This window comes from Eublepharis macularius, chromosome 14 (assembly GCF_028583425.1).
Source record: "Eublepharis macularius isolate TG4126 chromosome 14, MPM_Emac_v1.0, whole genome shotgun sequence".
In the NCBI taxonomy this organism is placed as follows: Eukaryota; Metazoa; Chordata; class Lepidosauria; order Squamata; family Eublepharidae; genus Eublepharis; species Eublepharis macularius.
Genome location: NC_072803.1, coordinates 44,902,304 through 45,013,493, shown reverse-complemented (window position 1 = coordinate 45,013,493; position 111,190 = coordinate 44,902,304). Strand labels below are relative to the sequence as shown.

Genomic DNA, 111,190 nt, shown 5'->3' with positions numbered 1-111,190 from the left:
CACCTTTGAAAGTGGTAGGCTTGATTTTGCTGTGGTCCAAGCCATAGGTGCGTGTGTTTTGTGTGTGTGAAGGCTTTGATTTTCATAAGTCAGTTTTAATTATTGATTACTTGTTGAGCACCTCTGGAATCTAGACCAGTGACTTTTAACCAGGATTCTGCCCCATCCCTTATGGGGGAATCTAAACGGATGGGGGAGTGGTATTCAAGATTTTCAGCTGTCCATCTCACAAGGGTTTAAGATTGTAAGATCTGCCCTCTTGCCCTTAGAGTTAGGGGCCCATCAAGTTCAGTACTTTGTTTCACACTGCAGCCAACCAGTCGCTCTGGAGGGCCAACAAACAGGGCACAGAAGACCTGCCCTCTGGCATAGGAATTCAGAGGCTTATTGGTTTCCTTTAGTCAACTTGGCTAATAGCCTTTTGGACAGCCTGTGGAAGGGAGTTGCTTTATATTGGCCCCCTCACACTGAGGGTAAAACCCCAGAGCCTAGATTTCTCCCACAGGCCCTTAAAACCATGTCACACAGCAAATAGAAATGAAACTTAATATTAAGGGGTAGGCGGATGGCTATCAGGCACAAAATCACAAGGAACTGAAGCCTGAGATCTGTACACTTCTATCATAAATAAAATTGCCTTGTCTGAAATGCTGTTTTTATGACCTAATTTTTTACTTACAGCTGGGGTGGGGGAAACATCTAATAATAATGCTGTGGATCTGGAGAATAGTAATGGATGAAAGGTTAAAAGCCACTGATCTAGACACGCAACATATACAAAGGAAATAACTGTCTTGTCGTTTTCCTTTCAGAAGCTCCTGTATCTCTGATTCTAAAGAGGTATAAAACATAACACTGCTTTGTTTGTGGTTTGTTCAATAATACAGCCAAGATCATGTTATTGAATGGCATGCACAGCGTAGCTGATCAGTCTATATGCTATAATGGGTCAGCAATTGTAGACCTTTTTATTTATTTATTATAATCCACCTTTTCACTGAGATTCCAGGCAGAATACACAGTGTAAACCAATACAATCAACAGATAGGACATTCGATAAACAATGCAATTGGGTATACCTTGCAGAAATTTAAAAAGAAGCATAAATTCAACTACAGGAATACAGAAATGAAACAATGCTGAACAAAACTTAAGTAATTTAACATAACAAATAGGTCTTGAGTGTTGGGAGTTTTGTTCAAATGTTTGGAAGGGATGAGCTGTCCACCTAGCTAAAGAGGGAAATGGGGGGTATAGAGAAAAGGCAGTTCTGATGCTGGAAAGGGCATAGTCAGATGGAGAAACTTATTGCTGTGAGTTGGCAGAAGCACTTCGGAGGAAGTGGGCTCTTGTCCTCTCTGGGCATCTGATGTGGGGTAGTGGATTCTTTGCTGCCCGTAGGAATGCCTCTATGTCTCCACTTGTGCTCGCTTTTGTTTGTATGTTTGTAAAGTGCCATCAAGTTGCAGCTAACTTATGGTGACCCCTGCTGGGGTTTTCAAGACAAGAGACAAACAGAGGTGGTTTGCCATTGCCTTCCTCTGCATAGAAACCCTTGTCTTCCTTGGTGGTCTCCCATCCATGTACTAACCTCGACTGACCCTGCTTAGCTTCTGAGATCTAATGAGATCAGGCTAGCAAAAAAAAAAAAGACCTACAAGAACACTAAGTGCCCAATGCTGTCCCTTCCTCCAAAGTGGAACCAACTCCGGTAAAAGGAACATTTCACTGTCCAGGGAACTGGAGCATATATAACAATATATTAACTCCAATGGAATGCTCTTTGCCATTCCTCCTCAGAGCTGCCAAGAGTTGCCAAGGGCCTAAGATTCCTTCTGGCCCACTTCCTTCACTTCCCTAATTTGGGCCCACCTCATATTCAGGCGCACAAACCAGACACTCGATCAGAACAGGTATGCTACCCCTGTCCTTCCAAGGTACCTTGCTTGGTTCCCTAGGCCCCATGGTGACCTGGGCCTCTGGATTTTTGTACTCCTAATCTCCTCGCCTCATGGTAGCCTGAACCAACAAAACACAAAATAGCACTGCAGGATACAACCAGCACAGAATCCAGCATCAAATCTCTAGCAAGATGCCCTGTTTTCTCTGTCACATTTCCTCCAAAGAGCTCAGAAAGTATATCTGATTCTTCCCTCCCTTGTTCTGTCCTCACAATAACTTTTCAAGATAAGTTCGGCTGAGAGGGGCCAACAGCCTAAAGGAATACCTAGCAAGCTTTATGGCTGAGGGGTGACATTTGAACCAAAGTCTCCTCAGGTCTAGTAAAAAAAAACTTAACCAAAATGCTGGCTGCACTGCTTAGTGCCATTTATGTTCAATGAACTTGAGCTCTTGTGTCACACAAAAGGAAGAAACATTTATTTTTATCCACTTGTAAATTTCTATCCTATTCTCCGCTTTAGACATTTTTATAAACCAAAATGGATACATTAGGGTAGGAAAGTATAAAATGTCCCAAACCCTTTTCATATTTTCCTACCCTAATCTATCCATTTTGAGAGGGAGTAACAAGAATTGTACAGAGATCTGTACAAGGACATTGCAATAGTGATTATTTTCCACCCCTTTTGCAACAATCATGTCATGGAATTTGCCTTTTCACAGCTACCACATACTGACATTTTTACTGAGCTATCCAACATGATCACCTTTCCTGTCAATTCATGTCCCATCAGTGTATATATCTGAAGTTCAGATTTTCGTTTTGCCCGTGTGTATCATGTTACACTTGCATACATTGAATCCTATTTGCCATACTGTTGTCCATTTGCTCAGTTTGGAAAGATCATCTCCACAGTCCATTTTTGTCTTTGGTGAAAAGGATGTTAAGTAGCAGGACACCCACTTGGAACCCCACTGGCTGGACTAGAGAATGCCGGGCTAGAGAAACACACAGCCTGACTCAGTGGGAAGTGCCTTCCCCCCTCCATCAATCTCAGACACTTGGATCTTCTGCAAGAACCATGTTTCAGGCACCATGTCCTTCAATAAGGATGGAGTAAGGCTCTCTTTGTACCCTCCCTTGCATCATTTCCACTGCAGGCTCATTTGGCCTATTTCCTGTTGCTTTTCAGAAGGGCTGCAGAACCTGTTTTTGGCAGGTATTTGGCTGAGTTAGGGTTAATACAGTTGACAGTGCCATTGGCTGTGCTTTGGGGGAGGGTTGGACAATGTTTGAGTATTTTTATTATTTGTACTGTATTTTAGTCAGCATTTTATCAAATGACCATCTTCTTTTGAACAGGTTTTTAGATTGCACCTAAAACATAAAAGATCAAGTAAACTGTTCTGGAAAAATAATCCCATGGCTGAGTGGAGACCCAAGAAAAACCCTTGTGCCTGGTTGCCACCCTCCAGAATCTGGGGATATATGATACAGGGCATCAGATGCCATTGTTAACTAGGCAACAAGACAAGTTCATGAGGGAGACATTAATTTGCCCTTCCTAAATTATCTTGTGCAATCCACAAACATCACAAGTTATAATGTCTGTTCTCTTATTTCCTTAATCCAAAATGCATAAGGCACGGTTTGCACATATGATGGTAGAATGTGATGGTAGAATGAAGTGTGTCATTTCAGAATGCAGATAGTGCACCGCAATCTCATGTCAGCATGCTCTCTACATTAACAATGTGCTGCAGACAGAAAACCAGCACAGCAAGCAGGGTGGGATGCATAAAAGTTTTGTTTTCTTTGCCACTTTTCTATTTGCAGTAATTTTTTTAATATACAAAGGAACATTCAAAATGAGACATTTAAAACTTGCTATGGTGTGGTCCACTTGACTACTTCAGCATTCTATCAACTTACCATCCTGGGAGCACGCCACATGGATTTTACTTCCAAATAGACCTGTTTTGAAACATAGAACTGGGCCATCTAGCTCAACCCCTTGCACAATGAAGGAAACTCCCATCTATCTCCCCACCCCTCGCCTCCACCCAGTGACCCCCGATCTATGCCCAGAGGAAGGCAAAATCCTCCAGGATCCCCAGGCTTGCTCATTTAGTCTGCTACATGTGTGAACTAGGTTTTATTTATTTACATTATTTATAGTCCACCTTGAAAATGCAGTACACTGATCGTGAAATAAATATAAGTATATTTTAAAAGCCAACAATGATTAATATGATATGTTGCCAAAATGCAGTCCAGCATGCATTTAATTTGCATTTATATTTAACCGCGCAGCTTAATCGTTACTGCCAAATAATTCGATTACGGTATTGAACGGCACTCAATTTTCTAACGCAGCGCTCGTGCCCAGCTCAGCTTTTTTACATGGACTAAACCATTACACCAATGGAGATGGGGAGGGGGAGGAGAGAAAGCAGTCTTGACGAAGGATTCCGCGTTTTCTCGCCCTGCGCTTTCATTGGTTGCTCCTACCCACTGGTTTCCTGTGCCTTTCCGGCTTCCGTTCTTTCCTTTTTGTGCTGTGGCTCCAGCCGTTTGCCGCAGCCATGGTAAGTGTGAGGCTGGGGGAAGCGTTGTAATCCGGCTCCATCGGCGGCGGGCAGGGGCTTTTGGGTGATGAGTGTGGAAGGGTTCGGGTGAGGAAGGCTTGGAGAACTTGGGCCGAGCTCAATGGCGGGTAGCGGCGAGAGGGCCGTTGTGAAGTGGGTGGTGGGGCAGAGTAGGCCGCACCGGGGAAGGTTTAAAGGTTTGGGAAGGAAACTGCCCTGCATTGGCCGGTGAAGGGGACGCTTGGGAAAGCCTCCCAGTTACCATAGTGGGTTGCTCCTTTCGGATTGAATGGGCTGCTCTGGAATTGCTTGTTAAGGGACGGGTGTAAGTAAGGGGTCTTTTCTGAGAGCATTTTCAGACGTTCCGTGTGCCTCTAGAAGCACCGTTGACTTGTGCATTTCCATAGCTCGACTGCGCGTTTGGTGATTTCGATGTGTATGAATGGATTCTGGGAGAATAACACCCCACGTTGGAACTTGCATTTATTTATTTTATTAACGTTGTTTATGGTCTGCTTTTCTCACTGAGGCTCAAGTCGGATCACACAGTGTGGGTCAACAATTGATGTGATGTTCAATAAACAGTGCAATAAACAGTGTATGCAAATGCCACTTTGCAGAGATTTGAAAATAAGCAGAAATCCAGAGCTGAAATAATGATGAAATAGAGCAAAAGCAATGCAGAAACTACCCAGTGGGAACATACTTACAAAAATAGACAGTGTACAGTAGCATAGTTTACAGTCCCTATCTTTACCATCTATTTGAACCAGTTCTTTGCAGTACCCACTTAGACTGTGTTTAAGCTTATTCAACTGCTAGACATATATTTTTGTTTCATATTTTAATGAGAAAATGTCTGCGCTGTGTCTCATTCAGATAAATACCAGCAACACAATACTTTGAATCTTCAGTCAGTAAATTAAAAATAATTATAGTACTTTTCATTATTCTAATATTGTTGTACAGCTAAACAAGAAGATGAGTCTCTGCCCCAAAGAGCTTACAGTATAAAATGTTCTGCGGGGGGCACAGGGAAGGCCCACAAAGACGCACAGGTGCAGGGAAGGTTTACATTTAATTACATATTCTCAAGGTTTCTTTTAAGAGGCCAAAGCCTAATAGCGGCATCATAAACGGAGTTATACCCTTGTAGGCCTATTGACTTCTAGTGACTTAGAAGAATATGTGAAGCTGCCTTATACTGAATCAGACCATGGGTCCATCAAGGTTAGAACGATGTACTCAGCCTGGCAGTGGCTCTCCAAGGTCTGAGGCAGAGGTCTTTCCCCTGACCTGATACCTGATCTTTTTAACCAGAGAGGCAGGGGGTTGAACCTGGGACTTTCTCCGTGCCAAGCAGATGTTCTTATCACTGAGCCATGGCCCCTCTGTAACTCTGTTTATGGTTGCACAGTAAAGGGCTTTGCCCAAATGATATTTATTAAAACAGTAAAAAGAAAACCTAAATTAATCAAATGCAGTCCTAAATAAAATTGTCTTCAACTGTGTCCCGAAAATTGACCAGAGAGGGGCATATGCTCCTCCATGGGAAGTTTTGCCATAATTGTGGGACTACCGCTAAAAAGGCCATCTCTTGTGTACCTAGCAGACATCTCTGGTTGATGTCAAAGGGCCTTAATTCCTGAACAGAAACATACACAAGATGATCCTTCTGATACCTTCAGATATGCAGTTACATGTGAGTGTGTTTGGGTTAGGCCAGACTTTGGTTGAGGAAGGGGAGAGACAGAAGAGTGGGGAGTACAAAAGTTTTTGTAATGTCTCCATCATAGCTCGAATTAGACTGGTTCATGGTGGGTATGTGTGTATGGTAATGGTTAAATGGAGCCACTGTACACAGGGGTAGTAAGTACATCTTGGAGCTGAGACTATGGGAAGGACATCTAAATCTATACCATTGAACTCCACAGGAACTGTCAGGTCATTGCTGGACACAGTGGTATGCTAGATTGGTCATTATGGTCATCCAGTGTTGGGTTTTGCGAGAGAATAATTTAATGATGGTGTAACAATACAAAAGTGTACCTGTACTTCCTAAATGCGATTGACATTTTTATTTCTATGTTTTATATTCCCTCTGTGCTCATTCTTCCTCATCAGAGATTTTATTTCATGTGGCTGAACACAGCAATATGGCTGGGAAATATTTGGGCACACTTTGGGAAGTTAAGCATTGCAGTTTAGGGCAGGTGCCCTCCAGCTCCCATTTTAACTGGTAATCTTGTTGAGAGAGACTGAGGTCCTACCTGGTATAGCTTAAAAAATGTGAAGGTGACACTGAGTTAAAGGTTTATGTTTGGAGGCCGTCGTCCACAAACTAGGAATGCAGGAAGCCTCCCTTGGTACCTTTTTCCACCCAGATTCTTTGGGAAGGTCACTGGGGTTGTGAACATCCTGCAGCAGTAGTGTCAGCAGCATGGACCACTTTTAAGCATCCTGCAATCCTGTGTTGCTGGACTCTGAAACTCTGACTTAAGGCAACTTAAATTGTGACTCCCAACAGTTCAGTAGTGGTTTGAGGCTTTAATGTCAAGAAGTGCAACTGAATCTGCAGAATTGCCACCAGTTCAACGAAGGGTACAGAGGTTTAGCAGGAGTCCAGGGACTGAATGCATTTCTGACACCTGCAGTCAAGGAGATGTGTGCTTGGCATTTAAAAAAACAATCTACCTCAAGATGGTGCAAAATTTCGACCCCATTTTAAATGATGCAAATTAAGCAACATTTTCATAACTTACTTTGTTTTTGTTTTTCTAGTCATGTGGTTCCAAAGATTTCAAAAACGTTAGAGATCTCAGACTCCAGAGGTCTTGGCAGACATAGCCCATTTGCTTCCAAGCACATTGTAATCAGGCTGACTAGAAACCTCACTTTTACGTGACTAGCTTTCCAGGAAGAAACGGGCGGGGGGGGCATTAAAAAATTGTAGGATGTAGTTTATTTCTAGTCTTTGGTACTAAGTTGATAAAATGATAAGGTGCTATATGGCAGTACCCCAAAGACAGAACAATGAAAGAGTACTTAACTGATGGACTTTTTGCATCCTGATTTTGTATGTTCTTTTTTTCCGCAGGCGAAAATCAAGGCCCGTGATTTACGAGGGAAGAAGAAGGAAGAGCTGTTGAAGCAGTTGGATGACCTCAAAGTAGAACTGTCCCAGCTACGTGTCGCCAAGGTGACTGGAGGAGCAGCCTCTAAACTCTCCAAGATGTGAGTCTCCTCTGCAGTTTTGCTGTTGGAACTTAGGTGTTTGGTGTTGGTGTGCGACAGCATTAGAATTTCAGGCTGCAATCACTATTGCTTGTTCCTTCTTGCATTTTTTTTTCAGAGCTTTGCAGATGATCTTGACCCTACTTTTTCCCAGCCCTACATAAAATGAATGTGAAGTTAGGATCCATTTGCAGGATCTGAAGAGCTTGGGCTGGAATAAAATTTCTTAGTCCTGAAGGTGTCACACTTTTGCTGCAACAAATTGCCCCTCAGAAACAAGTGCAGCATAGCAAAGCTCATTAGCGTAGTGTGTAACAGGCAAAGTGTATTATAATCCTTGTCATGGTTATTCTCACAATAGGAGGGATGTGATTATTTTTGCCTGTCTACAGATTGTGTTGCAGCCTTACCTGAGTTACTGGTTTGCTCATTGAGTCTGATTGAGTTGGAATTTGAAGCTTGGCCTTCCAGGTCTGAGGCCAGTATACAATTGTCCTTTGGTGGTAAAAAGGTCCAATGGGTCAAAAGAGCACAGAACTTGTGGTACTGGCACTGTTCTTTCTCCTAACCCCATCTGTCTTTGCCTTTTGCAGCCGGGTTGTTCGCAAATCCATTGCCAGAGTGCTTACAGTCATTAACCAGACTCAGAAGGAGAATCTCAGGAAGTTCTATAAAGTAAGTCTGAACCTACATTGCCTCTCGCCTATTGGTTGTAATTTTAGTGAAATAAGGGCAGAGTCAGAGCAGATCATCAGTGTCCATTTAGCCACATGCAAAGTTGAAAACTATTGCAGCTAAGCAAGCGCAAACCTGATCTGATAGTCCTTACTGTTTTTTTAAAATCCCAGAACACCTTCCATTAAGTAGATAACAGGCATATGTAGATAATCTCAGGAGAGGGAAGCTTTTTAAAAAACTGCAAGACTAACACCCAGCACTGCTCAGAACCCTGTGGATGCCGTGTGAATCTGCTCTTGCTAAAGCATTCCCCTGCTGGATAACTTTTACTGGGCCAGTAGGTCTGGGCAGTTGTCTTGTAGGTACACAGTTTCTTTTAGGCCTAGTATACTTTTGTAATGAATGTAGCTGGTTGTGAAGCTGGTGCAGAGTAGGAAACCTGTAGGATGGCTTGTGTATGGAGAAAGAGTGTAGATGGTTGATACACTGATGTAGCCTGTTGCAGCCAGCAGCTACTTCTGCAACCACAGCGGCTAGCAAAAATGCCACGATGATTGTGGCAATGACTGGGCGCGTAGCCTGGTCCACACTTAAGTTTTTCCACACAACCTTATACATAATAAGAACTTCATGACAGAAATAAGCATCTGGCTTACATGTGTGTAAGCTAGATAAGGCCTGTGGCAGTTGGGTAGATGTTATGAGGCTTGGGCTGTCTCCGTCTTGGCTCAGGTCAAGTTTAACATCAGCACCATCTGGCCCTGAGCACGTTGCAGGAACCTTTTTATATAGTGTGCAGGAGCAAGAAAATGGGTCCTTGCCCCAAAGGTATTTGCAGCCTAGAATTTGACAGTGAGAGGAGAAACAGGGAAGAGAAGGAGCAACATGGGATAAAGTAGCAGATGGAACAGATAAGTAATGTCTGTCATGCAAAGGCACTGCACATACCTGGACAAACTAAAACAAAATTTGTTTAAAAACTTTTTGTTGGAGGTGTTTTGTTTTTTTTAAGTTGGCCTGATATCAGAAGATAATCAGTAATAGAGCCAGGTTCAGGGAGAAAGGAAAAACATTTCATCGCTGAAAAGACTCTATCCTTCAGACTCCCCGCATAATGAGAGGGAACTTGAGATAGGGCTTGAAAGTCCTTTCTGAACCTGACTTCTTTCCTGTGAACAGGGAAAGAAGTACAAGCCTCTAGACCTGCGGCCCAAGAAGACGCGTGCCATGCGTCGCAGGCTGAATAAGCATGAAGAGGGTCTGAAGACCAAAAAACAACAGCGAAAAGAACGCCTGTACCCTCCTCGGAAATATGCCGTTAAAGCCTGAACTTCTGGTACACAGTTGCTCTTCTGGCTTGCTTTCTCCCATTAAAGCTGTTTTGTCTTTCATAGTTGGTGGCTTTTTTGCTAGGACTGCCTTTTGCAGATTGGAGCAGCTCAACCTGAAAAGCTTTAGCACGGGTGGGGAACCTTTCTTCTGCTGAGGGCCAAGTTTATGTTCTGTCCCGTGCAGGGAGCGCCCTTTCTTCCGCATGCGTGACATCACTCCTGGAAATGATGTTATCGCGCAGTGTGTGCGATGACATCACTTCCTGGAGTGACGTCATGCACATGGGAGAAAGGGTGCTTGCGTCCCCTTTCTCCCCGCCACCACCGCTGCAGCACGTTTGCAGTGGCGGCGGCAGCTCTGTCACCAGTGCCCCCCGCTGCTGCCACTTGCTCTCGCCGCCGTGGCACAGGCCGCTTTCGCCAGCGCTGCGGGTTGCTCTCAGCAGATGGCGCTGGCAACGAGAACAGCCTGCTTTCACCACCTCTGCCGCCTGCTCTCACAGTGCGGGAGTGCTCCCCCCGTGGAGGGGGTGCCCCAGGGAGTGCACCCCTGCCAAGTGGGTAAGTGGGAGCGGGGGATCTGCCTGGTAGTTCGCCCGCAGTGCCACCAATCGCCTGCAGCACCACCGCTCGTCTCTCTCTGCGAGCCAGTCCAAATGACTATACGGCCCATGGGGCGGACGTTCCCCACCCCTGCTAAAGCAGATGGGGAATGTCTATTCTGCTTGGATAATATTGCTGTAGAGAATATTCTGCTGTGGAGAATATTGCAACCTATAGCATATTTTGATGCATAGACATTAAAATCTAGGCCTTGAAGAACGGTATTCAGTCTGGATCTTAACAATGTGACCAAAGGAAAATTATTTTATTATATGGACTGGCTCAAATTTTGCACATTTAGGTACAACCGTTTTTAATCATCAAAGAGTAATTAAATGTAAACAGAATATACGTGCTAGCTGCAAACCTCTTATGGTACACTTTCTGGGTTTTGTGCTTGACACTGAACCAGTTGGCTAGCATTTATCCAAAAGTGTTGGTTAAGGACCTTCTCAAAAAGTCGTAAGAGGAATCAGACCACAGCCAAACACTAACTATTAATCATACTATTTAAATGCATCTTCCATGCTCAGAGGTGATACATATCAAAATACCATGTAATGGGAACAGTGAGCCAGGAAAAGCTGTCGAGCACCATGAGGACTCTCCTGTGGCATCTGGCATGCTGGGCTAGATGGGTCCTTGATGTAGTCCAGGCAGCCCCTTTTTAATTACATTGTTTACAGTTGATGCTGCTTGTATTTGCAGAAACTAGTGTACAACATTATATGAAACAGCCTTACACCAAGTCAGACCATTGGTTTACTTAGTGTAGTCTGCTCTTAAGTGGCAGTGGCTCTTCAGGATCAGCCAGAGGAAGGTAGAACTCCCAGTAGTTTTTTACTTTTTTTTTAAACGTTTAATGTAAACAATCACAAGTTCACAATATAGTTCCAAGAGAGTTAAATCTTGTAGATTAGAATTGGGTAAAAATAGAGGATCCGATCCAAGCCACACAGTCGTGTCCGACCCCCGGCTACTCCGTAGATTGTCTCCCTCCAGGCCTTTCTGTCCTATAGCGCTTCGAGAGAGATCCGCAAAGTCTCGCAGTGAAGTTTTTACAAATAGAGGATAGGTTGCAATAAAATAATATTTGATTTATATACCACCGTTCAGGAGAACTTAACACCCACTCAGAGCAGTTTACAAAATATGTCATTATCTCCGCAACAAAACACTCTGTGAGGTGGGTGGGGCTGAGAGAGCTCCAGAGAGCTGTGACTAGCCCAAGGTCACCCAGCTGGCTTCAAGTGGAGGAGTGGAGAACCAAACCCGGCTCTCCAGATTAGAGTCCCGCCCTCTTAACCACTACACCAAACTGGCTTTTGGTATTGTTTGGTAACTACAAACAATATAACTACACAAATTCCGTAATACTGAATAAAGCTCTTAAATATAATTATTTGTTTCAGTCACCAGCCGCATGGAGACTCAGTTTACATCGGTACCATGAAGGGAGTGAGTGGTGGTTAAGCCTCCTTCCCATCTCTATTTTTCTGATCTAAAACTTCTCTGGGGAGTTGCTATTTGCCCTGATTGGAAAGCTTACACCCCACCCCACCCCATACACGTTCCAGTGCTGCAATATTGATGTGAATTAGGCTCCTACATGCCTGGTAAGTTTATTTAGATCTTCACATCAGTCCTGTGAGGTTCGTTCAGCCAAGAGTGAGTTACTGGAACAAGCTCACCAGGGAGCTCCCATGACCAAGTGGGAATTTGAACCCAGATCTCCCAGGTCCTATTCTGACACTCTAGCCACTATGCTATGCTGGCTCTAGAATGGCTTTAAAAACCTGGGAGCTCCTAACACAGAATTTCAATGTACTATCTGGTTAGACCCTTTACTGGAAATAATGGGCAGGGCCCGAACTGATTTTTCCCATCCTGCTGAACAGGGTTTGGAACTTGTTATTTCTTACATCCTAGCCCAACATTTTTAGCAATTAGGGAAATCAGTCCAGTTTAAAATTTACTTTTTAAATTTTCCTTTTTTACTTTCTTTAATGAGAATTAGATTTATAGATGTTTTGTTTCTTGGCAAATACAGCCCTTCTGTTCCTATGCGGGTTTCTTCAAGGCCCCTGTTGGTTCATGGGCAGAGAATTTGAAGCTGTTTTATAATCCTTCATCTTGCTGGTTCATCTAGTATGGTACTGTCCATACTCGAGGTTGCCAACCGCAGCTTGGGAAATTCCTACAGATTTGGAAGGATGGAGTTGGGGTGGAGCTCAGCAGGGATGTGATGCTGTAGAGCCTGCGCTCAAAAATTGCCATTTCTTCCATGGGAACTGATTTCTGTAAGTCAAGCTGTAGTTCTGGAAGGATTCCAGGCCACACCTATTTATTTTTATTTTATGTATGTCATTCATAGTCCACCTTTCTCACTGAGACTCTAGATGGATTACTCAGTGTGAAATTAGTACAGTCAATATCAAGGACATTTCCATAAACAATGACATAAGGTAAATAAATGCAAGTTTACTAAGACAGCATTAGCAAGAATCCAATACAGAGTTGAAGAATTGTTGAAACAGCATAAGCAATTCTAGGACTGACATTATGAAGCGCAGATAGCTCACAGGAGCACATATTTAAAGCAACAAATAGTACGTAAGGCAACATAGTGAAGTATATGGTCACTAACTCCGTGAAGCATCTAAGATGCCCTCTTTACAATACAGCTCTCCCATCTGAGTAAAAAGCCTTTTTGAATAATTCGGTTTTGCATCGTTTCCGGAAAACCAGGAGAGTGGGGGCTCTCTTGACCTCAGGCAGATCATTCCACAGGGTAAGGGCCACCATAGAGAAAGCCCGTGTATGGGCTGCTGTTGATTTCACCCACGTACAGGCTAGCACCTGCAGGAGACCTTGTTCAAATGAGCGAAGCTGCTATGAAGGAACATAGGGAGGGAGGCGGTCCTGTAGGTATGCCAGACCAAGACCGTGAAGAACTTGATAACCAATACCTTGAACTGAGCATAGTAGCTGATACATAGTCAGTGGAGTGACAGCAGGACAGGAGTGGTCATGCTCCTGCTCGATCCTCGTAACAGTCGAACCTCAGTGTTTTGCACCAATTGGAGTCTTCTAGTTAACTTAGATGGGAGACTTATGTATAGTGCATTACAATAAGTTTTGGTGTTACTATAGCATGGATCCAAGTTGCCAGGTCAGTCATGTCAAGTTAAGCCATCTTCCAGGCTAGAGTGAGGTTGTAGAAAGCATTTTTTGAGACTGCCTTAACTTGTTTTTCTAATAGTAGCACTGGATCCAGTATAACTCCTAGGCTCTTAACTGAGTCTGCAAGGGTCAGATGAACTCCACCAAAAGTGGGGAAGTACAGTGTCTTTCAAGATCTCTACCTTCCCAACAAGCATCACTTCCATCTTGTCCGGGGTCAATTTCAATTTGTTCGTTTTCAGCCATTTCACCACAGCTGTCAGGCAGCAATCCAAGAAGATTTCTACTGCATCCTGTGGGGACCTGGAGAGCAAGATACGAAGTTGGGTGTCATCTGCATATTGATGACATCCAACTCCATAGCTGCAAATGAGTTCTCCTAGAGGTTGAATAATATGGGAAATAAGATTGCGCTCTGTGGAACCCCGCAAATTAGCTCTCATTCTGGAGATTGCTGCTCTCGAAAGGCAAGGTTGGTAAGCCTATCTATACTTGACTGGCAACAGCTTTGGAGCAACAGAGATTCCACACCCATCCTCTGGAATTCCTTTACACTGGAGCCACCCGGGATTGATCCTTGGTCCTTTTTCATGCAAAGCATTTGTGCTTCTACTGAGCTGTGGGTCCTTCCCATAACAAGATTTTAACAAAGGTATGTTTTGGGTGTAGGTGGGAAAAAAGTACACACCATTTGGAAGATCCATGTATGTATATATGACATATGGTAGGAACAGAGGTTAAAATTTCTGGAAACTGAGGCCATAAAAATGTTTTGCAGGGGTGGGGAAGCTTCAGAAGAACACATTTGGGGGGGGGGATTTCAGTAATCAAATCTAAACTTCCTGTTTAGCAATAATTGTAATTTAGCATGTAAAATCATACTGTTTGGCATAATTATGGAATTTACATGCAAAACTCAAAAAATAATCCGTACTTGGGAGAGAACTGAACTCCTGTACCCTGTTCTATCCTTGCTTATGTATCTTAGTTTTTGCCACGAGGGGTAGGAAGATTTAAAACAGAAATACAAACTTTGTAGTAAAAGGTGTCTGAAGAAAGGAGCTCTGACTTTCAAAAGCTTACACCCTGAAAATCTTGTTGGTTTCCAAGGTCCCACTGAATTCAAATCTCTTGTTTCTAGATGAAAATTTAAGATCCCCGAATCCTGCTGTTCCACCGCACACCAATGCAGATACCCAACTAAAATGATTTGAAGAAACAGTCTTGGGCAGTCACAATAATACTACCAGCATATTTGAATATCAAGCTAAAATGTTAAAACATTGAACTCTTCAATAGTGTATTATCCTACACACAGCATAATTAAGGAAATATTGGAAATACGTTGCGTACACAGGGATTATCTAATGCTGTTCATCTAACTGCTACATACTTTGAGTGAATTAAATTTTGTCTTAGAAGTTCACTTATCCCAAAAGAGAATATTTCATAGTAGTTTCTTTTTTTCAATGCTCCCAAAATTTGCACAATTTCTTGTGGGGGTGGGGATAGATATGAAAAAAAAATCCTTTTTTGGTCTCTCCCAGCTTTCATGTCACAATATGAGAAGCTGATTGACAGTGTGCCTGTTGACAACATGGTTTGCAAGAGAACAGCCAGTCGACTATTTCACCTGAAGAAGTTCCACTCCTTCTTGGTCTATGCATCGCTTGATGGCATGTTAACGCACACAAGCTTGCAGTTTGTTAGAGCAGAGCTATCTACTTGTTCAGATTGCAGATTAAGGTTAATTTTGCTTAATACAGTTTGGGTCTGATAAGAAGTTCTGCTCAATTAATTCATAACAGTTTGCAAAGTTGTTTGCTTTTGATCAAAGGAAATATAGTCCTTACGGGCAGGGTTGCTGTAAACTGACCCAGTGAGTGTCAGCCTGCCCTGGAAGAGTGGCCAGTCGGAAAGGTGTTTTATCTCCACCTTTGTATCAATTCCTTTCTCTAAGGAGCTCTGGATGATAGCTGGTTCAGAACAACAATAGGCCCTGGGCTGTTCAGTGAGCTTCATGGCTGAGAAAGGGGATTTGAATCCAGGTCTGTTATCTAGTGCATCACACTGATCCATGGCTAAGTGGCAAAGCATGCAGGAGGTCCCAGATTCACTCTAAGAGGCGTTGGGATAGTCTTTTCCCTGCCTGGAGAGCCTCTGCCAATCAGAGCACACAGTACTGAGCTGCCTGAGCCTATCAATCTGACTTGATATAAAGGAGGCTCATGTACACATGAATTACCAAGCACGACTTTTGTTGCTCAGGTTTTATGAAGACTGAACTGTCTACTCTGCGCCCCCAACATTAAACATTTTGCAACAAGAAAAGGTTATAAATCATTCAAATTAGCATGCTTTTCTGAGACTTCTGCAATGGTACCATTTTGTATAATCCTATAGCACATCTTTATTTCACCTTTCAAGGAACTCGGGACATAGTTCTTCCTTAATCTGTTTTATCCTCACAACGTATCTGTTAGGTAAGTTAGGATGAAAAATAGCAACTAGCCCAAGATCACCTAGTGAAGACAGCTGACATGAACTTTAAAACCAAGTGTTCCTGGTTTGACCCACTACACCATGCTTTCAGTTCTGGTTATGCTAGTTGTAGGCCAGGCCAGTGCTATGATAGAGTGCAGACAATCAGTCTTAAATGGTACAATTTTACTTTGTCAAAGTTCTGGCTTCTTTTAGCCATAAGAGTTAGAAGCTTGCTCCATTTTACATGAAAGCTCAGAACCGTACACAGCAAAATTCAGTGGTTTTGTGCAACCAGAGCAAATGCACAGCTCTGTGTATGGAAAACAATTGCCATCGAGTCTCCTAAAGAGTTAATGCCAAAGAGGGCTGTGTCCTAGAGAGGCCCCAGAAATAAGCAGGTGCAGGTACATGCACGTGCTTGCATGTATACACTCTCTGTGTTCATTGCCTGCAATCTGAGCTCCTTCCTGCTCCGCCCTGACCTAACTCCTGTAGTACAAGTTTCCAGCCATGCTCTTCACAGCGGCTGGCAGCTGGGTAAGTCGTCAAAGGGAATCTGGTCAACAAAGAGTGAAGCAAAGAATACAGATCTGGAGGTGAAATAAAAGAATGTCCTGGGCAGGGTGGGCGTGAGATTTCTCAGACTAGATTCATAGCAAAGGCAGTGGAACTGACAAGGGCAATGGAGCTCCCTCGGCCCAGACCAGCAAGAATGCCTTTCTGTCCATCTGTAAGAAGTGCTGAGATGCTAGCCTGGGAAACATCTTTTACCTTGCAATGCATCCCTTCTCAAAAGAGGAGGGGGCTCCTCCTGTACTTTTGTTTTATGCAGAGCTTTTTTTCAGGGGCAACGTGGTGGAATGGAGTTCCGGAACCTCTTGAAAATACTCGGCAATATTGCAAAAAAATAATATTATTTCAAAGAAGCCAGCGTGTTTCTTCCTCATTTCCCTCTTGAGAGTTCCACCACCTCTTTTCCCAGAAAAAAACCCCTGGTTTTATGTATCAGGGAACTGGGGCTGCCGCAACTTTTTTTTTTACCCTCTTCTACACCTGTAATAATAATTAAGTGCTGACAAGTCACAGTCAACCTACAGCAACCCCCATGGGCTTTTCAAGGCAACAGATGAGGACAAGCGGTTTGCCATTGTCTTCTCATCTTTCTTGGTGGTCTCCCATCCAAATACTAATCTTGGCTGACCCGGCTTTGCTGTCAAGCCTGGCTAGTCTGGGCAATTCAGGCTGCTCTCCCTTCCTTATTTTGCCTTTCCTCCAAGGAGCCCAGGGCCGCATATATAATTCTGCCTTCTTTTCTTCCTCTCCCCATTCCTCTTTTTTATCTTTGCAACAACCCTATGAGGTAGGTTAGGCTGTGGGACAGTGACCAGCCAAAGGCCACCCAGTGAGCTCTAGGGTTGAGCTGAGAATTGAACCCTGGTCTCCCCTGTGGAAGCTCAGCATTTTAACCACTATGCCCCGCTGGCTCAAAGGTACAGGAGGAGCCCTGCTTTCCTTGTGCATGGCTACCCTATTTATATTTATTCACCAGTGAAGGAATGGCACTTTGCATGTGCTCTGAGATACTCTTCTGACACAATTGTTTCATGTGTGCTAGAGCCAAGTGCTGGCATTTCAGACCATTCTTGGGCTGAAATTTGCACTCAATGCCACAAAAAATATGTTGTGGCTAACCAATGCTTAATTTAAGCCCAGGCACCTCATCTGTTGAATGTGGAAAGGTCCTTGCACAATTCCTTCTAACTCCTTTCCTTCCAGCAACTCCAGAGGAGTTAGCCGTGTTAGTCTGTAGTAGCAAAATCAAAAAGAGTCCAGTAGCACCTTTAAGACTAACCAATTTTATTGTAGCATAAGCTTTCGAGAACCACGTTCTCTTCGTCAGATGCATCTGACGAAGAGAACGTGGTTCTCGAAAGCTTATGCTACAATAAAATTGGTTAGTCTTAAAGGTGCTACTGGACTCTTTTTGATTTTTCCAGCAACTGAGACTCACTGTCTTACTTTTGTGCATAAAATTCCCTCCCACTCATCTAGCCCCTCTGCCTGGCTTGCAGAAATTCCACAAATGCAGCATCATATGCTAAGTTTCTGGGTGTCAGATTGTAGTTAAAGGCACAAGAGACCAATTAGCAACTCTAATTGTATGATGTCTCTGCAGTCCTCAGCTGACCATAAAAGGGATCCCCACCCCACCCCCATCTATACTACTGTTGTTCCTTAAAGCTATGCGGAACTGGGCTGCAGTCTGAGACCAAAGTGGTTTGTTAGTTCCTCCTTCCTGGTTCCTCTTGGAAATGAGTGTCTGAAACTTACAAGCTGTTTCTGGCAACACAGTTCCTTGTTCACTGAGAACTTTACTAAAAAAGTGGCCTTTTTGAGAAGTGGGATAGGAATGAAACTTGAAGATCTAACAGAACCTTCATCAATATTTCCTGAGAGCTGAAACTCACTCCTTTCTCCTGAATTAAAATTAGAGGCACAAAAGGCACAAGAGTAAAAATTGCACAAGTGACTCTTCTGAGCATGTTACCAGATTGTAAGGAAGTGAGCCCAGAGCAGTGACATGCAGAGCTGCAATGAACAGCCACCTCTGAAGGTAAGTCATTTTACTTTCTTTTTGCATTGGGAATGAATGAATGAATTTATCCAATCATACCTGATGCAGAATGAGCAACCCATGCTGAAGGCTTACTGGAAGGAGAAAAAGACCAGAGCAAGCTGGGTTAATCATGCAGAGACACAATGGGCAGCCTCCTCTTTAAAATGGTTCTTTAGGGTCACAAGCTCTGTTCATTATAGGGCAATGTGTGAAGACCACATCAATTCAGTGGTTAAGTGAGGACTGGGGGCTCAAATCCAGCAAGCAGTTTTGTCCTCCAAAGCGATGTCACCAACTCCAATCCGTGTATGAGAACAGGCTGCTTGTACTCAGTGCTGGGGGTCTGAGATGCTCTTTAACATTACCTCAGAGGATAAAAGATGTTTTGCAGTTGGCCTATGGCTCAATGTAAGCCCTGGAAGTAGGAACCGTGAGGACAAATTTACAGGGTCAACTGACTTTGGAGGGGAAAGTGCTGGAGACCTGGGAATTTTAAATATCTGTTAATTCACATTTATTCAGGTTAAGAGGTTATCAAGCAAAGGTGAGAAATGAGCTCCCAAACAGCAGCATTCCAAAACCACAACAACACCTCTAAGGCCCCAGGTTTATTTCTCTCGGCTTCTTTAAAAGATAATTGCTTTTTTCTACTATTTTAGCTCACTGAAGAATGAAAGAAGAGTCCTGATGGATCAGACTATTCTGTCCAGCATCATATTTCCCACAACAACCAACCAGATGTCACTGGGAAGCCTAAAGGCAGGGCATGTAGGCCAATGCCTCTTCCAGTTATTGACCCCCAAGCAGTATTCAGAAGCACACTGCCTCTGAATATGGAGGGTCCCCATAGCCATTTGTCTGGTCTCCTTAAAACTAGTAACCATTATCTTGTGACAGTGAGTTCCACAAGTTAACTATATGTCATGTGAAGAAGTACTTTATTTCGTTGGTCCCAATTCTACTGCCCATTAACTTGATTGAGTGAGCCTGAGTTCTGGCATTATGGGAGAGGGTGACCTTTCTCCAGACGATGCAAAATAATCTGTCATGGTCTCACTTAGTTTATCTTTTTGTTCAACTGAAAAGGCCCAACTCTTCATAAGGAAAGTGATCTAATCCTTTAATATAGTTTGGTTGCTTTTTATCCATATCTTTCCCAGTGCTTGATGAATACATTCCCCCCCCCCACCGCACACCAAAGCCCAAACTCAAATTCTGTCATGCTGCTTACAGGTCCTGAATCTCCAATTTGTTTTCCAGGTATTATGAACTTTATCAGTTGAGGGAAGGGCTGGAGAAATCATTTTGGAGCTCCAAGTGTCGAGAAGATTCCAGTTTAGACTAACCTCCATGATCTCATGGAAAACAAAATGGCTGCTGAACTGCTTGTCCAAGGTCTCTCCTTCCAAGCTCAACTAGAGCACAACATTGAAAGAGAAGAGCAAGTGCAAGCAGGCCTCCACTGCGGGAAGGTGGAAAGGGCAGTCTTTCTTGACGAGCTTTTGGGGTTGGGGTTACCACAAGCTGTGAATGAGGAACATACCAAAAGGGTAGCACTTCAGAACTGGGAAGCCCAACAGACAAAAGCGCCACAAATCCCCATCACCCCAGCTTGGAACAACTTTCAGCCACCTCTGTTAACCCAACAGGATGATATTGAGGCTTACTTGGGCACCTTTGAGCGTGTGGCTGAGGCCTGTCAATGGCCTCGGGAAGAGTGGGTGACCCGGCTTGCACCAGCCCTCAATGGAAACTTCCAACAGGTCACACATGTCCTGAATGCCTGTGATGTAAAGGACTATGAGGCACTGAAAGAGGCCATCTTGAAAACACATAATATCACTGCTGAGACATGGCGCCAGCGCTTCAGGCAGTTCTGCTACCCAGAGGCCAAGCGTCCACTGGAGGTTTGTGGTCAGCTCCGGGAACTTTGTTACCAATGGTTGAGGCCAGACACACACACAAAAGAGCAGATCCTGGACCTCCTGATTCTGGAACAGTTTCTGACCATCTTGCCAAAGGAAACCCAGAGCTGGGTCAGGGGTCAAGGCCCTGAAACATGTACCCAGGCAGTAACCCTGCTAGAGGTTTTCCTGCTGAAGCAACAAGAGGCCAAAAGATGGGAAGGACAGGTAAGAACAGAGCAATGTCTTTGGAGAATGGAGGGTGGGAGATGTTTTTCTTGTTTGTAGAGGTCTTCGCTTGTGCTACAGAACCAACGAGACAGGCAGGAATTCACCTGTGTTCATACTTTTGCAAGTAAGAAAACCACCCATAATCCTTGTCCAAACAATCGCAGTCCATGATCAGACATTGTGTAATTCAGCTTGGATTCCTCAACTCAGAGTTGGGGAATGGGAAGCAGAACTTGGATTTACTATTATAGTTGTTGTTAATTATATACCCAAGGGCAGATCCAACATCCCAAACTGTCCCTACCATTCCCTTCTCAATATCAGCTGATTTTTGTTTAGGGCTGCAGCTCACTTATGTTCCTGAAATGCTACGTCTGGGCCACAGGGGACCATTTCAGGAAGCTTAGTGGGCTGCAATGGGAGGGTGGAGGTAGAGTTCAGTTATGTCGACTATAACTGAACTTGAGCTCCAACCCATTCCCTTTATTGGTCTATCTCAGAACCATAATCTAGGATATAAATATTCTCCAGAAATTTTCTCCGGACTTGATATTAGGCAAATAAATACATAAATAAAATGGGGGGGGGGGCGCTAGGCATGCTACGATGTTGTTAACCATGCCAGGGAGTATTACTAGGCTTGACAGAGGCCCCAAGTCTTAATATGAAATTATTTGGGAAGACATAATCAGGACTGCAATGCTAAGGATAATTATCAGAATTGGTGTAGTGGACTGGCATTGTTGGGCAGCTGCCAAGGACCATGCAAATATACTTCACAGTAACAGGGTTTGCACCTCGCCTTATCTGCCTGGGTGGTGGCATCGGTCCTGCCAACACCAGAGGGGGGAATGATGGCTCCTCTTCTTCCTCTTCCCCTGCCAGATATTCATCCACTGTTGGCTCACCTGCCTGAATGAGCCATGATATCAGCCATCACCACCTAGAGGGAAAAGACACCGAGGGAGCAGTGGCTGCTTCTCTTAGCAGTGGTGGCTGTCATCATGCCTGCACTTCATAGAGTAATGCACAAAAGACTATGCCCTGCTCTGAGCATCATATGAACTAGGCAGAGACAGTGGTGAGGTAGGAAGAAATGTTAAGGCAGAAGCCAAGGCGAACTTTTGCAGAATGTGACTCTGTTTTGCTTGCAGCTGCTGAGTTTAAGGCACATTCTTCCCCCCTGCTCTGCTTGGAATATTCACTCAACTCAGGTCTGGCACCTTGTTTGTTCTAGGAGCTAGTCACAAATTCACATGAAAAACAGCCAGATGTATCCGGATCTGCTTGCCAAGAAGATGGACAAGAGAGTGGGGTTGATAGCAGCTTGCAAGGTAAGGATCCAGACACTCTTTGATGTTCGGTTGTTGTAACTTCTCAGGAATAGCCTCAAATTAGGCTCCTCCTTTCCCTGGTACTTGAAATTCTAGGTATGCCATGCTCATAAATAATCTGTACATCTGATAAGAGTGAGAGGTTGGCCTCCAGCTTCCCTCAAGATAAAGGATAGGCAGAAACATACCAGAGCCCAGCTGAAACAAACGTGCGTTCCACAGTGATATCCTCTACGATTCTTCATGTCAAATCATCTCCAGCTGTTCTTCAAATGTTCTCCAAATATTTTACATCAGAGCTTGATGATATTTGATATCTGATTTTTAATGTTTGATATTATTCAACAACTCATATTCATTAGTATTTGGAATTAATATTTGATAATGACTTGCAGTGGTGTTTAGCATTAGGCAATATGTGATTGCTGAGCACTCATATAAAACATTGCCTTTCCCTCCCCCAATAACCACTGAATTCCTGAAGTGCCCTTTTTCAGAAAAGTGAAATGAACAGAATCATACTTGGTTTTCTTTCCACAGATGTTGGAATGATTCCCAGTGAAAAAGGGGTGCAGACTCCCTTGAAGGATAAGACAGATGAACCACAAAGGAGCTTGCAAGCTGTACACATGGGTGATCTTGTACAGAATCGTGGCCAGGGGAGAATGGGGGATGGCCAGGTCAGAGCAGCAAATGATCAAAACAGACTTCCATCAACAATGGACAAAAACATTTCTGCAGCTTATCATGATCTAGGACACCACAAGATTCAAGATACTGGTGTGGGCACAGGAACAAAATCAAGTATAACTAGACAGCTCAGCAAGAACTTCGGCAGGCAAGCAGAACTTTTCAGAGACAAGAGAATGCACCCTGGGGATAAACCGTATCAGTGCACTAAGTGCAGGAGGAGATTCAGCGAAAGCACAGCTCTTCACCAGCATCTCAAAAGCCACTCTGCTGAGAAACGATACCAGTGTACTGAGTGCGAGATGCGCTTCCGGCAGAGCTCAGACCTCATCAAACATCAGAGAATCCACACAGGGGAGAAGCCATACCAGTGTCAGGAGTGTGGGAAGAGGTTCAGTCTGTGCTCGGCTCTCTACAGACACTGCCGGGGACACTCTGGGGTGAAACCATTTCAGTGCAAGGAGTGTGGGAAAGGGTTCACACGAAACTCTAGTCTAGCACAGCACCACCGACTTCACAAGCGGTAGAACTCAGTATCAGAGGATGCAGTTCTGGAATGGGTGTCCTTCAAGGTTTTGTGTGTATTCTATGATCTCGCTGTGCAAGCATTGTCAAGTGCAGGTTCCAGCAACCCGAGGATCAGGTTCAATTTCAATTTCAAAAAACAGGTTTTTAGCTCTAAAGTCTGTGAAATTATGCTTCAAGGTATGCAGGAAGCCCTTAACAAAAAGTGACCTTCATAGCTCTTTATATTAAATGGAAGCAGAAATTAAGCACAATAAACAAATCTGCAACCAGTACACAGTGTTTATTTATTGATGATGAAGTTAATTTCCTCTGACACTCAGGACCCAAAGTCATAAAAATATTGCAAAATTATCAGCAATATCAGTCAATAGCAGCAGTAGATTAAAGTAGTTTTAAAAACACGGAGATAGAAACAGTATTCAAAAATAGTTATCGACACTGACTATCAAAAGAAGCAACAGATTAAAATGGAACCAAGGTAACAATAGCAGCCATTTCCTCTGCCCTTGTCCGTGCAGAATCCTTCCCACTCCCCCCATAGGCTTTTTAAAAAAATCAACAACTGAATATTGTTATAACAATCTGTATCAAGTTCTCCAAATTCCTCTAATTTTTTTAAAGTAAGTCTCTTGCCCCTTTCATTGCAGAGATGCACCTTTCGCCTATAAGCCTTTCCCCTATATCTTCTCATGGGATTTAAACAAACGCTGGGGATTTGGAGAGCCTGATAGCACAGATTATTATAATGTTATAACAATATTCAATCACTGTTAAAAAAAATGAAAAAGCCCCAGTGACAGGAACTGGAACAGAAGACCTGCCTCTTGGAAACCTGTTGCAGCTGGTGTTGTAAGGGAAGCCACCTGAGCAACAGGGAAACCACACAAGACTGTCCTCGATCTCATACAAGACGCATCTTCAGTCCCACCTGCATTAGATAAGCTTTTGAATTTTTAAAATTGTCTATATCCCATTGTATGCAAATCAGGCACAAAAGTAACGAATGATTTATTCCTGTTCTGTAAGACCCTAAACTAATATTGTGTTAATGTGAGTTTTATACTTACTGATTTTATGATGTTGGGTTATTTTTATGGCATGAATGCTGTCGCTATCTCTCACGCACATGCACGCACACACACCTTTGATGCACTGATGTTACTAGTGTCCACAGCAACGTTGCAAGCTTTACAAGTGAAGAACAGTGTATACTTGTTTGTTTCAGCAGGTGAGTGGCTAGTTTAACAAAAAAGCCTGTGCCACTTGGTACCTTAGGACTTGCCTGCTCCTAAATCCAGCCCTGCTTTCCTAGATCCCTCTGCTGTCTAGAGAAACAGGATGCTGATGCCTTCATAGATCCAGAGGAGTTAGCCATGTTAGTCTGTAGTAGCAAAATAATGAAGAGTCCAGTAGCACCTTTAAGATTAACCAAGTTTATTGTAGCATAAGCTTTCGAGAGCCACAGCTCTCTTTGTCAGATGCTTTCTGTTATTGTACAGAAGAAGACATTGCATTTCGTCACCTGGCATTGCGTAGTGGTTAAGAGAGACGGCTACCAATTGGGTCCCTGGTTCAAAACTCACCTCCGCCACCAACTCACTAGGTGACCTTAGGCAAATCACGCTCCCTTAGCATCAGCTTCCCCCATCTACAATTTGGTGGATAGTTATAGTGTCCTACCTTACAGAGCGGTTGTGAGGAAAGCAACAGATAAAGTGAAAGGCTTTGACATCCTTAAAGTGCTACACAGATGCTAACTAGGATTATGAGGGGAAGATTTGTTCTCATCCTTACATGGCAGGGTGCCAAAATTCTTCTGCACAATCATGTCTTCCTTGAATGTGGCTGCCTTTCAATTTTCCCCAGTTCAGTCCTGGGTAAAGGATCCAGCATTGGGGAATGGCCGTTCTTTTCCTGAAACCCTGGCTGTTAAAGTAAACAATACTGAGCTAGGGGAACCAATAGCATGACTCAGTGTAAGGCTATTCCAACTGTTTATTAATGCAAATTTTTAAAGCTCTCTTGCAAGAACAGGGCTGTGCTACTTTTTCCTGAAGGCCAAATTCAACTGGACATCTGAGCGCTTCTTACTTTGTGGCTGCTCTGGGATTATAGATGCCTTGTCCAGTAGGCTGAACACGCTGAATGTGCAGAGGAGAGCAGATATTAACAGAGGACTTAACCCAGAGAATGTGGGTTTCCCAGGCCCCCGTCTGAAAGAGAAGCATAGGAGGACAACTGAGCATCTGTACCTTTCAATCGCTTTACAGAAGATGCATTTTGAGAGGTGCAGCTTCTCCCCAGCACCAGCTGAAATCCCCTTCTCAGTATAGTGTTAAAGCCAGCACTAGAATGCTAGAGCACTGTTCACATTACAGTAAACACATCCTACGTGTACATGTGTAGACCTGTTCATAAGAGTCAGTGAGCATTCTCTTTACAAAAGAAGACCAGAGACAGATACCTGGGTAAATGTGGGCTTTACAGCTGTACTTGAATGTAACATAAGAATTATTCAATGTACAGAAAAATCAAGAGTGCACTGTTGGTGGATTGTACACATGTTCACTGTAACCAGTGAACAGGCTGTACAAGACAGACCCACATTGAGCTATATCCCAAGACCAAGGCTGCCAACTTAGTTATGTGTGTGTGTTTTGCTAGCAGAGCTCCTGAGCCTAGTATGAAGGAACTAGGTGAAGCTCTTCCTGATCTGAAGATGAAATGACAGGAAAAGCCCCTTCTGTTGTATTTCTGCAGTGCAAAACTGGCAGGAAAAGACAGCAGCTCTATCAGAGCCTGTGATAGGCCAGGGAAAAGCAGGATTTAACAGTCCATACCCTCACAGTGAGACCCAGTCTGATCCCTGGAGAGGAGTTTTCTCTCAACTCCTAGGGTACAGGAGGGATGCTAATTCTTGCCAAATGTGGTCTGGCAAGTCACATCTGGCAGGCAGAAACCGTTGCTTGTTTGATTCCCACTTCCTTTTTCTGCAGAGCCTGTAATAACATGAGGTTGAATCCAACAGGCTTTTCCACTCCTTGAAAAAGGGAGGGGGGGTCTCTTGCCAAATTGTTATGCTGAGGATCATGGGAAATGCAGAGACTGGGGACTGGAGTAAGGAAAGGATTCAGTAGGATTGAAAAAGCTGGCTTGATCCAACCCATGCTAATGGCAGTGCTATAGCCAGGGAAAACACGCTCCCACCTAGTGCATCAATAATTTTTTAAAAACCCAGCCATCTTAGTCTGTGATTCAATAGCTTCCTCTCCTGTTATGCTCCACCGCATCACCGCTGTTCATCTGAACCGAGCCTTTTAAAGATTCCCTCCTGCAGACAAGTAAGACCTTTTACAGCAATTGCTGGAGCCTTTTTGGTTGTGGCCCCTTCCTAGTAGAACAACTTACCCGGGGAAGTCAGAGAAGCCTCCAAAGTCCTTATCTTGCCCAGAATTTGAGGGGGAGGGGAGCTTTCTCACAAACTAAGATGTGTTCTTCATATTGTTTTATAGACGATTGTTATTTATTAGCCTGAATTGTGATCCGAGTTATCTTGAGAAAGGTAGGTGATGAATGCAAAGAATTAAAGCTTCTTTTTTCAAATAAGGACATTAGTTCTGCTTTCTAGTTGTTTCAGATGAACATGTTGCAAAGACATACGAAGGTGAATATAGTTTATTATTCATCTGTTCCCTTTTGTCCGGAGACAACTCGGAAATTATTGTTATTGGGGGCAAGTAATGCCTTCCTACCTTATGGTCCATCTTAAGGTATAAATGGGCCAACCTGGACCCAGTCAAAGTGTGCAGCTTTCCTGGGATCCCTGGGAAGGCTGACACCCTCAGAGCCAATCTGAGCATTTCTGCATGAGCGCTGGAGTGCAGTCCAGTTCTAAAAGTTTCTTTTGTGAACCCGACGATCCTTTCCTTGAAATGTCCCCAGGAAACGTGGTAGCCCTCCGGGTGGATTGGCCATTAAAATCACTGGGGAAATTGCTGGGGGGCTACCGCTCAGCTGGCTGGGGGCTGGGACGAGCAGTGGCACCAGGGCTGCTGGGGGCAGGCAGAGGGAGGTGGGCAGCGTGGCCAAGGAACCTCAAGGCCTGGTTGGGTTGCAGCTCTGTTGCTGAGAGACCTCCAGGGGCAATGGGGCTGGGCGAGAACAAGCCCGGGCTGCCCCCTCTGGCAGTCGCAGCTCCTCCTTGCCCACCACCCTCCCCGCTTGCACCGCTTTTGCCTGCCTCGGCATCCCCCTCCCCGCCCCGCAGTCCCGCCTCAGTAGCTGAGCGAGTGCCGGGACAGGCTGCAGAGACCCCCCCTCCCAACACTGGGCAGCCCCCCGGGGGGAATCACAAGGGGGGGGGGCTGCTGTTCTTCCTCCCATCTTGCCTGAACTGCTTTGCCCCATGCCGGGAGGGAGCAAGAAGACCGCAAGAAGCGCACGAGGCCGGAGCAGGCTCCTAGCAAGCGACCGGGGCAGAGCGGAAGACAGACTCGCGTGTCCGGCTGCCCTCCTCCGCTGCCCTCTCTTTTCCTTCTAGTCCCTGCTCGGCTCCAGCCGCAGGCCTTCCGCGCCCGCCCACCCGTGCAATCGCAGGCTGCGCCCCCAAAGTGGCTGCCACCCCCCGCTTCTTGGTGATCGGGATTTCTGGATCAGGAGGCTCCAGCCTTCCTGGTCTTTTGCTGGGCGTGCCGCTGGGAGTGCACGATCCGTGGGATGAAGGTTGCCAACCGCCCGGGGCGAGGAGGCGGCCGGCCCGTCCCTTTAACTGAGGTTCAGTATGCAGAAATGGGCGTTTCTTTCCATGGCATGGAGCTAAGTAACATCACCCGACAATTGCTGCCGCTCAAACTGATATTACAGGGACAGCTCGAGGGACCCGTTTAAAAGCTGGCAACCTACACGGCAGTCTAAAGTTCTGCATGGTAGAACTTTCCCATTTCTTTGGCATGGCTTTATAGTCCGACGGAGCTCGACCGGGCTTTCTCTTCACTAAGTGACTTTAGGATTTTGCACTTAGAGCAAGCCTAAGCAGGTCTACTTGGAAATCAGTTTCATGTTATTCAACAGGGCTTACTCCCAGGAAAATATTATTAGGATTGCAATCTCAGTCACTACCCATGTCTGCTTATTTCAACAACAAAATGGGGAAAAGAAAAACGAGTTACACCCATGACAAAATTAATGGAGAGTATTCTGAAATAGGATGGCACTTTTCCCTAAATGTTTGGAATAACTTTATAGAAGTACAGCAGCTTCCTCTAAGTTTGCTGGTAAAGTCCATAAATAGATTATTGGATAAATTTGGGTAAATATTGGGTAAATTTTGTCTGTTTCCTTAGTTAATACTGTTTGGAACCCCCCACCTTTTATAATGCTACTTTTAGGGCCAAACTGCCCTGGCTTGAATGGTCCAGGTAGCCCAAACTCACCTGAAGCTAAGCAGGATGAGCCCTGGTCAGTATCTGGAAGGGAGACCACCTAGGAAGGCCAGGGTTGCTGTCTAGAGGCAGGCAATGGCAAGGCTCTTGCCTTGAAAATCTCATGAGGTTGCCATAAATTGTCTGTGACTTTACAGCACACACACACACACACAGAGGGCCAAACTAGATGTGATAAAGTCTGACCGGTGGATGACACTGCATTTTAAATTCATTTGGATGCAACAAACATTTACACAGCTAATAGACTATGTTTCAGTACGCTTGTCTTTATATGCAGGTATTTGAATTTACAACAATATATTTTTCCTGGTCTGTAGAATACTGTAGATATGCAAAGAACAAACTATGCCTGCCCTTTGTTGAACATTTCTGAGGAAATTTGCATGCCCCTAACTCCAGGGTTCATTCCACTGAAGGCCTGGAGGAAAAGTGAGCTGGTTGTGAAAGTCGAAGAGGACCGAAGAAAGAGGAAGCCATGAGGCTACACTCGCTTGATGCAGGGAACTCTTGCACTGGTGAGTCTTTAGTTAACTATATATGGTGTCTTGGGGTGGAATAGCTACAGCATCCATTTAATAAGTTGACAACCTTCTTATTGCTCCAATTTTAGTCTGGCTGCACTTCCGGCAGATAAAAGTGAAACTCTCAGTTAGAGCTAGTTGCTAGATTCTGTCTTTTGTCTCAGGTTTCACCTTCTACTCTCTGGCTGCCTGGATAGTACTGGAACCTCCTTCTTCTGTTGCTGTTGGAATATCTGTGTTTAAAAGTGATATAACAGGCAGAAATTCAACTGATGCAGTTTAAACAGCCATACTTCATCTGCTGAATTTCTGTCTGCCACACTGTTAACTCTGGCCTTTCCTTGTTAAATCCTTGGCCTGTCTCCTCCTCAGCTCTGACCCATCCCAGCTGACTACCTTTTCTACTCCTCCAGATCATCTTTTATCTTTGGCAACAATGAATGCAGCAGCCAATTTTTCAGCTTCCCACTGTTGTTTTAAACAGTGGTTTGATCCACAGCTATCAGTAGGTAAAAACTTTCTGCAACACAGAAATAAACATTATTAGTTTCTCATTCCTTCCCATCATGCCATTCTTAGGCGGGCAGCTACAGGGGCTGGCTGAAAAAGATGGTGGTGACGCTTTTGGCAGCCTCAGCCCTTCAAGATGGTGAGAATTTGAAAAAAGGATACATGTATGCATTGTTCACGACGGGCCATCTTGAATGCCCTCACTGCTGTTTCACTGGAGGTGGGCCAAAAGCCAGTGTGATCTGCTGCTGTGGTTTTAACTGAGGTTTGATAGTGGAAAGTACTGTCAACTCACAGCCGATGTATGGTGACTCCTCATGGGATTTTCAAGGCAACAGACAAACAGAGGTGGTTGACCATTGCCTGCCTCTACATGGTAAGCCTGGACTTCCTTGATCGTTTCCCGTCTAGGTACTAACCATACCTAGAAATTATCAGGTGACACTTTTTATTGCATTGCTATTCAATCTTAGCAGCTCTAGATTGCTACGGAGAAATTAGCTGGTGAGGGTCAGCCACAGGAGCTGCTTCAAATGCTGACAACTTAACTGGAAATCTGTGGTACAATAGTCAGAGTGTCAGCCTAGGACTGGAAACATCCAGTTCAAATTCCCTATTCAGTCATGAAGCCTCTAGGTAACTCTGAGCCAGTTGCACACTTTCTTCTGAAATTAGCCTGCAGGTTGTTGGGATGATAAAATGAAGCAGGGGAGAATCCTGTGCTTTATTTGGAGTTCCTTGGAAGAAGGGTGGGATAAAAAATGTGACTTGACAGATATTTGGACACTATGATCAAGCCTCAGAGGTCTCATATTTATGGCTACAATTATTGATTATCAAACTTTGTAATATCAGGGCTTTTTTTCAGCTGGAACGCAGTGGAACGGAGTTCCAGCGCCTCTTGAAAATGGTCACATGGCTGGTGGCCCCGCCCCCTGACCTCCAGACAGAGGGGAGCTTAGATTGCCCTCCACACCACTCCAGCGGCACGGAGGGCAATCTAAACTCCCCTCTGTCTGGAGATCAGGGGGCAGGGCCACCAGTCATGTGACCATTTTCGCCGAGGGTGATTTAAACTTTAAAAAACTCCCCCCTTGTTCCAGATGACCCAAAATGACGTCATTGTATTCTCCTGTGCTGACAACTCACTGAGTTCCACCACCTCTTTTCCCAGAAAAAAAAGCCCTGTGTAATACTGTTGTTTCACTGTATCTTTAGGATAGCTGTCTTAAGAATGTCTACTGCAAGATGAATCCTAAACATTTCAGATTGTGTCTGAATCAGCTGTTCCAAAAACTGAACCCTTAAAGTTTGATAGAGCCTGGTTAAAGGCACAGCAGCCCTGTCAATGGGGGAAGCAAAAAAAAATTGGCCGATGCTAAAGACCTTGAGGTTTTAGGGCTGGTGGCTGGACCCACAGGCTGTCTGAACTTTTCAGCGTTAATTTGGGCCAAGTCTCAGAACTGGGAAGCATGGATGGGCCTAAGATGTGGCCTGCCTTCCTTTCACTTGTCTTTCTGTGACCTGAGCCTCTGTCTCATGGGAATAGGAGGTGATAGAGGCCTGGTCTGCCTTGTAGCCTGAGCTGAATTTCCTTTGCGGTCTGACCACAGCCAATGGGCGGTATGCCAAAGTGTGCGTGCGTGTGTGTGTGTGACCTTCTTGCAACAGCAGAGGCCATAAGCCAGCAGCCAAACACAGCTGCTGAGCAAGACAGAGATAAGGCCTCATGCGGGTGTAAGAAGGAAGCACGCCAGCCCTGGGGGCCACTCCCAACTTTGCTATTTTCTCTCTCTCACACACAGACAGCTCAAAAAACCCTTTGCGCAAGAGGCTGCAATAAGCAGAGTTTGAGAGGGCCCCCCCAACCTCCCCTCCTTACAAACACTGCCCTTTGGCCTCCAGATGGGGTTGGCCCATACTTTCGGAGGAGGGAAGAAAGTTCCCTGATGCTGAGACACCGAAGACCTGATGCTCGGTAATGGGCTCTTTCTGCCTGCAGGGTAGGGCTCATGGGTGGAGAAGTCCAACCTCTTGGGGAAGGGTGTTAGCAGGGCTGTTAGTTTGCCAGCTGGAGGGAGGGGGTGAAAGAAAAAGCTTGGCTTCCTCCTCTGTAAAAAATAATGAGGATCCAGGCTTTAACCACCTGCTAGATCAAGAAAATAGGGGCTGGTTAGAGTAGTTATTATCAACCCTAAGGGGCTAAATTTTATTGTAACCCTCAGGCAGGTTCCTGTGCCTTCTGCTGCTGCCTGACATGCAAATGTTTTAACCAGCAAAACTTTTTCTGGGTATGGGAGATCAAAGGCGTTTCTGCATGTCAAGTAAAAAGAACACCAGGAATCTTTTCCGGAAAAGCATTAGTAACCCAGGTCAGATTAGGTAACCTTTTAGGTTGAGTTGTCACTGTCACTTTTCTCTGGCAGGAAAAGAGGTGAAAGAGACAGACCTGTATTTGGAATAAGGTTGCCAGCTGACCAGAAAAATAACAGTGGACTTTTGCTGTGTCTTTAAAGACAACTTGATCAGCAAAAATCACCATGTGAACATTTCTTATTATTGTGAAAGCATTAATGTCTGCTATTAAAGGTGCAGGAACCAAGATTGGGAAAAAGCTGGCACCCCTAGTTCAAGATATAGTTGTCATTTCCCCTAGCAAGGGTATTATGTTTTTGCCACTTGGAAAGCAGGAAAACAGTAGGTTGAGTAGGTTTCCAGCATAAAGATGCAGAGCTTAGGGACTGAGGAAGGGAAGCTTGTATGTACATACTGGAAATTGCTGACCTATCCTACCCAGAGCTTTTTTTCAGCAGGAATGCGGTGGAACGGAGTTCTGGAACCTCTTGAAAATGGCCACATGGCTGGTGGCCCCGCCCCCAGATCTCCAGACAGAGGGGAATTTAGATTGCCCTTCGCGCCGCTGGAGCGGCGTGGAGGGCAATCTAAACTCCCCTCTGTCTGGAGATCAGGGGGCGGGGCCACCAGCCATGTGGCCATTTTCTCTGAGGGCAACCCACTGAGTTCCACCACCTCTTTTCCCAGAAAAAAAGCCCTGGCCCTACCAGACAAGTTGCATTTGTCTGTCTGTCTGTCTGTCTGTCTGTCTCTCTCTCTCTCTCTTTGAAATTGTGGGGGCTTTGATGCTTGGTCAGCATATATAACAACCTTAAATTTTCTGAAATGTATGGCAGAATATTCACATACATGCCTTCTAAAAGTATATGCTTTGCTTGAATTGCAAGAGAAATATATGAGTTGAATTTAGGGCTGCCAACTTGTAAACTAGGTAGCCCTTTAATATCAGTTTGATTTGCAAGCGATTATCAGGTAATGTTGTTTAACTTCACACTATGAAAAGCTTCAACTGTCCGTTTCCATTTAAAAGGACCAGACATTTTTTTTCCTGACCAGTTGGCAATCTTAGTGGAACGTCATTATTCAGAATTGACCTCATGAGAATGGGTTGTTCTTCTTCTTTTCTTCTATTGCCATTCTATTAATTCATTTTCATCTTGAGGGGGTTTCTACTTCTTTTCATCTTGAGGGGGTTGTCAACTTTTTAAATTAGCCCTGCTCTTGTGCCTTGAACAGCAGCGGGACATTAAGAAATTCAGCAGGTGAAGGTTTTTGTATGCCAAGGAAAAACTTTTTCTGTTTAATTTATGTTTGTGGCAATATTGTTGAAAGCATATGAGTGGGAATAATAAAAAAATTGGAAACCATACTTCTGGGCAGAAGTGTGTTTATGGGTGTCAGTCGAAGTGATTCAGCACACTCAGGTCAAGCTACAAGTGACGAATGACGCTTGCCTGGCCAGTGAACAGACTCATGTGTATTCCTCCCTGTTCACTTGCCATTCACTTGCTCTCCACTTGATCAAGTGGAGAGCAAGTGAATGGCAAGTGAACAGGGAGGAATACACGTGAGCAGGGCTTTTTTTCAGGGGGAACGCGGGGGAACGGAGTTCCAGCACCTCTTGAAAATACTCAGCAATAGTGCTTGAAAATAATATGATTTCAAAGAATCCCATGTGTTTCTTCCTCATTTCCCTCTTGAGAGTTCCGCCATCTCTTTTCCCAGAAAAAAACCCCTGCACGTGAGTCTGTTCACTTGCCAGGCAAGTGTCATTCGTCAGTTGTAGCTTGACCCTATGTCTGCAAAGCCATGGGGAACAGCTGATGGTTGCTAGCAGTCTAAACAGCAGACCTTGAGATTAGAGAACAAAATAGTGTTGGAATTATCTTGGGAGGGCATCTTTCAGTGCTGTGATTGTAAAGGTTAGAAATTGCCACATCTTGGAAAACACCAGTGCTTGTATCATGTAGAGATCCAGGAGCATTCTGCAGGAAACAGCCTCGTGTTTAGAACTGTTCAGTACTGGTGTGTGTGTGTGAGGGGGGGCATTATAAAATGGATGAGGAAGTGGATGGAGCATTTATCATAATCTATTGGTGACATAAAGTAAGGAGCAATTGCAAACACTTAAAAAGTCAAGGGAAAAAAAATAAGCAAATCGTCTCTTGAAACTGGAGATGACAATTAAAAAGAATTCAGCCAAGACAAATGTGAAAACAGCACCCAAGGGTACCTTCTGACAGAAAATATGTAAATAACATTGCATCAGAATTCTTTGTTATTTTTCATATATCTATTTTATTTGCTATCTGCTTCATGCTGTCCCATTCTTGGAGAAGGAAATGGATGTAGTTCTTAATGGGAACTGAAACTACCTTTGTGCCTCAGTGCTGTGGGGCCAGGCCAGCAGTGGCTAGAAGAAATGATGGGGCAAGAGATTGCTACCTTCAGCTCTGAATGAGCAAAACATTTCCATTCAGGAATGAGGTCTGACTGGTCTGGCTTGTCCCACACAAAGAGGAAATAATAACAACCAGACAACTATTCTTGCCAGTAGATGGACAAGCTCTCCATAGTATTTGGTATACCAGTAAGTATGTGGCTATATTTGCATTTGTCAATATTTTATCTGAATGGTAACCTGCCACATCCAGAGGACTCAGAGCAAGTTGAAACCATAAAGTGCCAACAACAGCAACAATATGAATCTTCACCAAAAACCTATGTGAATTAAAGGAGGGAAAAAACTCCCCTTGCGCTCCTTCTAAAAGCTGCATGGAGTTGGGCTTTAGTAAATGATCACTGCAAAGTTTCCTAAACTCCTAAATAAGTGCATCATGTTTTTCCTTTTCAGAAGGAAGTGAGCCCAGAGCAAGGATTTGCACAGAGATGCAACAGGCAGCTTCTGCTGAAGTTGCATAATTCTCATGCACCTCTATAACTAACGGTGACTTCTGGGAAGCTGGCACAGGCAGAAAGATGGAGGGAGCCATCCTGTCTTCCTTGCCTGCCAAACCTGGTAATCAGAGAGATACTGCCTTTGAATATGGAGGTTCCATTTTTAGCTATTGCAAGCAGTGGTGTAGACCTGTCTCCCATGAATTAGCCTTTTGGAGTTGTTTAACTTAGAAGCTGCTGTTGCTTCTTGTGGCAGTGAGTTCCACTGTTAAGTACATGTTGCATAGCTTCTGTGTATTCACCTTGACCCAGCTGCATAGCAACATAATAAGATGACCCAGGATTCTAGTAACTTGAGAACATTATTTCCCCCTGTTAATTCCCTCTGCACACTGTTCACTGGTTGCAATATTTATTTTTATATGTTTATTAAAACCTTTATATCAGAGGACTTGAACAGCTAGCTTGTGAGCTTGCCATCTGCAAGCCATCCTGCAGCCTCCAGAAAATCTGGGAGAAAAGATCATGAGATCTTGTGCAGCTCAAAGGCCCAGGAAACAGACATGACATGTCTCTGTGTGTGGATGGAATCAGAACCAGCGCCTCCAATTACCTTTTTGCCTTTTCTGAGCTGGGAGTGGTCAAATCAAAATGTGAAGAGTTGCTTGAGTATGCAAGACCAAAATTGTAGGCAGGGGGATATGTCAGTGTCCTGCAATGTAGAAAGGTCAGTTGCGGGGAGCTGCTTGTTCCTCTTCTTGGGAGCCAGTGGTTTGGCTTTTTGTGATGATAATTGTGTTGCCTTTTTCACAAGATCACTGCTATCAGAAATGCATTTGTTTGCTTTATAAGTTGCAACGGTCTTTATTTGAGCTGTAGCACTGGTATTACCATGGTATGTTCTTTCCCCTTTCTGTGCTGTTCTAGGCTTTTTTGTTTGTTTGAAGCTTTTATTTCATAGGATTTTTCTCTGTGCTGCTTTAGCTGGTAGCTTTATTTCTGGTACTCTTAGTCCATGTTCTGTTTCTGGGACAGAGCAGTTTGGTAACATGTGGGGTGGTGGATAAAATTTCATATTTTAACAGAAATATATATGTTTTAGTAGCTTGGGGTGTTATTCATTACTCAATAGTTGTTTTCATTGCTCTTCAAATAAAAGATTATTGACCCCTGCTTTATCTGTTGCCTTTCTGCTTAGACTCAAGGTGGCTTGCAACATATTAAAATGACAAAGTCATATCAAATCCAGTATTGGAATATCACAGCCCAGCATGCCACAAGTTTGCAACTCCTCCTTGCAGCTATGGCTCAGACATACAAGCAGTTTCATTGATTTTGCATGTCTATGCGCATGTGCGACATCTGATCTATGGTTTGGTTTCCTGTAGATAGAATACATAATCCCACAGATTAGCTTGCTTCCTCAAACAAAACAGAATGAGAGAAAATACCATAAGTCTCCATTGCTTCTCTGCTGTGCAGCACATAGCAGGAAGTGGAGAAAAATTAAGTGGGATCTGATTTTCATAGCCCAGCAAGAGGCTTGTAGCATCGGATCAAGATTGATTTACAGTGCAATTCTATGGTGAGTTACTCTAGTCTAAGCCCATTGGAGTCAATGGAGTTAGACTGGAGTAACTCTTCATAGGATTGCACTGTTAAAGCAGCATCTTGTTTTCTACAGTGGATAACTAGATGCCTCCTTAAAAACAGGGTTCAACAACCCTCCCATAGTCTTTTCCCTAGCATCTTTGTATTTAGAGGCGAATTTAGCCATTGATACTTAGCGCTGTTGCATAGCATGATTCCTTTTATTAAAACCAGGGGTTTTTTTCAGCGGGAACACGGGGGAACGGAGTTCCGGAACCTCTTGAAAATGGTCACATGGCTGGTGGCCCCGCCCCCTGATCTCCAGACAGAGGGGAGTTTAGATTGCCCTCTGCGCCATTCAGCGCTCTGTCTGGAGATCAGGGGGCGGGGCCACCAACCATGTGACCATTTTCTCCGAGGGCAACCCACTGAGTTCCACCACCTCTTTTCCCAGAAAAAAGGCCCTGGTTAAAACTATCTACATATTGAGATCATTACAAGGGCTTGTATGAGTGAAAAGTTGTATTAGTTATTACATTTTTAATTCTCACCCTTCCTCCATGGAACTCATGGGGGTATTACAATGCCCCTGTGAGGTAGGTTTGACTTGGCTGGGCTAAGATTGCTAAATGAATTTCACAGTGGAATGAGGATTTGAACCCACATCCCCCCAGTCATAGAATCAAATGTATAATGAGATACTCGGAATCTGTAATAGGATCTCCAAAGCTGCAAAAAAAGAAGAAAAAGAGCAGCTAATGGTAGTATCAATCACTGCTGCTTTGTTGGGGGGCTAATTTGTTGCTCCTGCACCGTTTCCCCCCACCGTATGGGGGCTGAGTTATTCTCCCCTAGTGTGGGGGTAATATAGTGATCTATATTACCACCACCACCCCCAACACACATACAGTTGCTCTTTTGTACTTCAGTACTTCATTTTGATATCCCTAGCATCCTTTGTGTAGTTTGGCCCTTAATCTTGCCATCTGTCTATTACACTACACTGAATCTAATTAATTGTGTGATGCCTTAACTAATTGTATATGGAACTAATTTATTTTAACTGACTTTAAATGCTCTCCAATCAATGTGTTTGGGTGGTCCTGAAGTTCTGGTATTAAAGGGAGGGTGTGTGTGTAAATATCAGTGTAATTTCTCTCCGTCTCTTTCATCTTTCCCTTTAGTGACCTTTTTTTTCCTGAATAGAAAAACACTTTAGCATTTCACAGCTCATTGGAAGACTCTATCAAGTTACACTGCCTTGAAAAGGGTCTTGTAACAAGAACATACAAAGGCTAAATAAAATGTGATTATATCATTATTGCTATTGTTAATACAGAACTGAAACACACGTAATGAAAAAGGATTAATAAATTGGTATCAGTGAATCGAAACTGGCGATAAAAATAATAAATATCAATTTGTGGGTAATACGTGGATGAATCCTTTAGTTGTAACTCTGGAATCAATTAAGCCCTGCAGAACACAACAGATTTTGCTGCTGTGTACCTTGATGTTCAACATGAATTTTTTTTTTACACTTTTACTGTTAATTCCAACATGGAATCTTCACCCAAAGTGTGAAGACACTTGACTGTGCCTCGAGGTGGCGCTGGTGGCAAATAAGTGGTGGCGTCTGAATAAAATAGCACTTTTCATAAAATCCATAACAGGCCTGGTTCTAGGAAGTTCCGCTTTTGAAATAAATAAAAGGCAAGTTTTTTCAAAAGGACGTTACTGTGTAAAATATATACAACTATGGCGGTGATGATGGTCTGAGACTGCCTTGGTCAATTCTCATGTTTTAAAATGGGGGGGGGGGGGAATCCAATTTATATAGGTGACCTTCTGTGTATTGCCTTTAGATAATGTAATCCAGTCGTGAGGCTCAGAGAGACTACACCAGTCATTCTGAGATAGTGTGGGGCACAATAATAAGGCACAGGCATGCTACAATTAATTAATCATTTGCTCTTATGACCCCCAAAGGGCCAATCCATGCAGGGGCAGAGGTCCTGCTGCCTTTCTGTATGAATCCCTGTTCTGGCCTTACCTCCACAAGCAGCCTCTAGTGAGGTAGGAACAAGTCCGTGTTCTGTGCTTGTCTCCTCATAATCAAGAGGCACAGTGAATTTCCCAGAAACAAAGGAAATGGTCACTTCTGAGGGCAGAGAGTTCTAACCCTTCAGCATTCAAAAAGGAAATCTTTTTTCAGACGTATAAGTGAAGTGTGTCTGAGGTGTTAAGAGATTTAGGACAGTGGTCCCCGGCCTTTTTGGTATGGTGACCCCCAAGTGCAAATTTGTTTTGTATGGTGACCCATCCAGGGCTGGCCCAAGAGACTCGGAAGCAGCTGGGGAGGCATTGGAGGAGATGTGGGAAGATGGCTGCAAAGAAGCCAGTGGCAAGCAGCTCAGTGCAGTGCATATCCCACAGTAGGTAGAGGGCAATGCGACTGTTCAGGAGGCAGAGCAAGAGGTTGATCTGCTAAGGAGCAGTGCCAAGACAAAGTCTATGCTCACACAGGCCTCTTCCTCTCCTTCTCTTGCTTTTCCAGTGCTGAACAGCTTCCACTTACTCCCCAGCCTTCCTCCCCTTCTCTTCCACCTACTATCATAAAGCTACTATTTGTCAGACAGCTTCCCCCCTGACATTACTGTTGCAAAAGGGGAGGGCAAGGGGAGAATGTGAGCAGCTAGAAAGGAAGGAGAGAAAGAGAAGGGTATAAAGGGCAGGAGACACCATTAGAGATGGCTGGCCTGGGGTCCACTTTATTTATGTCATTTATGGTCCTCCTTTCTCACCGAGACTCAAGGCGGATTAAACAGTGTGAGAGTAGTACAGTCAGTATCAAGGACAATTTCATAAACAATGCCAATGGGTAAATAAACACAAGTTTACAAAGGCATAACATTAGCAAGAATCCAATACAGAGTTGAAAAAATGCTGAAACAGAACATAAGCAATTCTAGGGCTGACATAAGAGCACATATGTAAAGCAACAGATAGTACGTAAGGCAACATAGTGGTGAAGTCTATGGGTGAAGTCTATGATCCCTAACTCATTGGTGGAGCATCTGAGACCCTTCCCTACAATACAAAAGCATGACCTATTTTTGGGCCCTGACTCACCGGTCGAGAAACACAAGTTTAGGAGACAGTGGACATGCTTGGCAGGCAAAGAGGAAGGAAAGTGCAGTTGCTCAGAAAAGCAGTAATTCTGTCTCTGTTTGGGGGTGTTAAATTTGTGCCCCTTGCATATTTAGTTACTTTAATGATGATTATATATGTGGTCATCCCCCCACAGAATCTTGGGGTGGTGTCTGTGCAGTTGATGCATTTGTATACCCAAGGAAATCAGCCAACACTCTACTTCTTGGTACTTTGCAAGAAACTATTCAGCATGATTATGAATCCAGCCCTGGTGCTCAGCAGCTACACCAGTGAGCTTTGGGTAGACCCGCCTGCTCAAGGCCACCCAGTGAGCTTCACAACTCTGCAGGTGTGTTCTGCCTCGTGCTCTAACCTCTGCATCATACTGAGTTTTGTGCTATTTTCATTCTTCTTGTGTGTTTTTTTCTCTTTTTCTGCAGAGAAGACAGGATCGAGAGGTGCGCAGGAAGAAGTCAAGATGGAGGGCCGAAAGCCCAGCAGTGGGACTCCTGCTCTAAAATGCCCCCAGAAGATCTCTCTCCTCTCTTCCCCAGTGCGGGCAGTCGTCCGCCTGCGGAGGACAGCCCACATGTTGAAAAAAGGCCTCTCGCCAACTGAAAGAAGGACCCTGCATGGAGATGCCCAATCAAAGCACCTTCAGCGGCAGATCTCCTTGGGTAAAGCCAAACTGGGTAGTGCATCGGCCTCTGTTTTGAGCCAAGCAAGCTTTGAGACGTCACAGTATTTTACTTTCGACACATCTGTGCAGCCTCAAACGAGATCCAGCAAAAGGAAGAAGAGGAGTAAAAACCCCCGGGTGTTGTACCCGGGGAGCAGCAGGAGGTACCTGCCAACGGAGCAGAAGAGCAAAGCCAAGCGCTGCCTCCTCCTGCTTGTCAGCATTGTTTGCTTCCAAATATTAAACGCAATTGAGAACTTGGATGATAATCTACTGAAGTATGACTTAGATGGGCTGGAGAAAACAATGCGTCGAGAAGTCTTTGGGCAGATTGTGGCCATCGAGAACATTATGGCATTGCTGAAAGACTACCTGGTAACACACATACACAACAAGCCCTTGGTGATTTCCTTCAATGGGCCCAGCGGGGTTGGAAAGAGCCATGTTGGTTGGTTGCTAGCCAAACACTTCCGGTCAGTCATGGGCCACAATTTTGTGCTCCATTACTTTACGATGCACCACTGTCCAGACAATGCTTCATCTTTAGCTTGCCAGCTGGATCTGTCTGAGAAGATTGGTGTCATGGTAACCCAAGCGGAAATAGAAGAGAAGATCCCCTTGTTCATTCTGGACGAAGTAGAACTCATGTCTCCAGCCCTTCTGGAGACTCTTGGCAGATTCTTCCAAAGTAACCAAACCAATGAGTTCCTGAATGCCATATATATCCTAATAAGCAAGGTAGGGGGTAAAGAAATTACAAATTTCCTTCTGCAGAATGTTTCCAGCGATCTCCTACTGCCACAAAGCAAGGTGGAGGAGCTGCTGGCCTCGCTCCGTCCTGTACTCAGTCGTGTCCATCCTCTTTGGGGCTCTGCGGAGATTGTTCCATTTGTGTTGCTGGAGAAGAACCATGTCCAGAGCTGCTTCTATGAGGAAATGATGAGCGAAGGTGTTTACCCCGACCCGAGCCACATAGAGAGCTTAGCCAGTCAGCTCAACTATTATGTGAAAGGAGGGAAGCAGTTTGCTGTGACAGGTTGCAAACAGGTAGTGGCTTCTGTCAATCTGCTGTAAGAGCCAATGGAAAACCCAGGCCGGAGGACATCTCTGATGCTGGGGGGATGTTCTGATCTTGTTGACAGTAGGGGTTGTTCCCAGTTGAACAAGGATGAGAGTTGTTCAGTAAAAAAAAGGTCAGTAGAAATGTATGCCAGTCATGAATGCCAATTGACAGCTCCACGAAGATCTTTTGCTTCCATGGATTCTTCCCCTCCTCATAGATTGTTCCACTCCAGTTGATCCCTCCCTACTTCATTAATCTAGAAATGCAAACCAGCATCTTAGAAACAACATAATTCCTTTCATGCCCCAACATGGATGTCTTCTTCATTCTACCACGTTTACCAAGCTTTGAATCTTTTGCTAGATTCAGCCCGGATTTGGACTGGTAACCTTTAGATATCGCACTGATGCCCCATTGTGGTGAGCCCCTCAAAGATACAGAATGAAGGGGAAAGAGGCTTCACCTATTGACAGCTCATTGGTTCTCGCTGGTCTAGTCAAGTTATAAGTGCTTCCATGTCAGGCTTTCTCCTCTCCCCTGCCCAGAAGTTTTATTCTGACACATCTGGACACTGCAGTGAGAAGCAAGGTTTTGTGCAGTTGGGTATATGAGGCAGAACAAGGATTTAGGTTCTTTCTTAAAGAGAAATCTTTGAGGGGGAAAATGAAGATGAATACTGTATTTCTCTACAACGTTAACTTTTTATCTCCCTTTCCCCCCATTTTTCTTTTCTTTTCTTAGAAAGAGAACAAGGATGTGTGTGCTCTTAGACTGGTGGGTGGGTGTTGGAAGGACATTGTTCTGTCTGCTTGTCCAGTGGTGGTGGGGAAATCTTAAATTAACCTTGTTCTGGTCTTGCCTGCGTGCTATCTTATACCTGCTCACTTTCTGGTTTCCCATCTTCATTTTTGTTATCTCTCTCTCCCCTCCCTCCCCCTCTGTCTGTGCTTCTACATGCTGTTTTCTATTCCCTCATACATATTCCAAGAGTGGTGCTGTGAGGAGTGGCTCCCTTTGGAGGAGAGAGCATTGGACATTTATGGAATCTGCTGTATTGCCTACTTTATTAACAAATATAAAGTAAAAGTGGGGGCAATGAGGCACACATATAGAGTGGGAAATACACATTCTTCATCAGATCCCTGGAAAGGGTCGGGGCAGGGATGGAGGGGAGCGAGAGAAAGAGATCCTGTAGTTCAGGGGTCCCCAGCCTTTTTTGAGCCTGTGGGCACATTTGGAGCTCTAACACAGTGTAGTGGGCATAGCAACAAAATGGCTGCCACAAAATGGCTGCTGAAGCGTGCCTTCAGCCACACAGTGAAGATTCCTGTGCTGTGGAAGCCCACAGTCACCATGATGGGTACCCCTGCTATAGCTGTTGACACTTTACTTTCAGCTAATTCACAGTCCCTGGCCAAGGACAAACAGTCCCATGGCTGACATAATTGTTGCATGTTTCCCATTTCCCTGAGTACTGAAATTTCCCAGGGGAGTAACACTAGGGTTTGGATGGGAGAACATTAAAGATTTATGTAGTCTTTGTAATACTTACTTTATTAATAAATATACATAGTGTTGCCAGGTCCAGCCTGGGAAATTCCTGGAGATTTTGGGGGTGGAGTCTGGAGAAGGCGGGGTTTGGGGAGGGGAGGGGCCTCAGAATGGCATTATACCATAGAGTCCACCCTCCAAAGCAGCCATTTTCTCCAGGTGAACTGATCTCTGTCACCTGGAGAAATGTTGTAATTCCAGGAGATCTCCAGCCACCATCTGGGGGCTGGCAACCCTAAATATACATGAAGAGCAGAGGTGGAGGCAAAGAGACACTCCTATAGGGCATCAGATCTACTACCCCACACCAGATCCCAGAGACCCTGCACCCCAGTGTACTTCATTTTCAGCCAAACTGCAACTGTTCTTCTGCTGTTTCTCTCAGTGTCTATTCCAAATTCCAACAGGTGGGAGGAAATATCTGCAGGCATTAAGAAACACTGGCCCGTTTCACACTGCTTACCTGCTCCCGGGATGTTGCAAAATATCGTGCAAAAAACGCGGAAGATAGCGTCTTCTCGCTGTTTTGTCATAGTGTCTTCTCACTGTTTTGTCATAAGCCTAAGTTAGGGCTGTACCTTTAGTGACAGATCCATTCAAAGACACAATCTACATAATTCCTTTTTTATAACCAGCCGAAAGTTATGTAATGAAGGCAGCAATGCCATAGCATTTTCAGTAAATAATGATTTTCAACAAGATGAATAAAGGTCAGTCATTTACTTTCTAGTTCCAAAACCTGACAGATAAAAACCTATTTTCTTAAGTACCCTATGGCAAACATTTTAAAATTAAAAATAAATGTCAAAAAGGTCTATTGGACCATTTTTAATGGAGAAAATCCTGATAAATATTTATATATTTTCTCTAGTTATTCCCCTCCTCATTCAAGGCTGCAGTCCTACAAAAACTTACCTTGAGTAAACCACCTTGACCAAAATGGGACTTACTTCAGAATAAACATGAATAGGCTTGCACTGTATCAATGCCTTGCAGGCTTATAAATGTACATAGCGTTTGTTCACAGTGCATTTTGCTGACATTCATCTTCGGAGGCAGAATACTGTGTTATTGTATACCAGTCCTTGTAGATTGATTTGTCAATCTTTAGGTACTTTAGCTGCCCATTAAATATTTTTGCCTCAGGTTTGGTATTAAGCTTTCTGTTGAATAAACTAATCCTGGCACTTCAATGCAAGTATGGCAAATTTTCTCTTTCTTTTTAATCAGTGTCCGTCAAGGTTCTTGTATCGCATGTTTATCTGACGCTTCCTCAAGTAAGCTCATGGCAACATACATAGATCGCCTCTGCTCCATGTTATCTTCACAACATTCCTGTGAGGTAGGGTCAGGGTAAGAAGAAGTGACAGTTCCAAGGTCACCCCATGTGAACCAAACTAGACATTATATTATTAAATGTGTTTGGGGAACCCAGACTCTACTCTCATTCCATACAGCTACACAGCTGGAAACTAATGTGGGGAGAAGTGGGGCTCTTGCCTTCTGCTTCGTTGCCTTTTCCTAATCTGAAATTGCACTGGGGGCGTTATTTCTCCTTTTTTTTGCTGTTCCACATGCCATGTTCTGTACACCCCCCTCCCCAAGAGGGGAAATAACTCCCCTCCTTTTGGCTTCAGGTCAGGGAAAGGCAGGCGAACCTGTGCTGTCATCCCAAATCCAGTTTAAAAATGTCTTTCCCCATAGCTGCTGCATAACTATGAGGAAAGCAAGCTGAAAAAATAATGTATAGTTTGGCCCTTAGAGTGTGGGATTAACTGTTATACCATGCTTGTGTATTATACTCCCACTTTATTCTCTCCTGTACTTCATTTTTCTCTTAATCTTCTTTCAGTACATCTTCTTTCTTACATTATCTGACTGCTTGTTCTGGTAGCCCACTGCCTTTTTAAAAAAAGTTATCTTTTCCTCTATTGAGTGGACTGACTGAGGAAGGTATTGATGGGATACACAGGCCATCTTAATTGATTTGATTGTTATTTGATTGTTTCCATTTAAAAAATAACTAGGAAAAATCATAATAGTTTTTAAAAAATGATGATAGTTTTGATTTTGTTTGTTTTCTAAGTTTTTGTAAAAGACCAATAAAGCTTTCCCTTTAGTTCAAACACACAACACACAACATAAAGGTGACATTAGATACACGGTTATGCTGTTAATAGCATAAGGAGAAAATTAGTCCTGAGATTAAAAAAACCCTTTAAACTGGAGAGGTAAAAACAGAAACAGAAAAGGTACTAAAGAAAGAAAAGACATTGCTATATTGTTATGAAATTAACAGTACAAAAGGATGTAACTGACAATTTTTATAACTGGGTGATCTCCATTTTGGTTTTCTTTCATCAACCCCATGCCATACTTAGCCAGAATTACCCACAGAAATCTACCAGCCAACATTGTACCAGTCAGAAGGATCAGGTAAGTAGATGATGTGAAAGACCTCCAGCTGAGATTGTGGAGAGCTGTTGCCTGTCTGAGAGTTAAACTACAAGAGACGAATTACATGAGGACCCTTATGTGTAGAGAGCCACAATGCTAGCCAGGAAGCTGAGTTTTAAAAGACAGATCAGAAGGCTTTGTCAATTCCCCTCTCTACAGAGCCAGCAAAGATCCTTTTGTTTATTTCCTCTTCCCCTCCTAGAAGGGGAGAGGAAACTGACAGAGCCTTTGTTGGCTCTATAGAGAGGAGAAATTGACAAAGCCTTCTGACATGTCTTTTAAAACTCAGCTTCCCAGCTAGCATTTTGACACCCTTTACATGTGCATCCTTGTGTAATTCGTCTCTTGTAGCTTAGCTCTGAGTTTACGTTACAGTGAACTCACATACATCATATATGTACATTTGTAAGAAAGAACAAACCTGTGCTCTCTTTGCAAATGAAACCATGTACCAGTAACTGAACAAAGGTGAGGTTTCAATCACATGTTCAGCTATACATGCATTGAATGTAACATGAGATTTACTGAATGCACATTTTTGAAACTTCATTTACAGCCCACTTTTCTCACTGTGGATTACAAAGTATAGAATACTATTTAATCAGACAATATAAAGTTTCAAAGTTCTCTGCGCTTCTTTCTAGTTGTGCCTGAATCAGACAACTAAAGTATATATAGCAACAAACTTCTGAAATATATCCAGGGCTCATTTCGAGGAGGAACGCGCAGGAACGCAGTGCCGGCAGTTCCCCAAAGAGGTCACATGTCAGGTGGCCCCACCCACCTCTCGGCCATTTTGGGCCCGTTTTGGCCTGCATTGGGGCTGAAACAGCCCGGATAGGGCCTCTGATGGGTGCTGGATCACTCTCCTGCTCAGCAGCAGCCCGATCCTGACCATTTTGGGCCCCTTTTTGGCCATTTTCAGCCCCCTTTTTTGCCATTTTGGGCCCAATTTTGGCCCTGAATGGCCAGGATTGGGTCCAAAACAGCCAGGATAGGTGATGTCAGGGGGTGTGGCATATGCAAATCAGTTATGCTAATGACACATTTCCGGTGATGTCAAGGGGTGTGACATATGCTAATGAGTTATGCTAATGAGTTGTGCTAATGAGTTCCTCCAGCTCTTTTTCTACGAAATAACCCCTGAATATATCTATGTACAAAATATTGTTACATGTATCTGTAAATATTCTATTTACATTTTCAGATGTTAGTAAAAAGCACCAAGGGAGGGAAGGCATTGTGGCACAGCCCAATCTCATCAGATCTCAGAAGCTGAGCAGGATTGGTACTTGGATGGGGGTCCACCAAGGAATACTGTGCAGAAGAAGACAATGGCAAACCACTTCTGCTTCTCACTTACCTTGAAAGCCCCTTGCTGGGGTTACCATGAATTAGTTGCAACTTGATGGTGCATTTGTACATAAAAAGCACTCAACTGAAGAACTAAAGAGATCATGCAGAATATTAGACATATTAGTATGTCTTTGTTCTGTGTTGCTGCTGGTTTGTTCAAATAACATTTTCAAAGATACATAAGCTCATGAGTAAAATCCAATTAAACTGAAATATTTTTGAATATTTTAAAATTCTATAAAATATTGATAAGAGCTTGTGATGAAAGGGAGGAAGGTATCTTTCTTTGTTGGTAAATGCCCTTAAAGAAAGGGTTCCCTGGAAGGAACCTGGTAAATGCTGCCACCAGCTAGGGATCTCCTGAGAACGTCTAGAGTGACGTTCTAAGAATGTTTCCTTCTAGCGCAATATAAACTCTGGAGAATACTTTATAGAAAACTATGTAGCATCCATGCAGTCTGACACATAGGGAAGAGATTAAGAGAAATATACAAGAGCCCTAAACAAAGTCCCAAAAGTGTCTTTATAAAAAGGAAGTTTATTATATAAAAATGGGAAATGGTGGTTGGAGTCAAAAAGGGGTAGGAAAAGGGGACAAACCATATATGAGGAAAGCACACACTATAACAGCACATAGACTTCCAAATACAAGCAAATAAAAGTATCTGAAGAAGTTGTGGATGGGTTGTTCCAATTTTAACCTCAAGGGTCCAAGATTCCAGACACTTTAGGGGACAATCTTAACACGTCAGTCTTGCATTGATGCTTGATGAGTTTAGACTCTTGAAAGCTTATAACCTGAAAATCTTGTTGGTCTCTAAGGCACCGCTGGAATCAGATCCTGCTGTACTAGTGCAGCCTAACATGTCTATCTATCTGAAACAAACAAAAGCAGTCAGTCCAATTTAGCTACTTACACATCATCTAAACTGTAGTAGATTCCCCAGAACATGTGCAGAGTTCTTTGCAGTAACAAGGTGATGGAGGAATCTTTAATCTCTATGCAGGAGATCTGGTCACCAGATTCACACAGTTCCACTGGCGACAAAGAGCAGATCCAACCCTCCCCCGCCCCAGATATTTATGAATAATGGAATCTGACCTAAGCCAGCCTCCCCTCTAAGATTGATTCAATGTAAAGCTCTATCTTTGATGTCAGAAGTGAATGTTACTAATCAGAAAATTACCAAAATGATAGTCCCATCCACAAAGTACCTGTTAATGTTTCTGAACTGCCTTGACAAACAGTTCATCCTGTCCAAACTGGTTTTCTTTCTTTCTCTCTCTCTTTCTCTCTTTCTTTCTTTTCCTTCCTTCCTTCCTTCCTTCCTTCCTTCCTTCTTTTTAAATTAAGTTTGGCAAAGTAGTCCAATATGGAATGGGAATGGATGGGTTGTTCTAATGTTAACCTCAGGGGTCCAAGATCCTAGACACTCTAGGGGACAATCTTAACACGTCAGTCTATCTTCCAAATTGCGTTGATTCTTGACGTTGCAGAATCTTCAAATGTAACTACTCTAAATACAGAAAGCCATTGAAATCAGAATTGGATATTGCAACATATGATTGAGAGAAAATATAGTAGAGAAAGTATAAATAATGCAATGTATTTAATGCGATATATAAGGAAAAAAATCCGATGTACACTACATAGATGGTACAAGCATTCACTGTAACTGTGAACAGGGCTGGCCCTCTCGTCCTGAAGATGAAAGAGCCCAACATGACTCCTTCATACTCCTTTAAACCCCATCAGTTCCAACAGCGCTAAAAGTAACTTGGGAGAGCCACAATCCATGGCTCTCTGTACTGTGCTCCCACAGGAAATCAGGAATTGCCTGCAGAAGCCCCTGCACCATCTCCCAAGGAGAGGAGGAACAGATGGCGAAGTCTGTAGCATCCTGCTGCATGACAACAGGGCAGGGTAGGTCAGTTTAACTGGGCAGCCAGCCACCTATACTGACCAATGACACCAACCCTGCATCTGATGAAGAGAGCTGTGGTTCTCGAAAGCTTATGCTACAGTAAAGTTGGTTAGTCTTAAAGGTGCTACTCGACTCTTTACTATTTTGCTACTACAGACTAACACGGCTAACTCCTCTAGATGTGACTACTGAAAGTTCACCTGTGGCATCTCGCCTGTGTCAAGTAGTTTTAAAGCCACATGTTCCACTTGGCTTTTGTACCCAGGAAGCAACCTGTAACTTTGCCTGCCAATGACACTTTTTAAAAAGAAACCCTCTTTTACATACACCACCTTACGCAATAATTCTGGAACTGGGGCAGGTGAGTGGATGAAGCAGGTGTGTTGACTCATATATATTTTATTTTTGATGCAGCACGGCATTTTCTGCACCGCCGGCAGCGGCATATTAATAATAACTTTGCTCTAAAAATAGCAAACCACAAACAGACTTTAAATAAAACCCACACGGGCCTGGCATTTGTCTGGTCAAGCACAAGAGCGTTTCCTGCAGGAGGGCATCTATCTTTTGAAATTAATTACAATCATTATCAAACAAATGAGTCATGAAGGGCACGAGAAGCAGAAGGAGCTGATTCACCTGTCTGCTTTGCAAAGCACTTTTGACTGGGACGTGCTGTTGGTTTGCTAAGCAAAGAGTTTCCAGAAGAAAGAATTGATGGCAAGCAGAAGTGTGACAAGGGACCCCATGAGATGTAGCAGAGGAAATTGTCAGGACTGCTGATGAGTTGTCAGGAGCTTTATAGGACCAGGTGGAACCGCATTGGCTTCTTGTGTCACCTGATCCTTGCCAGGTTGGCAACTGGGTTACTACTGTTTGATCGTCTGAAGCGGTGATACTGCATCATACCAGGGAGGGCTGGTAGCTCTTTATGTCAGTTTTCTTCCTAAAGACCCTGACATTTTACGTTGCGAGCAGGGGTCATTTCATAGAAAAAGAGCTGTAGGAACTCATTAGCATAACACATTAGCATAACTCATTAGCATATGCCATTAGCATATGTACACAAAAGGTTTCCCCAACAGGGCACTTAGCACTCCCCCAGGGTCTGTTTCTAGTCTAGAAATCAATAACAACAACATAACAATAATAACATTTGAGTTATATACTGCCCTTCAGGACAACTTACCACACTCAGAGCAGTTTACAAAATGTGTGTTATTATTATCCTCACAACAATCACCCTGTGAGGTGGATGGGGCTGAAAGAGCTCTGAGAGAGCTGTGACTGACCGAAAGTCACCCAGCTGGCTTCAAGCAGAGGAGTGGGGAATCAAACCCAGTTCTCCAGATTAGAGTCCTGACACTCTTAACCACAACACCAAACTGGCTCTGAATATAGACAAGGAGGCATAAGTACCTTCCCTCCACAGTTCCGATCTGAATCGAGCACCACACACTTGGGAACTGAATTCCCAACAGGAAACTTGCAAGTGTACGTGGATCATGCAGACACAGGGAGGAGCCTGGGGTGGAAACACACCACCAGACTCATAGCTTTAGTCATCTCAATGTTCCCAACACTCATGCCTTCGGTTCATCCACAGCACACTGGCCAAAGTGGGCAGCTGAGGAGGATGCAGGGTGCATGCCATCTGGTGTGTATGGCCACACTAAGCAATTGAAAGAAGCTGCTCCTCCAAATGAGTGGGTACAAGGGGATGTGAGTAAGGTCAGGCACTCTGCTGGGGAATGACCCAACTCTCCCCCCTTTGGGAATGAAAGGTTCACTGGCATAAGAAGAAAGGGGAAGAAGGAAGGGAGCTTAATGGCTCCAAGGTGTTCTGTTAAAATGAAGTATCACGTAGCAATCTCACCAAAGCTTGCAAATGGAGGGCGGTGTGCCTTGGAATGCCCTGGGCTTCAACAGATTGTGTAGGCAGAACAAATTTCCTCCCTCCTCCCTCTCACATGCTTCACAAAGTGCTGTTAACACACAGCGTTGGTAACAGCAACATCTGGATCCCTCACATCTGCTTGCCTGCACCCTTACCTTGGCCCAGAAACAGAAAGTTGCTTTGCTTATCTGTTTCAAAATTGCCAACCCACCCACCCCTCGTCTGTAAGGCTCAGAATACCATGGCAATGTTTAAAACAACAAGCTAAAAAACACCCCAACTAAATAAAATATCATTAATATTTATTGCTACTGGGAAGAAACCAGCACCTTGAACTGAGACTGGAAACTAACAGGGCGTTAATGCAGATGCCAGAGCTCAGGAAAACAATTAGAGTTGCCATCTCTTTCCTTGGCAGGACTCCTGTGCCCTTAACAGCTACTGGGGATGGGTTGCCCTTGTTGACTGGCTTCCCACATGTCAATCATTTTTTGCCAGCAGGTCACTATTTCCCTGTTACATCCAGGGGAGTTTATTAACATCCATCATCCCAGCAAGCATTGTCCTCTGTCCTTCTCCCTCTCCCTACCTCATAACAGACTCCCAGTGATCCGTGTGTGTGTGCGCGCGCACGGCACCTGAGGAGCATAACTGTGCTAACATTGGATGACCCCTTCGGCCTCCTCCTAGTCTAGGTCCCATGCTGTCAGAAGCAGTTAGAGGGTGCTGATCCTTCTTGAAGGACATTCGTAATTCCCGTAACCTGCTGGTTTCCAAGCAAAGACAAAGACCTAACACAACAGCTTAGAGCCTTTTGACCCTTTTTTTGATAAATGAAGTCAGCAGTCATGCTAGCCGAGACTGGAGCCAGGGTGACTTCACCTTATGTTCTGGTAGGTCCCTTGAAAAAGAAATTAAATGACCTAACACCGTTGCCACCCAGTTGAGATATCTCAGTTCGTAGATACTCTTAACTGATAGATTAATCCTCCCCAACAATGGAGTTATCCAAGCATGATTTTAAAAAAGACTTTACCACATTCTTGGGATATTTGACATGGGCGATACAGAGCCCATGCCGTCCCTTCTGTTTAGCTTCCTGTTCCTGGAATGAAGGACCTTCCTTGAACCTAGACACCTGAAGAACCTTATATGCTGCCCTGGCTTGGCTGTAATGGCGATCACACTGATCTTGTACTGCAATCCATTTTACAGTGTTCTAGGTTAACACCCCCTCATGGGAGACTTCAAAAGGAAGAAGTTGCCATGCTAATATCACTTCAAAGCTGCCAGTACTGATGCAGCAATTTGGAGCTAGTTAAGGGGCTAACAGTTCCATCCTATGCAGATTGGCTAAGGGCCAAACTTGACATAATGGCGTCCACATGGCAGCTGAGGCCACCACTGCCATATTAAAGTTATTTTAAATTGCTGCAAGGGACGCATCCTAATTTGCCCCCCTCAGTGCCTTTTCAAGTGCCAAAACAGCCATGGTGTATGTGAGTGTGTGTGGCCGTTTTGGCACGTGGGGGGGACACAACAGTACCTGACCCTGCTACACTGTGGTCCTGATCAGGACTGGACCATTGCAGCATTTTTAAATGACTTTTAAATGGCAGTGGATCCTTGTGATGGCCATGAGCAGTGGTGTAGCATGGGGGGGGGGGAGAAAGAGAGGCAGTTGCCCTAGGCACATAATTTTTGGGGGGGTGCCACACTGAGGAGAGCCTGTGCTCCATCTGTGGGAGGCCACCCGCAGCACCCTGGCCACCTGCTGCACTGACGGGGCAACTGGCTTGCTGGGTGCTGAGCTAGCTAGCTGTCCTGCAGCTGAGGAGCGCACCGAGATGGCAGTGGTGCTGTGGGCGACTGCTGTGGAGGGCTGCCTGGTAAGGGGCAGGGAGGCAAGCCCGAATTGCAGGACTGCTCCGGGGGGGTGGGGTGGCCATGCCCTGTGTGATGATGTCATTTGGCCCTAAGCCAGCTGAAATCAAGGGGCAGTAACACTGCAAAGGATTGCATTTTGCAAATTGATTAGGTCTTGGACCTTTTGCTCAGGGATAGCTGCATGCGATGATTCTCCAGCAACACAGAAAAGTGTAATGTGATACCTTGGACGTCAGCTTCTTAAGAATCATAGTTTTCTTCTGGAATTACAATTGCTCTCCAGACTACAAAGACTAACTCCACTGGAGGAAATAGCAACTTTGGAAGGTGAACTCTGTGACACCGCACCTCCACTGATCTCCCTTGCCTTTCAAATTTCAGCCCTCCCCAAGCACCACCTCAAACCTTCAGGAATCTCTCAAGTTGGAGTTGGCAAACTGATCTGTATTGGACTCTTCTCCATTGGCTGTTGCTTTGTGAAGGTAGCAGTGCAATTCTAAGCAGAGTTATATTCTTCTAAGCCTGTTGAAGTTAAGCTACACGAGATGAGCCACCTGCTGTCCTTCGTGAAGCTCCTGGTACACGTTAGGCATGAGCCTCTACCTCCAACAGTTGAGAGAGACTTGTTGGGGAGAAAAATACCGTACCCACCTGGCTTTTAAACATATGATTATAACCAGAACCCTTTGAGGTGGGAGGAGGCAGCACAACTAAGCCGAGTTAAAGGAATCTTCACACTGGCTGTTTCCACACGGCTTACCTTGTTCCGGAAAACAGCAAAATCTCGTACGAAATCTCGCGAGAAGACATTTATTGAGCAAGAAGACATGATAACAGCGTCTTCTCGCACAATTTCTCGCTGTTTTCTGGAACAAGGTAAGCCGTGTGGAAACGGCCACTATGACCTAAGCCAATAAAATCCAGCGTAACTCCTTCAGCCAGACACAGGCCATTTCCCCATGTTCTTAAAATAGCACAACCCTCACCAAATGCTAGCAGTTTCCTTGCGCAGTTTCTGATGTCACCCATCTACAAAACGGATGCAGGCAGTTATGATTCTGACATGAAAACGGAATCGTAACTGCCTGCATCCGTTTTGTAAACAGGTGACATCAGAAATCACGTGAAGAAGCCACTACTGTTTGGTGAGTGTCACGCTATTTTAAGAACGTGGGGAAATGGCCACATTGTGAAGGTAAAATAGCAAAGAGTCCAGCAGCACCTTTAAGACTAACCAACTTTATTGTAGCATAAGCTTTTGAGAGCCACAGCTCTCTTCGTCAGATGCATCTGACGAAGACAGCTGTGGCTCTCCAAAGCTTATGCTACAATAAAGTTGGTTAGTCTTAAAGGTGCTGCTGGACTCTTTGCTATTTTGCTACTGCAGACTAACACGATTAACTCCTCTTGATTGTGAAGGTAGATGGGGGAAAGGGCCTGTTTTGTGGTCTTACTCCTCAAACCATCTCTAGCACTTTATCAACTGAAGGGCGATTGAAGAAGGAAAAACAAGGGGATGCCTTGCAAGGAGAACCCACTGCCTGCCTGCTGCTGGAAGGTCTTTCTTTGCAGGAGATGGACTTGCATGAGGTGCTGAGGCTCTGTGATCTGATATGTAATGCACAGTGCAATTTTAAGCACATTTATAGCCTTCTAAACCACTTGATGGGACCTGCTTAGGACTGCACTGTAGATTTAGGGATCTAGGGATCAGATAAATGTAACATGGCTCTAAACTACATCAAGTAAACTACATAAGCAAAACTTCAACAGGAAAGAAGAAACCTTAAGAATGAACAGAGCATGGTTTCCAGTTCTGAAAAACACCAGGCTAACAAAACATTCTATCCCCGACAATAGCCCTGCAGAGAAGATTAGCACATCAAGTACCAATCCATATGCAAAAGAACCTCCTCAGGATACAGTGAAGCCTCCCGCCATTAGCATTCCACACCCTGGGAAACTCTTACAGGATGACTCAGCTCAACCCCACCCCTCCTGAGTAGATACAAATGACCTACATCTTTTCCACACTGTGACACTGAGAGATCTCTGTCTTTTGGTGCTACACCTCTGAAGATGCCAGCCACAGCTGCTGGCGAAACGTCAGGAACTACAATGCCAAGACCACGGCAATACAGCCCGGAAAACCCACAACAACCATCGTTCTCCGGCCGTGAAAGCCTTCGACAATACATCAAGTACTTTTATTATGAGGCAGAATATAAATCATTTAAATAAATAAAAGCAGGGATGTAAGTGTTTTACACCAAAAAAGGAGGATGTCAACTACAGCAATCTTCCAGCACCTGGCTCCTACTGAGATAGACCAGACAGACATTAAAATATAAGGATTAACTTAATTTAATTATTGTCGAAGGCTTTCACAGCTGGAGAAAGATGGTTGTTGTGGGTTTTCCGGGCTGTATTGCCGTGGTCTTGGCATTGTAGTTCGTGACGTTTCGCCAGCAGCTGTGGCTGGCATCTTCAGAGGTATAGCACTGAGAGATCTCTGTCTTTTGGTGCTACACCTCTGAAGATGCCAGCCACAGCTGCTGGCGAAACGTCAGGAACTACAATGCCAAGACCACGGCAATACAGCCCGGAAAACCCACAACAACCATTAATTTAATTAATTTTATTTCAAGAATTTCTGTCCCACATCTTTTTACCAATGAGCGATCAGAAAGCCTACAATTTTATTTAAATCAATAAAATATCAAACAGTATACCAATATACCTAGAACAAGAAAGAAAACCACATCATGCACACATCATAAAAGCCCAATAAGTGCAATGCTAAGCACATTTTCCTAGGAGTAATCCCTATTGAATAGACCTGAGTAGGATTCTGAGTAGACCTGCTTAAGACTGCTCTCAGCATTACCTAAGCCCCACACCAAATTTCCATAAAAGTCTCCCTTTTCATGCCCTCCCGAAAACCAACAGCCAAGACACTATTTTGACCTTCTCCATGAGGCCATTCCACGGTGGGGGCCACTACAACCACATTCTGAGGATGGGCCAAGGTTGATCTTACCCACTGCATTCATTTTCAATAAAAATTGGTGGGAGCAGCCATCATCGTCACATGGGTAGATAGGGAGAGAAAGTCCTTCAAGTATTTTGGTCGGTGCAGCATTAGGACCTGAGCTGAGGACCTTGTTCATGCACATGACCTTGCTCTGCCACTGAGCTGCAACCCTTCCCATCAAGGTCAGCCACTGTAACAAAGTGTGAAGCTGGTGATGGGAAAGCTCTTTTCTTCCTGACACCTTTAAGAGCCATTGCCAAGGCAAAGTATACCATACTGAGCAAAAGGTATTACCCAAAAGTCCAATCTGGTACGATTCAGCAGCTTCGTATGTTCACCACACAACAATTCTGTGAGATAGGCTAGAGCAAGAAAGTGAAGGTGGAAATACATGTTACTAAGTACCTAGGGAAACTCAAGTGAACCTCATTTCATGTGCTCCCCCTCCAACTTTCCAAGCACTCACTTGCAGTGTCACACTTCAATTTGCTCCGCATGAATACATTCACACATTCGATATCAGTTCCTCCTCAACTTCTAAAAGTATCCCAGTTTCCCCCACCTTCCACATCCATCCATTGAAATGCAGATCTCAGCACTTTCTCACACCTTTAAGAAATGCAAATTGGCAAGTCAAAGGAGCCTACAGTGCTTGTTGTTGCAGCAAAAACTGAACTGAATTGGTGCTCTGCCCTCTAGAATCACTTGCAGACGCAATCACACAAAGGGAGCTCCCATGAAAGCAGCATTCACGTATGCCGAGCAAGAATAGCCTGTACACGTATTGAGGACAACACATAAAATCCTGCATGTGTGCATCCCCAGGTAATTTGCAATGTGTATTTCCATTCTGAGTTGACCAAGGTTCCGTGCCAAACAGGATTTGAACTCACATCTTTCTGGTTCAAATTTATTCATTAATTTATCGACCACACTATTTCTAGATCCCAAAGCAGCAGCTAGTGAAGGCAAAACATTGCCCACGATTACAGAGGTAAATTCAGAACTATGGTTGCACAGCATCCTAGCTGACTTGTTGCTTGGTACACATGTCCTATACACAAAGCTTGGGCAAAAATTCAAGACTGCGGGCTAGTACTTGGCAAAATGGGACACATGGTATTTCAAAGCCCCACCCTATGTTCAAGCATTTTGCTAGAAGCAGCAAGTCGGAAGCCCCCGGCCTCAGTAGCCATCCCCACCCGTGGGTGTGAACAGGTGAATGTTTTGGGGCAGATGCTATGCAGAGTCACCTGTGAGTCAGAAAGGCTCCTCCCAGGCCAACTCCACTAGGCAAATAAAGTATTTATAGCCCAGGAAAAAGACAATCAGATAAGCTTTCCTCTGAGAGGCTAAAAAAATCACAGCAAGAGCCTTGCTCCTTTCCATCCTTAAATGTTATGCCTTAACAAGCCACAGATGGAAGTTTTGGATAGCATTTATTAATATCATCCTTTTCAACCGAGACAAGTTGCCGTTGGATTTCCACAGTCTCTGGAATTCTTCCACGGTAGCAAATGGATGCCTTGGCCAGTGAAATGCCCTTCGAGGCAGACACACCACATTCCAGAAGACCTTCTGTGATCGAAACTTTTGAGAGCCGTCCAGCATCACAGATTTCGGCAAAGCCTCCAGGATATCCAGCCCGCAGAGGCAGAAAGCCTAGCAGAGTGCTATACCCTCCACTGGTGAAAAAACGTACCCTCCCAAAAGAGGCTGACCCTATCAAACGATGGCTTTTCTTTTTTGTTGGTGTGCTTCTTCTGCAAATCCTGATGGAGGAGACTATACCAGAGATGCCGGACAGGGCCAGCAGCAGTGACTATGCTGAGAACCAACTGTGTGAGGCTCCCTCAGGTACCCGGAGCTTCAAGGCTCGATCCAGTTCTTCGGGAAATGAAACTGCTCTGAGAAAGACGGACCCAGCTTTCTTCCCAGCAGGAAGAGAGAATTTACTTCACACAGAAACCACCCATTCAACAAATGTGGGAATGCTCGCATTCACTAAAAGCCAAGTGGGTTCTAGATAACCCATGAGTTCCAGACCTGTTTTTGCAGTGACCTGAGGAAGAGGAAAAAGGCGCAGCTGCTCAGAAGATTTCCACTGTGAGATCTGTGGGTAACGTTCAGCAAGGACCTAAAGGAACTTTTCATATTGTTTCACTGATGATGGGCGGGTGATTCATGCAGAACGGCAATAAAAGCTCTCAAGGGTCTCAGGATAATGTCAAAGACTTTGTTGTCACTAGGCCATAGAAGGATGGGACAAAACACACATTTGTGTCTGGGGCATGGTGTGAGGACTTGGACTTGTGAGTTTATTCTCTTGAATCAAATCAGTTTTCTCATGGCAGGCCCAACCCCACTCCTCTCTTTTGGGGGTCTAGGGGCCCCACAGGGTATGGCCACCCCCCTGCCTCCAGGAAAGTAATCTGGTGGCTTAGAGGTTAGTTTGCCAAACTGGGGTTCTGCTATCTCTGCATTTTGGTGGTAGGTTTGTTTTCTGCTTGTTGCTTCACAGTGTTGTTATTTTTTAATCAAGCTGCTTCTCTGATAATTATATTGCCTCTTGATCAACTTTGGAAGGCACTGTTTTTTCTTATTCTCCCCCCCCCCCCGCCCTTTTTTACCTTTGTCAGTTCCTTCCTTCCTTTAGAGTGCAAACTTGCAGACTTTACTACACTTTATTGATTACATATGATCACCATTGTCAAAGTGTTTTTGAAATGCTGTGAGGGCCAGAGCTGCTGCACAAAGCTCTTTCCTCCAACTTGTGCCTTTTAAAGTGCCAAAATAGCCACAGGTGGTGGTCAACAAATAGGTTCAGGGAATCTCAGGTAAAGAAATGGATCATAAGAGGAAATGTCATCATGGGTGAAACATCACCCATCAAGATTTAACAGGTAAAAAGAGAGGCATGCTTCACCCCAAATTTCATACGAGGGATTACTGCCCAAGCTCCCCTCCATTACATATTACTGAAAACTAGACCATACAAAGAGTGGGTTCACTAACTCTTATTTGTTTGTTGGGAAGATTGCACCAAGATAAAGGATATGAAGTGCTTTGAACACCTGAAAGCATTATGCAAATGCTAAGGAGTATCTGCCATCTACAGCTAGACGAGTGGCAACCTGAGAAAGGGCCTTCTCGGTTCTGGCACCAAAACTCTGGAACCCCCTCTCAAGGGAAATTCATCTGTCTCGCTTGATTGTTGTCTTCCACTGGCCAGTGAAGACTTTTTTCTTATGTTTGGCATATCCCCAGTAACTATTATTGGGCTCCTCCCTGCTTTTTAGTGTTATGTTTTATATATTTTTATTGAATTATTGTATATATACTTTATTTTACATGTTTTGAACATTAAAATGTTTTAATTTTTAATGTTTGCCATCTTGGAGGTCTTTATTTGGGTGGAAAGGGAGCATAGAATTTTTAATAAATAAAGTAGTACAGTTATAATTCATATGCTATGATCGTCATTTATTCTGCTGTAGCCCGTCAGCCTCTTAAAAGCAACTAAATTATTTGTTAGGTTAGAGATACACTAGAGAACATAGTTATTCTATTGTCTCTTACCAGCAGTACAAAAATGAGCCTCACCGGTGTGTGCAATAACACCATATGCACTCGCAGATGAGTTGTAAAGATAAGATGCATCCATCTCTCAGTATGATATAGAAATTCCTGAGACTCCGTAGTGTGGAAAGAGAGAATTTTTCTCCCACTTCCATAATACCCAATGGTTGAAAGACAGTAGAACAGACAAAAAAGTACTTCGTCATACAATGTACAATTAAATTGTAGAAATCATTGCTAAAAAGGGCAGTGACAACTCCTTGTTTAGACAGCTTTAAAGGAGGATTAGAGAAATTCATGGAGGGTATGTCCCTCAATGGCCATTAGCCACGATGGCTAGGTAGAACCTCCATGGTTAGCAGCAGTGTACCTTTAAATGGTAGTTTCTGAGAGGCAACTACAAGTGGGAAGACTTTGAGCACTGCTTATAGGCATTCTGGGGCAACTGGTTAGCCTCTGTAGGGAAGTTGTTGATTAGGTGGCATAGGACCATTGGTCTAATTTAGCAAGGGTTTTATTAGATCCTCTGAACCTTTTCGCTTTAACCACTGCTGATTATTTATGATTTTTTTACCCCGATTTTGTACTTGTAAAGTATTAAAATCAGCTTCCAATCAAGATGAAAAACAATACAACAGCCAATTAAAAATATGTCATCTGGAGATCTATTGCAATTCTGTGAAATCTCTAGCCACCACCTGGAGGATGGCAACCCTAGCTTTAAAAGTATGAGTGGATTTTCACCTGGCACAGTAAATAAGGTAATAGAGAATCCAGGTAGATCTTCACAGAAAGTGGGGCGGGTTCTGCAGTCACGGTGCCACCACAGAAGGGGCCCTATGTCCTACAGATACCCATTTAATTCCACTGCTGTAGGCATTCATAGAAGAGACTCTTGTATCTATATATCTAATTGTGAGGTGTGGCCCTTCCAGGGCACAGCAAAAAAATTGCACAACAGGGCCATAAATGGCTAGAGAGAAGGTTTCTTCAAACCCAGGGGAAACACAAGGCATACAGAAAAATACCATGTAAAAATTACTTTGGGATTACTATCTTCCCTTTAAATGTTAGGAGACATTATAGAAGAGAAAAAGTGTTGACATCCCAAAATCTGTTGACATAGCAATTCACAAGAAATGTCTCACAACAAACAGTGCCACCAGCAGGAGGAGGTCAGTGGTACAGTTGCCAACCTCCAGGTGGCACTTGGAGATCTCCCAGAAATCAGTTCCCTTGGAGAAAATGGCTACTTCGGAGGGTGAACTCTATGGCATTAAATACTGCTGTGGTCCTTCCCCTCCCCAATCCTTTTAGGCTCCACCCCAAATTCCCCTGAATTTCTCATCCTGGAGTAGAGATGGGCACGAACCACAAAAAAAACGAACCATGAGGTTTGTGGTTTCTTTGGTTTTCATGAACCGGGAACCATGAACTGGCATGAACTGGGGCAAGTTTACGAACCAGTTCATGGTTCGTGGTTCATGGGGTTTAAATGCCCCTTTCCGGGCACTTAGCGTTGGCAGGGAAAGAGGCATTTGACAGTTTAAAGGGCCCTTTCCTGCCTTGCAAGTGGCAGGTCCATTTCAACTATAGCTGGCAGGGGGGATCCCCCCCCTCGCTGCCTGCCAGCTGATAGTTTAAAGGGGGGATGTGGGCCCACATGGCAGAGGAGGAGGCCGAAAACAGCCTCCCTGCCCCTCAAATGGCCACCCTTTAAACTGCCCAAGCCCGAGCCCCAGCCCCACACTTACCTTGCCCTGCGGGCCCGCAGCATCCTCCCCCTCCTCCTGCAAGGGGTGGGAAGGCCATTTTTGGCCTCTTCTGCCACTGCATGGGCCCACAGGGTGGTGGAGGAGCCCAAAAATGACCTTCCCACCCCTCGCGGGAGGAGGGGGAGGATGCCATGGGCCTGCAGGGCAAGGTATCGGGCTGGGGCTGGGGGCTGAGGCTTGGGCAGTTTAAAGGGTCCTGCAGCTTGCAAGTGATAGGTCCCTTTAAACTATCAGCTGGCAGGCAGCAAGAGGGGATCCCCCCCCTGCCGTCTGCCAGCTGATAGTTTAAAGGGACCTGTTGCTTGCAAGCTGTAAGAATATTTTATATGGCCATTTCCCTGAGGAAATGGCCATTTGAACTGCCCCTTTACGATCCAAATGAACCAGTAGACCAGTAGAATGTTTGTGGACGTTCGGGGAAACGAGCTTCCACGAACCACTGGTTTGCGAACCACAAACCAGCCTGGCTTGTGCGTTTTTGGGGTCGTAATTCGATTCGTGCCCATCTCTATCCTGGAGTTGGCAGCCCTAGTAAGTGGGGGCAGAAGTAGTAGAGGGGAGGGGACACATTACAGGGGCTGGAACAGGGAAAGGGAAGCGAAAATAAGTTGATGATGGGACAGAAGAAGAAGGAAAGGAGGAAGCAGGGCTGTGTAGTGGGGTGAATGAAGATGCAGAAGGGATTGGGGGAGAAGAGAGACACAGGGTAGGCAAGATTGGCAGTGGAAAGTGGGAGATATGAAAGGTGGCGTGCGGGGTGGGAGCTGGCATGTGCAGAAAGGAGCAGGGGAAGGGGCAGGGAAAGTGGTAACCCCACAGGAAGAATGGTGCAGGTTTTACCAAATAGGGGAGGTGGTAGAAAAAAATGAGTAAGTGGGTCAGCAAGAGACAGAGCAGAGGACAGGAAAAGCAGAGCTGGAGCAAGGGGGGATGGCATTTGGCCTGTACTGCAAGCCTTCATATGCTACTAAGCAGTCCTTAAAATACTCTGATTCTAGATAATTTAGGTTCATAGAGCAATGGCAGAACTTCTAATGAAACTGGGAACCAGTGAAGTTTTTTCTGTGTTGTGGAAACACATTCCTGGTGACTAGCCTCAGTTAACAGTCTGGCCCTACTGAAGTATCTGAACCATCTTCAGAGGTTACCCCCAAGTATTGTGCGTTACAGTGGAAGTTACCAGAGCACAAGCAGGTAGGTAACCTTGCTGAAATGAAGCAGTTCTGGGCCTGGTTAGTCCTGGCTGTAAGACCTCCTGGGAACTCCCCCTGTGAGCACTGTCTAGAATTCTACGATAGAAGAAAGGCAGAATGTAAGTGTTTTAAAGAGGCAAACTGTTTTCTATCCAGGCAAGACGGTAGCTGATGTGCCAGCTGAAACTAGTGAAAGGTGCCTACACACAACAGCATTCACATGTAAGGCAGTAACTAATCTTGTCTTCCAATCTGTGCACCTGATCCTTCAGGGAAAAAGCAATCCTGTCTGCAACAAGGGAGATACCATCACCACTGAATAAATGCTTGGTGTGTAGTACTCCCTAGGGGGTGTGCCCCAGATCCTTTGTGACCAGAAAGCATTCTACAGCAGATGCATCTTCTTTGAAGCGGCAAGGTTTTTGCTGTGCTTAGCCCTAGGAAAACATACATAACCACTGTCTCCAACGGGAAGGAGGTGGACTGCTCCCCAAACCCCGGGCCAGTCAGAGCTTGAACTAATGCTTGCCAAGTCCTAATAATGTTAGGGCCAGACAGTCCGCCCTCCCTGCTACCTCTACCTGTGTGAGTGTGGGCAGCAATTTTTGCATGCACAGCCTAGTTCTCCAGGTGTTTCATCTAAATAGCTCTTAGCAAGAGCTATTTTTTGGCTTGTAATGATCCTAATTTGAGGCCTAGAGACAGTTTTTCTCTACCTTAATATTGCACAAAAATACCTCGGGCCTGTTGACTGGATAATGACATCCCTTTACTTGCCCACTCATGAGGGATTGCAAAGGATTGCACAGAAGGAAGGAGAGTTGCATGTAATTCCCCCCCCCCTTTTTCAGCTGGTCTGTGCATTCAGAGGCTTAATTTGGCCTAGACCCAAAGGAGGAAGGAAAAAAAAAAGAGATGTTCTCTGTGTTTCATACAACTGGAGTTGCCAACAGAAAGAAAATAAATGAACTAGCTTGCATTTGTATATTTTAGGACCAAATGTTAGGTTGCCTAAGAAATGTGTGATTGGATCTCCCAATGTTTTTGCTGTAAATTTCCCAATCTGAATTATCCCCTCCATGTTTCAGTTAGCCCTATATCCTCCCTACCACTACAACCAAAGGACTAATAACAGTTTCGGGGCAGGTGTGATATGGTATGGAGGACAGAGTGGTGCACTATGATCTGGGAACCTGGGTTCAAGGCCCTGCTCTGCTGTGATACACACTACATGGTGACCTTGGGCCATTCCCTCTTAGCCTAACCTACCCCACAGGGTTGTTGTGAGAATAAAATGGGGAAAGGAGATTCTGGTATGTTGCTGTGAACTCCTTGGAGAAAGATCTCAGGCAAAGTCACAGCGGTAATTGTGGCTGAAAAGTTCATTGGAGCAGGAGTGTTGCTCAGGTGGCCAGATTACACAGAGATTCTCCCTGTACCCTTAACTTTACTTCTGTATTGGAAACAAGGTAACAGGGGTTTCTCGTCTATCTTTCCCCCTTCTGTCCCCTGCCAGTAACTTGTGCAACACACCTGGAGTCTGGCTTGATCCTGCAGTTAATTAAAGGTACGGCATGAATCTTCAAAGTGTAGTCTGGCATACTTACATGTTTTGTGCTATTTCAGGTCCCTAGTCAGAATCTTTGATCTTTTTCTCACTAGAATGTGTGTGTGTGTGTTTCTATAAAATCTCTTCCCCCCTCTTGAGATCTGCTCCTCCAGCGTTACCAACTTTTGACACTGCCCTCTCTGCAGTGCTTTTTTGAAATAAGCATAGCAATAAGACCTTAGGAAAACTTTTGCTGTTTAATTTCAGGATACAGTTAAAGGCAAAAGACATCACATGCCACCTCCCTTTTTAACATTTGCACCTTTAAATCATAATCATAATTTATGTGTGTACAAAATACAGGTACATGCAGGGCTTTTTTTCTGGGGAAAGAGGTGGTGGAACTCAGTGGTGGAACTCAGGACTGCACAATGACGTCACTTTGGGTCAGCTGGAACAAGGGGAAGTTTTTAAAAGTTTAAATTGCCCTCGGTGAAAATGGTCACATGGCCGGTGGCCCTGCCCCCTGATCTCCAGACAGAGAGGAGTTTAGATTGCCTTCCGCGCCTCCTTGGCCATGTGACCATTTTCAAGAGGTGCTGGGACTCTGTTCTACCACGTTCCAGCAGAAAAAAAGCCCTGGGTACATGTAAAAATTACAGCAGCAGCTAGAAGATACTTGATCCAATGAGCCTTTGTGTTTAGTATCTATTGAGGGTACCACACAGTCTTGGGCTGGAGAGAAACTTCTAGGCGGTTGATAAAGGCATTGGAACAGCCAGAGACAGAAGAAAAAGAAAACTCCAAAAACTCGATATGCCTTCAGAGTGTTATTACAAACATGGAGAGATCTGTAGAAACATCAAAGCTGGAGCCTGTTTTTCAAGATTCTCTTCTGCAGCAAGACAGAGAACTTGCTTCACCTCGAAGGAAAACGCAAGCTGTGTATTCTGTAAACATCTTGCCCTCCACCTCTCAGGGTTTGCTTTGGAGTCCAGACCTTAAGCATTAATGGGTGTGGGGTTTCATGCTGTACAAGCTGTTCCCAGAAAGGCTGAGGCTGCTTGGCTCTTCCTCCTGGTTAATCCCATCTGCCTTGGGAAGATACCCCACCCTGCACCATTGACTTTCCAGAATCCATCATGAGAAAGCAGAAACATCTGAGATTGTGCCTCTCTTTTCTTCTTTTGCCTGCGTCTTCCTCTTTCTAGGGTAAGATACTGCACTGTGGCTAGTAACATTTGCAAAAAATAAACCGCTCAGTGTGTCAGAGTACCTGCAAAATGTTTCCAAGGTCAATCCTTCGCATTTCCAGTTAGAAATATCTCTGGAAGTACTTCAGCTGGGGTAGGGCCTGTGGATATACTGCACCAACTGTAACATTAATTTGTTCCTATTAAGAATTCGGTTTTTTAAACTTCCAGGCTTTGTGGGGGCTTACATTTAAGCCTTATTTTCATATGAGGAAAATGCCTGGTTAAAAAAAACCACTACGTGGTAGTTGGTGCCTCCCACCAGCACCAGGGGTAGTGCTCCGAACTGTACTGGCCTGATCTATCCATCTCTGTCCAGCCAACATTCCCAATAACAGAGTTCTTAACTGGGGCCAGGGATATCCCGAGGAAGTTGTTACGAATCTAACAAAAGTGTTCAATACAAGCAGATTAATGCATCTGAACTTTAAAAGACTGTCGTTTTTCAGCGTAGATGCTTCTCATGCTAACAGTGTCGGAATACATAGGTTTGGCAACAAGAATTATAGAAGTTTCTGTGGACAGTAAGAAAATGACTGATTCCCTCCCTCATTCATTTCTTTTGAAACCCTTTCTCAAAATATAACAGAAGGGTGGCTATAGCTTTCATCTGTAGTAACAGTTGCTGGGACAGGCCTTTATCTACTAGATAGCATAGAGAGCTGCCGGCACACAGAGTGGATAATACTGAGATAGATGGCCAAATGGTCTGATGCAGTGAAAGGCAGCACCATATGTTCATATCTAAAAAAACTGATAGGTGCAGATTAAAGGCTCTGGATTAGAATTAGGACACAGGCATGGTGTGAAAAGGGTCCCAGGTGAAACTTCAGTTAGCCTGCTGGAGATTCTGGAGAGTTGTATTAAAAACAGCCTCTTGTCAGATTCTGCTGCATGGAGACATTTTCTGTTAATCAGGGCATGAAAAACCACTTCTTGTCAGCTTTTGCTACAGGGAGGTATATTTTTTGTCGGAGGCATTTTCTGTTAATCAGAGAAATAAAAAAGAGCCTCCTGTCAAATAATGCTACATGGAAGCATTTTATTAGAGACATTCTGACACCATACCAGTCAAAGGAGACAATACTGAACTAGCAGGACCAATTACCTGAGTATAAAGCAGCAACTGGGACTGAAGGAGAGCAACCTCAGGACCCGCCTGGAGGTTAGCAACCAGAGTGATTAAACCTCCGCCAGGAATGTTTTTCGGCCGGTACGCGAGTCTTGCACACCCTGGACCTGGTCTTGCAGACGCACTGAACTCGCACGTCCAACGCTCCGGACTTTCAGCCCTCTCTAAAGGGATGGGAAGGGGGCTGCCTCACTCTTTTCAACGGCAAAGCTTCCCTCCTGGCTGCGATTCATTGCAGCCACCATTTTGGAAGCGGGAAAAGGAAAAGGGGGAGGGCGGGGTTTGCCGCAGCAAACACGGCAAGTTAAAACTCTTGCTCTTTCGAGTTGGACGATCTTGCCCGTGCGACCCGCCCTTCCTCTCAAGTATTCTAATCTGTTTTCAGTCCTGCACTCCGATTGGGTGAAATGATACATCTTATTAGCGCTAAGGCTCTGGAAGCGGCTGCAGGACAAAAATTTCACGGTGTAGTTTACTTATGAAAATGCCCCTTATTCCCGATCTTTTTAATTAAATATCCACAGTATGAAAACGATTAAAAATGCATTAAAAATCATTAGGAAACCATCCCCCCCCCCAAATTCACTATAACTGATAAATCATCTATTGTAAGAGGTTTAAATAATTTTTTGTTCAGATTTATTTTCTTGTGTTGTATGAAAGGAGAGAAGGTTAGCACTCCCCTTGATAAGGATGGAAGAGGTCCTAGTGGCCTATACAACACGCATATGGTTAAGGCATTGTCACTTACTTTGTGGCATCTAACCACGTTTTTTGAGAGGGAGGGGTTGTCTTGTAAATTCATGTTTGCAACAGACGACTTCTACCATACTATTTGGCAAGATCTAGCACACTCCTGCTCTGCATAAAGCATAAAACGAGCCCTTCAGCTTTCTCTTGATGTTATTCCATAAGCTTTTTTAAAAAAAGGGTATTAATACTGTGCTTATAGAGAATGTTATTGTTTGTATTAGCTTTATATCCTACCTCACTGAACTTTATTTTTGCCGTTCCTATGAACCACCAATTTTATTTTAAACAATTATATTTTTAATATACTGTCGAAGGCTTTCACGGCCGGAGAACGATGGTTGTGGATTTTCCAGGCTGTTTAGCCGTGGTCTTGGCATTGTAGTTCCTGACGTTTCGCCAGCAGCTGTGGCTGGCATCTTCAGGGGTGTAGCACCAAAAGACAGAGATCTCTCAGTGTCACAGTGTGAAAAATATTTTTAGATTTTAAAATAATAATATATAATAATATTAGATTTATATACCGCCCTTCAGGATGACTTAACACCCACTCAGAGCAGTTTACAAAGAATGTTATTATCCCCACAACAAAACACCCTGCGAGGTGAGTGGGGCTGAGAGAGCTAGAAGCTGTGAGTGACTGACCCAAGGTCACCCAGCTGGCTTCAACTGGAAGAGTAAGGAATCAAACTTGGTTCTCCAGATTAGAGTCCCGCGCTCTTAACCACTACACCAAACTGGCTGTGTTTGTGTTTACCAATACAGCTTTCATACAGTGCGCTTATACACGCTCAACGAAACACCAGTGGTTAAAAGCAGTATATTTCTGAATACCACAGAATGAGAACAAAGAGGGAACTGGGAAGGCTATCTCCTTCGTGCCCCACTGGTGAAAATCTGACACCTGTTGGAGCCCAAATGCTTGGCAGAGTGGACTGCATTTATTTTATGAAGCCAAAGGCCCTTATTTACGCCCCACCTTTCTTCCCAAGGGGGAAGCAAAGTGGCCGACATTGTTCTCTTGTCCTTTATTTTATCCACACAACAACCCTGAGAGGAAGGACAGGTTGAGAAGGGTGGCCCTGGTCACCCAGTGCATTTCTATAGCAGAGTGGGAATTTTAACCTGGGTCTCTCAGTGCCTACTCCAGCACTCTAATCACTGCTCCACACTGGCTCTCTGCATTGCAACTGGTGCACACAAGAAAAACATGGACAGAGTGCAGGACTAACGGGACTGGTGGTCTGACCCGCAAACACAATTTTATTTATATTCATAGATTAGGCTTATTAATGCATAACAATCACAGGGACTAGATAGAATGTTTCATTTATTTATGGATACTGCTCTTTTTACAAAGTGAATACCTTCTTCACTGTATGAAATGGGGTTTCTTTTTTTTATTAGATTGTGCAGAAAACAGCATTTCTCTGAACAAACTAGGGTGTGTGAGGCGGGGGGGGGGGAGAACTGTGTCCCTCCTACTCAGTTTGTAATAAATCTGGTTTATTGCCAACTTTGCTGTTTTATTACTGTGATTCCAAAGAAAATCTGCAAATTTTCTACCCATTTCCTTCATAAATGTGGATATTTAAGAGATTAACTGCAATTCTTGTTAACAGACTTCAAAACGTTATTAGAACTTTGGCATGTGTAGACTAGGTAGGATTTATACAAGGTAGGCAGGGTTCTGATTTTAGGTTGGTCACTGATCAGTGGTCAGATTTGATTGCATTTTTCAAGGTTTGGATAACTGACAGTTGTTTTGCTGTCCCCGAAATTGCAAAGGCACACACAATGTCTGCAGCGATCTGTCTGATAATTCACATTTCCATACTCTCAATCTGTCGCATTCATGTTTCTGTCACATTCCTGGTAGGCTGGTGCAGCCTTTGGGGTGAGCGGGGGTTCTATCAAGCTCATGTTGTATTTCAGCCTTTTCTTGAAAAAAACAAGCAAGCACAAAGATAGCTGCCAAAATTCTGCAAGTGCACATACATCACTCAAAAAGCCTACTGTCTTCTGGTTTGCCTCTTACCTGCAACTCCAAGAAACTCTAACCAGCTATGGAGTGCAAATGTGGAAAAGGAAAGTAGGATGCTCATGCTTGGTAGAGATGAAGGACATAAGCTGTGGCCTGAGAGAGGTCATCCCATTAAAATTTTGCCTTTGTCAACCAAGAACTTGCTAGGTGACCTCAAGGAAACCCACTCCCATTCAACCTCACACCCTGGACAATACAGGGATGATACTGACCTACTTTACAGGACTGTTGTAACTGCAAGAACATAATGTGTGAGAAAAACAGGGTTGTACCGACCTGTAACTGTTGTTCGACTGTTCTGTGCATGGCCTGTGCACATGCAGTTCCCATGTGGGACTGCACAGAAGATTGGACGATGAAGTGTTAATTACTGGCACATTATGTACAATTATCCAGTAGTGCCCCCACTTCTGCAGAGAGGAGCCCACTAACAGGGTTCTTGCTATCATATTCCTTAAAGAAATATATAGTACCCGCCATGCAAGTTGTGCTTTCTTCAGCACCTTAACCCAAGCACACAACGATGCCCCAAATGTTCTGTAATCTGGAGGGAAGACAGCAAAGTGTCTAGTAGCAGACTGAAAAGAAAGGAGGCGTGCTGAACGTGGGAAGTAGCTCATCCTTCAGCTGTACTTGGGATTCACCATCTGAAGGGTGGAGTGAGGATAGTCTGAGGAAGAACATGCCTAAGAGTTGCAACCAACTCATAGCCAGGTAAAAGACCTTCAGAGGTGGTTTGCCATAGTAATTCCAATATTCCTTCCCATCCAAATATTAACCACGGATGCCCCTTCTTAGCTTCCAAGCTAAAGCTAAGCTGGGCTGCTCAGGAAGCTTGAAGGGAACTGGACAAGAGGAACAGCCTCATGCAGGAACTCCAGATTATATCATTTTATGATCAGGAGATGTCAGGTTAGAGAGATTGTTGGGGCACACAGCTAAAGAGCTTCCAAAGCATACAATGCTGAACTGATTTAGGTGACAAAAGGTAAAAACTCATACCGCAGATAAAGTCATGAAGATACCCTTCAAAGACCCAAAGCGAATGGGATAGAATGGGTTCAAGTACGGGACTGGGACCAGCGCAAGCTGTGTTCAAATCCCCAAGCAGGCTGAATTTTGCCTACTTACTCTGATAGTCTGGTTATGAGCAAAAAAAATTAGAACAGAGCAGAAAATAACTCTTTAGAAGAAAGGCAGAGTACAAGTGCAATTGATTAAGGAAGATTAGCCAGAGGTGTTTTTTGCTTTTCAAATGTGCCTTCCTCTTTCATCAGCTCTAGGAATAGTGGTTGGGAGATAAGCCGAGACACAAGATATCACTTCACTCCTCTTCTGGCCATCCACACAAAATCCCACCTTTTATTATGGCACATGGTCACCATGACTGATGTGTATCAAGAGGAAAGGGGAGGGGGCAGGAATACCAACGCCGCAAAAGATACAGCCATACTGTTAGCAAATACAAGTTTTTACAAGGACGTTTTCAAGATAAAAAACTTTTAGGGTTTTTTTTACATTGACGTAACTGTACAAGTATTCTGAAGTTTGCCAGAATTACTTTAAAAAGTAAAAAAGGTACAATAACTACAAGCAAGGACTGTGGGTTTTTGAATTATTAAAGGAGGAGGATCCTGAAGACTGGTTGCAACAGCATCTATCGGCGCGTACAATGAAAGGGAAGCAGTGCACAGAAGGGCTTGTGCAGTCCTGAAATGGAGCACAGAGGAACCAAAAAGGAAAAGTAACAGCAGAACCACAAAGTACTCTCATTTGGTCATGTTAAAAATACTTTTTTTAAAAGTATGAGGCATCTTAAACCACATAACACCCCTATCTAAAATACAATTGACAAGGCCTACCTTTTTGTAAAGAAAATCCAGAAAGAGATCCAGTTTATTTCTAAGCTCATGACTTGCCAGTTGTAAAAGACAAGCAGAGGGCAGCCCCCTTTCTCTTAGCACAAAGACTTCAGAGTTCCCAACAGAAGGGAAACCTGTCATGGAAGAGCCCCTCCTCATGTATCGGGCAAATCAACAGAGAAAACAGGCCCTTTGATCCCTGACTCCTGCTGCCCACTCTGAGGGACACAGATGAAAACATCAAAAAGAGTCCAGTAGCACCTTTAAGACTAACCAATTTTATTGTAGCCTAAGCTTTCGAGAATCAAGTTCTCTTCGTCAGATGCATGGTACAGTTTCTGTACCATGCATCTGACGAAGAGAACTTGATTCTCGAAAGCTTAGGCTACAATAAAATTGGTTAGTCTTAAAGGTGCTACTGGACTCTTTTTGATTTTGCTACCACAGACTAACACAGCTAACTCCTCTGCATCTATGAAGATGAAAACATGTTGCCTTTGGGCCAAGGTTAAGAGCAAATTCTTGCTTCAGTTTCCTTGCCAAACGGGGTTGAAATGTTCTTGCGGTTTTCTTTAAAAAAAAACACACAAACACAAATTACACCCCATTTTCATACTCCCCCACAGTCTCAAGTGATGTCAGAAGTGCTTAACAGTCACTCTCCCAAAGTTTAATTGTTTTGTCATTTTCTAGAGCTGCCGAGGCAATGATGTTTTCTGTTGGGTGGCAAGCTGTTGAGATCACAACATCTGCAGGGAAAGAGACAAGCATGCATCATCCGCTTGCAAGAAATGAATGCAGCCTGGCCACAAAAGCTAGCATTTCCAGGCCAGAACGCCATTTCCTAGCCCGCTTCCCAGACATGGCAATATAACTTTTGAAGAATGAGAACTCTTCCTTAACTGCTCACAAGCTTTAGTACAGGTGAGCAGATGTAGGAGCCAGGAGTTCAAGTGCTGAACCAAGATCTGAGAGAGCCCGGTTCAAATCCAGGAAGCTCCCTGGGTGACCCTGGACCATCCAGCCTCAGTCTATCTCACAGAGTTGTTGTGAGAATATCTTGGGGGAGAATCATGAATGCTGCAATAAGCTCCTTGGTGGAAGAGCAAAATAAAGAACTAGACAGATATAAACAGTCTCACTGTATCCTAAGACCAAGCTGATTGTGGAGCATAATTCATCTGATGTGCGGCTATAGCTCAGCTGTAGAACAATCAGCTTTGTGTGCAAGTCACAGATCCACTCCCAGGCATCTCCCGTTATAAGGACCACCCAAGTCAGCCTTTGGAAAGAGACCACCATTCCACTGCTAGACAGTACTGAGCCCACTGGACGTGGCATAAGGCAGCTTGAGGTGATTAAGATCGCAATAGAAGTATAGCCACATCCCCTTTACAAGAAGGGGCATCAGTGGTATGCCGTATGCTCAAACCCTAGCATCTTTAAGGATAAAGGCTTTGAGGCAGTAGGACTGGCCTCTGAGAGCTAAGCTACAAAAGACGAATTAGACGAGGACACTCACATGAAGGGAGTCTCAATGATAGCCGAGAAGCTGAGTTTTAAAAGAGATTGGAAGGCTTTGTCAATTTCCTCTCTCTACAGAGCCAGCAAAGACCACTCCTCAGAGGGTTTGCCAATTTTGCCTCTGGAAGGCTCTGTCCGTTTCACCTCCCCTTCTAGGAGGGGGAGGAGAAATAAACAAACCCTCTGATGAGCCATCTTTTCGGGCTCTGTAGAAAGGGGATATTGACACAGCCTGATCTCTCTTAAAACTCAGCATCCTGGCTAACCTCCATGCAAGCGTCCTCATGTAATTTGTCTCTTGTAGTTGAGCTCTCTTTCTGACACAGATGCAAAAAAAAAACCCAACTGGCAAACTACATATTTGATAATTTGTGGCACTTAATCGGCTGCTTGAGAAATCGTGCCAGCAGTGTGGTTGGCCCTGCAGAGGCACTGGAGAGCTGCTGCCAGCCTCAACAGATGTAACTGGGTGGGTTGTAGGGTAACAGTGGTCACAAGGCAGCTTCCTGCAGGCAAAGCTTATGCCACAAAATGCCCCAGGACTTAACGGTGTTGCTCCCAAGTCCTCTAGACTCTGCATCCATGCACAGCCTCCAGTCTTCCTCACAGCACAGCCTTCCAAGTTCAGAACATTTCTTCATAAGTCAGGGCAGGCCTTTGCGCCCCCGGGTTGCCCCCAGCCATGCCAGGCAGCCAAGCAGCAGCTGAAGAAGTTCCCAGTGCTATGCAATGCAAGGTGACCCCATGAAGAAAGGGCTGGCTCCCCACCTGTGTGTCCTTGCAGCTTCTGTACAATCTCTTTTTGTTTGGAGGTTCCAGATGTAAACCAGGTTGTCCTCTGACCCAGACACGATCCACTGAATGGCAAAGTATAGTCAGAATCTCTCTCTCCCTGCTCCCTCTAGGGTCTCCCAGGCCGGCCCCCTCACTCCATGGCATGCTACACCTTCAGGAGAATTCCCACCATGTTTCTTGTGGAATGCCTTGTGGGTTGCTCCCCAGATACTACGTAAATGGGCCTTATCCAGTCACAAGGAGGGAAGTGCAGAAAAAAACCAGCAGAAGAATCCAACAAATGGTGGTCTGGAACAGGAGCCACTTAAATCCACGTCCCTCCCTTCCACTGGGAGGGACCTGAGAACCCTACTGTTGATGCCAGAATGTCCACCTGTATTCCCTTGATGCCCACCAAGCTTTTCAAAAAGTAGGTGTGGCCACTGTAATGCAGAGCTTTTTACTGGCTTCCTTCATTTCAATGAAAGAGTTTTCCATTCGAAGAAGAGGAGAATGGTATGCAGCTGGGCCTTCCTTAGCCAGTGTGCGGTTCCATTCCCCCTTCAGGATTTCCTTCTTCCCGGGATGTGTGAGGAGGGGAGTCTTCTGTTTGGGTACCTCCTCCTGGGGTAGTTATTTTGGGTTTGACTCTGCCTCCTGTGGAATCCATTTTGCAGTGGCACTCACCATCCGCTCTCAATATTCCAAAGGTGCCCGCAGCCTCAAAAGTGTTGGGGAACCCCACCCCATCCTTTCCCAGATTTGTGGCTTGTCTAAACATGATGCTGGCTGAGGAAAAAGAATTCCACCTGTGGAACTTTGTGCTCATACAGGGTCTTTTTTTAAACTGGGCCATTACTTATGCAAAGCATCTCTGCGCATGTTTGAGCTGGAACATCATTGAAGGAATTACTGCACCTATTGTATGGCCTATTAATTTAATTTGCCGTAGTTTATCCTTCTTTGATTAAAAGCCAAGCACATGTTTGTTATTTTGGTTAGAGACAGCTGCATACAAGCATTGCAGCAAACTTCTGTTTGTCCATGACAGCTTGTTGTACTTGAATAACTGAACAATTTCTAGTATGGAAAGACTTAATCAAACTCCATTCTGCTGTGAGGTCCAAGCTCATGTGCCTGAGCAAAAGGGGTTTGTTTCCTGCCAGCAAACTGGGGGTTCTAAACTGACATTAAATTGCGGTTTTGAATCCCTGTTTGTGGGGAGGAAACAAATTGCAAGTTTACCTAGGCACATGCATTTGGATGTGAAGAAAATGCAGTAAGATTGAAGGGTCCCAAAATGAAAAGCTATTAATCATGCTCCATGCACAAGGAAAGGAGGGCAGGAAGCATGAAAACAATCAGCATTTGTGCCTGTTACCAATAACAGAGGCTTGTGTTGTGGTATTTGAATGCTGCTGCTATGTTCAAAGAAAATTAGTAGGGTATGATACTGTTAAAGATGTTGCAGGCTTGGTATTTGGGAATGCAACTTTTCTATGCACTTGGTTTAAAAAGGTATGTCTGGGGGAACCAGAACCCATGATAAAAGGGACTGTAGTGCTTCTCGGTGATCATCGGTATCTCCTCAACAGGCCTTAACTGTAGGGATGGGAAATTATTTTGTTAGTGCCCACCAGGATTAAAAGAGATGAGCAGAAGGGGGCATCTGTGTGAGAAGGAAGGAAGAGCAGTTTTAGATTCTAAAAGAGAGAGAACAAACACTCCCTACTTGGAGTTGGCTTAAGTACCTTGGAAAGCACTGGCACTAGATGACTGTCTTAAGTACCAGGTGTGATGCCCTGTAGCATGCTCCTGTGCCTCTACATGTGCTCCACTTGTACATTTGTAATTAAAGTATTGGTACAAAAATGCCCTAAGTCTCCAGTGGTCTTTTTTTCAAAGGAAACCAACCAGTAACAACTTACCCTAAGAACTTCTTAACACTGGGAGAAATGGGCATGCACAACCATAAAGGATCAACAATTCAAGATATACCTCAGTAGCTGCAATGTGTGCAGTGTTCCCTGTTGGACCTTAGTACTAAACAAGACATTGTTGCCAAGCTAATTTTCCCTTTTAAATAGCTTGCATGTGAGACTGCAGTTTAGATCAGGATATCAGTGAAGTGGGTGGAAGGCTTAAGGCACACCATATTCCTGATCTGAAATTGTCCTGCAAGGCAAAGAACAGTTCTGCAGCACACAGGTCCAGAGGTCTCTTGGAATTACAATTGATCTCCAGACTACAAAATAGTAAATAGTCCAGTAGCACCTTTAAGACTAACCAAGTTTATTGTAGCATAAGCTTTTGAGAACCACAGTTCACTTTGTCAGATGAATCTGACGAAGAGAGCTGTGGCTCTCAAAAGCTTATGCTACAATAAAGTTGGTTAGTCTTAAAGGTGCTACTGTTTACTATTTTGCTACTACAGATTAACACGGCTAACTCCAGACTACAGATATCAATTCCCTTTAAGAAGATGACTGTTTGGAAAGATGCCCTCTATGGCATTATACCCCACTGAGGTCCCTCCCCAAACCCCACCCTCTCTTGGATCCAGTCCAAATCCTACCTGCAGGGCTGTTACAGGTTTGGAAAATGGCACTGGCCAGGAAATTTCCCTTGCCCCCAATTAAAATCAGAGTCCTCCACAGTGTTTTTTAAACTGTCTTCTCCCATTTCCTGTTCTCCTTTGGGTCCAGAAGGGGAGAAACAAGGGCCAGGGATATGTCCGAGGTGTTTGCGTGCATTGAAAATTAGTTACTCCCCTTTCTTACCGCCTTTCCTTCATGTTTATATAAAAACTGGCTCATTGGAGCTCTGCTGGCCAGTTTGTACATTCAAAAAGAAAAGGTCAGCTGATGTAATCAGAATGGCTGTTCTCTCAACGGCCTTTGGGACGCTTGTCCTGGAGTCACACTCCCAAAGAGAAACTTGCAAGTTGCACGGCATAAATTGGGTATTCACAGCAATTCTACCAACAATGGATAAACTACCCTGGAATAAATGGCCTGAGGATGGTGATCTGGTGGTACATCATAAGAAAGAACATACAAGACAAGAGGCTGAGTTGATGTAAATCTGGGTTTACAATTCAGTGTACGCTCAACAGAGCCAATCCCAGATATTGGATAGATGTTTGCAAAAAGGTATTTATTGTATTTAGAGATTTAAAAAAAAATTGTTTCCTTCTGCACAAAAAAAATCTGTGTATTGCTCTTGTGCTACTGAGAATGCCCCTGGAGCATCTACACAGCCATTTTCTCCTTATTTTCTTTGCTAAAGCCTCCTGCCACTACCCTCAGCCATTGCCTTTCTCCACTAGAGGGCTTTTTAAAAATGGGAATTGCTAGAATGCTATAGCATTATAACAATTTATAGTTATGATTTAATAGTTCCCAGCTTTCATTTTATATAAAGTTTAAGTTTCTAGCCCTTTTCTTTTTTCTTTTTTTTTCTTTTTTTTAAGTAATATTTTTATTAACATATTAAAATCAGTTAACAGAGTTAACAAAGAACAACAAAGTAATAGTTAACTATATACAATTATGTACAGGAATACTTAATCACGATTGGTTATAGCTTCGAACAAGATTCTAGCCCTTTTCATTGCAGTGTATGGACAGGAGCTGCAAAAGTGCATGCCTTCCCATCCATGTGGCATCCAATGGCACTGTGATTACAATCTAGGGCTGCCAGTCTCCAGGTAGTGGCTGGAGATCTCCTGGAATTACAACTGGTCTCCAGGCCACAGAGATCAGTTCACCTGGAGAAAATGGCTACTTTGGGGGGTGGACTCTATGGAATTATGCCATGCCAAGATCCTTTCCCTCCCCAAACCCCACTTTCTCCAGGTTTCACCCGCCAGATCCCCAGGAATTTTCCAACTTGGAGCTTGCAACCCTAAATCTTTAAAAACAAATAATACCAAAACCCCGCACCATCCTGGTTTGGGAAAGATCTCAATAAAGAATGGAATGAAATAGAAGCAAGGATGAATAGAGGATGATGTTGGATGGATGCTCCTGAAAACTGAACTGCAGTATGGAATCCAAGATGAAAAAAAAGTCCAGATGGAAATACCCATGGGCTTAAAATATACTTTTGAGCGTGACACTTCTCTCATTATTTGTTTTGTTTACATCCGAAGATGTTTTAAATTTAACATAATAAGAGCCCTGATGGATCAGAGCGGTCATCCATCTAGTCCAGCATCTTGTTTCACACAGTGGCCAACTAGTTGTCCTGGAAATGCTAAATCCAGGTAGGAAAATTCCCAGAGTTTTGGATGGTGGAGCCTGGGGAGGGGAGGGGAGGGACCGCAGCAGGTATAATGTTATAGAATCCACCTACCAAAGCAACCGGGGGAACTGATCTCTGTTGTCTAAAGATCATTTGTGATTCCAGAAGGTCTCCAGACCACATCTGGAGGTTGACAACCCTACCTAGAGGGCCAAACAAACAGGGCATAGAAAATTAGCAAAGAGGCTAGCCAAAATCTTTCTGTCCAACATGCTAAGTTTGCTGTGTGCAAAGAGGAGCACACAACAATGTGAGCCCTCCGCTGTACTCTAAAGTTCAGCCTAGACACAGGTTTACCTCCTAAAGAGGACTAGACTATTGTTCAGCTTCATCCACATATTGCAAGGTGCGTGTGAGGATAGTGAAGACTGACCTTCCTCACATGGTTGCTGTGAGAACTACTGAGATAATGTGAAGTACTTCAAGGAAGTGGTTAAACACACCTTTGGCATTTAGTCTCAATCAAAATGAGCTGTTGCTCCCTGTTGAATGTTCAAGTCAATGACAAATTTGGCTTTGCTGCTGCATAATGTGTAGATAAGTGTCGGGCATACACCACAAAACTGTAATTTGTGAAACAAGCTGAGCCTTATGTTGTAGCAGAACTAGGGTTGCCAACCTCCACATGGGGGCCTGGAGTTAGATCTCCTGGAATTTCAACTAGATCTCCAGACTACAATTTGCCCTGGAGAAAATAACTGCTTTGGAGGATGAACTCTATGGCATCACATCCCGGCTGAGTTCCCTCTCCCCCAGATTTTTCCCTCCACAGGCTCTGCCCCCAAATCTCCAGGATTATCCCAACCTGGAGTTGACAGTCCTAAACAGAAGGCAAAACACATCAGTGCTAATCATCAGTAGCCAATTTGACTGCAGGGGGAGGGAAAATCTAACCATAAATACAGCTATCATTTGGTCCTTGAGGATGGGCTAACCGCAGACTTGGAATTGGCCCCTGAAGAAAGGTTTAAATGTTACACACTGTACAATAGCCTTGTCTCTAAATGTGGTAGTTCTTCATGTGCTTGGGGAGCGCATGTGCTAGACACTCTGTGCTTCTATGGACTGATATCTTTACAAGCCAAGCCATCCTTGGTTTTGGCCAGCCATAATTTCTTTGCAACTAGTGAGGTTCAGTAGGCTCAGTCCTGGTCTGCTTGGAGCAGCAGTATAGTAAAGAGCGAAAACCAGCCCAGCTTCCCAGTGTGTGGGAACAGCTTGGAAGCTGGGGTGGGGGGCCGGAACACGGCCTGGGCTTGAGCTCCCTGGCCCCTGTTTTCTGAAACTGCTTTTGTGTTGTGGTTTTCCTCGTTTGCATGCAATGCCTGGCCGCTGTCCAGGCAGGCCTGGCCCAAGCACTAGAGTCGTGTTGCTCCTTGCCAAGAGGGCTGGAGCAAGGGCTGGAGGGGAGGGGGCGAAGAAAGGAAGGAGGAGGGAGGCAAAAGAGACAGCAGCTTTGCCTCACAAAATCTTGCTCTTTTCCATGGCCTCCGTCAGGGGTTGCCATAGGAACAGGAGTGACAAAAGCAAGGGAGTCTCCAGGGCCTGTGTGGAGGGACGGAGCAGAGGAGGAGTTTCAGAAAGTTTGAGCTGATCTGCTGCTGCTGGAAAAGTTGCTTGTGAGGGGAAGGGCTGTTGGGAAGGCGAGTAGAGAGGCTGTGATCGCCATGGTGGAGGTGGCGGAGAGGCTAGGCTGGGCAGGTAGGGTCTTGCTTTCCAGGGGCTCCCTCTTCCCAATCTCCTTGTGGTCCTCCTTTGTGTGTGGGTGGGGGTATGCGCGGGCTCCTGTGCAGCCTGTCCAAGTGCTTTATTTATTTCTTTTTCTAAAGACAATGTTGGCAGCTCGCCGGGGCATCCTTGAGCCACAGGGCCTGGCCTAGCTTCTCGCGCCTTCTTGTCACGCTTCATGGGGTGGGTGGGGGGACTCAATGGGGTTTCCTGGCGACAGGAAACAGGCGTGGGCAGGAAAAGGGGGTTATAGGGGGCTTGTGGGCGCCTCTCCCTCCCCTGTGGCCTAAGGAAAGGCAGAGGATATCAACACTGGCTTGGTTTGCTAGCTGGGAAGGGGAAGGGATCTGACTTTTTCAACTCCAAAAATGTTGTTCTGAACGCGCAAGAAATGTGCAATGTTGTTCGCTCAAAGGATTGCAGTGCCAATATTCTTTCAGCCAAAATCTACAGTATTCCCATGAGGAAAGCATCCCCCTTGAGTCATGTGCCAACAGCACACAACAAACGGGTAATAAATATCCAGTACGTGTGCAGACAAAAAAAAGAGAGAGAGAATGATGCACTTTCTTGCTTTTTTTGAAACGGAATGGCTTAAGGCTGGGTAGGAAGGGCCTGATAATTACTATCATACATCCCTAAACAATGGGTACAATTATGGGAGAGCACGAGAAGGTATTTTCCTCAGCCCTCCGGTTTTAAAGGGGTGACATGAATAATTTTTTCTCTGCCTATCTTTTGGGAAACACTGCCACCTCTAAACAGATGATATGGATAATGACAATGGCCACCCCTTTCTGAATCCTCTTGGGAACCATCAACTTTTGCATGAGTTTGGGTACCTGAGGCAGAAAACTAAACTGGCATCCCTCATACTTTTAAAAATACAATAATCAGCTGAAGGACTGACAATTTTCCACCCTAAATAGTATCCATGTTGAGTGTCTGCAAGAAAAGCAGACTATAAATGAAGTAAGCAAATAAATAAATTCCAAAATCTGCAGGCTACCTCAGCCTCCCTTATGATGGGGCTGGCTTTGAGATATGGGGTTGTACAGATTAAGAGGTAGAGCCCACCCATCTTCTAGCCTAAATGTATGCCCTGCATCTAATTCTTCTACAACAATTTTCTCACCTTGGTTTATATATATGTTGTTTGTGTGTATTACTATCTGGAGACTGGATCTCACAAATTTTGCCAGTCTTTGTCCTGTTAAGCAATCTTGAACCATCGAAGTGGATAGCCAACTAGTTAGCTGGCCAGGGATGCTGGGCAGTGCAGAGACGGAGCTCTTTACCAGAATTATCTTGCTGCTTTCAAGTCCCTGCTCCAATCCCAAATGTTCCTCATTTCTAGTACTTGCATGTTAGATTCACCTCCCAACAGTCATGTACAGAGCATGATGCAGGCAACTTGGGGGAAGGGATTGGGTATTTTATAGTTGGAGGAGGATCTGGTGGGTTTGGATGTTTCTAGCTTCAGATTCAACTCTGTGGAGTTGGATCATATTGCAGGAGCAGCTTGACCCAAAGTTAGATGAGAGAGCGTGTAATCACATGAATGTGCAAGAACATTGTTTATTACTGTTATTGTTTAATCCTTTCTCCAAAGAGCTCAGAGAGGAAAACATCTTTTCATTACCTTGCTTTTAAACTCACAACGACCCTGTGAAGTAGGTTAGGCTGTGAGCATGAGAGAAAGTGGTAAGGAGGGTAACATGAGGGGCAGTTAGTAGATGCATGAAATATTTTTGGTTTTTGGGGTAGGTGGATATTTTGCTTATTTCTTTATTGCTTCTCCCACTTGAAGGTATAACATTTTGAAATTGTCATCTTGTCAATGTCAATGAATGTTGACATTCATTGTATGTAGCTGGAGAATGGATGACTATCCAGCAGGGGCAAAACTGGGGGAGCAGAAACGATCAGGGGACTACAAAAACATGAAAGTGGGGAAGAAGCCAGGAACTGATAGGGAGGATCTAGTGAGCTAACAAAAGGCTTTGGAGATGGGAACAGAAGGTTGACAGATGTGGCAGGGCCTCAGCAATGCATTTCCTCCTTTCAGAGGGTGGCAGGAATCCTGTGTATTTGCCTGACATCAAAACGGTGGACTATGGGTGCTTTCCACCCAAAGTGGAAGCTAGCTGTGTTGGCTTCTTCTTTCCCTCTTATCCCACTGCCTCCCACTGCCTCCTTCCCTCTTATCCCACTGCATTGATGGCTCTCCAGCCAAGGAGAAGTTTCTGTTCTTCCAATGACTGTAATAGGATTTTTTTGTCAAAGTATGGATTCTGCCAGCTGTTAGTAATTAGCAACTGGATCCGCCCCAGGCCCCCGGCAAGGAGAATTTAACACTTTCCTGTCTCTCCATCAGGTCACAGCAGAGGGCTTTGGTCTCTTTTGCTGTCACCTTGCTCTTTGTGCTTGGGCAGAAGGAGAGAGGTTTAAAGCGGAGAGTCATATATACAGAGGACAATAATTCAGAGGGCTCACTCACATTTCATAAGACATGTGTGTTTGGGAAACAGAGAAACTAACCAGCTAGATTTTCCCCAATTTATGCTGATATTTTAAAATTGCCATAGACTGGAATCTAGTGGATCCATATTGTCTAAAGATATGCTATGATGGCCTTCACCTTGCTCATCTGTATACACTCCAATGTTTCATCTTTACAAGGGATAGTCCCTATTTGGGGGGGGGTAATGCTAAAGGGAATTACAGAAAATAACTATAAGAATGCACTGATTTTCCACAGGATGATTGAGGAAGCACACCGTGCAATCCTATAGTCGTTCAGAAAGAACCAATGCATTCCATTAGTCGTTCATGCCACCCATCTTTTTTAAAACTTGTACTTATTGTACAAATCATTGTCCCAACATTTGTCTTAGGGTGCCTTGCTAAAATATTATTGAATGAGTTCAACCCGACCCCCCACTCCATCCCCACCAAGCTACTGTTTACCAAAGAAAAAAAGTGTACTGGGTATACTGATTTATGGGTCAGCTAGAATGCTTTCTGGACTTCTGACAACCAATTTTTTTTAACATTATGAAGCCACATAGACCCACCTCACTTGGTATTATGCTACAGTAAATAAAAAATAAAAAATATATAAATTCTCATGAAGCCACAGAAGCATACCTAACCTGGAAATCTTGCTCCAAGCCAACGTCCTTTCTCTATGTCTCTTTCAGAAATTTGAATGGCAGCGACTGACGAACAGGGAGCACTGCCCGACTGACCCACGGGCTGTGGGGACACTCTTCCCACGTCTTCAAGGATGCTCTATTTGCCAATTCTACTGCTGGTTGGCCTCTCCTTTTGCTCCAGCTCAGAAGTGAACCCTGGTAAGAAGCAACTACCGCAGTATTATTAAGCCGTTGGGTGGACTCCCTCCCAGGCTTTATGCTCCAGTGCCCAGGGGCTTTTCCTATGTATCTGTTAGTCCTTGTGGTCACCTGATTCCCTGTTGCAACTGACAAAGAGAACTGTGGTTCTCGAAAGCTTATGCTACAGTAAAGTTGGTTGGTCTTAAAGGTGCTACTGGACTCTTTACTATTTTCCTGTTCCAACTGCCATGTTTTTAGTGTGCATGCTCGAGGGTAAAAATGGTTACCTTTTGAAAACAAGGTCATGAAACAGAGTGCCCTCCCCCACTCCCTCTGATTGGCAGCCACCAGTGTAGGGAACCATTGCCCAGCAGTGCATCCATGGCCCACAGATGTTACACAGCTACCAGAGAGGAGAGAGCAGGCAGCTCCTTTACTCCACAAGCAGGAGAAACCCTGGAGTTAACATACTCCAGAGAGCTCCACAGATGTGGATTTGAACCTTTTCCTATAGCCAAGTCCTATTTTGCAAGAGGGGTACATAGGGAGGAAACATGGCCAGTCCAGCCACAGTATTTCCACAGTCCCATAGCTCATTTAGCTCAGGCAATGATCCCAGGAAGGTGCCATACTTAGGAGCATACAAATAATGAACATGATCCTAACAATACACGCAAGGATGTCATACAATTCATTTCAAACGGCCAGACCATTTTGATTTTGTTTTTCTACTCCCATTCAGCCCCACAATCTTTGCCCTCCATTCATTCCAAACCACCTCCACCCCCCCATCACGAGACCTGCATGGCTAATCAGACTGTGGTTGTGCTTGCTGTGTACCTCACCTGTAGGGGAGAGAGCGACAGTGACAAGCCTGGTATTGTGCTGAAGGCATCGTACTAGAGTGCCAGCCTATCTACCCCTCCCTCCCCCATTCAGCACAAGCAGTTATTTTGAGAGTCAGGATAGTTGAGGCAATACATAGACTAGGACCACTGGGCTGAGGGAGATGGTTGCAGCAATCCCATTTGGGGGCTGGAATTCCCCCTCCTTTGCTTAACTGTGTGAGTTGCATAGTCCTTGCACGTGCCATTGTGGCGAGCAGGGTCTCCCCTTTGGTGTCTGTGTCCTGAAATGGAATATATTTAGGGGTTCTGAGCAGAAGACTGTTCAGACTATAAAAGAACAATGTTTGTTTGCTCTCTTAGCTGTTTCTGCTAAGTGCCCACTCTGTGGCGCTAAACACCATATATGTGCTGTTCACACCATAAAGTGCAAGGCTGTGTACTATAAGTGTGCACAGCATGGGCTAGAGAGATACAGTCCCATGCTATGTGTCCTGTCATCTTACCATGGGTCTCTAAATTGGGGTTTATATAGGACTTGAATGGAAGGTTGTGATTGGAAGCTATGGGGGCATATGATTGGCTACTGGGGAGGGCTGTGATTGCCTGCAGGCTTGATTGACATAAAAAGATGTACTAGTGCTTAGTAGTGGGTAGGAACTTATAAGGGGCACTTTCTCTTTGCATGAGTCTCTATGGGCTACATCAGAATTTTTACTGAGGTAACATTATGTTGGCATCGGGGACATATCTAGGCTGGGAGGAATTTAGGAAACGGAGTCCTTGTCTGCTCATAGCACATCCTTTTTTTTTTTTTTTTTGAAAATTTTTTTATTGGGTTAGAATCCGTTATTTTTACATTTACATTCAATTTTCCCCAAATTTTTCATTTCTAACCCCCTCCCTTTCCCCCCTTTTGTTGACTTCCAACAGTTTTCCAACCCTTTGTCCCTTTTCCCTTACTTCTATTAAATTTCTCTATCTAAAACAAATACATATTCTCCATTATACTAAGCAGTACATCCTTAACTACTTTTCTTATTGTATACCCAAACTGTAAGTCTTTGTTTCCATCTTGGATAAACAATTTATCCCATTTTCCAATTTTGAATATTTCTATATATCATAAACCTATATATCATAAACCATAAAAATCTTACACATTTAAATCAAACAATTTAACTTATTCTCTATGTATTACTCATTCTATCTTTTTATGGTAATTCTATATAACTCTCGTCACATAGTCAATCAATTTGACTCGTCTATACATTCAGTTTGGTGCATTATACAAATCTTATCAAAGAAAGAAAATATTGTTGATTACTCAATCCGTATATTTAATCCTTATCCTTAATTATTTTCTATCAATATTCTATTTATTAACCAATATATATCTATATATATATCAATCTGTTAATCTAACTGCTTATAAATTCACATTTATCTCTTCCCCCCCCGGTAAAGTCACCCCCCTCTACATTTTATTATACTTCAGTAGTTCTCAAACTGCCACAGTTTTCCTCCCACCTCCCATTTCTTCTCCAGATATTGTTTCAGCTTCTCCCAATCTGTGTTAAACTGCCCTGAGTCCAGATTTCTCAGTTTTCTTGTCATCTTGTCCATTTCTGCCATGTACAGCAATTTGTAGGTCCAATCTTCAATAGTTGGCACTTCTTGTACTTTCCATTTTTGCGCATACAAAAGTCTAGCTGCTGCTGTCATATAAAATATCAACGTCCTATGATGGGCTGGAATTCCCTCCATTCCCAAGTTTAGTAGCAGGAGTTCTGGGTTCTTATTTATTTGAAATTGTAAAATTTCACTCATTTCTCTTATTATTTCCCCCCAGTACTGCCTAGCTACCTCACACGACCACCACATATGATAGAGGGAGCCCTCATGCTTCCTACATTTCCAGCATTTATTAGAAGTGTTCAAATTCCCTAGCGCAATCTTCTTTGGTGTCATGTACCAACGATAAATCATTTTATAGATATTCTCTTTAATATTTGTACATGTCGTTGTCTTCATTGTAGTCTTCCACAAGTATTCCCATGCCTCCATTGTTATCTCTTTGTTAAAATTTATAGCCCATTTCACCATTTGTGTTTTAACTGTCTCATCCTCAGTATACCATTTCAACAGTACTTGGTATACCTTGCATATTCTTTTCTTGTCCTCTTTAAGAAGGGTCTGCTCTAGTTCCGAATTCTCTATTCGTATACCTCCCTTTACAGAGTCCGAGTTATACAAATCTCTGATCTGTCTATACTGGAACCAGTCGTAATTCGGTGATAGTTCCTCTTGCGTCTTTATTCTAAGTTTAGATGCTTCTATTTTAGTTATTTCTTTATAAGTCAAACATTGTCTTTCGTTATCAACAGCTCTCGGGTCTATCACCTCATATGGAACCACCCACCAAGGAGTTCCTTCTTGTAGATAAATTCTGTACTTCTTCCAGATTGTGTATAGACTTCTCCGTACAAAATGGTGCAGGAACATCGAGTTGACCTTTACTTTGTCATGCCATAGGTATGCATGCCATCCAAATATTTTTTTATATCCCTCTAGGGCTAATAGTTTCTTGTTCTTTAATGTCATCCACTCTTTCAACCAAACTAGGCAGATTGCATCGTGGTAAAGTCTCAGGTTGGGCAGTTGCATTCCGCCTCTTTCCTTTGCCTCTTGTAAAACTTTCATTTTCACTCGAGGCTTCTTGCCTGCCCATACAAAATCTGATATTTTCCTCTGCCATTTTTCAAATTGTTTAGAGTCTCTGATGATTGGTATTGTCTGTAGCAAAAACATCACTCTTGGTAACACATTCATTTTAACCGCTGCAATCCTACCCAACCATGACAGATTGAGCCTATTCCATTTAATCAAGTCTCTCTCAATCTGAATCCACAATTTTTCATAATTATTCTTGAACAAATCTATATTCTTTGCAGTCAGTTCAATTCCCAAATATTTCACCTTACTTGTTACTTCACAATCCGTTGTTTCCATTAACAATTGTTGTTTCTGCTTAGTCATGTTTTTGCATAGTATCTTTGACTTCTTTTTGTTGATGAAGAAATCTGCCAAGTCTCCAAACTCCTTGATCTTATCTATCACTTTTGGCATGTTCTCCAGTGGGTCCTCTACAATTAACATTATGTCATCCGCAAATGCTCTGACCTTGTATGAATAGTCCTTTATTTTTATTCCTCGAATTTCCTCGTCTTGTCGTATTTGTATCATCAGAATCTCCAATACTAAAATGAACAACAGTGGAGACAACGGGCAACCTTGTCTTGTTCCTTTGCTTATAGTCAATTTCTTGGTCAATTCATCATTCACCACAATTGCTGCAGTTGCTCATAGCACATCCTTGATGCCGCCTAGGTTTATGCCAGAACAGCCATTACGCTTGTGCAATGCTGGCACAACGCTGGTGGAGTTTGCCACCTGTGTATCTCAGAGATGTGCTGGCATAGTGATCCACCATCATCCTATTGAACCTGAATAGCAGTGGTAAATAAAAGTGTTACGTATCAAAAGATCAGGGTAGCTGATTTCAGACAAAACTAATTAATAAGCAGCAATAGGATAAGAGCAAGAAACAATGCCCTTTAACAAAACAATAACGATCTATTTACTCGTACCCACCAAAAAAATCCTGGGGATATTGGAGGAAGATCAGGTAAACTTCCTTTCTGCTTGCAAATCTTGAGCCAAGAAACTTCCAATAGAGTTGCAAGATTCTGTGTAACTGCCAGAGTCTACCAAGGCACAGTGCTGATTTAGTGAAACATATTTGTTATTTTCTTTTTTATACTTCTTAATGTAATGGTAGTATATATATATTCTGATAACTATTCTGTTAATGCATGTTTTATTCTGCTGGATTTTGGCTGTCATCAATGATGGGTTGATTGACAGCAATCTTTTTTTAAACTCACAGCAATAACCTTAGGAGCAGTAAAAATAATTTAGACTGCTGTTCCAGTTCTAACATATGTTAAAGGAGGGGGTGTGTGACAAGAGACTCAACAAATGTAGCTAAAAAAGGATCAATTATTTTAACAAAGGTCAGGCTGACTCTGAAAACTTAATGAGCTCAGGGCCAGCGTAATAGCTGGGAAGAGGCTCTTTTGTTATGGTTCCTCAGTGGGGCAAACAGTGGCTCCCCAAGGAAGCTGCAGGTTGAGAAAATGGCGTAGGAGGAGGCTTCAGCCCCATTCCTTGTGTGCTGTAGTCCTCATCCCAATCAGGCCTATGCATACTGGGAAGCGTGGAATTCCCTGATGATGTCTGTTGATCAGACTCAGGGACAGTCCTGGGGAAATCATCATGTAGGTGGGTTCTGCAATTCCACCACCCCAAAAGCCCTCCCCCCACACAAGAACTGGCAGCGTACAAAGTCAAGTGTGGCTTTCTCTGGGCAGGTTTTTTGGGGGAAGATTTGCTTATTTTATAAGATACATATATCCCATTCTCTTAGCATTTTTGCTTCCCCGGGTGGCTTTCAACAATAACCATTGCAACACTAATTGTTCCATTAAAAACTAAAGTTTAAAAAAGTAATAGTCCCTGACCCAAAAGCTGTCCAACTGTCCTCAACCAGAGCCATGGCCTTCTCATCCCTGGTACCTGCCTGGAGGAACTCTCTGCCTGGTGACATGACATCCACACCCTGCAGGACCTAATACAGTTCTGCAGGGCGTGCAAGACAGAGATATTCCACCAGGCTTATGGCTGAGGACAGCAACGGTTACCACCATATCCAGCTGCATTATTTGTCCCCTTATGGAGGGGGGAAATATATATTGCTTCTTGCCATCCATAGCTCAGATTGCACTATTTTAATGGTTTTTATCTTGATTGATTAAATTTATAACAATTTATACGTTTAATTACGCAAATTTCATAGTGCTGTTAGAACTGTATTAGAATGCTGTACACTGCCCTGAGCCCAGTTAAGGGGGAGCAACCAGCTATAATAAAGCAATCAGCTATAGAACCAAGGGCCTAAGAATGATTAATCAGACAGGACAGATGAAGAGCCTAAGAGGCTGACTGTCTGTGTGGCTTAGAATGCAGAGGCTGGGGAAGAGGGCAAGACCCTCTCCCTCGTGACCTGCTTGTGGGATTCCCAGAAGCAGCCAGCTGGCCTCTGTTGGAAACATGATGCTGAACCATCCGGTGGGTAGCCATGTTGTTCTGAAGCAGAACAGCGGGATTCTAGTCCAGTAGCACCTATCTGACAAAGGGAGCTTTGACCCTCAAAAGTTTATGCCCTGGAAATCTTGATGGTCTTTAAGGTGCTACTGGACTTGAATCATAATGCTGCATGGGATTGATCATTGGTCTAATTCAGCAGAGCAGTTGTTCGGTTACTTATTTGCAATGTACAAGCTAAGTGTAAGTGTGTGTGGGGAGGGATAGCAAATTCAGGAAGTGCTGGTCCCAAAGTTATCATCACATCAGTGCTGAGAACAGGAAAAATGAAAACTGCCCCTAGGGAATGGATAATGGGGCGTGTTTGTGTGTTTCTCATCAGTGCTTTGTGTAATCAGTCAGCTGTTTGTATACTGATGTTGTGCTTCCTCCCCCTTTCCTCAGCAATATGCCGATATCCTTTGGGGATGCACGAAGGGACAATCCGAGATGAGGATATCACAGCTTCCAGCCAGTGGTATGCCTCTACAGGGCCACAGTATGCGCGGTAAGCAGGAGCAGCTCTGGGACTTACATCGAAAATGAAGCAGGCATTGGGTTGGATTCAGTTGTCATTTCTGCTGGTGGAAAGGATTTCCGAGACATTGAAGAGCTGCTTCCAGTTGCAGCCAGGGTGGAACTTTTTTTTATATTCTCCTGAAACAAATTCTCCTTTGCTATGACTAGGAACTTTGCAGCGGGGTTCAAAGGGATGACTTAAGAAAGTTATTACTGACTTAAGGAACGCCTTCCTTAAACAAGTAAAAGCTTCTGAACTTGTAGACATTTGTATTGTAGACATTTCTGATGGGGATGCTATTGGTTGTCCCATCATTTTTCTGAAGCCTTACAAGAAAATATGGTGACCCCCACTTAGCAAGAAAGTCTGGCTGTAATCATGGTTAGGAACAGGCAATACTGAGCAGGATGCACCAGTTTTGTGATTCAATATTAAGATAGATGCATTTTATTTATTTTTTATTTTACTTCATTTGTTCCCTGTCTTTCTCCCCAGTGGGGCTTACATCATTCTCCTCTCCCCTATTTTATCCTCACAACCACCTGGTCAGTAGATTAAACTGAGAGTGTGTGGCTGGCCCAAGGTCACCCAACAAGCTTCAATGACAGAGCGGGGAATTAAACTTGGGTGTCCCAGATCCTAGTCTGACACTCTAAACACCACGCCACACTGGCTCTCATGTGTTCATTACACAGTCTTTATAAAGTTTTGCATTCCGTGAGATTTTATCCGATTCTCCGCTTCCTTCCACATCTGATCTTTGGGATGTGGGTTTTTTTACCTTTATTTCTCTCTCTCTTTCGCTCTCTCTTTGTATCACACTTAGGTTGCTGAGAGAGGAAGGTGATGGAGCCTGGTGTCCAGCTGGCCTCCTGCAACCAGAGGATGTGCAGTTTCTCCAGATAGATTTGCATAAACTGTACTTCATCACACTAGTGGGAACACAGGGGCGGCATGCACGAGCCACTGGGAAGGAATTTGCCCGTGCTTACCGGATCGACTATAGCCGCAATGGAGAGCGCTGGCTGTCTTGGAAGGACCGTCAGAACAGACAGGTGGGTGAGAAATAGTTGAAGAAGGCGTTGCAAGTGATGCTACAAAAGTTAATAGTTTGCATGGCCATTTTAGCAGCCTGCATGCATGCAGCTTACTAATGCAAGTATTTCTGGCATATCTGCTGTCTGAAAATAGAACAGAATAAACTTGTCCAGTTTCCCAAACAAAAATTTCCTTCTGCGCCTGCTTATCTGAAGATGATCATCCAACTTGCTGTGGCAAAGGCAAGTTATTTCCAAGACTGTGTTGCATCTTCTATAATAATAGAACAGAAGATAAGATTAGATTTATCATTTGTACTTCTGAAGGAATTAATCTGACCTGTTTATTTGGTTATCAGAGATGACTGCAAGCAGGGAGAGAGTATTAGTGTAAAGCTTGTCGGTGATAAGGGAGTACCACAGAAAGCTTTAAATTTTTGACACTTCAAAAGTATGTTTGGTTTGTGTTCTCAAAATGCTTTCTAAGAGTAATGTTCAATTTTAAACAAAAGATGTCTGCATAGGTTTTCTGTCACGTAACTTGGGAAGGAAGCCCTCTTCCTTAACCGCAAGGCAGGCTGCAGTTACTTGAGGAAGAGGTAATGTTCAGAGGTAAAACCTCTTCCCTTGAAGGAAGGGTACAGCCATCTGTTGCTGCCTTTGGAAACTGGCAAAACAGAGACAGGGAAAAGATTTGAGTAGATGCCTTAAAGTTATTGATTGTTATGCCCATCTTTGAAATGTTGGTTCTTGCAGAACTGTCTGTTGTCCAAAATCTTTGAGATCAGGTAATAATAGGGGGAATGTCCTAAGAGGACTCACAGCTCTACTGGTCTTTCATCTTTATTATCACATAAATAAATCTTGATGGGAGAATCTAGCAATGTCTTTTTTTGTTCTAGGTGATTCAAGGCAACATTGATACTTACGATGTTGTCCTGAAAGATTTGCGCCCACCTGTCATCGCCCGCTACATCCGACTGATCCCAGTGACTGAGCAGCCCATGACGGTCTGCATGCGAGTGGAACTCTATGGCTGTGTTTGGTTTGGTAAGGGCTCACGGGGCAGCAGAAGATGGGCTACTTTCCTCTCTCTGGTATATTTATTTATTAAAACATTTTCACCCTGCCTTTTCTTGTGCTTCAAAGTGGCTTACAATGGTAGATTAAACACATTTGCAGTTAAAACCATGGCCAGATTGACAGGAAATGAGAGAGTTAGCAGATGCAGCTGATGGAAGGTGCGCCTGGCTACCACGCCAACCTGCTTTTTGAAGAGCGAGGCAGAGTCTGTGGGCATTTCTAAATTCTTAATCTGCTCTGAAAAGCCAGCTTCACTCCGTCTAGAACAGGTAGATTCGACCCCTTTAGAATATCAGCCTTTCCGACTAGCATTACCTCTGTCTTGTCTGGATTCAGCTTCAAGTATATAGCAGCTTGCTGGAGGAAGAAGCTGCTGGCATGCACTCCCTTGCTGTTCAGCAACACTGCTACGAAAGGGCAGAGGGTGGTATTGCAGCTAACAATTCAGCAGTGATGGCCTGGGGCCCTCGGTTTGGCCAATTCATTACTTGGGTACATACACATCTGGTGTCAGGTTACTCAGTCTTCCTGACTGGCTTGAGAGCCTGCTTGCTTCCTGCCTTGTTTGCCTATCTGGGTGGTACCAGCTTTCATCTAAACTGACAGTCCTGTCTCCTGGCAAGCATTGGGAATGGGCCTGGAATCCACTGGTAGTGCAGAGACAAAAGAGATGGAAAGAAGAATCTGTCCTGCATCCTTGGCAGCTTCTTATTCAGAGTAGCTCATATGGGTGGAGGAACTGGAATATTTTTGGTGACACCCAGATCTCTTTTTCCAGATGGCTTGGAGTCCTACAGCATGCCGGAAGGAGGCATGATCTCAGCTCCTGGTCACCCCATTGTTTACCTGAATGACTCAACTTATGATGGTTACCAAGAACGGAAGTAAGAGGGGCCTGGGGAGGAAGGGAGAAAATACATCTCACTCCACTTGTTACTCCAAAATTATACTTGGATTATGCCAGTTCCACTCAAATATTTAGGTTTTATGCACACACACTCACATAGATATTACAGACACAATATTTGCAAAGGAATAGAGCGAGTTTGGAAGTGCTCTCACTGTGTCCATTCTATACGAACATACCATTTCTTACCAGTGTTTAGGTCTGGAGGGAAAAGCAGATTGATTGGCACCCTTGATGTTACTAAGATGCCTTCACTCTGTCAGTTCTCAGAGAAGTTTTGCTACTGTTTTAATTTTTTAACAAAAAGGACGAATGTATAAATTAAAGCAGAATTTGAAAAAAAAAATTCTTAAGAGATGGGCTACCCAACTGAAGCACGAGATGAGGATTGACAGTTGAGCCAGTATTTGATTTTGTGTACATCTGCCTTGCAAATTGCAGAGCTGGACTGAAGTGACGCTTGTGCTGTTGGTGAAGAATCCACTGTGATCTTTCTTAAATGTCTTGTGTGCCTTACCCCTTAAAGGGCTTTTTTTCATGAAAACTGAACAGGAAAGGGAGCTGGAGTATCCCTGAGGGTCGGGGTCAGGGGGGAGTCAATTCTTCACCCTCAGACAGAGGTTCGTAGGCCTGGTGCTCATTTTTGGTAATCATGCAATGAATTATGTCGTCACTGCACATCTTATCTCTTTGCATGGCATAGTTACTTGCATGGCATATTGATCTGACATGGAGCTCCTCCTCTTCTTTTTTCCTATGTCAATTGTTTGTGGAATGTGGGAATGGCTTGGAGCAGTGAATTCATCATGTGAATTGCAGTGCAGGGTCTGGGAACAGTGTGCCTGTCAGTAATGGGTGGAAACTGCAGAGATGACTGTAGAACAACCCAGTGACAACCATATCTCGATGGGGATGTGATGAGTGAGCAGATCGCTCAGCAGAACACGTGAACTACCCACTTATACCTAAAACACTATGTAGCCAAGCAGAACACACAAATGAAAAATGAGATTTTTTTTTTAAAAAAAACCCCACAGATGCATGGCTACACTGAGAATTTCAGTGTGGGAAAATGTACACTTAGATCAGCTATGTGAGTAGCGCTCTGACTGCCTTGGAAATGTTATTGTGAGTACCATGCCTTCATTTAGTGATGCTTCTTGGTAGTATGTAACTCTTCTCTTCCCAGGCTTTTGCATGGTGGTTTGGGCCAACTGACCGATGGAGTTCTAGGCTTGGATGATTTCACAAAGAGCCACCAGTACCGTGTGTGGCCAGGCTATGACTATGTTGGCTGGAGGAATGACAGTTTTAGCGGTGGTGCTGTTGAGATGGAGTTCCAGTTTGACCGGCAGAGGAACTTCACTTCCATGAAGGTAAAGCCTTTGCAGGCCAGCAGCCTTTTGTGGGTTTATTGAGGAGTCATGTATGCTGCCTTTCTGTCCCCGCTGGGCAGCTGAGGCAGGTTACTGTAAATAGGAAACTAACAGTGTGATCCTAAAAGAGTTACATCCATTAAAGCCAATGGGCTTGGAAGGCTGTAACTCTGTTTAGGATTGCACAGTAACAGTGCATCCTGAAGAACACTTTCCTGGGGGTAAGCCCATTGAAGAGACCTGATTAGACCTGCTTAGAGTTTCTAGAAATTTTCTTATTGAAAGTGTGTGTGTGTGTGTGTGTGTGTGTGTGTGTGTGTGTGTGTGTGTGTGTGTGTGTGTGTGTGTGTGTGTGTGTGTGTGTGTGTGTGTGTTGGCCTGATTGAGAGTGTATTGCATGCTTTGCGCAAAGAACATCCCAGGTTCAGTCCCTAGAATCTCCAGTTGAAGAATCTGAGATAGGAGGTGTTGGGAAAGACTAGGGACAAGGCAGAAAGCATTCTGATACTTGATATAATTGTCCCAGTTTCGCATAAGGGAGAAATGAACCTGTGAATCTTTATTTCTGCATCTTGTTCTCTCTCCTCATGCCATTTTTTTCTGTTAACGTCGCAAATAGTTTCTGCACTCATTGCATATAAATGGTGTAAAAGAAACAATCGATTCATTAATGGCTACAGTGGAAAATTAAGTGAACCCAAACCAATGACAGTATATCATATCAAAAAGAAACAGCTCATAGCTCAGAAAGATCTTTCTGTGCCAGAGACATTGGGAAGCAGCTGGCAGTCAGCGAGGACAATGCTTACTTAGATGCACCAATGAGCTGGCTTGTTCTAAGGGCGCTTCATGTGTTTGTAGGTTGGGTGCAACAACAGAAAAGGCTCTGGTTAATGATGGCTGGTTTCATATGCTTGCCTTCTTTGCAAGGGGAAGGGCACAGAGCCATTGTATCTTCCTCTCCCTCCTTTCCCCCTTTCAGGTCCACTGCAATAACATGTTTTCCAAGGGAGTAAAGATCTTCCAGAGGGTGGAGTGCCTCTTCAAGCCACGGTTGATTGCAGAGTGGGAGCCTGAGCCTGTTGGTGTGGACACGGTCCTGGATGATAAAAATCCCAGTGCGCGGTTTGTGACTGTACCCCTCAACCAACGTGTGGGCAAAGCCATCCTCTGCCACTTCTACTTTGCTGACATCTGGATGATGATCAGTGAAATCTCCTTTCAGTCAGGTGAACAGAAGTAGGCAAATGCTCAGAGCAGGGATTCATTTAGGGATGTGACGGGGACCTTTCTGTGTGGGCTGGTGATTTTGTTTGTGACTTTTGCTTTGGAAAGGACTGAATGATTTGGTCACACCCAGTGCTTGCAGATGGCAGAATAAAACATCCTCAGTAGAGGCCGATTGGGCAGAGCCAGAGCAGACCTCTTCTGTACAGAACTGTTAATTGAAAAAGAGCCTGTTGTTAAATTTAATTTAACAAAGCTCTCTAACAGTTCACTGGCAGCACATGGTGTAGAAATTATAGTCATAGACCTTCCTATAGATCTTTGGAGACAGAGGTATCACCTTTGGGCTACTTATTTGCGGGGTCATCCAAGCTGTGATTGGGTGGCTCCACTCAGTGTGGAATGTCTAGGGCATAAATGATTGGCCAACATTACTCTTTTGTTTCTTTAGTAGACATGGATGCTGTCAGCCCCACTGTGGTCACTTTGGCTTTAAGCACAACAATGGAAGTATTCTTATCGGAGGAACTCAATATGACAGAGGGGACTTGGGGTAAGAATGGGGCTTGGGGCCACAGCCAGAGCAATGTAAGCATGCAGTCTGACAAAAGAAAGGAGTCTGTACAGAAAGGCAAAATAATTTGCAGATTCTCAGCTTAGAAAAAAGAAGGCAAACTTGGGGGAATGCATTTCAGAGGAGGTAACCAAGTTAGCTTACTGCATCAAAAACAAAGAGGACTCTTGTGTACTTTAACAACTTAACATATATTGTGGCAGAATACCACAATAATTCTGTTAGCCTTTAAATTACCACAAAGTGGCTGTTCATTGGGCAGTGGGGGTATGAATGAGTCTTGTCACTCTGGTTTTACCTAAAATAACTTCTGATGGAAGTCTCAAGGGCTCCTTCATCCAAAGGAAATTTAACAGTGCAATTCTATGCAGAGTTACAGCCTTCTAAGTCCACTGAGGTTAATGGGTTTAGGAGGGTGCAGTAGGATTACACTGTAAATCCTTTAGCTCTGACCCTGGAACATCTCACTTCTTGGCTGCAGGAAATATATCACAGTATCTTTGCTTGTCCTTTCAGGGACCCCCACCACATTGTTTCCCACAAGCCCCTGGATTGAACACAGAATAGAGGAACCAAGCACCTCCGGCTTGGTCGGCTGCCTTGTGGCGATCATCTTGCTGCTCCTCATCATCATCATTGCCATCCTATGGAGGCAGTACGCCCAGAAGCGGCTGGAGACGGTAACGTGCGTCCTGCAGCATGCTGGCTCGCTTGGGAAACCTCATTCGCCCCCATCCCAAGCTCTGCCGTCTCTCCTCCAACAAAGAGAGGAATTGGCTCCACGGATGGGTACTTAGGCATTCCTGGGAGCCTGTTCATTAGGTATAATATCTGTATGTTTCCTCCTAGGGTTATGCATGATCTAAGGGGGAGCACCTTAGATCATGAAAAAAAAAACGGAGGAAGAAGGTTAAATGCTTCTAGATCCCACAGCATTTCCCTGTCTAGATCTTGGCACTCCAAAGCAGCTTTGGTGAAACTTTAAAAAGGAACACTGGAGATCTGATCACCCAACTTCTGTTATCTTTGTCAAACTTTGAGAAATTCTGCCCAGGCAGAAATTTCATAATTGTTGTTTTCCTGGCACGTATTAGTGGCTGAGATCTGCATCAGTGGAGCTTCTGCTTTTTGCACAAATACGTGTAACTTCTTTCTGTAAGGGTTCTATGGGGCTAAATTAGGAACCCAACTTGCAAGACAAATCTAAGTTAAGAAATTTCTTTAAGTCAAAACCTTTCAGTTGTCAGAACAATACAACTAGATTCTTGTAACTAAATGCACAGGCATAACAAAGAACAGAAACTTGCAGCAAATACTATCTTTGAATTCAGTTAAGTAACTCGTTGTTTCTTGATACTACTTCGGGATGAGTAAAGTCCAACTTTTCAGGTCTCTAGCATAATGTGTGGTTTGTTTCTCTCTAAAGAAATAAACTAAGATCAAGAGGTGTGGTATCCAGGGAGACTTCAACATAGCACCCTCTGGGCCTGGCCTACACACCGGCCAAAGGGCTTTTCCTGCTGCCTCACCTCCTCCCTGGGCAGCCTACTGTGCTTTGCACAGGATTTCACCAGCATTCTCCTTCTTCCCCAGGCTCCTCGACGAATCCTGGAAGAAGACGCCACTGTCCGTCTGTCCTTCTACAGCTCCAGAATTGTCAGTGGTCAGACACAGATCCATCAGACCAACCCCACCTATGAGAGGGTCTTTCCCTTGGACCTGGAATATCACCAGCCCACCACCCTGCTCCAGAAACTGCCTGAGCTCTCTCAAAGTGCTGAGGACTCAGGTAGGAAGTGGTCAGCAATGCAGGCTGCATAGTTCAGGAAACATGGACAGAGACAGGCAAACTCTACGCCGTATTGTTAGGCAAGGGAAGAACCCTGCCTGGGGTAGTAAATGTTGGAGGCCTCTTAAAAGTTAAATAAATTTAGCTTAAATATTTTACTGCTGTGGTGGGTGCCTTTGGATTTATCCACAAGCACTGAAATAAACTTTGTCTCTGCTCCGTGTTCAAATAATTACATTTTCATGTCAAGAAACCCTGAGTACTATTGATGATGCAAATTTGGAGGGCGGAATAAAAATCTGATAAATCTGATAGCCTTATATCAGTGTAAAATTCTTCTGCGCAGATGTAATAATGGTCGTGAAATCTTCATGCAGCCAGTTGCGCACCTGAGGGTTGTTCAAGTAAAGTCTTCCTTTGGCTTTTTCAGCCTGCAGTGGTGATTATGCTGAGCCTGATATTACCAAGTGCACACCTCACCAAGGCTTCCAGAATAATGTTCCGCACTATGCCGAAACGGATATTGTCAGCCTGCAGGGGGTGACAGGCAACAACACGTATGCTGTGCCGGCGATCACGGTCGACTCCTTGACCAAGAAGGACATCTCCGTGGCTGAGTTCCCAAGGCAGCAGCTACGGCTAAAGGAGAAGCTGGGGGAAGGGCAGTTTGGGGAGGTAGGTGTACTCGTTTCCCAAAAATGGTCGTCCCAGGCTAAAAGAGAACTGGTATAAGTCATGCCAGTAGGTTGATGGGGACTGGCATTCTGCCATGCAAAGGCTGGCCCACTGGGCAAGTGCTAGTTTGCAGTCATCTCTTTTAGTATGAAAACGTGATGCAATATTGAAAGAGAAATCACAGGATCTTTACCCTTCCAGAATGAGCCTAGTTTCCTCCGAGAGCCTTCACTGCTTCTGGGTCCACCCTGGATCCGGTCAAACAGATGTGTGGTAGGAGTGCCATGTGGAAACTTAATTCTAATGCACATAGGGGTTCAATTTGGATCAGGACCACAGCACCTGGAGAGAAAGGGTTTGAGCCTTCCCCTTTGCACCATTTTCCCAACCTGAAACAGCCCTATTGGGGCAAATGTAGCTTATTAGTATGCACATGCAAGCTTCCTCAACAGAGTAAATAGTGGCTCCTTGGGGTCAATAGAAGAATTGCACCGAGGAGATGGCTGAATAAGATTTCCAGTGCTTGGAAGGTGGAGGTTCAGTTGTTCTATGTCCCCTACCTCATGACTAGCAAACCCAGAATAAATTAAGAGAAGTGGAATTGTGGAAATGTATGCTGGCTTTGGAATCCAGCTTCCCTTGTTGCAGAATTTGCCTACTGTTGAAGCCTTGCCTGTTAAGGGGCTAGAAAATGTTTGATATGATTCTGAGCTCTTGCTGGGCTCTCCAGTTCCCAGGTCCTCACAGCAGGGTCTGCCTCTTGAGTGAGACCAGGTAGAGTATGAGCAAGTTCATTCTGCTTCCAACCCACCAGTATGTGTGTGGATCCCCCAAAATGTGTCAGAAGCCTTTCCCCCTCTTGCTCTGTCTGACGGTGCTCCATGGCCTCTCTTCTGCAGGTCCATCTGTGTGAAGCGGATGGTCTTCTAGAATTCTTGGGCCGGGCTTCTGCAGAGGCCTCCAGCAGGGCAGTCTTAGTTGCTGTAAAGATGCTCAGAGCCAACGTCACCAAGACTGCCAGGTGAGCTCAGGCTGTGATGCCAGTCCAAAGAAGGTCTGCCATTGGCTGACAAACAGTGCAATCTTAAGGAAAGTTACTCTAGTCAAAGTCCATTGACTCCAGTCTCCTTTGGATTGCACTGGAAGTCTTCTAGAGGTCAAAGTGGCCTCCACTGTGTGATTGCGGTGAGACTGATCTAAATGAATGGTTGAAGTGCACTTTATACTTGTAAAAGCTGCTACAAGAAGTGAGTGTATGAGATTCAGTGACTGCTGGGCATTTTTTGTGTGAATGCTGACAATGTGAGAAGGATGTTTGTTTTAAATATGTCTGAAAGCTCAGGTGCAACTCAGTCAATGTCAACAGTTTCCTCCATGTGGCTGGCATCAATTCAGTTGAGTACATCCAAATTCTGTTTCCAGGTATTCCCAAAAATTCATCTGGGATTAATGGCCACATGCTCCCACGCAAATGTTGATCTTCTCTGAAATGAATTTATTTATTTGATTTTGTGTCTTTATTTTACTTTTTAAACAGAAATTGGCTCCTGTGAATCAAAAAATAAGGTGATGTTTAATGCAAAAAACTTTCTCAGAAAGGGGGTTCTCAATTGGAGCTGAATCCAGACATCCCTTTTCAGTTGGCACCTTTTTGGTACTTCTGTCTCTCATACTAGGAGAATGACCTACCCCATGATTCTTCTGATAACACACATGGTTCCCATTTTGCATGAACAGGGCAATGTGTGTCTTTTTAAAACTTTGATACACAGTAAACCTGGGTTTCTGATTGCATATACCATGGCTTATTCACACAAAATGGCTATTGAATGTATCTAGAAGACTGCATGTAGAGCATTCTCCTGATATGTACATTAGAAAGACCAAAAACTGAACGAGTAAAAAAGACTGGAGGGGTGCTGGGCTACTTTCTGTCCTTCCTCTGATGGCCTCATCAGTGGCATTTAAAAGCTGAAGGGAAGGAGTCCTCAGCCATGCTGGACACGGGCATGATGGAGGAGAAAAAGTTGTAAGCAGCCACAATGGATCTCACAAAGTCCAGAACAAGAAACAAAATCTATATTATACCTTTTATGAGGGCCAACCAAAATGACACAATATGTTGCACAAGAGTTCAAGCCCATCATAATTCTCTGTCAGGCTAGATGTTACAAAAGTTAAAAAAAATGAAGATTTTCAAGGTCATGATCTTAAAACCCTGTCATGCCAGCCTTCAGAGACTTTAGTTTAATTGCTACAGGGGTTAGATTACAGCACTTGTTTTTGGGGAAAATGAAACAAACAATGGAACGTCATTTTATTTGAAAAAAATGAGTCCAGCAAGATCCAAATGTCACTCGAAAATCCACTTGAGAAGTCCCTGTCTGGATCTGGTTCGGATTATTTTATAGCAGGATTATGTGAGTCTTGTTACATGTTCTCTTACCTTTCAAAGGAATGATTTTCTAAAGGAAATCAAGATCATGTCCCGGCTAAAAGATCCAAACATCATCCGCCTCCTGGGAGTGTGTGTTCAGGATGATCCATTGTGTATGATCACTGAGTACATGGAGAACGGGGATCTTCACCAGTTCCTGTTGCAGCGGCAGAGCAGAAGCACCTTTACGCTCTCAAATAACATTCCCTGTGTCAGGTGACCGAAGGGAAAGGGATGTGGTCAGAGAAGAGCAGCTGATTCAGAGAGGACAGCTGGTAGCCACTCGTGATGATCTGCACCTTCCTCCCTCCAAACTCAGACTCGTGATTATGTGCCCTTGTCCATGTCTGCTGTTACAGAATTCACAGTGATACAATAGTGCAATGTCCCTTAGCACAAATGGCTTCTTAAAATGATTAGATAAATTCTTGGAAAATAGGCATGACCTTAGATATTGGCCATAATAAGAATTGAACCTCCATGTTCAGAGGCATCCTTTCAGTCTGATATCTTTATACCAGAAGATGCCAGGGACTGAACCCCTGGGATCTTCTGCATGAAGTCCTTGTGACAAACTCCTCTGCAATGAGCCTTTCCCCATCATCAGGATCCACTACCATTTTGTTTTGTTTTACCTTCTTAGGAATGTGATTCCCTCACTCTGGGAAAATGACACAGTATCAGGTTATTTACAGTGCACTCCGATACTGTTATTCCAGTCTAAGCCTGTTCAGGTGCAGGACTTCACTATCAGCCTCAGTTCTGGTACAAAGTTTTGGTTTCCATGGTGCAAGAAATTATACATTACGGAGTACATGGGTTGGGTCTGGGGTCCCCACCCTGTGTAGCAGTCAGATATAAATTTCTGGTTCCACTCAATTCCCATATGTGTAGTACCTGATTCAGCTTAGTTTGTGGCACGCATGGAGAAAGTTTTTCAGCCTCCTCCCTCCCTGGCACCATTTTTGCAACTTGAAACAGTCTGGGGGTGGGGAGAGCAGTTTTGACTGGATACCAAAGGATCTCACCTTTGACTACCTGCCTACATTTGTCCTTTTCAGCTGCCTGCATCTCCTGCTCATGGCTACCCAAATTGCCTCTGGCATGAAGTATTTGGCTTCCCTCAACTTTGTGCATCGAGACCTGGCGACACGCAACTGCCTGGTTGGGAACAACTACACCATCAAGATTGCCGATTTTGGGATGAGCAGGAATCTGTACAGTGGTGATTACTACCGGATCCAAGGCAGGGCTGTGCTGCCAATCCGCTGGATGGCTTGGGAGAGTATCCTGCTGGTAAGAAGGTGGGACCGTGGGCGCAGCAGACCTCCTTTTCTAGAGATCTGTTTGTTTACGGGCGAAGTGCCAGCCAAATGCACTAGTTTAGAATCAAGGCAGTGTACGCAATATTCAGAAGGTTACTCACTCCACTTAGAGAGGGTGAAGACTGTTGGATGGGCAACATGGGTTAGTAGGTTTAAAGATCAACAGAATTCTATTTATATTGAAAACGTACTGGTTCGATAACTTTTAAACATAGATGTAGTTCAGTGCTGAAGCACATCTTTTGTATATAAAGGACCTCAGATTCGGTCCCCAGCACTCCTGGATAAAGAAGGTTAGATAGCAGGTGTTGGGAAATATCTTTCTATGCTTGAAACCCTGAAGAGCCAGAGTAAATAATATTGACCAGAAGTCCCAATTGATACAAGGCAGCTTCATGTGCCTTATTCCTCCAAAGAATTCTGGGAATTATAATTTACAGGGACTGCTGAGAATTCCCTGTTACAGGCCCCTAGTCACCCCCTCCTCAGAACTACAGTTCCCAGGATTTTCTAGGGAGAGGGGATGACAGTTTAAACTAGCTTATCTCCCTGGTTCAATTAGTCATTAAGATCTATTAGTGGAAAGATGGTGCCTAGTGGAGGTGCTGTTCCCTTGCTCTTTTTTTACTAAGGCAGAACAAGGTAACTTCTGGCAGAACACCCAAACTAGGTTGAATCTTTGAATGCCTTTTGTCCTCATGTCCTTCCTCTCCCTCCATGCAGGGCAAGTTCACCACAGCCAGTGATGTGTGGGCCTTTGGCGTGACGCTGTGGGAGATGTTCACACTGTGCAAAGAGCAGCCCTACAGCTGGCTCTCAGACGAACAGGTCATTGAGAACACAGGGGAGTTCTTCCGAGACCAAGGCCGGCAGGTACGGGAAGCATGCCCAGCATGTGGCTCCAGCCAGAGCCACAATAATTCAGATGCCAATACTGGCTCCTAAAAATTGGACCGGATGATTGACACTTGAGTTGCTGAAGAAGGGGAAGGAAGCTGTGTGCTACTTTGCAGCCACTCACTGGAGGAAGTTCAAGAAATACTAAGAACTTCAAAAGAGTCCCTGTTTCCCCCAGTGTCCCCCCACAAAGACCTACAGACAAGGCATGAAGGCAAAAACTTCCTGTGCGTTGCCCCTGCCATTTGTATTGAGAAATATTCTGCCCCTGAGCATGGAGGTCCATTATAACCATCGAATGTGATATCCATTGAGAGATCGGTCTTCCTTGACGATGTCTCATCCCTTTTTTTAAAAAAATTGCAGAAATATTTACAGCCCTAATTCCCTGCAGTCTGCTTCCAGTCTTTACTGGCTTTCATGAGATTAACCAGACAGAGAACCCACATATTTTCAACCTAGTAGCCGTCAATGAAAACCCATATTTGAGAAATTTTGGTTCCATATGTTGCTCAATCCTGGCCAATGGAAGAGCAAAGGAATGTGTGCACAATTGCACATCCAAATGTTCTTGTGTAACCTGCGGCCAACCAAATACACATCTGGGAGGAGTATAGCAGAAATTCATTATCGAGGGGTCTTTTGTGAAACTCTCTTCTCAGACATGCTTGCAGAAATTCCAGTTTATATTCTCATAATTTAAATTATCCTCCCCTCAACATTCACAGTAGTCCCACTCTTGTTAAAGTGAATGCACATACATCCTGCCTGTACATGCACACATCTGTATCACACATTCAGCTGTACATGTGTGGGCTGTAACATGAGAATTACTCAATGCAAAAAATAATTGGTGTTCACTTTACACAAATTGTATGTGCATTCACTGTAACTTGTGAACAGGGCTAGTTATATATTGGATTGGATTTAAGAAAGGAAACACTCAAAATGTGAAAATGCTGTATTTGAAAAATTGATTAATACTTAACAGTACTGCTTTCAAATGAATGAACAATGCTTAAAATTTTCAAAAGTATATGGCTTGAGGTTGAATTTCAAAAGTAATTTTTTAAAAATCTATTTTTATAAATAATAATTCTAACAGTGGAACCTGCCTCTGGACATAGAGTAAATTCTTAGTTATTAGAACTAATAGCTAGGGATAGCGCTTAGCTTCAAGAATTTGTCTAATCCCATTTTCAAACTGTCTGAGCTAGAATTCAAATGTTAAATTTGAATTACAAAATTTTTGCACAGGAGAGAAATCAAGCAAATAGTAATTCTTGTCTTGTTGCACATGGGGTTTTTATCAGCAGAGCACGACTTCCTTGCCTCCTCCTGCTCACTGGGGTGGGTGTTTATTCATGACCCCCCCACAGAACCAGTTTGGTATAGTAATTAAGATCAGCAGGACTCTAATCTTGAGAACCCGGTTTGATTCCGCACTCCTCCCCTTGAAGCCGGCTGGGTGACCTTGGGTCAGTCACAGCTCTCTCAGAGCTCTCTCAGCTCCACTCACCTCACAGGGTGATCGTTGTGAGGATAATAATACACTTTGTAAACCGCTCTGAGTATGGCATTAAGTTTCCTGAAGGATGGTATATAAATCAAATGTTACGTTGTTATTACTTTTCTGCTTGCAGAGTTTTGTCCTAACCAGGCGCCACCCTAATCTATCCGCCAGGCATCTCTGGCCCATGTCCTTTAAAACCCACACTAAAAGTTGGATCTTCCTCCATGTCCCAAGCCCTATCCTGCCTGCCTAGCCTTCCACTGCAGGTCGAGGGGGATGCCATCTCTGCCTATGGCCACAGTGAAAGTTAACCAATCCTGTCCAGGCTGATGTGCTGGCCAGACTCTTCCTGCTGGCCTCAGATTGAGCTAGATGAAGCCTGCTCCTCCTCAGGGGCTGTACACTTGTCCAAAAGAACCTCCCCACCAGGGCTGCCAATTCTTTAGCCGTAGTGCCTGCTTCTTCCCTAGCCATTTCTCGGTCCTCCCAACTCACCCGTGTTTCAAGGAAATCAGGCCAGGGACATGATTCTCTCCTCCCTTGTCGCATGCACATAACACATCTGAGAAGTGGGTTGGCCCACAAGAGTTCTAGATCACTCAGGTTCTAGATCACTCAGGGAGTTGCATGGCTGAGTAGGGATTTTAACTTGGGCTTCCCAGAGCCTAGCCCAACATTTTCACTACTATATCACCCTGGCTTTCTAGCTAAGAGTGGAAATACACGTTACAGGTTACGCAAAGACACACGTGTGCTTCATTTCACGTGTTCTCTCTCCCTCTGTTTCCCCTTGTTTGCTAATGCCTCACTCTGCTTCTCCTGTCCACAGGCTTATCTCTCTCAACCACCCCTGTGCCCAAATCTTGTGTTCTCCTTAATGATGAAGTGCTGGAGTCGAGATATCAAGGACCGCCCGGCGTTTGAGGCCATCCACCTGTTTCTGGTGGAGCAGATGGATGGGAGCATTTGACACGCAAAAGAACTGGAGGGATACGGTAGAGACCGTAGTAATGCCAGAGCTGCCTCTGGTTGGCCTGTCCTTCCCACAGTCTCCAGTGGGCTCTTTTTCCACAGTCCATGAGACTGGTGGATTTCAGACAGACAACTGAAGCCATTACCTCCTGGAATTCATCTGTAGCACAGGGCGAGATGCCATTCCATGTTGTGACACACCACCGAGTGTGTGGATGGGCCCCATGACAAGAGAAAAGTCACACTGATGGAGCTTTGTGTCTTTGGTCAGAATCCACTTTGGGTGAGTTCTCCTCGGAGGAGGCACCTGTGGCAGCTGCTGCCTCCATCGGCCATCTGTGGTCAACTCCATAAGGCTGAGAAAACACCATCTCATGGGGAAATTTTGCATTCCGTCGGGAAATACTGTGAGAGGGTCAATACCCCTTTTAACTCGTCATTACGGGCCTGAAAAACACCCTCTGAGCAAAACAAAAACACACTTGGGGAATAAGATATCCAGCCTCCCAGGAATGATTTCCTTTCTTGGAAGATGTTTTGACTGTCCCTGAAAGTCATTTTTGCTAAGGAAAACCCACACAGAGATGCTGGGGGCAGGGCATTTGTAGCAGCAACACCTGCCCAAAATAGTGTGGCAAGGTGACGTCCTCTTAATCTTGGATGTTGTGAGTGGGGCATGTGTGAAGTTTTCCACACTGGATTTTTATCTATTTTTAAAAAATGAATGTTCATGATCATAGGAAGGGCACTGGACCCCAGGACCTTCCTTTAGCCTACAATTAAGGGATTTGGGGGTGAGGGAGGGGGATCTTGTAGAGGGAAACAATTGACACTGTAACTACTGTCATGACGCCGATGCCTTGTGCTTGTGAACCTGTAGCCAAAATGGACTGATGTGCAATTCACCCTGTATCCTGGTCCCGCATCAAGAAGGCTCCAAAGAAGAAGTAGAAAATCACATCTGGAGTCTCCAGCTATCTTAACTTCATTTTTGCTCAACCTGCTTTCTTCTTTATTTAAAGACCTCCTTCCTCTTTTATTTCTTTGAATTTTTGCCTCTCTGTATCTGTATTTGTATCTCAAAGCTTTAAAAAATATCTCTGGACCAAATCTCGTTTCCAGAGCTATTTCATAATCATGGAACTGGGTTTTAAGTACACAATGCTGCACAGCTGAGAAGTTCAGCTTTCTTTCTTTGAAAAAAGAAAATACCCAACAGTCTCAGAAAAAGGGGAGGGGCACTAGGGATGGAAAAGAGAGGGAGAGTATGTGTGGAGTCAGCAAGAGTTTGAGCAATCGTGAGATTGTGTATCTTTTTTGTCCCTCTACCCTTGGCTAGCAGATGGAGAACGCATTATGCCAGGTACAGCTTTCAGGTGAGTTAGGTTTTTGCCTAGGATATACTGATCTGATTGCCTGCTATGGGTGATTGTGAATTGTCATAGTCTCCCCTGAAGAATCCTGGGAATTGCAGTTCAGTGAGGATGCTGAGAATTCTCTATTAGAGATCTCTAGTGACCCCTTCTCCCCTCCAGAACTACAGTTCCCAGGGTTCCCTGGAGAAGAACTTATTGTTATGTTTGGGATGTAGATAGGCCTAGTCACCAAGGTGTGATCCCATGACTGGCTGTTTTAGGAGCAAAACCTAGTGCTCTGCCTGATGAGACTCTTGTGGGTCCAGTAGAGGACATACAGGTGGTAGCATTTGTTGATAATGCAGAAGGTGCTTGAAACTAGGATGTGCTAGGAATTGTAGTTTATGAGAGAGGAGAGCTGCTAGTTATTTCTAAAAAGAGGTTCTGCAAACTTGGACTTTTGGGGTATGTGGAGGTCATTGTCAACAGGCCCTCAAGTGAACTGAATGGCAAGTGGGGGGTGGGCAGCAAACCTAAAATTAACTTTTCCAGAAGATTATTTAGGAATATGCAATATATTTGGGAAGCCAGGAATTTTGGAATAACTGGAGTTGGTCATATACTGGATTGTAGCCTTTTTAGTTAGTTACGATGTATATGCAAGTGACTGCAGCCTGATAGGCTGATCAGTGGTCTATAACCGTCTCTGAAACTCATGCTATGGCCAGTCAGATTTGGCTTTGCTAACAACGTGCTTCCTAGTAGGCAACTATTTCTTTTTGCCGCACTTAGTTCTCCATCTTCCATTGCAAATATTCATTCCTTGATGCAGTTCTCTTCCCTTGGCTTTTTTCATTGCAATTTATCTCTGTGTTGAATAACAGACCAAAAGTTGGTTAGTCTAATTATTCTGAATGTGAAATTCAGCTTACTTCACTTGCCTGCATTCCATTACAACTACTGTAGAACCTTCTAAACTCTGCTGCAGGACATTCCCCCCTCCTCTCTCCAGCTTCTTATACCCTACCCATTTTCTTCTCTCTCCAGTGATCTCTGGCCTTCAACCTCTTCCAGGCTCCTCCCTCTTTTGTCCCTACACCCTGTGTGAAGGTTTTCTTTTTCTCATAGACAAAACCACTTCCCTAACAGTAGCTGCTTTGAACTTCAACATTCCAGAGCTAACCCTTTTCCCTCTGAAGTTAGAATGTTAATGAACATTCCATGATGTGGTTTATTGCCTAGCCCAGGCAAGGAATGATTCTGCAGCACATTCCATGGGGTGCTGAATAGAATGCCCAAGAAATTGGGAAAGAGCTCTGGCAGGTCATAGGATCAAAACCTCATGGCCCTGCTCCCCCTGCAGTTCAAGAGAGCAATGTGTAGTGGTTAGAGTGTTGAACTGGGGAGATCCAGGTTCAACTCGCCACTCCTGCCATGAAGTTCACTGGGTGGCTTGGGTTAGGTTCCGTCTCTTCGCCTAACATACCTCACTGACTTGTTCTGAGGACAGAACAAGGGGTGAGATAGCCATGTATGAAAGGTAGGATAAAAATGTGATAGATGTAGGATGTGCTTTTAAAAATAACTGTCCTCACCAGAACCCTTTGAGCTAGGTGTCTCTCAGGACCTAACTACACAATATTTGTCCTCGTGTTCACCATAGAGTCATGTCTGTAAGGCATGTGCTGGAGATTCTATTCTTGGAACAGAATGTGGGGCACTGATTCAGATTGGTACTACTCCTCTTGGTAGGAGAATACACCATGGTTTGCAGTTTCCTTACTGGCAACCTATATCCTTAGTCACTCGCAAAACCAATATGGTTGTGAGCTCTTTTACCAGCACTTGCTCCTGTGCCTTTTTAACAGCAGTTCAATCTTCATAGAACAGTGAAGGATAATTGACAAGTAGGCCACAGCCATGCCTTGTATTACGTTGTCTGATAACAGGAGATGGTTTTGGAATATTTCATAAATGAGCAACAGTTCTGTACCACTTGCCCGCTCTTTGTTGTGGACTTCCTGGAGGTGGGGAGAGGGCATCTTTTCCTTTTCCTTTTCCATGTTACTTGAAGTTTGAAACTGTGGATCCATCTGCCATTTGTCCCAGAGCACATACAATTCCCTCATTACAGACAAGGCCTTCTTTTTTACTAACCTTGCTTGGTTGTATGTCATTTCTTTCGGCTGTTGTATGGCTGTGTACATACTGTATTTAGAAATTGCATTCAGATGTGTACATAGTATAATATATTGGAATTTAACCAGCAGTTCCTCTACAATTACACCCTCACGGAGGGGTGGTTGTTGTTTTATACTGACAAATGACCAATAAATTCTGTTGGTTTTCAATTTTGTGGGGTGTTTTTTCTCTCTGCTTCTGCATAGGGTTGCCAATTCTGGCTTGGGAAATTGCTGGAGATATGAAGGCAGTGCCTTGAGAGGGCAGAACTTGGGGAGGGGATGAAGCCAGCAGAGTCCATACCCTGAAGATTCCAATTCTTCTAGGGGAACTAATCTCTGTAGTCTAGAAAGCCATTGCAATTCCAGGAGAACTCTGAGCCCCACCTGGAAGTTAGCAGCCCTGCTTCTGTGGCTTGTAGAGAACCAGATCCATGCTCGGGGCTATAGGGAAACAGACTGAAAATAAAACAGCCAATATTGTAATGCCCTTGTATAGAGCTTTAGTGTGTCCTCATGTAGCATATGTGCAGAGCTGGAAAAAGAACAGAAGACGGCAACCAAAATTGCGCAGGCGGGGCGGGGGGCGTCGGGGGGAGCGGCGCAGCCGCGACCCCCGGGGGCCCCCGGCCCGCCGCAGGCGGGGCGGGGGGCGTCGGGGGGAGCGGCGCAGCCGCGACCCCCGGGGGCCCCCGGCCCGCCGCAGGCGGGGCGGGGGGCGTCGGGGGGAGCGGCGCAGCCGCGACCCCCGGGGGCCCCCGGCCCGCCGCAGGCGGGGCGGGGGGCGTCGGGGGGAGCGGCGCAGCCGCGACCCCCGGGGGCCCCCGGCCCGCCGCAGGCGGGGCGGGGGGCGTCGGGGGGAGCGGCGCAGCCGCGACCCCCGGGGGCCCCCGGCCCGCCGCAGGCGGGGCGGGGGGCGTCGGGGGGAGCGGCGCAGCCGCGACCCCCGGGGGCCTGGCTGTCTTTGTCTTTGTCTTTGTCTTTGTCTTTGTCTTTGTCTTTGTCTTTGTCTTTGTCTTTGTCTTTGTCTTTGTCTTTGTCTTTGTCTTTGTCTTTGTCTTTGTCTTTGTCTTTGTCTTTGTCTTTGTCTTTGTCTTTGTCTTTGTCTTTGTCTTTGTCTTTGTCTTTGTCTTTAGTGACCCCTTTGTCTCTAGTGACCCCTTCTCCCCTCCAGAACTACAGTTCCCAGGGTTCCCTGGAGAAGAACTTATTGTTATGTTTGGGATGTAGATAGGCCTAGTCACCAAGGTGTGATCCCATGACTGGCTGTTTTAGGAGCAAAACCTAGTGCTCTGCCTGATGAGACTCTTGTGGGTCCAGTAGAGGACATACAGGTGGTAGCATTTGTTGATAATGCAGAAGGTGCTTGAAACTAGGATGTGCTAGGAATTGTAGTTTATGAGAGAGGAGAGCTGCTAGTTATTTCTAAAAAGAGGTTCTGCAAACTTGGACTTTTGGGGTATGTGGAGGTCATTGTCAACAGGCCCTCAAGTGAACTGAATGGCAAGTGGGGGGTGGGCAGCAAACCTAAAATTAACTTTTCCAGAAGATTATTTAGGAATATGCAATATATTTGGGAAGCCAGGAATTTTGGAATAACTGGAGTTGGTCATATACTGGATTGTAGCCTTTTTAGTTAGTTACGATGTATATGCAAGTGACTGCAGCCTGATAGGCTGATCAGTGGTCTATAACCGTCTCTGAAACTCATGCTATGGCCAGTCAGATTTGGCTTTGCTAACAACGTGCTTCCTAGTAGGCAACTATTTCTTTTTGCCGCACTTAGTTCTCCATCTTCCATTGCAAATATTCATTCCTTGATGCAGTTCTCTTCCCTTGGCTTTTTTCATTGCAATTTATCTCTGTGTTGAATAACAGACCAAAAGTTGGTTAGTCTAATTATTCTGAATGTGAAATTCAGCTTACTTCACTTGCCTGCATTCCATTACAACTACTGTAGAACCTTCTAAACTCTGCTGCAGGACATTCCCCCCTCCTCTCTCCAGCTTCTTATACCCTACCCATTTTCTTCTCTCTCCAGTGATCTCTGGCCTTCAACCTCTTCCAGGCTCCTCCCTCTTTTGTCCCTACACCCTGTGTGAAGGTTTTCTTTTTCTCATAGACAAAACCACTTCCCTAACAGTAGCTGCTTTGAACTTCAACATTCCAGAGCTAACCCTTTTCCCTCTGAAGTTAGAATGTTAATGAACATTCCATGATGTGGTTTATTGCCTAGCCCAGGCAAGGAATGATTCTGCAGCACATTCCATGGGGTGCTGAATAGAATGCCCAAGAAATTGGGAAAGAGCTCTGGCAGGTCATAGGATCAAAACCTCATGGCCCTGCTCCCCCTGCAGTTCAAGAGAGCAATGTGTAGTGGTTAGAGTGTTGAACTGGGGAGATCCAGGTTCAACTCGCCACTCCTGCCATGAAGTTCACTGGGTGGCTTGGGTTAGGTTCCGTCTCTTCGCCTAACATACCTCACTGACTTGTTCTGAGGACAGAACAAGGGGTGAGATAGCCATGTATGAAAGGTAGGATAAAAATGTGATAGATGTAGGATGTGCTTTTAAAAATAACTGTCCTCACCAGAACCCTTTGAGCTAGGTGTCTCTCAGGACCTAACTACACAATATTTGTCCTCGTGTTCACCATAGAGTCATGTCTGTAAGGCATGTGCTGGAGATTCTATTCTTGGAACAGAATGTGGGGCACTGATTCAGATTGGTACTACTCCTCTTGGTAGGAGAATACACCATGGTTTGCAGTTTCCTTACTGGCAACCTATATCCTTAGTCACTCGCAAAACCAATATGGTTGTGAGCTCTTTTACCAGCAC

The 111,190-nt window shown here is 44.3% G+C and overlaps 4 protein-coding genes and 1 non-coding gene across 5 annotated transcripts; all 5 read left to right on the top strand.

The window, feature by feature from the left end:
• Nucleotides 1-4,409: 4,409 nt before the first annotated feature.
• Nucleotides 4,410-9,794, top strand: RPL35 (ribosomal protein L35). Its single transcript, XM_054997131.1, has 4 exons — nt 4,410-4,491; nt 7,589-7,725; nt 8,319-8,400; nt 9,583-9,794. The coding sequence occupies exons 1-4, from the start codon at nt 4,489-4,491 to the stop codon at nt 9,730-9,732; spliced, it is 372 nt and encodes a 123-aa protein (XP_054853106.1). The 5' UTR covers nt 4,410-4,488; the 3' UTR covers nt 9,733-9,794.
• A 6,658-nt stretch (nt 9,795-16,452) lies between these two features.
• Nucleotides 16,453-23,567, top strand: LOC129342445 (zinc finger and SCAN domain-containing protein 23-like). The gene is made up of 5 exons (XM_054998217.1): nt 16,453-16,541; nt 18,497-18,618; nt 19,882-20,753; nt 21,994-22,090; nt 22,631-23,567. The coding sequence occupies exons 3-5, from the start codon at nt 19,980-19,982 to the stop codon at nt 23,305-23,307; spliced, it is 1,548 nt and encodes a 515-aa protein (XP_054854192.1). The 5' UTR covers nt 16,453-16,541; nt 18,497-18,618; nt 19,882-19,979; the 3' UTR covers nt 23,308-23,567.
• An 8,083-nt stretch (nt 23,568-31,650) lies between these two features.
• TOR4A (torsin family 4 member A) lies at nt 31,651-42,396 on the top strand. The gene is made up of 2 exons (XM_054998302.1): nt 31,651-31,761; nt 40,220-42,396. The coding sequence occupies exons 1-2, from the start codon at nt 31,755-31,757 to the stop codon at nt 41,530-41,532; spliced, it is 1,320 nt and encodes a 439-aa protein (XP_054854277.1). The 5' UTR covers nt 31,651-31,754; the 3' UTR covers nt 41,533-42,396.
• Nucleotides 42,397-66,758: 24,362 nt separating this feature from the next.
• LOC129342757 (U6atac minor spliceosomal RNA) lies at nt 66,759-66,886 on the top strand. The gene has a single exon (XR_008598250.1). It is a non-coding gene; the product is annotated as a U6atac minor spliceosomal RNA (small nuclear RNA).
• Nucleotides 66,887-78,984: 12,098 nt separating this feature from the next.
• Nucleotides 78,985-108,493, top strand: LOC129342591 (discoidin domain-containing receptor 2-like). The gene is made up of 17 exons (XM_054998434.1): nt 78,985-79,069; nt 82,300-82,452; nt 88,890-88,992; nt 89,831-90,059; nt 90,944-91,091; nt 91,903-92,008; nt 93,221-93,407; nt 94,390-94,636; nt 95,086-95,187; nt 95,725-95,888; nt 96,802-96,997; nt 97,428-97,672; nt 98,572-98,693; nt 100,128-100,325; nt 101,171-101,405; nt 102,158-102,307; nt 104,674-108,493. Exons 2-17 carry the CDS (start codon nt 82,386-82,388, stop codon nt 104,812-104,814), a joined length of 2,640 nt encoding a protein of 879 aa, XP_054854409.1. The 5' UTR covers nt 78,985-79,069; nt 82,300-82,385; the 3' UTR covers nt 104,815-108,493.
• The last annotated feature ends 2,697 nt before the right edge of the window (nt 108,494-111,190 follow it).

Excerpts from the sequence above, each read along its gene's own strand:
- RPL35 (XM_054997131.1), top strand. Across the intron at positions 7,726-8,318 it reads GCCTCTAAACTCTCCAAGAT|CCGGGTTGTTCGCAAATCCA; the intron begins GTGAGTCTCCTC and ends TGCCTTTTGCAG. Across the intron at positions 8,401-9,582 it reads ATCTCAGGAAGTTCTATAAA|GGAAAGAAGTACAAGCCTCT; the intron begins GTAAGTCTGAAC and ends TCCTGTGAACAG.
- LOC129342445 (XM_054998217.1), top strand. The coding sequence starts at position 19,980 with ATGGAAAACAAAATGGCTGCTGAACTGCTTGTCCAAGGTCTCTCCTTC. Across the intron at positions 20,754-21,993 it reads CCAAAAGATGGGAAGGACAG|GAGCTAGTCACAAATTCACA; the intron begins GTAAGAACAGAG and ends TGTTTGTTCTAG. Across the intron at positions 22,091-22,630 it reads GGTTGATAGCAGCTTGCAAG|ATGTTGGAATGATTCCCAGT; the intron begins GTAAGGATCCAG and ends TTCTTTCCACAG.
- LOC129342591 (XM_054998434.1), top strand. The coding sequence starts at position 82,386 with ATGCTCTATTTGCCAATTCTACTGCTGGTTGGCCTCTCCTTTTGCTCC. Across the intron at positions 95,188-95,724 it reads TATGACAGAGGGGACTTGGG|GGACCCCCACCACATTGTTT; the intron begins GTAAGAATGGGG and ends TTGTCCTTTCAG. Across the intron at positions 95,889-96,801 it reads CCCAGAAGCGGCTGGAGACG|GCTCCTCGACGAATCCTGGA; the intron begins GTAACGTGCGTC and ends CTTCTTCCCCAG.